Genomic DNA, 118,573 nt, shown 5'->3' on the forward strand with positions numbered 1-118,573 from the left:
GTATCTTTAATACAGTCTGCATGTGAATTTGCTTAGCTTTCAGTTAGGAATGCATAGACTCTAATCTTATAAAGTGGTGAATGCTCTCCAAGCCACTTTTCCTTCATGGTTGGCACAGAATCAGGCCCTGAAAGCTATATAACAGAACCAGCAAAAGCAGGCAGTTTATTGCAACAATTCCATGCAATAAACTGAGCAAACAAGTTCTGCCTCTGATACGCTAGTGTCGGAAAATGAACTATGTGTGTGCCAGGCTGAAACACCCTCCTTCTGGCTGGAGCGCATCTGTGCCCCGCGCCGGGCTCAGGCGGCGTTGCTGGACCCTCCTCCCGTTGCGCGTCCACCTGGCTCGCGGGGGCTGCGGAGGGCTGGTGCCCCGTGAGTGAGCCTGGGTTTGCCGACGAGCTGAGACCTCCATGGCGTGAGGTGGTGCTGGAAGCGTCCACGCGGCACCATGTGGACGGCCCCTCCACGGTGCAGGGGAAGAGTGGGAGGCACCAGAGCAACCCAGGGCAGCGCGAGTGGGAAAGGCCTTTGGGGATGCAGACCACGTATCAACGAGTGATATAGGCACTGCCAGGGCACAGGTCACCTGACGCATGTGAGGCGTCTACCTTAGGTTGGAGGGTACGAGTTGGGGAGACCCTGTCGACATGCCTGCAGCCCTGGATGAGCCATGGTGGCTGCTATCAGCAATAATGGTACCAAAAGAAAGTTTGGGAGCTGCTCATCTACGGTAACATAGTGTTGTTAAACACCTAATTTTGCAAGCCTGGCTCACATGGATTTAGTAAAAAAAAGTAATCCTCCTCACCACACATAACAGCCTTGCGTGATTTTGTCTTGATCTGTAAGTTTTATGTACATTACTTCCCCTCATTTCACATTTTAATGTACATTTTCTTAGCTGCCTGGCTATGTCCTTAGATGCTTGTGCCAGTTAGCTGCCATTAGAAGTCGAGGCTAACGTTGTTACTTGAATGGAAACCAAGGCTGCTAAGCTACCATTTAATATTGCGACTAGGCTTTCATCCATCAGTGTTTGGCCCAGTTCTGCCCCTTTCATCCCAGCCTGCAGGTTGTAAACACTGCACCTGCCCTTCTGATCCAGCATGATTTTGCAAGCTCTGTCATGTATTTCATATTTCATCCAAACAGTACGGTATAACTGTAACTTACAAGTTATATGATGGTAGTGGGTTTGTAAATCATTTTTCTCTAAAAGGCCATGCACTTCGATCCAGCCTCCTTCCAGGCAGCTCTTGTGCAGCGCCACTACGCCAAGGCTGAGCCCTTGCCCCTCGCTCTGGAACAAGCTCCAGCAAACTTCCAGGCAGGTCCGAGGCTCCTTAGGACTTTTTACTGTTGGCAACGTTTTTATTCCAGCTTCTCTAGGCTCCATTTTGAGAAGGATAGACTTGTTGTGGCATCCACCTCCCTTGAACTACTGGAGGACCAGCTCCACAAAACATGGCAACCACCAGTGAATGAACTGAGAGGACACTGGGACTAGAAGAGAAGAGCAAATGCCCTCCATGCTGGGCTCCCTGTGGACTGTGTAGGCTTCTCCTGATGATGGCCGGCATCACCCCACGTGGGCAGACAAGACAGATCCAACTGGATCCCTCTAAATACGGAGTTAAACTGGTGGCACCACAGAAAGGTTTTGCTGGGAATAGCTACATGGTAAGACTTACACCAAAGTGAAGCAGAGCTGAGCAGGGGCCACAGTTTGTACTGGCCTAAACACCAGCACTGATTTCCCTGAGTAAAACAAAGCAGAAAACAGAAAACACTGTTTTTCTGCAGCACTTCTAACATGGCTTTTCCCCACCTGGCAATATTTCACTATTAGAGCAACAACAGGAGGCATCCCTCAGCACACATGCTGCTCCCGAGACTTGCTCATATGGCCTTGGCCCTGGGACGTTCAGCAGCTACAACTGAGGCCGTGAGGAAGAGGAGGATGTGCTGTTTGCTGACCAACTCAACAGGCTCACCCTGGCTGCCGGTGCCACTGCAAACATGGGGGACCAGCACCTCTCTGCTCTTCAGGTCTGGGTCCCCAGTCAGGCTACTGCAAACTGTAGGTTTGCTTGTGTGAAATATTTTCCCAGGAAAGGGAGGGAAAGTGCTGCCTGTAGCTCTATTGCCTTCCTCTAGCCTCTCTTCTCAAACCATTTCATAGTCTTACAGGAAAGAGAGCCAAGGGTTGCAGCATAGGCCAGGGAACTTTGGACAAATGAATCATACCCATGAATGAAGTTGGAAAGATCCGCAAGTGGCTTGGCTGAGAAGTTGAACTTCCTTTTATGCTTTTGTACACCGGTCCCAGGGGGTCAGGGTTAAACCTCCTGGAAGCAAAGTGGGGAGCTGGAACTGGTCGCAGCTGCGGGAGGAGAGCACAAGTCATTAGCTGGGAAATAATGCTGAAAGGGCTGCTGCTTTCCCCTTGCTAGCTTGCTGTGCAAATGTCCTCACACTTCTCTTCATCTGTATTTTGATTCTTTGCTACCTTTTAAGGGCTTGAGAAACCCTTACCCCCAGCTTCGCACTGACGCTGCTTTACCCCAAACAATCGCTTGGCCCATGGAGAAGAGAGCTGTGGAGGACAGGGCAAAGGTAAGTTCCACCTCCTGATAGAGGTATAGCCCTGCTGAGCAGGTCAAAGACAGATGTGACCGGGGCACCTAAGCCTGGATCCACTTTCAGAACAAACACTGATTTACTCCTAGAATCCTTAAGGCATCCCAAGCATCCCTTCATTGCTTATTTGCAACAGAGAAACAGTTAAAAGCCATTTTATTTTGAGTTACTTTCTAAAAAAAGAAATAATCTCACTGCAGGTGGCAGCTCATCTAGTGGCAGAACATCAGACGAAGCCAGAACACCCAGGCTCCATCCACAGCTCTGCCCAGCCTTGCTGTGAGATTCAGGGTGCTTCGTTCCCCTTTTCTGGGCTTGTTTCCCAGAACACAATTTAGATATAGGGTCTATGTAAGGGGGGAATGGCTAGATCCAGGGCAGGCACTTGCTTTGCCTGTACATTTCCAGTATTAATGCAGCACCTCTCTTAGGTAAGTGCATGCACTTCCAGTGTAGACAACAAAGAGAAGCAGGTGCCTTAGAGGGAGTCCAAGGAAGATCTTCTCTGCCTATATTTAGGCATCTAAGTTAGGCAGACAGAGGCTCTAAAACCACTTCTCTGCATGCCTATGTGGGCAATGCAGGCACTAACTATAGGAGAAATGATTCATTAATCACCTAAAGTCATGAGTAAGAAACATTCCAAATTCATCGGTGAGACTAGGTCCCACTCCTTGCTTTTTAGTGAGAAACTGACTCTCAGCATGTGGATAACCTGCTTCCCTTCTATGAGTGTCCATCACACTCGGAGTCATCAGTTAACAGCTGGGTAAATCACCACATCGGTAAACCATCAGTCCCTGATATTTCCTGCATTTCCCGTGACAAAGGTCTCAGATATCATACTTGCCATCTTCACTGAAAGAACTCATAGTCCTCTTGTTATTGAAATCACCCTGCTATTTTTATATTGCTCTTTAATTCTTTGATCTTCTGCCTAGGTGACAACAGAAGAACTCAAATCCACAAAGCGGCTGCATGTTCCAGATTTAGCTGTTTGGGGTTCAGCTTCAGCGAGCAGGTCCATGGGGAGAAACACATTTTAATTTTATCATGAATCTCCATACATTTGCAAGTCAAAATGAAAATGAAAATGTCTCACATCCTACACTGTCATGCCAAAAAGGGACTTCAGGAGGGAACAGGTTTAGCACACCGACTCCTGAGCAGAGAAAGCCACCTCTCTCCATCTCACAAGCAGCACGTTACCACCGAGGTCAGCAGAGCCAGGATCGCAGCTCAGGTGCTCGAGCACTTTCCTCTGATGAGGACATTCGGGAGAACACCCAACGAACCCAAGAAAATGCATCAGGTCTGAGGCAGGAGACTGGATTAGTTTGATTTATTTTCCTCTCAGCAGATGTGATTATAAAATAGATCAGGCCAAATGTTACGGATTCAGCCTCTTCCCTTGCTGATGTTTGATTTCAGCTTTTTTTATGTGGATGTTATTGATTACAGGAACTGAGAAAAACATGTAGCTAAGATTTTTTTTTTAATGTCAGCTTAGCTATTTACAAAGGAAAAAGAAAATCTTTTTTAGAATGATCTTTTCAAACAGAAAAACAAGCCCTGCTTAGCAAGGTGACCTTATTCTTTAAAACAAATAAACAGACAAAACAATGACAAAAGCAGCAAGCAAAAATATGTGGTAAAAGCTTGAAAACCTCATGATTTTTAATCATGCAGTTGCCCCACAGCCCCAGGGCAGGGGCAGAGCCAGCCCTGCTCTCGCCGTCCCCCGTTTCAGTGTCGCGTTTGACTGAATCGCAGGAAACCCCCTTGGCACAGCCCTGGCATCAGGTGTCGGGGCTCTGGGCAGCGCAGGAGTCAGCACCTTCCTCCTCACACAGCGGCCAGAGCAGGAACACCGGCCCCACCGCATCAGCAGGCGGGTTGCTCCCTGGAAGCAGAAATAGAGATCTGCTTCCCCTCGGGTCTCGCGGAGGATTTCCTGAGTGAGGGGTGATTTCCCCGAGGAGACAACGGCGGTCGCAGGAGGCAGGGTTTCTCCGCCCTGCCCAGGAGGTGCCCTGCATGATGGGCTGTGCTGGAAAGGCCGGAGGAGCACAGGCATGGCTCTGCCTTTCGTCACCGGAGATGAAGGAAGAAATGAACCTATCGACTCCAGACCAAGTGAAATACAGCCCTGCAGTGCTGGCAGCTTTCGGTGAGGCTGCGGATGAAGTACTACCCTCGGTGCTGTGTCTGCTCCTGCAGCAGCCACCACATGGGCAGAGAGCAAGTGGGGCCAGACACTGGCTGTCCTGGTGCAGGGACGAGCCCACAGCTCCAGCCCTCCCACCCTACACGGCCATAGTTATGGTGGGCTCGTTAGGCAGAAGGAAGTCTGATGAGGCTGAAAGGTGGAAGAGCATGTGGAAGCATTTGCTTTGTCGAGAACCTGTTGTTGCTTTTCACATGAGAGGTGACATTGCACTGATGGGGTCTGAGGTGCTGCTGGGATTCCCCTCACATCCCGAACATCTAGCCAGAGGAAGAGGTTGTAAGCACACTCAGATGTCCCTTTTTCCAAGGGGACAATTTTTGCTGTAAGTTCACTTGCCCAGTGCAGCAATTTGTATGCATGAAAACTCTGGGATTTTGAACGCTTCCAAAAAGTGCTGATATCCATTAGGAAGGGGGCAATAACCCATTCAAAGCTGCCTGTGCTCAGCATATTGAACGTCTGTTTTGCAGACACAGTTTGGAGCATCCCTTTTCCTGTCAGTCTGGTTCAGAGCCAGATGTTGGATGGTGGGAGGGGGGAGGAGGGCTGGCAGTGTCTCCCCACACGGGACGGGCAGTGTGCATAATATCAGGCCTCTCTCACGGGGGTGAGCGATGGGGAGCTTGCTGGCCTTTTAGGTGCCTGTTATAGCCACCTTTACAAACACACTTGCCTTAGGAGACAGCCGCCACAGCCCTGTCAGTGACACTACCCACATCACTGGTGTCCTGGGGCATTTGATCCTGGGCAAAAGCAGGGCAGTAAAGGGACGATTGAGCTTGCCTAATTTTGCCTTAGACTTAAGAACCCAGATGCAGAGCCAGAAAGAAAAGACAGCGCAGAGAAAAAGAAGAGGCTTACCATGTCTTAGAAGAGGTCTTCAAGGCAACGTCCTTCTGGCCCCATGGTTTGTCTCCAATAGGGGTGAGAAGCCAGATCTGGAGATGAGCAGATGGTGGTACTTCCTGGATACACTTCTCTACCTTCCTGCAGTCCACACTTTGGGACTCAGCTGGAGGGAGTATTTCCTTATATGCGAATTAGGCAAAAGGCCTTCTGGGTCCATGTAAACTTTTGGCATCTTGAACCTCCTGTTGGAATGAGTTCCCAGCTGAGCTCTGCTTTTGTGAGAAAGGCATTTCTGGGGCTTTGCTTTAAACCTGCCACCTGAGAAAAAGTGCGGATGAAGAGCTGGCTGAAATCACAACCAAAGTGTCCCCAGATCCGGGGAATCAGAACAGCCCTGGGATCCAGCCATGAACACATCTTAGCCCAGGTACTGCAGGACATCATTTTCTTCAAGAGCCTGAGTCACATAAAGTCTGCTACTTTTACTGAGCTTGACGCTTCACATCTCTCTGGTTTTAAATACAGAATTTTTTACTGGTTATGGCTGTATGGGAGAGGTTTTCATTTGTCTGAATAGTGGGAAATGGTTGTGTTATGTAGGTGACATTGAGCCTTATATAAAAATTGGTCCAGAGGGTGTCATCTGAATCCCTCAGAAAACCTCATCTGTGGATTTACCATGTGTAACTGGTCTTAACTGGAGTGTGTGCACTCTGTGAGCACCCATGTGTGTATACGAAGAGTGACATATGCATATGTGTATGTGTGTGTTCATGGGTGCGCATAGACGAAGAGCGTGCTCAGCAGCGCTTACTGTTTCCTCTCCGGTTCAAAGGTTCACGCATCCATTCACAAGCCCTGGAGGCTGTCGCCCTCCTCCTGCCGCACGAACGCATACACGCTCCCCGTGCAGCTAAAAAGCAGTGGGACAAGCCATGGGCTGTGACATGGTTGCCCAGGCTGCTGAAGAAACACTGCTGGCTATGGAAAACAGTGTCAAAAAAAGCAGGCTGGACTTTTTTGCCCAGCAAAAAAAGGGAATTGTATTCTTCAGATAGTTTATTTGCAATAAATGATTCAGCTAGCTTTTGCTGTGAGGCTGAATTAAATACAGAGTGTTAAGCACTCTGAGTTTCCCAAATAAAGAGCACTATTCACTCCAAGCACAAAGAAATATTATTTACTATCATTAATTAACTTCCACACAAAGCTGCAGCCATCACTTTGAGTTCTGAGAAAGAGTGAAAGGAGAATGTGAGCACAGAGCTCTTATAATTTCCCTTCAGTTTTCTCTCTCTCAAAACGCACACTAGCTGCGGGCCAAACTTGGCTCGCTACATCATTTTTGTCAATACTGTCTCTGTGCCGGACCGCAGACATGCCAGGCATTACGATGCTGGGGAGATGCTCCACGAAAACCACTGTCCCCTTCGCCCCCACCACAGGTGCGCTCGGGTCCATGCTGAGAGCTCCTTGCTGAGACCGTCTCAGCTCGTGACTCAGGTGATTTTGACAATGGAGAAATGTCCAGGCCTCCCAGCCCAGGTACAAAGGCAAAAGCGGGTAGATGATTGTATATATATCGGCATTCCCTGAACAGCGTGAGCAGCTTGAAAGGACTCACATCGCTATGAATAAACCTTAAAGAGGGAGAGATGAATTTGCCTTTGGGAAATAAGTTAACAGTCTGAATGCTCCATCTACCTAGGCAGGAATAGAGTGTTTTAGCATTTAATGAGTCTCTATACTAATTAGGTCTCTGAAGTCTCTCATTTGAAGTACCAAGCTTTAGGATAACCAGAAATGCAAATTCTTTGCAATATTGCAAATTATTATTACTACTGCTACAGCAGTGACCACACCGTAGATCTTTGCAAGGCAAAAGGGAGATATGATGCTTGTGCCCAGTGGTTACACAGCCTGTCTTCAGCTGTTATACCACGCTCTTTGCAGTTGGTTATGTTGTAGATCACAAACAAAACTGGATAGAGATGTTTGGGCAAAATATTTTTCTGCTGGAAGACAAAGTTTTAAGCTAAACTGAAACATTTCCTAAATACATGTCATTTTTTCTTGCTTGCTTCTCACCATGCAGAATCTAATAGGGCAAAAATAGTGAGTATCTCCCTGCGTCAGAGAAACAAGCTGAGATAGGGAGAGCAGTATCTTCAAGAGGAAAGCAAGCTCATCTCGTGGCATGCCAAAATGTGACGGCCAGAGCTCTCCACTCAGCAGCTTCTATCATGAACCCTTCTTGGAAGGGTCATTTTCGTTAACCACGAGGAGCTGACAACCCAAACCCCACTGAGGATGGGGGCAGAGGGACGGGTCCGCCGTACCCACCACCCCCCACATCCTGCACAGCTCTAGAGCCGCTTCCAAAATAAGACCTGCAGTCCTGATTCCTGAGCTGATTCCCATAAAACTCCCCTGCAGCTGAAGGAGCCAAATACCGAGATATAGCCCACATTTTTCTTTAAAACTGTGCTTACTTTAAAGCAGTTTGTTACACAGCATTGGACTCCAGTATGGCATGGCAAAAATTAACACTTCTCAGTGCTGTCTTTCCTAACATGACTCCTTAATGGATAAGAGAAATATCATGACAATTAGACACTCAGAGAAGGGAAAAGACCTCAGTTAAAGTACTTGGCTATAGGACACGAAAATTATGCAGGATAGACCAGAAAGTAATGGCAGGAGAACCCAGGGCTCAGGGCAAGGTGTATGCAGTAATTGAATGGATACAAGCTGCAACACAAATGAGCCAAGGCTGCTGAGGATACCATGGAGTGGAGACCTGTGGAGAACTGTGGAATAACACATACATTTCTAATTCCCATATTTTTCAGACCAGTCATGGCAGTCAGTCATGGCCAAGCCTCAGATTTTTTTGTGGGCCGCCCTGTACCTTTCGTACTGAAAATCCTGCCTAAGGAAACACTGCAAACCAGGTATCTGTCATGAACCACAGCCTCAGGGAGCCCTGACAGCACACAGACCACAGGGTAGGGATGTGACATTCACAACTACCGAGGAACTGGCCCTGATGATACAGGAGATCCCCAGTCCCAAATGACTACTCACTAAATCACACATGCAGTCCCAAAGGAGAGCTAGTTAGACCTTAATGTTCAACTAGTAAACAGGCAAAAATACATTTTGTTCGGTTCTGCCCCCATCAGAGAAAAAACAGGAGCATTGTAGGGAGTTTCCAAATGCAGTTTTTTTCTGTCTTCTCCCTGCAGAACCATTTTTTTAACCCAGATTGGGCACCTATTTAAGCCTATCTGTGCCTGAATTTTAAGCTTCTAACTGAAGAAGGAGATGGCCCACTCTCTTAAAGCCCGAGTGACATTTCAACCACCTGAGAATTACTCTGGAATTAGTGCTAGGTTTCCTCTACAGCTGAAGAAGCATTCACATGCTGTCTCCTCCCAGCCCAAGCTGTTCTTTGTGGGGAAAAGAGTGCCTCCTTCTCCATGCTCTGCAAAAGGAGCCTTGACTACCAATTTAGTCCTCTCAGCCATCTGACTGTCGGGTTGCTGGAGGTGAGTCAGACGAGCCCAACCACGACATCAGCCTTCCCATGCAGTCAATGGGGATGGCTCTCAGACGCCTCCAGAGGACAATTTCAACCAGCTTCATTAGGTACTAGCCCTTCTCCTTCACTATTCAGGGTGCTGATGGAAAAACACCTGTCTGTGGGACCCAGTCCACTTACTCCTTAAGGGGAATTGCTGACTTCTGTAAAAAGTGAAAAGCTGATCCTGCTCCTGACTGTGTGCATGCAGTTTGCCGCATACTATTATCAGTAGTGAAAAATTGAAACAGTGGCTGGATGAGAGCCTGGAAGCCCCTGCACCCATTCAGTGCCAGCCCTCCTGCTGTATTTGGGTTTCTTCTTTTTTCTTTTCCCTTTGGGTCCATGGCTCTTGTATTTATGGCTGCCCTGGACTTCGACAGGAACAGTGAGGCATATCATCTCCTTAGCTGGGGCCTGGGGAAGAGAGCTGCTGGTTCAAATTGCTTCAGATTGAAATGCCCTGGAGCTGAGGTCTCCCACTTTGGGAACAGGTTAGATGTAACATGCAGGCTGTGATGTTAAAGGAAGGCAATGGTATCAGCTCAATCTGAGGAAGCTTTAAGCATAGATGGCATCTTTTTAGGCTTTTTCAGAGTTACAGGCAATCTCCTGAACTGCAGAACAGCTTGGGTGAGAGTGGGACCCAGAGCAGGGTATTTTGATCATTTGCAGACTCCTAACTTCACATAGTAGGAAACTAAAGTTCAAGTGGAGAGACAGCTCCTGAAGCCAGCATCATGCTGCATAGGACTAGAGAGCAAACAAAATGACTCTGTAGGATTTAGGTGGAATTAAGATGGCTAATGGCTAAAATCCCATTTTTGGTGGGATTTAGAAGGACCTGCTCTAGCCATAGTTATCTCGACCTCATCCGTGTGAAGTGCACTGAAGGGAAGTCACAAACCCTCCAGAAGTGACCTAAATGTAGGGGGGTGAAGCAGGAGGGCTTATTGCACGTTGCACATCCCACGGGCTGCCAGAGGCATGTTTGCCAGGAATACGCTGCAGCCCGTCCCTTGGCAGAGGCAGCTGCCACCGATGAAGTAAACCCTGCGCACACATTTCCACGGGAAAATGCTTCGCACTAATCAGGTGGTTATTCTGTGCCAAGGTGCTCTGCAACGTCCTCAGACCATCTCAGTGTGACCTCCTGTCAGTCGCACAGAGGTAAGACCTGTGCCGGGGGGATTTCTTAGGGAGAAACCTGTAATGAGAACCGGGGATCAAGTTTTCTCACTTTCAACCATTCTGGCCACATACAAAAACTGCATTATCCCAGTGAGCTTCTGAGGCAGAGAATAAGCTATGATTTTTAAGTGTAATTGCCTGCAAGAGCTATTAGTTCTCTTTTTATCCTTCCTGTAACAAAAGCTTTCCAATAATGTCCTCATCACCCATCACCATTACCCATGAAATACATTTAAATAACACAGTTACTGTATTACCCCTTTTACTACCTGGTTGCTGTCTGATGTTCGGCCTGACAAATAAATGCCGCACTTCTGTTTCCAAATCTGTCATGCTTATGGGCATGCGCTCTCAGGACATCTTCTGAAGACCATTTCCAAAAACAGAAACAGTCTCTGTTGTGAAAGAGTTTGTCCTAATATGGACAATCAGAAATGAGCACAGAACAGACTGGCTTCACAAATCAAGCAAAAATGCACATTGTGCAAGATAAGATATTATGGGTCAATTTGAGTGGATCTTCATATTGCATCCAAAGGGCAATGATTAAGCAGAGAGGACATACTAAAACACTTGGCTGCACTGTCCCTGATAAAGCTGGGACTAGTAAACATTTTGAGCATTGAAATCCACCCAAAATAAAATGTAAAACCACCCTAAACCACTCCCAGGCATAGCAGACCCCAAGAGAGCAGATAAATAATCTGTTATGAAGTACTAAGCTGAGCCTAAGTGGACAATCACCTTCATCAATGCAAAAAAAAACAACCCCCCCCCCCAAAAAAAAAAACCAAATAGGGAAACAAATAATGGCTGCATTCAGGTTTCAGGAAAGGAAATGAACCAAACCCTGTAAAGACTCATCACAGCAATTCTCATTCTGCATTGCCCTTACGGACTTTGCTAGACGGAAGGTGTTGAAGCGGCAAATAGACATCACTCCACTGCTGCCACGACAGCTAAGGAGTTTTTTTTACCATCAAAGGCTCTTCAGAAAACTCCCTCATGATCTTGTAGTTGCTCGATGGAGGTGGTGGCAAAAAGAAGTTTCATCTTCATCGTGGAAAAAATCCTTGGATGTAGAGCCAGGGCTGATTAACAATTTCTCTAATCCTCCCACTCTAATTTCCTTAATTTCCCAAGACAGTATCTGATAGTATCTGACTATTTACATACTTCATACAGACTGACAGTAAAACAAAAAACACAGCTTCCCACCCAATTTTCATATGATTCCTTCTCCTTCTGGGAATATATTGAAAAATGTTGGCTAATTACAACCTAGCTGAAAGATCTTACCTTGAAATTACTTTCCTTAGAACTCTCCTTTCTACCCACAATCTCTCTAGCCTTCCAGGTATATCCCACCAACCTCATCACCATAAGCAAGATACATCTTGTCCAACAAACACCAAATGGAAACAGATCTTGCCAGAGCAGATACAAAACCAGCCAATATGTATCCACAATGTGTCCTTATGATGGAATTATCAAAAACCCTGGGTAACAGTCATGGTCATCCAAAATGCTCTCATGGAAGTCGTGTGGGTGAAAACTAAATGAACATTAGTCGCCAGAATTGACTCCCCTGGCTAACTGACAAAGACCCATAAGTATCCACGCACCAGCGAGAGAGCTCTTTTCGCGGTACTACATTTCTGACTCTCATCTTCTGATTCTCAAGAGAGACTTACAAATGCCTTCAAAAGATGCAAGTTGGAACTAAAATTCATGATTGCTTCAGATACTTAATATCATGGACATATTAGAAATATTGGCTGTATGGCGCATTACAATCTTCTCCCATCACCTGCCTTCTGACCATTTTGGTTCACAGATGGTAATTACCTGCTTCCCTGTCTCAGCACCATGGTGGCTAACACTGGATCCTGTCTGTGCATTGGGATCTTCTTTTTGGTCCCACAGATTTCTACTACCCTTTTTCTTTTGAGCTGTCTAATTGAATAATATAAATTGTTTAGAGTAAAAGCCAATGCTTGTTAATCAGGTTTTAGCTTGAAATTTGTTGCTTTGGTCTAATGAAAGGACTCCAAAAACAGGGCTACTTTTCCAACTAGGTGGTCCAATAACAATTGTTTATTCTCCTTGTTACACTGATTGCTGAAGAGATCTTTCTTTCAGCATTTTTTTTTCCACCAAGACACAAGTTTTGCCTTCTAAGGCAGCATGACCCTGTGGAGGCCACACAGCTCACATCAACGCACGCAGGCCAGGACAAGTTGGCTCACACGTATTACACCAAAAGCTCTGCCCTAAGAAAAACCCTTGAACCAATTCTTCAGCTAAATCACTGCTCCTGGGAACTGCTTTTAAAAAACAGCAATAAAACCCCCTTTTTAGACCACGATCCTCCAAATGAGCTGGGGACCAAATCACTGACTAGAACTTAGGGTAGATTTTAGAATTGTTGACATGCTGTTTCCTTATAAACAAAAGCTGTTGAAAAGTAGTAATCTGATACACACTCAAATATGAACAAACATTTTTGCTAGGAATTGTCTGAAGGTCAACTGACTTCTGCAGGTAGATTTCAGTCCTAGAACTCCTTCCTTTAAACCAGTTCTTACTGTTTTCATCTCTAATATTTTAACTGCTCAAGCCATCTTGCATCAGGCCCCTGACAGCCTGTAGGTACCACCAAGCTGCTGCGGTGGCTCCCACTCCCAGCGGTGCTGGAGGCAGCATCCAACACGTTGCAGTATCTCATCATTTCCCTCAACACAAGCCAAGGATGGACAAGGAGTGGGTTCCTGTGGACAGAGAGGAGATCCCTGCCTCTGGACACCTGGCCTGCCTCTGGCACCTTCCCAGGCTCACGGCCACTCTTCCTGGGCTCCCCGACCCACACGGACCCTTTGCTGGGCAGGCTCAGTCCTCTCCTCCACTTCTTTTTTCTCTCCTTTGTTTTACTTTGTTTTTATTAATGGGAAAAATACAATCTTTTTTCCACAGACCAAATGGAGAAAATGTCAAAGGCTGGCAATACCCCTGGTGCTAGGCTTGGTAAAAAAATAAAAGAACTAATGACAAATGTTTTATAACGTACCAGAAATTATTCAACAGATTAAATCAAAACAGCATCCAAGTATTTCTCAGCTTGTTTGGAGATTTCATTTGAAAACTTCCAAAAACTAAGGGGTAAATTATGTATGATGTCTTAGAAAACACCAGATTTCAGTAAAGTCAACTTCAGGAAAAAAAAATTGAACAGGTTTGATAATAAACTTATCAGGTATACTGGAAAGTTTGAGTTTATGCTGTTACATAACCAAGTATGCAGTTGTCTAACCAATATCCTGTTTTTATAGGCCTGTGTTTGTCATTTAGCAAAGCCATGTAAAGTTAAAAAAGATCTCTCAGAGCTTGTATTGTGGAGAGACTCCAAGACAATTCCAATAATTGCCAGATTTGGAAAATGTTATGAACGCACTTAGCAGAATTAAATAGCATCATGTGCGGACCAACAGAACTGATTTTCTACATATGCCTTTTAAATGAACAGCTTTCACTGGGTGAAGAACAAAATAAAAAGGAAACTACTCAAATTTCATGCTTTTTTCCAGAAAAGAATGTTTTACACAGCAATTTATTTCATGTTGTTCATTAGAAAAATAAGTGATATTTTTGAAATTTCTGAAGCCTGAAACTCTCCTAACAATTTAGAAGTTGAAAATCTCTCAGCCATGACCTTGAGAAGTTACCAGCAATGAGGAGTTTTAAAAAAGCACTACTATTAAAGCTATTAAATTAGAGAAAGTGCACATTGACATTACAGATGGCATCAGAGCTGCTGATAACATGGGACAAAATGGAGGAAGCAGGCTCAAGATTTCTGTTGCTTCATCCCTTCAAAAGTAATTATGATAATTTTTTGTTAAGGAGGCTATCAAAGTCAATAGCAATTTAAGAGAAAGCAGTGTCTGGCAGGGGCAGCGTACAAAAGATTTGTGCTCGATGAAGCTATTCAGACATTACGTTTCTAAGCAGTCACTAATTAAATTGTCTCTCACGGCAAGTTCAACCACCAATATATTTTCAGCACTTTACAGAATGAGCTTTGGCAAAAGACGCGGAGTGGAGACGTGAGCCCCAACACGGCGGGTGCCACCGCGGGAAGAGCAACCAGCGACGGGAAAGGCTCCCGCGACTCCGAGCTCTTGCGCCTTTGGGTGGTGTTTTTCCATCCAGATTCACAGCCGACATGGGAAATGAGAGGCATAGTCAGAAAACAAATTCATTTCGGCTGCACTTTTACAGCCCTGTGGCGTTGAGCTCTGCCTCAGCGTTGCACGAGGGTTATACCCTCGGATTCTCCGTTTTAAGATTTCACAGCTCTTAGCAGATTTAAGCAGGGTCAAAAACAGTAAATAAACACAATGTAACACTGAAGTCACACAATGTAACACTGAAGTCCTATTCCGTTCTTACTTTCTTTTCCTGTTTTCTCTGTCACCTGAGTTTCTTAAAAGGCCTCACGGGAGGGGAGTTGGAGGCATCGGGAGGGCCCGGGGGAGGCTGCTGGCTGGCTCCCCTCTCCCATGTGCTCCCCCGCTCCACCTGGACGCTTGGCTGAGCTTTGGGGTGCAAATTCCCTCCCCAAAGGCCCTGCTGACCTCTTCCCACTATATTATGACTGTCCACTTCCCTATTTTTTTTCCACTTTCTATTTTTACTGCCAGCTTACCCAGTAGGGTTGCCAGATCTCACAGTTCCTCAGAAAGTGCTTCTTACAGAAGCATTTTCACGAGAAAAAGCCTGAAGAATTTAATGATTACAGAAAGTAGCAAGAAGTTTGCATTTAATACAAATATTGATTTTTTTGTGGTAAAAAGGAAACATTTGCAGGTTACTCAATGTCTCTCTGACATCCTTTAACACAATAAAAAGTGCATAAACCAAGCAGACAAAAGAGCAAAGCAGCTGGATTCACTGCGTGAGTGGAAGTACTGGAGTTTGAGTAAGGAGTTGCAGATGAGAGAGCAGTCGATAAACCTGCAGCTCTCCAAGGGGAGCAGCACAGGGAGTGAAAGAGGACCGCGGATGGGAGCTAAATGCAGGGAGCAGCAGGGCCTGGCTAGGTATTTTATTTTTACATATAAACACTCAGAGTGCTCTGGAAGGAATATTGCTGTGTTTTCACTTCTGAGTAGCACTGTGACTTGTACCAAATGTAATTTGTTTCAACATTCTTGTTAAACCAAAACATTTGGGGCTGCTTATTTTGGAGAGATGGGAAGCCAGTTGCAAGGATAGTCTAAAGACTTTTTCTGCCCTCAGTGGATTTGGGTCAAGTGTTTACAGATTCAGACCTGTTGTCAGAGCACCAGCCGCTGAAATTTGCTCCCAGGAATGAACTCCTTAAATAATACATGTCTCCTTCCAGGGTCAGAGGGTGGTTAAAGGCCACTTCCGTTTTCAGCGTTGGGACCTTCCTGTGTATTTTTGTATGTACTCTCTATCTGAAAGAGGAAAAAACCCCTATAGTTCTGGCAAATAAAACCTCATTTTGATATCCCTTAGCTGCTAACTGTGTCCACATCATGTTATTTGGCAAGTGCCGGGGCAGTTGTATTAGCAATAAGAATACAGCCGTAAAAATTTAGTTTAGACACAGAGCTAGGATTAATATTTCACTTGCTGGCAAAAGACTTTTGGAAGTTATTCTGCCAGAGACTAAGAATTTCTGGCACCTGACACTCAGAGAAAGGTTATTGTTAAAAAATGTCCAGGGTCTAGACCCGTTATAGAGCCACTTCAGCTGGCACCGTTCATGCAGCAGAAATGTATTAAATTGAATATTTATGGTGAACACAGGGTTTATGGCAAACCCGGAGCAGCTCAGAGCTGATCAGCTGACAGTGCTGATTTGCTGATTATATAAGCAGTGAAATACCTTAGCAAATATCCTGCAGTCACTCTGTACTTTTATTCTAAGAATTAACTCCTTTGCCTGGTAATTGGTTTTCCGCCTTCAGTTCTGTATGTTGCTGTGAAGGTTTCTGATGTCTTGTGCTTCCTTTAGGCATTTTTACCTCTGAAAATAAGTAACAGAAGAGACAAATTGGAACGGAAGTTTTTCACATCCTTCTTATCCAGAGATAAATACTTAATAAGGTGCAAAAGCAGTGGAGGACGAAGGCCTCCCTTTCAGGCCGGCAGGGTAATTTCCCATCAGAGGAAAGACCAACAGCCTCGTAGCCAGAAGTAGCCAGAAAAAAAAGGAAAGGCATCAATCTTCTTGTACCTCTTGCAGACGGACTGCAGGAAAAGCTTCCTTTTAGTTCTGGTGCCCTTGGTGGCTCCTGAGCTTGGCCTTTAAGTTGGTCCTGCAGAAAGTGAGACGGTCTTTGAAAAACACCGCCGCAGCTTTGGTCTGTGAGACGTTCTCCCCTCTTCATTCCCTTCGGTCAAAGCCAACATTTCAGAGCAAGTGCTCTTTTTCAAGTACAACAAACAAACATTTCAGGATGACAGATTTTGTTGGCTTTTCACTGCCAGTTTTTGTTTAAGGCAAACTAATTCTCCCTCCTGCAACCAAGTGTTTCGATGTGCAGTGGTCCCCGTTGGTTCATCCGCCTGCCACCGGTGGCCATGCTGTAGTTCATCCACCACTTCCATGGTGCCCATCAAAAGGTCTGAAAATAGAGCTGGGCAGGTTAGGGAATCCCAACACTCTGAGACTGGTTTTTGTTGTAAACCCTAACCTTCCAGTTTTGGACTGCAGACAGCCGGTGCCTGGCACCGTGGGGCAGGACGCAGAGCCAGGGCACCCTGCTCCCATGGATGTCCCAGCCCCAGTGCAGCCCACGACTCAGGAGGAATGAATTAGAGCTGACTAAGAAGCCTCCGGCCCTCTTTCCTCTTTCTCTCTGACACGTGCTGCAAAAAGCCAGGACCCTGCTGTACTGTCCTGTGAAAAGATCTCTCCACTTGCTGGGAAATAGCCTTCTTTTAAAATATGAGGTCCATCTATCCATTGTAACGGTAGTACGACCTGTCTGCACCCAGGGATATAACGGCTGCAGGCAGAAACAGGACATTCAGTACTCTGCATGCAGTTACATTCACAGCTAGGAGAGTTACGTATTTTCCATATCACAGGTTAGGAAAAAAAAAAGAAAAAGAAAAAGAAAGAGGAAAAGACTGACAGCAAAGCCTGAGGCTAGCAACTCTAAAACAATTCTTTTCCTAGAAATGCAAGAATTTTGGACATTTATCACTCAAAAGGAAAGAAAACTTCTGCACAGCAGTGACCTCTTACATGAAATTTTCATAGGTTTCTGCTTCTTTTGAATAGGAAGCCAGAAGCCCCTTGAAGCACACACGTCCTATCTGAGGTGGCACCTGCATCCGCGTGTGCTGTTTCACTGCACTGGGCTTGGACAGAGTGACAAACGGCAACTGCCTAAGGTGGGGTGGCCAGTTCGTTGGTTACGTGTGGGTGGCCCCAAGCAGCCTCACGGTTCTTGCTACAAGACAGTATTTCCCTGCACAGACCCTGTCACTGTCCCTGCAGATTGGACTTGCCATAGCAAAGGTGACGGATGCAGTTTCACAGGTGGTTTAAGCAAGTCTCTCTTCTGCTTTCTGCAGCCATGTCTGTGTGGCTATGTGGTCAGACAGATCAGCTAATTAATCTGGCTGAAATAATAATAACAACAATAATTTTTATCTGGACCAGCTTGCTGAACCATTTGTGTGATGACAGGAGCATTACAGCTGGTGCAAGGGAGACAATAGGAACACTTCCTGGGAAGGCAGAAAATCAGATTACTCTTTTGGGTGCCAATGGTGCTGTAGATCAGCTCAAACTGGTCATGAGCACACAGTCTACTTCTTGAATTACTTTGAGCATTAATGCTGTGGCAGCTATAAGGGACAGCGGTGGCCCAAATCCCAGGGTTCCTGCTTTTTCAAAATATGGTTTAGTTTGAATACCCTCCCTCTGTCCCTCCATCAGAAACAAATTAAAATAATCCTATAAGCTGGAAATTCGAGGGAAACCTCATTTTGGAAACACCTAAACACAGTATTTCCTAAATAAACTGTGCTGCCCGGACCTCAGGGTCCCCACCAAGCAGTCCCCCCATACTAACCAGCCCCAAGCTGTAAGCCCACATCTGCACCAGTTCAGGCTGGAAGTTCAGCCAGCTCTGGCTCCAGAGGGAGCGTGGAGATCCTCAGTGCTCCCTGGTGCAGACCTGAGCTCCGGTTGCATGGGACAGTTTCTGGCTCCTGGCCACGGCCTTGAGCCCAGGAGCCTTGTCTGGAGCCAGAGGCTCCCCAGAGTCTGAACCCTTGGTCTGAAGGCCATCCACGGCACTTCTGCTGTTCCTTTTTAGCCTTGGAGTCCCTGAGGGCCAAGACCAAATCCTACAGAGTCTGTGGCTGAGGCAGGAGCCTCCTGGGTGGTTGCCCCAAGGACTGACCCCAGGGTGGCCCCAAAACTCTGGATCCCTGACCAAGCTGGTCAAGAACATAGGCAGCGTCTTGTAGGAGTCTGGCTTTGAACTCTTCAAGAATTCCTCAAACCTTCAGTGTTTCAATTCAACAAAATATCCAGGATTTAAAAAAAGAAAAAGTATTTTCTGGTTAAACATTTTTTATGAGAAGCTCTCATACAATGCTCAGTGTGGGCTGTTTGAATTAGAAATACAGCACTAGCTGTCAAATGAAGGAGATCCCAATCTCCAAAGTTTCTCTTCACCCTCATGACAGTTCCCATCTTTTGCAGACCTCTGCCTCGCAGGCTCTTGTGCTGATCTCCTCCTCGAAGGACAGCCCCCAAAGGGGCAGGAAACTCCAGGGCAAGGGAAATTGGCTGTTCTTTCTTCTCTGTATCTAGGCAAAACATGTTTTTCCTAATATTCTGATGAAAATCAAATGACTGTGACAATCATAACAACTCGATTAGCCTGAAAGAAAAAAACGTGCTGAAATCTCCAGCAGAAATTCTCATGTTCCAGCTATCCCCTGCTGTGCTCTCCTGATAGTCATTAATTCCCAGGAATTGAACCACAACCTGAATGAACCTTCTCTGTTACTCTTAGCTACCATATGACTTGTCTCTATGACACCATTTATTTTCTTTTACAGCCATTTTCATCTGTTGTTAAACATTCCTCAGAGATGAGACCTTCTATCTTTATCCTTAGCCAAAAGCTATCATTAACTCCCTGGGTGGTTCATTTCTGTAGCTCTCCTAGATCCTAGACACTCCAGCTGCATCCTTCCGTGTTTTTGCTTCAATTTGCCTGCTCTCTCTCCATTTCTCTCCCTACAATCAGAATTTTCTGAGAAGGGAAGGCCCTTCTTCAAGACCGTTATCAGTGAAGCCACAAGCCTGTGAGCACTTACCAGATCAAAAGATACTGATTGCTAACAGCTATAGGCAAAGCTAGACAATTACTTGCAGAATGGTAAAATGAAAATAAGCAGCTAGCGCTCCTCCAGGAACTTGCTCAGATGTATTTGGGTGGAATAAGAACATCCAACTTGTTCAGATATTTGCTTGATCCACAACTGGATTAAAGAGGGCCATCTTTGATCAAACACCGCCTGCAGTAGAAATGCCACCTACAGCCTGCCATTTCCTTTGGCTGTTTGAAACCAAGGGGACAGACTTCTCCAAACCCGGAGATCTCAGCCCGTCAGCTGTCAGTGACCATTTGCTCCCGAATGTAAGGAAACTGAACCAGTCATAGTTTCAACTCCGAGAGCTGGCTCAGAGACATGCAGACTTCTCTGAAAAGTACGAAAGCAGTTTCTGCCTTTGCATCAGTGTCCACGCAGGTAGGACTCCATGCTTCAGGGACTGCTTCAATCCGTAACGCTTTGGCCTGCTGCAGTTCTGGAGAAATCAGGACTCCAAATATCCTTTCCCGTAGCTAAATGGTGTTGTGTGATCACAGGCTCATCCCCACAAACACCAAGGAGTGCAGAGGCACAGCAGTCAGTGGGGAAGCCCCAGGGCCTCATCGGGGTGGCTAAGCCCCTGCCCCATCGCTCCCAGGCTGTTGCAGGGGGGCGACCAGCCCCACGGCCAGGGGAGGACACCCCCCAGCTGAGTCAATGGGGGAGGATGCCTGAGCATTACTGCCTACAGTGGCATTACGGGGTGCTGGAAAAGGCATTTTCAGGTCTTCCACTAACATATTTTCACCCTCATCAGCCAGAGATGGGAACAAGGTGAGGCCATTGGCACTGTCTGTGAGCGAGTGAGAGCTGTTTTATGTCTGTGTTGATCTTGGCGGCCAGCCGGGTGCATGTGCACATACAGGTACGTGTGTGCTCTTGTGCACTTCGGGGAACAGGGAACACACGCAGCAGCACTACTGCGTGCACCTGGGGGCACGGAGCAGCAGCAGCCTTGCCTCTATCACACTACTGGATTTGGCACTCCTAATAAATAACAACAGCTCTTATCCACTGTAACACTGAAAGCACATTTCTACCATGGCTACACACATCAAAGCTCGCTCCATAGCAACCAGCTCATATCCAGAAGCTGTCCTTGTGCTGGGCTCATGTTCATGACTGCTTTAATTCTGTGCTGTTTCCAGCCCCAAATTTTAATCCCTACAGCTGTGCTGCATGGACTTACCACCTGGGGTCAGCACCAGCTGAGAGAATTTCAGGCCTTACTCTGCTTTCTAGAAAAGACAAGCTCTGAAAGGGCCAGAAGCAGGAAACCAAAAGGCTCTGTATTACCTAAGCGAACATAGGAATGGGTGCACCAAATTTGTTCATGTCTGTTTATCCTATCTCCTCTCTAGCAGACAAGAGAGATGCAACCTACTACCTGTTGATACCTGTGGACAGTCAGATGCATAGACTGACTATCCAAGGGTTTAGGAACAAGAGGGATTTTGCTGGCACCACTGACTGCCTGAGCTAACAGCCCCTATGGAGGCACATGGGCAGCGTTAGACCACTCCAAATAATACTTTTGCTGCTGCGCAGAGGTTAACTGAGCTTTCAGGGCTACAGAAGGGAGCTCAAGCAATACTTCTCCACATACAAGGAGGCCATTACTTTAGACTGAAAACTCTCCCCAGTTACAAATGCTAAGCCACTGCTGGCCAGAAATTACTTTTAATGACACCTATCTGAACTTGGATTGGTTCACAACAAAAAACCTTTTGACTTCATAAAAAAGGAAATAGTAGCCAGTAAATTAGAATGTTAGTAATCTCTGAATGCCCTTTAATGTCTGTTTTTTTACATGTGGACAACACTTCTTGTCACTGTACTGGCAGCAGCAGGGAAGATGAGAGAGACAGATGCAGTGTTACAAGCTACAGCAGTGAGTGGATGGATATACAAGGCCACCCACAGAGAAAACCACCCCTTTCCTGGGACTCCCAAAATGCAGGAAATCCCCATTCCCCTTTTGTATCTTTTCAGATCATTTGAGGAGAAATTATTATGAGTCATCTACAGCAGCTGCAGCCTTCCAAATGGTCTCCTAAAGGTTTTCTACTATTTAATAAGTAGTGATTCAGTTTGAGTCCTTCTCCTTCTGCCCCTCACCCCTTTAAAGATTTATTTCTCCTTTTTCCTCCTAAGGAATTTGGATTTTTTAGTCTGTCCTGTCCTCATATATCACATTGCCCTTTGTAAAGGCAAAACCGAAAGTCAGGCTTCAGAGGAACTTCTCCATGCCCAAGCCTGGACAAGTGAGTGGGGGAAGCACTACCACTTTCCCTGCATCTTTTTTTGTGTGTGCCCTATTGAACTTGCCTCCAAGTGGGGTATGAAACTAAATTTGGACATAGTTGCCTTAAATTTTTTTGAGCCCTGAACCCACAAGGGGTGAACTTACTAAGACCAAGGAGTTTTTCTGAGTAGATACTCTGCTAGGAGGATTTCTCTTTTGCTCTCTCCAGTTTCCCCTACACCTATAGCTTGCAATGCAGACAGTGGACACCTCCCTCAGCAAGATTAGGTGCACTGATGTCAAATTGCAAGGCAGCCAGGCCTGTTAGCTCCTTACCGTATTCATTAACCTTAGCTACACCATGTATTTAACACACATAGCATGAGACAGGCAACGTGACAGGAATTTATGGAACTTCAAAGTCTAATCTTCAAGGGCTCATCTCTGATTTTCCTTTTACAGTTACTGGAGCCACAAAGCCAAAGCAAGTTTGTTTCATTCAGAGCAGTTGTTGCACCTCACTACCTCCTTCTTCCCCTTCAAACACCACACTGAACACTACCAAGTGAAAAATTTCCAGAAGCGCATACACACAAATTTCACAGAAACAGGGAAAGTATAGTGCCTGTTCTTGCCATAACTTCCCTGTCCAGAAGAGAAGCCAGTATGAACCCCTTATCCTGAATGGATTTTAAGGGGGCAGAAGGGAAGGCACAGCATTACCTAGAGCCCCAGACATTCCCCTGCGACACTCAAAAAGGCAGAACATATTACAAAGACCCTTCCTTTTGTCAGAGGATTCTTCTGGCCTGGCCTCTTCACAAAAAACAAGCAAACCTGAAGGGCTCCGCCCCCCCCGAAAACAAACAGAAGTCCTAGGAATTAGAAGGTAGCACTTCCCCCACTGCTAGTGAAATATAGGGCAGGCTGTTTCTGCCCCAGACTACAGGCCTGTAATAGGCCTGTAGGTCTTTTCTAAAATAAGCAACCTTAGAAGCAAGAGGGAACACAGTCAATTTGGATTTTCTCCTCATTTTGAAATACTAAACATACTCTTGCTTTCTATGTATACACATACACATATATATAGGGGAAGAAAGCAAGAGAGAGAGAAAGTGAATGACTTCATATTTTAATTTCTTAGTGAGAAAGGAAGTGTCTTCAGAAAGCGAGTTATCTATAATCTTTATTTGCACAAGGAAGTAACAGTAAACATGTATTCAAGTAGTTCTGATACTTTAATAATGTGTCACTCCACAGTAAGTCATATTTATATTTGACTGTGCATTAACTGCTAAGTATAAGTATTTATAAATTCCATTTTACATCCAGAAATGCATTCAGTGGCACAGGACAAAGAGGGAAGCAAATCAATACCAACAAGGTGTCTCAGAAACTGATATAAAATAAGATTTATTTGCAAATCATTTTGACAATAAAGAAACAAGTATACCTCTGAGCTGTGCATTTTGGGGAGTACATATCAGTTCCTTCGCCTTCTTTCGGAGTCTTCCATTTATATGCAATATAGCATACCTCTAGAATTCAAGATGAACTTTGAAGTGTCCTTCGGCCTTCCTGTGCTAAGTAAGTGTCCTTCCACAGGCACACTGTAGGAGAGCCACAAAGTCTTAATAACAAGAAGTTGTCACATGAAATGCACAAAGAAAGAACCTTGGTTTACAAGGAAAACTGTTGCATGTTAGTTGTTTCACATTTGTTTGGCACACAGTGTTTCAAATACAGTGTTAAGCACTTTGAGATTCCCACAAGGAGAAAAACCTGGTACTGTAAGATGAAAAAACAAAACAAAACAAAATTTACACCCCCAAACCTCACAGCTATGCTGATTACTCTTCTATCTTCATATTAGGAATGCATAGTACGCTATAACCCTGGTTATGACCTACCTGAGTGTCCTCTCTTGGAATTCAAGGAGCTATGTTTCATTTAAAAATTAAAAGTTCAAGATTTAATGAGAATTATTGTAGATAAATGAGCTCAGGGCAGAGGCAATACAAAGTGAGAACCAATTCACTGCAGTTTGTGATTGTGGGAAGGTAACCCCTAAACTATGCTTAGAGTCATAGCAGTTAAAGGGAAGACAGCAGTATCTTCAGAACGTTTCTTTGATTTATTTCTATCCTTCCCCCCCAACCCTGCTCTCTGTCTTTCAAGGAGAGGTGAAATTTCAACTCTGAAGTCTTTTTCTTTTTCCTTTTTTTTTCCCCAAAGACTAGTTATTAAGCGAATTTTGAGAACCCTAATGATTAAGTTCTTTGACCAGATCACATTAAGTGTTTCTTGTTTTAAGGGAAAAGTCTAAAGGGAACACCACAGAACAAAGAAATAGCTTCTGTGAGAAGGAAATCAAGGAATCAGAACTAGATTTACTATTTTCCATTTTTTACTATTTACAATTTTCAATTACTATTTTCAAGTTCTAGAAAATATTTCTTTTTATATCAAAAGATTGTTATTCTTCTTTACGAAGCTCAAAATCATCTCAATATTCAAAAATATTACATTATGTAATACATTACTGATAGCCAGTTTATTATTTAGGCAACAAAAACTAGAGAGACTGGAATTTTAGAGACATTATTTTATTTTGGCCTACTTTAGAAGGACTAAACCAAGGTCCAGCTGAATGCTCTCAGTCATCAGCCTATAGGATATCCACCATGGGGGTCTCCCTATCCTTTCTGGGGAACTTAATCCATCTTTATGGAATAAATATAGTTGGTCATTTCATATAAACCAGTTATTGAAATCATTCTTGGAGCAAGGCCCAGAATCCAGGATTCTCTTCAAGCTGAACACCTTATCTAATATCAGACTGCCTCCTGAACAAGCTTGCAACTAAAAAAGTAAGAGATGAAGACTTCAGAACAAATCTTATGTTGACAGCACAGTGCCCTGTTCAATCCCAACTCTGTCATCCAGGCTTCAGATAACAGCAAGAATTTACATATACCTCCTGCAGTTATGCTCTCTACCATTAGGCAGCTCTGAGTCTTTACTCTTCTGAGCCATGTGAATATCCACATTTGTGGTGCAGTCAAAGATAAATGCAGTTAAACTGAGGTTTGTTGACTGCTGATGCGGGCAATGGAGAGGTACTGCAGCAACTAAGCTGCCAGTATTCTGCACTCTGAGCATACCGTCTTCAAAAGGACATTCTGAAGACCTCATGTAGTCTGCTAAGTTTTGCTCTCTAACATACATAGGTCTGAAACCTAGAAATGCCCATTTTTATAGGAAGTCCTGTAGAAGTGATCAAGTTTTCAAATGCCATTAAAAGTTTTGGCATAATTAATATTATAAGAAATCTGTAATACACTTATCTTGCTAACAGTTATAGTCCAATGATCACTTAGAAGTATTATTGCATTTTAAGCATAAAAATATAGGAGGTTCTATAAAGAAAGTCAAAATAGCATTAATCTAATATTGATAGTCATATAAAATAACTCACAATTATGTAAGCTTCTGTATTTAATTACACATTTAAAAATAAGTTATAAAAATAATTAAGCTTCTTTAAAACCCCTATGATATTTTCTTCTAGGAGTTTTTACTCATGTCTATCGATTGTCTAGCATCAGCAACAGCTTCAGGTACTCGAACAGTCATATCATTCATAGATTTCTTCAAGCAGATCTGGCAGCCCAAACGTGATCTGTAAGAAAATAAGGCATTACCTTCAGTTCTAACCCAACCATATATCTAACAGCATTTACCAGCTTATTTTCTCTGAGTTCAGTCATCCCAAACACATTATGGTCCAGAAAAAGTTAGCCTTGTGCATGGTCTTAATCAGGACCAGTAGCGAACCACATACATCCATGCAAAGATATGAACAGAATTAAATCATGGCCATCAATTTGTTTACTTATAAAACAGAGTTCAGTACATGTAAAGTTTTACACAGAGTATTTCCAGCTTGCTGAGGCAACATACAATACAGGTGACCCTTCCATTTTTAATGATTCGTTAATAGTTTAGCCAAGTGTATGGAATGACACCTGATCTGCCAAAAGGCCATTTGGCATCTCCAAGGAAATGAAGGCAATGAATGAAATCCTCAGAAAAGGCATAGCCTAACCCACCCGAAGTCTGGAGGCAATCCAAGGAAATAGAATGTGCATTGTAACAATGCCCCTGACAGCTTACTTCAGGTGAACTTTTAGAGCTTGTCAACTAGAAACAACCTTACTGAGAAGAAATTAAGAATATTTTTTTCCATTTCCTGTCACTTGTATCTTCCCAAAAGTTTGCATCCAAGTCAAATGTTCTGGAAGTTGGGTTTGTTTTTTTTTTGGGGGGGGGGGCAAAGGGGGAAGGAGAGGCACAGTCACTTTAAAATCCTGCCTTTCAGTAATTTATTGTTAAGGCATTCCATTCCCACACATCCACCTGCAGTTCTGGACCAGTTAAGCAAGGTCCAGCATGACCACAGATTGTTTCTGAAGTACCTACAGGATAACATTTCCATTTGCTGCTTCTTAAAATCGCTAGTGCATAACAGGTCAGAAAGGAAGAAATATCTTCCCATGACCAACACTAACAAAAAAAAAAAGCTCTGTGATAAGAAAATGGAGAGCATGCAAGACCCCCTTGGAACCTACTAATTTCTTTATTACAGGTAAAGTAATAGATATGGCCTTTTCTAAAGATTTCAAATTTGATCTTTTCAAAACTCATTCAATGGAAGCAGCTTAAAACAGTGGTTGCCAGAAATTATGTGTATTAAAGAAGCCTGCCAATTTTCTAGCAAATCCTAAACTAGAATCAAAGAATGGTGAACCAAGGAGCAAACTACAGCTGAAGATAATTTGTTTCTTAACATGAGCTAGTGAATGATAATACTTTGGGGAAAGAGAATATATTCTGAAATGCATATGGCCCTGATCCTACAAATTCATCCACCCAATCAAAACACTATGTTCACAGAAATAAGTGAAAACAAATGAATTAATGCGACTCGTGTGTTGGATGAGACAGGTTGAAATTAAATATATATATTTTTAAAAATACGTTAAAAAAACCCTGTATTTAATCTCAACAACCACTGCATCCTCACAGGATGAATCCTTTCTTTCTGTTTTGCTTCTTCACTCCAGCAACATGCAGTAGCTTCCTCTACTATTCTAACACTGGAGTCCAAGAAAGTCTTGCTTGCTAGTTCTGAGACTTACTCTCTGCTTCTCCAAGAACTCCTAATCTGCACTTGTTCTGAAAACTCCCAGCTTGCTACACCTCTCTTGGCTGATCCTATCCTACATTCAATGCAATGGCAAGATTTAAGAAACCAGGACCAATCAACAGAAAAAAGGAGATGAAAAGGGTGGGAAACACAACACTACCACCCAGGCAATATAGATTAATTACTGTCTTCCTCTTGTCTTATATTAGGCTTCATATAAAAACACTACCACCCAGGCAATGATAGATTAATTACTGTCTTCCTCTTGTCTTATATTAGGCTTCATATAAAAACAGGTAGCAGAAAACAAACCTTTCAGAGGGTCCAGAATGCTGGAAGCAAGTTATAGACATTCAAGCTGGTGCTACATGCAGCTGGCTCTATTCTACAGTACTTCTTAGCTTACGTCTACCTATGTGTTGGGGGATCCTGAGTAGAACTTATCAGCCACATTAAACTGTAAAAAAATAAGATATTTCATAATTATGCTAGTCCTGGTTTACAAAAAGGTAAGATTATCATTTAAAAGTTTCTTCACAATCAGAAGTTCATTAAAAAGAAGGTAAGACAATGCAATAGTGAAGTTTCAGACTACAAAATGCAAAAACAACCAAAGAAAAGGAAAAAAAAGCTATTCTAAATGCCAGGTTTCAGTTTGCAAAGTTGTAAGCAAAAAAGTTTCTCTCATAACAAAGACATATGTGTAGGTGCTTGGCAAGTCTCAAAAATTGTAGCTTGCATGCGCTAACGGTATATTTCTGGTTTTGTTTTCAAACTGAAGGAATCAAGATTGGGTCATTAGGCCAGAAAGATAAGAGTGAATGAAAGACAGGAAACATAAGAGATCAGGAGGATAAAATGCTCGTGGTACCCAAGAAGATGTAATCCTTCATTTTTCTGTCATTTAGCAAGGAAAATCTTGTAAGTGAACATTCAAAAAAAAAAAAAAGAAAGAAAGAAAAAAAAATCAAAAGATGTTTAATACCACCAGGAAATTCTGCAGACATCCATTTTTTTGCTGGCATATCTTTAAATACCAAGGCATGTACATTGAATTAAATATAGAACGCTTAAATGTCAGCAAGGATGGGCAGTGTTCTGTATCACCAGTTGAATAATAATTTTATCAGTACAGGACTGTAGGCAGAGAGATACTAGAAAAAGAGTGATACTAAATTAATATCTATACAGAACTCTTTCAAGCATGTAGCTATCAACTGTTGTTAATGCCCCCAATTCAGTACTACACCTGAAAGTAATACTTCTATGTAAAAGACTGTATAAATCAACTTCAGGTTACTGGAATGTGTGTGTGCATATACACGTTACAAAAATATTTCAAGTCATGAATATGCATACATAAGAGTACCATGATCAATTAAATCTATTACAGATATGCAATATTTATATTATAGCTGTAGTATTGTTTGTAAGGCTTAATTTGACTAAAATACCTGATTTTCACTTGGGACCAATGCTAATTTTATACTTACTCTGTATTGCTTAAGAATAGCTCCAGTATATAGACTAATATCTCAGACAAAATCCTAGTTTACTGAATCAAAAGTTATTCTATGAGAACACAGCACCAGCTATAGTAATTCTAATGCAAGATTCACCAGCTCAATTAATTTACCCATTACACAAAGAAAAATCTAGCTCCAATTACCAGAGGAACCAGTCCTTAGCATAATAAATCAGTGTGCTATCTTGATAAACATGCCTATGAGTTACTACTTTGGGTTTTCTGAGAAAATGCAGGAACAGGTGTGGTTTTTTTTTTCCCCCCAGCATTCTAAAGAAAGGAGCCGATATCTGAGTGTTTTTACACAGCAGATTCGTAGAGAAACAGAATGGGTAAATTAAATGGATCTTTCTGAAATTAAGAAAGGAGGAGTGATGTTATACAAAAGTTAAACAAGCTAAACCCCTGAATCATTAAAATTTGGGAATTAATTTGGTATATTCTTGGACATAGACAGCACTTCAGAGGATTAAGCTCATAATAACATTTGTAAGAATTCACAGCCTACCCAAAGATATATCGAAGCATATCTATATATGCTGAAGTATAAACCAAGACATTAAATGACCTACCCTTCAAATACTTGGAATCATAATAAAACTGTTAGAGGCTAATAAATAGCATGAATTTTATCCTGAAAGAATGGGAAAGTATCAAAAAGGTTCATCTCCCAAAAGACATGGTGGGTTGAATTACAGTTCCTCTTCCCTTTAGAAGAAAAACAAGCTGAATATCTTGATTTTATCTTCCTTATTTGCCAGTCTTAACTAGCAGCATATTAAATAAGGAACAGAAAAAGAGGGCAAAATAGATTCTGTAGATTCTCTAGTCGAGGATTCAGTGAAGGCAACTCTTTCCCTAAGCCAACATTAAGGAGCAAAAAGGAATGTTGTCTATTAGCAATGAGCGCTGAGGAGTTTTTGCTTTTACTAACATACAAAATAAAGCAGATTCTTCTTAACCTATGCTCTCAGGTGAGCAACAAGGCAGACTGAGATTTATGTTCAGACAAACATACTCATGATTAATCTATCCAGCGGAAGGCACATCCTCCAGGGAATCTAAACATATACAACATGCCACATATCAGAGCTCCGCTTTAACACTTTTGACAAGACAGTAATGGACATAACTGCACAGGTTTGGCAAAACACTCTCCCAACTGCTAGTGTCTTGTGGAGTGTTAAACATAAGAACAGCTGCAGTGCATCTGACTAGAGGTCCATCTCCCTCAACATCCTGTTTCAGCCAGTGTCCAGTAGCAAGTGTTAGGGAAAAGAAAAACCAGGGCAAACATATAATGATATCTCTTCAAGCTAACTTCCTCGTATCCAGCATTTTATGGGACTTCCTGATCCACAGCTAGTATCCTTGTGTTTAACAGCCTTTGGTGGATTTTTTTTCCCCATACTTGCCAATTGTTTTTTGAATCCCCTTGAATTCTGGCATTCATAACCATCTGTGGCAATGGATTTACACCACCTGAAGTAACACTTCCTCATGTTTTGAGGCTGCCACATGACAAGAACTAGGTAGCACCAAGGGACCTTATGGGAAAAACTACCTTCTCCTATTTAATTTTTTCTACAGCATTTACAATTTTATAGACTCTAATCAGAACCCCCTTCCTCAATTCTTCCCGACAGCCTAAGAAGCTTAGATCTTAAAAATGATGATTTAGTCAGTCCCTGCATAACAGCCAGTCCACATTTAACCATTTTGTAGCCCTTGTCGGTACTTCCTCTCATTCTACCTTAAAAAAAAAAAAAAAAAAATCAGAATAGCACAAGTATAAAGCTATGGTGAATTACCATTTTTTCCTATAATGGGATTTTCTGCTTTTCTACCTGTTCCTTCCAAAAACTGCTAGTGCTCCATTTCCTTTTTGAAGTGTTTTTACACCAAGCCATAAACTGACACTCCTAGAGAAACATTAGCTAGCTAAAAGCCCATTTCAAGTATATAAAGTTACTACTGTTCCACCCTCCTCTCCATATGCATTGATCTGCATCTATTAACAGCAAATTTCATCTGCTATTTCATTTCCTATCTTTCAGTGTCACAAGATCTTTCTGCATGTCTTCATGGACAGTTTTTGATTTTACTAAAATGAGTAATACAGTATTGTGAACAAACCTTGTCATCTGACTCTTCACCTCTTTTCCCAAGCCTTGACTATATAAAACCTAGCACAAATCACTCAGGAGATGAGCAGTGTGATCCCAATAAGACAGCCAAATATTTCTACCCTGTTAAAAGACAAATGATCATTTAACCAATTCTTTATCCTTTACAAGGCCCTTATCCCATTGCATCTCAAAATTTGGTAAAGGACTTCTGGAAGCTAAGTAAACTATATGAACTGTAAAATCTTTCTTCATGCTCAGCGATTCATTAGATGAATTCCCATGATGGTTACTTCCCTCTATAAAAGCTCTATTGGATTCTTTGCTTACCATTATTTAGCAGAAACTATAAAAAAGTAACAGCCAATAGACGCATGCATAAAGTGCCCAGTACAGAATCAAACTCATTGCTGACTAGTTCCAATAATCTCATTTTAAAAACTGGGTTGCTACCTTACATTCCTCTGGTTTGTAAGCAGCTTTAAACCAACTAAACAAACATTACAGGTTCAGCAATTTCATACTGAATTCCTTTAGAACTCCTGTGTGAATACCACCTAGTCCTTACCAATTGTTTCTACTCATTTTATTAATTTGTTTCAATACCCCTTCTATAGACACATCAGTTTGAGACTAATCCTTCAGTAAATTCCCTGCAAAGAAAGCTTCCAGTGAAGGGACATCCCTATGTACCTCCAGTGAAAACAGTGCAAGAGGTTTTGGGGGGGAGAGGGGTAAAAGGGGGTTGTTATCTGTTTATATTTAAATTTTGCATTTTTAATAAAAGTGCTCATTTGCATCACCTGTTGGCCCTACACGACATTGAGTTTCCTGCTTCTGTTAAGTTAGAAACAAAATTAGTTCTTCTACTTTTTAGCAAGCTGTTTCTTAGCTTATTTTTTATTCAGTAATTTTATAGTAGTTATTTTTTAAATATTTAACTCGCCAGGGCTTGCTTTTCTCCCTTATTGAACTACTTTTAATAATCTCCATTATCCTGCAGTTACCCAAACCAATTTTGTTTTAGTGTTTCTAATCAGTATCTCATTTTAAAAGACATGGCACCTCTTGACCTTTCCAAGCCCAGAGAGTCCCTGACAAGAAAAACTATCATGCTTACACTTATTGGAGAGCATAGTAGTGCATCTCCATTACTAAGGTTTGTATCAGCACAAAGATCAGGTGATCTATAGGAAATGTCAGAGGCACTTAGAGGGGGAAAAAAAAAAAAAAACAAAAAAAAAAACCAGGCAGTCTTCCAGAAAAGTCTGCCTTTCATACATACGAAAGATCCTTGGCCATAGGAAGAACAGCCATGACATTAAGGAAATCTGTAACATGCAAGTAACATGTGTCTTCAGAGGGTCTAAAACTTAATTTGGACCAAAGAATTTTTAGAGAAAATTAAAGAAAAATTTAAACAGACAACTTTCCACTGCTTTCAATTCTTCAGCAAAAACCCCTTGCTTTAAACCTTTAGTTTAAAGTAAGTCAAACAAAAAAGTTACTAGATCGCTATTCTCTAGAGCTCTTTGAGCAACTGATTTGGCCCAGAACCTAAAAGTTACTCTTAGGACAATTATGATAGATACTAAGAGGGAAGTGAATTCACACTTAACGGCCTTATGATTTTTCCAAGATTTTAAATACTTTCTTTGGCATAAGAAAAATGATAAAACAAAAGAAGCTAAGACAAGCTATGCTACGTAGGCCAGGTATGAAGCCCTCCGAAATCACTAAAAAGATTCTCAAAAACTTCAACAAATAGTTCCTTTGAAGCCTGAAGGTAAGGGCTTATGAAGCCTCATAAGACACAGCTGCCTACTATTCCCATGCATGTCCTATGATACAGGCTACGCGTACACCAGCAGGTAGTGCAGCCCACCAGCAATGGACCTGTAGAGTGAAATGGTTTGTGCAGAGGGTGCGAAACCTATTACAAGGTGGGGGAAGGTAGAGCAGAGGGCTACGTCAGACAAGCTCTAGTCTGGCTCCATGCACTGAATGACCATTAGCAGTTGGAACACATCTTTGGGTTTAGTTTCACCCAAAAGAAATCTGGTTTGGGTGCTCTAAGAGCACTCTGACATGAGTCAGATCATGGTAAGTGAGGATTCCTTCAAAGCAAATCTGATGCAAACTAAAATAGTAATGTGGCACATTCATAAAATGCATTAACTAATTAAAGACTGATGGAGAAAGAAAGCAAAGGGAGAAGGAATGGAAACAAGAACAAAAAAAAAATCTCACACAGGACAGCATTGGCAAAGTTTTTGTTGAAGGAAGTGGGTTTCTGGTCATGCTTCGCTAACACTTCTGCATCAGACATTGAAGAGCAAGTACTTGCAACTGCCACTCTTCAGCTCATGAAAAAACTACTGACATCTACCTAATATGAATTAAGATAAACAATATATAAACTTGCCAGTCCCATTTGTGTAACAGAATCCAGCTATTCATTAAAAAAATGATTAAGGCATTCTAGGAATATCGAACTGCCCCATCTGCAGACCCTTCTTTCAGTTCTTTGGTGTAGTAAAGTACTATGTTGCCTTACGTTTCTGTGAGGCCATATGCTAAGTCTAGCATGTCCATCTCTTCATCAGTAATTGCATCCAGTTGCTCAAATATGTGGTCTTCAAAGATTAAGTGACAAGTTGAACAGGCCAGTGTTCCTTCACAGGCACCTAAAGAAAGCACCAAGTTAACAGAAAACTTAACTTTCATATTACAGCAGAACTGCAGAATTCCTTCATATATCTATTTCTCTGCCTAATACCAGGAGAAGACTCAGCTGAGCAGTAGTGTGTCATATATTCCCACATTCATATGTCTGCTTACCATTCAATCATCAATATTTCTACATTTCCTACAACACTAAAATTTGCTTGAAATTACTTACTGAAAATACTTAAAATACTTGACTAATTCCCACCTCTTTTTAAGTTTAAAAAGTAGTTTTTATGAAACCACTAGTTTAGAATGCTTAGATTGTGATCATCCACAGTAGGGGCAATCACTCGGTTAGAAATCAGAAACAGAAGAATTTATACTCATGGAAGCAAAGGGAAGCACAGCCTGCATGTATAACCACTGCTATCAAAAGAAACAGTGGATTTCTACATCAGAACTTAACAACCATGCAGAAAACACAGTACTGTTACACTTTACAGTGGTGTCATTAGCCATGTATCATAATGAGCATGATACTGTACTAGAAGATTTGATTTTAAAAATATAGTATGTCTTCAAATAAATACAAATCCATATGAAAAAACAGGGATTAACGAAGCGTAAAATGCCAAGTAATTTAAAATTTGTCATATCAGCAGTTTAAGTGTTCTCATGTCAGCCAAAAGGAAAAAAAAAAAGTCACACTGATCAGTCTATTTACACAACAGAGGTTCTTTTTGGAATGTAAGGCTGGTAATAGCAAGTGAATTGAGTGCAGCTGAATCATTCAACCATTTTAAAAGTCCTTATGCAGAGATATTTCTATCATCATTATTGGTGCACAAGGGATGCCCCCTAGCGATAAAAGTAAACAAGATTTTTTTTTTTTTTACCTTTTCCTCTTCACTCCTTTTTTTTTTTAAACACTACACACACATTTTTACATTGTTTACATTGCATTATTTTTCTGCTCTATAATGGTTATCCAATAAAACATCATTCTAGAGATAGGAATATCACGTGCTATAATTATAATTAAAGATTGTCACGGTATCTCCAATGATCATGTTGGCGCCTGTTTATTGATAGCATTGCCATTTCACTTTATCACAGTGCTTTGTTAAGATGGCTGGCATTTCCAAATGTGAGAAGATATTAACTGTAGAGTATAAGACTAGCCATAAGCCTTTAGGATACATTTAGGTAAATGCTACCTAAAGCTAGACTTGTCCTAACATGTTACAGATTTGCAAGACATGATCCTTCTTCCCCAAATGTATGCAACTCATAATAGAGATTCTACAGACTTATCAAAGAGATTTTATTACTAGCAGTGACATTTATTTGCATTTAAATAACACACACACACACACACTTTAGATTTCAAACTGTGCACTAGACTAGCCTACTTAACTTCTTCTATGCTTGCTCCATGCTATGTATGTAACTCATGCATATTGTAACTCCATTTCCAGCTTTAGTTTGTAGTGTTACTTACTTACACTTATGTTCATTTAAATCCCTGTTTTGAAAGCTCACATGGGCAGAATCCTACTACTTCAGTGGAACTAACTACGGAAGAGAGGGAAAGTCTGAGGCAATAGGAAAGTTTTCAGGACTCTCTTGCTTTCTGATTTTAAACAGAACTTGTACTGAGTTAGAATTTCACTAAGGCATTGGGATACAAGAGTCTGTTTGTACATGCGTTTTTCATGATTAAACATTTTAAGTAAAGTTGGATTTTAACCAAAAAAGGTACAATTCAGTTTGTACTGAGGCCATTATTGAAGGCTCTAAATTACTTAATCAGGTTTAATGACTCAATGCATTGCTGCATAAGCAAGGTACATACCACATGCTTACAGTGTTTGTTCTATCCAGCCATCTTGCAAAATAGATGGATTCTTGTCCATAACTAACTTTAACGCAATTCCTAATATAATAAGTATTTTTAATCACACATGTACCAACTTAAGTTTGGCAAGTTAACTAGTAAGCTTTCATTTGTCTTGAAAATATAACATAACTCTGAAAACATTACGTTAGCTCAGTATTTTCCATGCTTTTCTATTTACAACCTTGACTTTTTGCATCTGAGACTGCAGTTCCACTTTTGCTTACATTTCCAGGCTCACAACTCCTCACACTGGAAACACTACATAGTTAAGACACTAGTCTCTCTCTCTCTCTTTTTTTTTTTTTTTTTTTTAACTAGAAAGAAAAAAAGTGCAATTTTTCAGATCGTAAAGAGAAAGAAGAAAAGGAGAATCCTAGCACTCCTTCAGAGAGCTCTATCAGAGCTGCGTATTCTCTAGCAGTGCTACCACCAGCAATTCAGGAGAAGAAAGGGCAACTCGAAGTCAAATTATGTGACACACTCTTCCACTGTCTAGTAGTGTTAACTTATTTCTCTCCAAAGGAACTTTGAAGGAATAAGATGTTAATTCAGTGCCTTCAGAACCTTTTCCAGGCTTTCATGGCCGTTTCTTTCGAAATCCTCAAATTCACCTTGACAGAAGTTTCCTTCTCTCTGCCAAAAATTACTTCATCAGTGTTCTGAGATCTTTCCCTTCTCTTATCTAGTTCCTTCCCTTAAAAATATGATCTGTGCAGTTATCTATTCGAGGTACTATGAGTATCTTGAAAGTCTTATATTTGAAGTATAGTTGAAGGCACATTTTCTTTTTCCTGAGAAAAAAAGAGAAGTATACAGAGACGTATAGTTCTCTAGGATATGTTTTACCCGACACCTGATATAATCTTCTTAATTTTTGGCATATATATTTAAAACAATCTTATCTTAGAAGAGGAAAATGATTATTCATAAATCGTCAGGATACCATGAGATAACTAATACTCAAACATCAACACTGATGTTGACTAACATCTAACGTAACAGTGGCTTAAAATTCATCTCTATCAACACTAATATTAATACAAAGGCTGTAACTCTCCTTCCTGGTATGGTAAGAGACCAAAATTCTGAAATGAAGCAAAAATATGAGTTTTCTGTTATTGTTTATCATGATCAGTTTGATCATGGGTGTATCATTTGAAATGGAATTGAAAAAGCTCTTTTCATCCCTCTTACAATCATCGTTTGGATATTACTTTTTCCAAAGGCAGGGGAGGAAAAAAAAAGAAAAAAAAAAAGAAGTAAAACCATATTGAATGGGGGAGAAAAATCCTTGTTTTTCAAACTAAAAAAATAACATGATTCTTTGAAATACAGGCATGTGGCAGCAACTTTTTTTTTTCTTTCTGGCCTGTAACTTTGGGCCAAGAGTGGAAACTGCCTATTTTATGCAAATACCAACCAATGAAAAACAACCCCCCCCCCCAAAAGCCCCCAAATAAAATGCGCATACACACCCAAAATCAAAGAAGCACAAACCCCAAACTAATCAACCTGTGGAGACTAACTAAGGAAACCAAAATGCAAGGAAAGTTGGTTTTGTTCTTCTCCCTTTTATCATTCTCCCAGAAGTCTTCCCAAAAAGATACATACCTAAAAAGACCAGTCAAAACAACTGTAAGTCAGAACAGAGAAAAAGAAAACTGAAGCAATGTCTCCCAAAATAAAACCTGGCTGAAAATGAATGTATCTGACTATGACAACTCACTCTATTATCAGTCTTAAGAGTTTGGGGAATAAAAGAGTATATCCCCACTACCACCACTCATCCCTTATTTTTAGGCCTCCTTTTGTGAAGACAGAACTCAGTATGGCAAAGTTTAAGAAATGAACTCGTCTCCTTTACCCCGTTTATAAGAATTAAACTTTTTGCTCTTCTTTGCTAACTGACATGGACTTGGTTGTTCCTTTCACTCAGCACTCAAACACTACAGCAATTTGTGCTACAAAAAGCCCGATAACAAATCGAGACTATATGACAATACAGTCAGAAGTAACCTGTCACTATTAGGAATATACACAGTTTGTTATGCATCCAGAACCTTTCAACTCACAGAAGAGTTCTCAAGTAGCATCTTTCAGATCCCACATTGACAGCACTCTGTCTGCATTCCCCTCCTTTAAAATTTAAACATTGAAAGTTAAAAGGCCTATCACAAAATATTTTCAGAACTTGACCCTATGCACCTGCAGAAAAATGGAATAAAAATCCAAATAAAGAACAACTAGGTTTTATAGACATCATAAATAAACTGGTAATTCATCATAATTTCTAGACATTGAATATGTTATTGAAGGAATCTGCTTACCAAAACCATCTATGTCTAGATTATTATCAACAACAACATCCAGCAGTGAATCCCCAGGTTTTCCTTTGGCTGTTAGTTTATCACCAACACGATTTATGAAGTGAACAGTTATCTTATCTTCTGAGCTGAAAAAGAAAAGTATATAATGGAACTTAAGAAAGAATTCTAGACTTTTTTTAATCTTTAAAAATGATTGCATACTGCTAAAACAGTAATCACTATCAACTCTAAAAGCACAGAAACCTAAGTTATTGGCTTTTAAACTCTGCAATATGTACAGGCTTCTTCTGCTGTACATTGAACACACAGCCATGAAAAATAAGAAAAAAACCTTGAGGTTTGTGCTTTGTCACTATAAGCTATGAAAGATCCTGATGCTTCACTTTTCACTGAAGTGTCAGAGCTCCTTTATTTTAGACACAGTATTTGTATTTTTAGCAAATAAAAAGGCTTATGTTAAATACTTCGCACCTTTCTACAGACTCTTGGTTTAGATTTATGAAACTGTAATTTTCTGATTGTTGTTATTTAGGTTAAATTTAAAAATTTCCTATTTATGGTTAGAGTTTTCAGGACATTTTATTAGTTTCAAAATGTAATTCTCCTCTCTCCCTTTTCTCACAGTAACGGAAACGCTCCAAAAACTTTCTGCATCTTTGAGCACAGATCATAACAGATCATGCAAAATAGATTTCATTCTCTTATGACTTCACTTTATAAATTTTAGTTCTAGTGAAGTTCATTTGAAGTTTGATGCTTGTGTCAAAAGAAGAAGGCTTCACATATCTTCCTGCTTTGTTTTTTGGATAGTTACATACATTTAAGAAAAACTTCCCTCACACTCAGCATAAATATATCCTATTTCTAAGACTAACACTTCTGCTATGGAAAAATAAAGGGATTTTTGGTGTCCCATATTATGCCATTTCACATTAGTACTAAAGTAAAGCTGTTAATATGCTAACAATTAAGATATAGTTTGTTTTTAAATAGATTATTCTTTCATATGGTAAATGGGGAAAACAAGAAAAACTTGGCAGATTTCTTCCCTGTCATCCAACAAGAGACACAAATAAAACAAACGAAGGCTAATGCAACACCTATGTTTTAGTGTGAAACCGACGTTTAAGAAAAGCATGTTTAATATTACCCTTAACCTTTGTAATAATTGTAGACTTTGAGTAATCTACCACATAGAATGTGTACAGGCTTGAAAATTAAGTCACACCCAAGACAACGCTAACCTGAAGAATCAAATATTAAAACCAAAATTTGAGAGTGGCCATATTAACACTTTGGTAAACCAGTTATATTGGAACTGGCTATAGAAGAGAAAGTGCTTTTATTGTAATTTAAGTTGTAGCTTGTTTTGAAAAGTGACAAATATATTTGTTGATCTAGACTTAATATACTTGCCATAACTGTAAAATTACTTGGCAGCAGTATGCGCCATGATTCATTTTGATGTCATGCTCAATCCTTACCAAATAAACCCTCAGTCCATGTTTGGGAAGACAGCCGCAAGCTACTTCGAACAATGATTTAATTCCAAAACTATAATCAATAATGAAGCATTGACTTTGTTTATCTGCAGAATTCAACAGAACCATACATGATAATAAAATTCAGAAATCTTCATACATCTTTACCAAGCATTATTAAAGTTGCACAGTTGCCATCAATGGATAACCTCCAGCAAACCATGCTGCAATGGTTCAAGAAATTACCACATTCATTCTTCTCTGCTCAACGTTACCACCTCCCATAGCAGAAACAAGACGACAGGCACCCACTTCTTAAATACATTAGTGCAAATGCTATCATCTTCACTGAAAGTCAGCTTCATCAGAAGTTTAAGACTGCTGGGTTTGCAGTAGTTGGAGAGGTAGAGGTTCACATTCTCACAGCCAAAGCAAACCAGTGACAGTAACCTCTTTAAAAAAAAAAAAAAAAAAAAAACTGCTTCCGAAAGCCCTTCCAGTTTTCACAGAAATACACTCATTTCCTGAAACATTATTTCTGTCAAGGTGAAACATGATCCAAATACGAATACAATGGTACTTGCACTTGCAGGGATCCTCTACCCAAAATATAGGCATGTCAAGTACTAAATATTTTCCAATATCCAAAATATACTCTCTTCTCTATTATGGGATGAGATGATCACAAGCAACACAGACCAAATAGCAAGATGTCTAGTCACAATCCCCTGAGATCACAGGAACCTTTGTAAAAGACAAGTCACCTCTCCCCTTAAGCCAGTTTTCAAAACATACTTGAAACTGTCTTCACCTGTGTTATCTGGGATAATACCACAGTAAACTGAATCTGGAAACAAAACTGACTGAAAATCAACCTTTACAGGTCAATGACCATATGGATGCCAGAAGTGGTACAAAGACAGAACTGCTCATTACAACATATTTATATCAGCTTAAAACAATCATGTTACTGCGTCTTTATGATACAATTTCATGAGCAGCATAAACTGACCTAATTCTAATAGAAAAAAAAGTGGTTTGGGGCAATCCCCACTCGGATTGTCCTACCATCATGCTTACACTGGTATTAATGCAAATCAACTAATTTTGCTAACGTGGCTGAAAACCAATCATGAAAAGAAAGTAGTCTCAGACGGATCAGCAACCAAAACTGACTTGAGTGGCTGCAAAAGTGACACCGGCCACAACAACAAAAACCCACAAGACATGAATGGGGTCACCCTTTTAGCAGTAACAGCATTAGCTTCAGCCTGTTGTGGAACTGCATCTTGACTGCTCATGCCTAACCTGTGCAGCATGCAAGAAGGGAACAAACTGAACCACCATCATTGAGTCACTGTCTTTTGTTAAAAAGAATATGCTAGAATAACTACTCTTTTCTACAGGGCCTAATCCAAACTTGGCATTAACTGAGACTAAAATTCATTTATTTTCAAAAGCAGAAAAGCAGATCCAAATGAAAGACTAAGAAAGTGTCTCTAACTTTGTAACAATCTTAAATACCATGCACATGGCCAAAAAGTTTAATTTACAAATCACTGAAGCTTTACTACGTATAAGTCTGACTGGAAAATATCTATGTACATATGCAGTTCTGAGAGTAATGAGACTAGTTACACATTCAAACCATACACTGTACAGATCTTTTGAATGACTGACAGATACCATTTAAAAAACAGAAAAAAGAAAATTGAACCTGCACGAAACAATATTTAGGCTTTATGAATCTGAAGTAACATTGTTTTTGTCTACCCAGACATCATCTGAGTGGAAAAAACATATACTGTAATCTAATCACAGACAATTAACATGAAATGCACGCCAGGTCTGTGCACGCATAAATAGTCTCAGAATTATCAGAAAGAACTAAACATGTTTTGTGTAATCTGCATAAAGCATGAAATCTGAGCATGAATTGCAATATAACCCTTTTCCCCAGCTGTAAAATACAATTCCTTTCTTCACATTGTTGTCACAGTACTATTAGCTTTATTATCAAACTTCACTAGGATACACTCAATTAGCAACCCTGCAATTTCACTGAAGAGCACCACAGAATCGTGAATGAGTTCACTGGTCCTCCCATGCAAAAAGAATATGTACTCCAAGAACTCTGACAGCTACCTCTTCCCCCCTAAAAGAAGTATTCTTTGGAATTTTCAACTATTATTCCCAAATTAAGAACCACCTCTTATATTTCCCCCCCAAAACACAAAGATAACAACTGTAGCCCAGTGCTGCACATGAAGAGATCAACTCTATTATTTCCAGATTTTTCTTAAATGGTTCATCCAACAGTCCTGTTCAAGTACCAGAAGAATCTCATAAGTGAAATTACTACGCTAGCACTAACAAGCCTTGTGTAAAAATTCACAAGTCATAAATCTGAATCAATACTTTGAATGTGGTAAAGTAATTATGTTGTGCAGCAAAAACACTAATCTAAACTGATGCAAAAGAATTCTGAGATAAATATTGTTCATTATGAAACAAAAAGGGGAAAATGGATTAAAAAAATGGACAGAAAGTAACAAACCCAGGAATGAAAACATAACGCTTGATGCTTCACTGAAACCTTTGAAAACTTCTGCTTGCAAAAATCACCTCAGCTGATGATTTTACCTAGCTAGATGTTGATCCTTTAGACATAAATACAGGTGAATGCTTTTACATATATAAATAACGATAGATCTTTTTACTAGACTAACGCTGACTGATTATATATAAAGTTCAGAAACTGGTCTTGAATAGTATGACTTCTGGAAAAGGTAGGACTAGAACTTGAACGTAAACTGGGAGAGTACTGATACATGGAAAAAAAACCAAAAACAGAAACCCCCCCCAAGGATTGTTTATCCCCAGACTTGCTCAGCCAGGTTATGACAGGGACTATGTGAACAATACATCTGAAAAACTTGCCTGTACAACTTGTTTTGCTGGTATGCTTGTGCAATACATAACTTCCTGGTTCGTTTATAAATCTTTATGAGGTCTGCATGTGAAAGACCTGAGGGATTAGAAGTCTTGTAGTATAATTAGGTGAGGGAATGTTTTCCCTGTCGAGCATTTTTTTCTCCCATTTTCACCCTATTCAATAATTTAAAAAATTATAAAATCTTGAAAATACTTTACCAAGACATTCTGACTTTTTTAAAATGAAAAAGAGAGAAACAAAGACTTCAAAATAAGTTAGGGCACTCACTCAATGAAGATCTATTTTCAAGACACTAGGCAGAGTCATTCAGAGAAAAGATCTAAGTCTACACTTTACATACCTCATACAAGAGTCCTAGACTAAGAAGTCTGTCTCTCTGTATTAAAACTATCCACAAGAACAAAGTAGAGGAACAGCTACAGAAGAGTTTGAAAGCAAACTGTTGGAAACAGCTTTGATGGCTAGGGCATTTCTCAACCCTCTGGAAACAGGCTAGGCTACACGTCTGACACTGGACCGCTGATCCTGTTTTGAGTCAAAGAAACTTCTCTGACAATCAGGTCAATCGGGCTTTTATAACTTCTGTATTTTGAATACTGAAAGCTAACTGTAGGCTCTGATCTATCTTTGAATACAGAAGCTGCAAACTAAGAAGGCCATGCATTAAACTGTCCACATATGCAAAGTTGCAAATGCATCGTTGTGGACTGCAGACTATTAAACATCAACAGAGGTAGCTCATGTTGTAACACACACTCATACATACTGTATTTTTTTTTTGCACACTTAGATGCACGAGTGCTCCTCCTACACCAAAGGCAGAGATCTTCAGCCTCTACAGAAAAACTAGTTAGACTCTCTACAAAAAGAGGTGACAAGCACCGTATGTAACATTGACAAGGTGGCAGTCATTGAGAAGGACGTTTAAAGCAATACATACAGCCCAGTTCAGCTCGCCCAGCACGCGGAGCCCTGCCAGCCGTGCCCCCGGGCGCCCTCCCTGCCTCCCGGACCGCACACGGCGCTGGCCCCGCAGCGGACGGTGCGGCACGGCCAGGGGCCTAACCGGGGTCAGAGCCGGCCGGGCCGCCGGGCACCCCGGCCCCTCGCACAGCCGGCCTGAGGAAGGGCCTCGCCCCGGAGGCCGGTAAACGGCTCCTCCCGCCGCCGGGCGAGCGGGCCGCGGCGGGGAGGAGGGGGAGGAGGAGGAGGAGGAGGAGGAGGAGGAGGAAGCCGGGCCGAGTCGCGACGGGGATGGCGAAAGCAGATCGCGGCGGCGGGGCACGGCGCGACGAGCGACCGCGGAAGGTCACGCAGCCCCGGCCCGGCTCGGCCGCCCCCGCCCCGCCACGTACGGCGCTTGCGGCAAGGCCCGCGCGGCGCTCCAGCCCGGCCCGGCGCCGAGCCGCCGCCACCAGCCCGCCCCCGGCCTCGCCCCGCCGGCGCGGATCCCCCTTACCTGAGCGCCGCCCGCGCAGACAGGCCGAACGGCCGGGCTGCCCCCGCCGCAGCGGCAAGGCCCGGCCTCGCCCCGGCGGCCGGCGAGGTGGAGAGGAGCCAGCGGCGGGAGGCGGCGGCGGCGGCGGCCCGGAGGAACCGGAGGGGCCCCGGGGCAGCCATGACGCGGCGGGGGGGCGGGAGGGAGGCCGGTGCCCTCCGCGCCGCGCGCTGCACCGGGGGGCGGGGCGGGGGCAAAGTCCCGCCGCTCCCTGCTCCGGCGCCAGCTGCGGCGATTCTCTGAGCCGCCTACGCCCTCTACGCAGCGCAGTCCCCGCCCCCTTGTGGCGGCCGTACGAGGTAACGGGTCGGCGAGGCGCGCGGGTTCGGCCGCTGCGGGTTCGCGCGAAGGGAAGGGCGGCGGTTACGCAAAGTGCGCAGCGCTGTGCTGCGGGCAGGGCCGCGGCGTTACGGAAGGTGCGCAAGGCGCCGCGGCCTTGAGGGGCCGTGCTGGCGCGCCGGCTCTGCTGTGCGCCGCTGCCGCCTCCCTCTCAACCTCCCTGTTGCTCCCCCAGATCACAGCATAGCCCAGTTAAAGCTCCGTGATTCCCAAACCGAAGCCCTAGCCCTTTTCTCTGGGCTAAGGCGGTCCGTGGTGCCCAGAGGGCCGTGCAGCCCTCCATGCTGGGCCCTGAAGGGATGTCATGGCGGCTGCATGCACCCTCTGGGCACACTGGCCCTTTGCAGGCCGGGGCCCCAAAAAGTCCTCACCCAGCCCCGAAGGACTCTTCTCCGTGGCCTGGCCCGTGACACTGGGGTTGTTGACTCCGGGCGGGTAACATTAGCGCAGGTCTCTGTGCTGTGCGCCCGTGGGTGGTCCGGGCAGGACGAGGGGAAATGCCCCCATGCTTGTTACCAGTTCTGACAGAAAGCCAGCTTCTAAGCCCCAGGCATCAGCCAAGGAACAGCAATGCCATGGGAGGTTTTAACAAGAGCATAAGTGAATAATACCAGGAATTTTTGAGATTTCCTGAGCCATCATGGGTGGTACATGTAAACTTAATTTGGCTCTGCAATGTATGCTTTGCTATACAGGTTTTGATTACGTGGTTACATAGATCCCCTACACCCATCAGGCTTAGACCGGAGAGTGATGCGTGAATGAGGAAGAAATGCAGGATTTACTTTTAAATAATGTATTTAATCAGGAGTGAAAATAAATAGGGAGCAAGGAGGAAATGTTGTTTACCCCTGATCTTGATGAGGTAGACAAGATTGCTCCTCATGCCTTATGATTTCAGGACTGCATTTTTGTTGCCGCAGGGTAAGGTCAAGGAGGGAGATAGCACACTTACACTGGTGTATTTTCTTTAAGCAAGGGAGAAGGTTGTGGCGGGAATGTCAAGAGCCTCCAGAGTGTTCAGCTGTAAACCAAGTAACCTAAATGTGCGGGCATTCAGTGCTTTACGTGCATAGCTCCTACCCTCTAACTAGGTAAGTTAGATTCTCTATTACTGGACAAGAATCCCTTCACCTACTACAAAAAGGGACAACATAATACTTTGCATAGTCTGAATCTTCTGTTTTAAGCTTTATTTCAATTGTTGCTATGTCAAAGTAGCTTTTATAACACTTGCTCTGGATATATCCCTTACCTGAAATTTGTTTCTCATCATCCTTTACAATCCAATATTCTTTTCATACAGGCAGATTTATTGGTCTTCCTGCCTAGACTTAGCACAGCGTTTTAAATGTATTAAAATTACCTGGATACAAAGTATCTCTAAATTTCAAGTTTCTTGAGACTGACCATTTTTTTCTAGGCATTTCTTTAAAAACTTTATCTATCACAGAGGCTTCAGTAACTGAAATCAGCAGGGTTGCCACTGTGTAGTACAGGCAGAATCTTCACCTATTTTATTTTGATTACGAGCAAAATAATTTCATTTGTTGTAATATAATGTTTATAGAGTTGCATGTGTTAAATGTAACTGAAATCAATGCACTAATATGTTTATTCAATCATAAGTTAAAAAGAATGAAGTTAACATACTCACTTGAATATATCATAGAGCAGTTACTGAAATAAAGAGTCTGAGGGCTGGATCCTTAGCTAGTGCATTGGTATCTCCTCACTCACACAGAGCTCTGTTTCATTAGGTTTCACTTTGCAACACCAGAGAATGTGGCCACGTAGCATGTGTTTATCTGAACATTATTGCTGCAGTATAGGATCACATATGCATACTTGTATGGCAGTATATAACTAGCTACCTACAGGTTTATCTGGGTTTCTAAATTGTAAGGTCAAAAGAGTGCATCAGATTATCTAGTCTGACTTTAACCAGAAAGATGCTTGTCATAAATTAATGGTTAATGTAGGAAATGTATCTGAAATGGACCTTCTAATCTGAACCTCTGCTGTCACATGCAATTCAAGTAACTAAAGGTAGAAGTATTTATCTGTTTCTTAAGGTTTTCTTTGCTGTACTAATCCCACTGAAACACAGTCCTAAAACTTCACTCCTCGGAAGGATAGGGAGCCTATTTATTTACTAATTTCTAATTAATTTATTTATTAATTTAATTTTTAAGTATAGACTGATTTTTACTGATTTGTCCTTGGCTAATGCTGTCCATGAGTTTAAATAGTTTTTGTCGTTTTCTTGTGTTCATCCATGGTATATTTGTTATATCCACTGTCAGCTCTTCTGTTTTAGCCTCCCTTGTTATTAGCCTCCTTTCATAAGACAAGAAACTCTTGCTATTCTCCTGATTATCCTATTGAGCTTTTTTGTGCATATGCTAGTTTGAATTCATCCTTATTAGAAACGACTAGACTACTAGACTAGTTTATTTAGACTACTACTAGTCTAAAAACTACCGGACTAGTACTATTACTTCAGGTCTTGTACAGTGTCTCTAATGGAAATGCATAGCCTAATACATCCTAGGATTATGTTTAATTTCCTTTTGTGTAGGCATCAAATTAGTGTCCCAAAATCATTTTGTGATCAGTTGTTAAACCAGATGTCCCCTGTTGCTTTATGTTAATGAACCCATAGATAAAAGTAAGAATTCTTGGTTCCCCCAAGCTGGACACAGTAAGCTCTTTGAACTTTGCTTCCATCTCCTTGTATGCGGGATTTTCATTCATATATCATTTTCATGAATTAAGCCATTTCCATTAATCAACTTTACTTTGTTGCCATGTTCAACCTGTGCCATAGCCCTGTTCCCACCCCTGAGACTGTCAGGTGCATGAGCGCATCACAGCCCCTTTCTAGAAGTTTAGTTGGCTGAGGTAAGGAGTTTAGCCCTCTGCCCCCAAGGTCAGCTCCTTCCCTTTTAAAAAGCCTAAAAGCAAGGCCCTGCACCTCCTTTTTCTGAGGAACAGCTTTTAGGCTGAGGCTGTTAACATTGACTTTTACCTGCCTGCACTACATTGCAGCTGTGGAGCAGGTATGTCTGCACCTGATTCTCACCCTGACCCGGACCTGCTGGCTTGGCTTCCTGGCTCGGCCACGAACCGGCCTCATCACTACGGACTTGCTGGATCATCACTGGACTGTGTCTGACTGTGATCAGTGTTTCTGGACCTGATCCTGACCCTGACTTGCCACTCTACATCCTGGCTCCTTGTCCTTGAGGTGACTGCTCTACCTGCCTTGTTTTTGCACTTGGCTCCCGGCTCACCTTCCCTTGGGGAGCAGACAGCCCTCGCTGCTTCCTAACACAGACACACAAACACAGACCCCTGTTACATAGTTCCTTCGTAATTTATAAATAACCTATGCTTTTGTGTGGGAAAAGTTGAAGAAAAGCAGTGATGATGGAGCAGTTAGGTTAGGGCACCTGGTTGTACAATAGTGAGTGAAATAAAAGAGAGAAAAATTCTAAACAGTCTGTACCTAACATCTCTTTGAATCTCACATAGGTTTGTTTGCAAATTCACATTGCTTGTCTCCGTTCCATGTTCATCCTAATGATAAACCCTTTAGGGTGTAGATTGCATCTTTCCTTTGTGTTTGTATAGGTTCTTGCACACTGGGAAGCAGATGTAGTGCAAATATTTTTATAATTATGTTCTCCAATTTTTGACTATTTTTCTTAGTTTGTACATGTAACAGGCCAACAAGCCACTAGATGGCAAACAATTTCAGTGAGAAACACATGTATTTGCACAATCTTCTATCCCCAGCTGTGTCAGTGAGACCATGGGGTGTAATCCTATGACGGTTTATAGGAATCTAGGGTGAAGCTGATATGGTCCTCCTTCAGCACAGTTCCCCAGGCACTCTCTCGCTTTTGCTAGGCTAGTATTCATGCAGCTATGTAGCTAGCTGTGGAGTGGATTGATGGAGGTGATCTATGCAAAAACTAACCTAGCAAAAAAAAAAAAAAAAAAAAAAAAAAAAAAAAAAGAAGAAGAAAGCAAGCAGTTTCCAGCCATGTTAGTTCCATCAGCCAGCTCACTGGCCCATTACACAAACAATAAAATGTATTCAGGGAGAGCAGCAGACCCCGTTTAGATTGTTTTATGCTGTCAAGTCACACTATCATATATTATTCTTCTACCTATCATAAAATTCCAGGGTTCACGGTGATAAAAGCTTTATGAGTGTATATAAATTATCAGTCAGATAATCTCTACAAGTTATTAAAAATGACCTCTGTGACTCCTGGGTTCGTATCTACAAGAGACATGTCATGAATGTGTATTTCCAAAATCTGAATCTAACTTTTAAAAAGAAATTTTAAAAATAACAAAACCACAAAGTAATCAGACTTCTATGTATGATGAGCTGCTTCTTGGACATTATCAAAGTTCTGTATGAACATGGACTTTCTTGGAAGCAAGACTGAGTGAAATTACTCAGTTGAAATACTCAGGGGGATCCAGAGAAAGGAAAACATCCATACTCCATGAGGGGCTTTCCTTTTGTGATTGTCTCCTCTTAGCCTGTGTGGGAGCAGAGCCATCTCATCCAAGGCCTCTGGTCTAGAGTGCTCTGTGATACTTTAGGATTACTCCTCTGATTTGTGGCATGACTGTTTCAGTTCAGTCCTCTGGCTATAGTTGCTCTTTGATTACAAGAGCTTTGTTCAGTGCAACTAAGCCGTCACAAGAAAGACAGGAGAGCAGAGGGCCACATTATTTCATCTTCGCAATCTCATGTGTTTGGGGACAGGAGTGGTCATGTGAGCTACTGATACAGTATATTTTCTGAATGCTTGTTTCTCAAAACTATGGCTTTCCCTCAACCTGCTTATTCTAATTTTGAGACCACATAAATGACCAAGTTCTTTCTTTACACCTGGCCCTGGCCGTTCAGTACCTGAGAAATTGATCTAATTTTAAGCAATCAAACTTACCATCTGCGGTCAAAAAAAATGTAGTCGTTGACCATAGAAATCTCCAATCAGTCAACAATTGGCAGGGATTCAGCTTGTAACTTAGTGGACACAGGCCGGGTGCTTTATTTTCCACCTTTGGCCCAGGAGCATAGGACTTTGGAGCAGTGAGGTCTGAAGTAAGCTGTGCTTGAAACAAGGCAGAAATATAACAGAGTCCTCATTTACCAGTGAGGTGTTAATGGATAGAAAAATGTGCATGAGAAGGTTGTTTTTATTTTGAGAATTAAAGTAGTTTGTAAGCCTTTCTGTAAAAGGTAGGTAATTTGAGTACCATCAAAATCTGTATACAGGCTAAGCAATTTTGCTGTTAAAGTGATTTGGGAACTTCAGGCTGTTTGTCAGTGAAGATCTGATAACTGCAGTGCAGCAGGGCAGGAGAGTGTTTTGTCTGTAATTGCTTTGTCTTTGCTGATTTCCCTATAGCACCTGAAAGATGGTGGTAAACACAGAAATATTTAGACTTTTGTCATGCAAAGAGGTGGAGCTCTGAGAATAAGCCAGAGAGCAGTATTATCCACTCAGAGAAGAAACCTGAGGAGGTGGGTCTGTCTTCTGACAGGAAGGTCAATTATTGCTGTGGGATTCTGCTAAACTGTTAATAATTCATTGCTTCAAAGCTCTGATTCTGTCATATATACAAGACTGCAAAATCTTTGTGAGAATTTTGATCTCTGAGCAGGGGATTTTAAAGTTAGTTGTCTTAAAATCTTGATAATTTTAAAATAGGAAAAATATGTAAGTTTGTTGCTGGAAAACTTTTCTTACTCTTTTGAATTCCTAAAGTTTTTCCATTTCTTGTTATTCATAACATTTCATAGCAACAGCTCCTTCCTGTGATAAGTTGGAAAACTGTGGTAGACGGTTTAACGTGGAATTTTTAAAACAAAGCACAATTTGCCATCATAAAATTACAGCCATATTTCTATCACAAAAATATGTCTCCTTTAGTAGAGGATCTTTAAGTAAGTTCAAGATACAACTGGACAAGTTAGTGAAAGAGAAATCCATTGCAAGCTATTAAATACACAAACACCATGTCTAACTCATATCTGAAATCCTTGATCTGCAAGTCGTTGGAAGGTGGCAAGGTATTTTGAGAAAGCATATGCTTGCTCCATTCCTACATTCTTTCTCAGGTGTCCACTTTCACGGTTGTTGGAGACAAAATACTGGACTTGAGGAACTTTTGGTCTAACACAAAATGGACATTTATTTGGTCTAACACCTTCCTAATTTTCATGCATACAATGACACCCTGAAGTGACAGCAGTGGAGCTCTTGCTGGAGGACAGGACTTGAGAACTTTGAGGACCAAAATCTAACACACCTTCCCTAATTAATTTTGGCTGGGACCATCTGTTTCATTACTACCAGTGTCACAACTCTTGATCAAGACATTAATTAGAGGCTCTAATTAAACAGGAAAGTCATTTTCAGACTGCACAAGATTCATGTTGAGAATGAATTAGAGCCCCGTGCTCATTCCTGTTACCTATTGGTGCCCTTATGAATTATCAATAATACATTTTTATTCTCTTCCCAGGTGTCTTTACAGTCCTCTCATAAAAATATATGCAGCAAAGAGTAAGAAAAATCTCTACATTAAGCAAGGAGGTTGATTGCGGTAGATGCTGCAAGTCTTGCCACCGTGTCAATAGCAAGCAGAGGGAGTGGTGCATGAGGTTCTGTATGCTGTTCTTCACTGACCTTTGAAAAATACATCCTCACATAGCCGTCTAGGAAGGAATGCATTTATTTTTAATGATAACCTATTAGTTTGTAATAAGAAGCAGCTCAGTAACAGATGAGAAAGATATTAGTATAAAATGCTTAGAGAAAGTCCAATGTACAAAAGTAGTGTGTCAAGGCTTTTTAGGAGGTTTGTGCATCCACCAGGAGGCACAGCAAGTTAGGGCTTTATTTTGCTCACAGCACTGAACACACCACACTTACTAGTAATGAAGGGATGCAAAAGTTTTCATCTAATTTTTAAATCCAAAAGTAGGAAATGGAGAGATATCTAATGACTACAGAGAATAAAAATGGGAATGGGGAGGACTCTTGACAAACTGAAGTAATAAAACGTGTATTTGTGAAAAATGTTTTCTGGTCAAAAACTATAAACAAGTTTTGTTGCTGTTGTTCACAGTCATTGGAAGTCATAACTGGTATGACTGAAAATAAAAATGCTAATCCATGTAGAAAGCAACACAAGGGTTCTGCTTCCTAAGATCTACATAAGCCTTTCTAAATTAAATACATCCATAACTATGGGTTAGGATGTGCTTGTGGAAAAGGGCAAAGGTTTAATGCTGCCAATATTTATGCATGTGAATGATCTTATCTATTATATGTTAGTAGTATAAAAGAAATTACAAAAACAGCCATCGGCTTATCAGTAAGTACCTGCACGTTTGGGACTGCATGGGAGTACAGCTTTTAATAAGCTTGTCAGTTATGCTTTTCCTCTAACAATGTAACTGAAATGAGAAACAATGATCCTTCTCTCTGACACCCTAGGACCATGTATATCGTATCTGGAATGTGAACAGTGGTGTTTTCAATGCTGCTAACTTTTGTAACTTTTAAAGTATTTTAATCAAAGCCTTCTTTCCCCGATTTAAAAATCAGACGATCAGCTAAGAATCTAAAATGTAAAAACAAGTGAGAAGCTCTGTTCCCCATGTTTGCAGAGAAATCTGAAGGAAGTAAAAAGAATCCCAAACTACTACTAAAATCTCATGTTTTTCTTTTAATGCCAGTCTCATGACTTTCTGGGAATTGATTTTTGAAAGCCTGGGTTTGGCAGTTCTGTGCTTGGCTCATTTGGGCTTTACCCAAGTCCCTTTTTTTCTTGGCAGCACTTAAAACAACTGAGTGAGATGTAGCCTATGCTCCTTCATAATCCCACATTGCCCTGTGCAGTCAAGAGCCTTTCAGCACAGGAAATGAACAAAGTAACCGAAGGCCTTAAGGACCAGTGGGCGGTGCAGGCTGCTGGGGGCCAAGGAGAGGAGCCAAAGAGCCTGCTCTGCTCCCAAGGACTAGTTTTTTTGTGGATTTAGTGCATCTGACAGTGCCCTGTGACTGGTGTTGAAGTTCTGTTTCATTTTAAATTGCACTGGTTTAGCTGGCAATAATTTAACTGCTGGAAACTCAGTTTCTTGGAGAGAACTCATCTGATATTTCTAGTTCTTTCATATTTACATGAGCTGCTGCTGTTCACCAAGCAGACACACTGTGTGATCATCTCCTGCAGCAGGTCACGTCCTGCTGAAACACCGCAGCAGCAGCAGCAGCAGCAGACATTTTTGTGACTGCTCAGCAATCTCAGCAGTAAAGAGGCAGTAAAACAATGCTCCCAATGTATTGCACTGGCTTTGCTGGTCAGCTCTTATTTCAAGGCAGAACACTGTGTTGGTGTATACATATCATATAGTAGGTTTCCCTTGCATTGCTCATAGGACTCTTTGCCAAACTACTGGCACAACATTGAAGTTAGTGAGCCACAGCAGTACCATTGTGGTTACAAACTGCTGAGGCAGCACTCTAGCCTATTACTTTTTTTATATGCTTCTGTTTTTTGTAGAGAGTACCGGTAACAGAATCATGTAACATTCAAATCCTAAAACAGGCCAAATTTGTTGTTTTAAACTGGCACAGCTGTGATGTTAGTGACTGATTCCTGCCACGTTACACCAGCACAGAACTTGGTTAACCATCACTATGCAGAGGCCTTGTACAAGCACAGATAAATTAATGTATAGCTCCAGTGTTTATGCCATATGCAATGAAGTCTCATACTTCTTTCAGTAGCCCCCTTAAAAACAAATGTCTTTTAAAGTTTTTTTGTAAAGTCCTGGTGATCTCACTGACTTGACTGCAGTTGAGATTTCAGCATTGGTGTTTGTTTCGCTTGATAGCTTTTATGCATAGACTGCTGTCTTACTAAGATGAAAGAGACTTGAACTATTCAGTTATATAATGGAGAAGTAAATGCTTTTTCAGAAATTACTGTTTTTTCGTGGAAAGGGGGCAGTTCCTGAGCCAGCACTGGTATAGTCATCTCAGACCAGCTTATCTAAAGAGTCTTTGCCATTTGTTGGCTGAAACACCCAATTAATTAGATTAAATTTGTTTCCTTTTATTTATTTATGTTTCTTTTTATTAGGAATATATATTTTTAGGAATATTTTTATTAGAAATTTTTATTAGGAATGTATATTTATTATGTTTCATTTTGTTTATTTTATTTATTTATTTATTTGTTTCCATGCTAGGTTAGTAGTTTAGAGGGTGTGTTTGAAAAGACTGAAGATTCTGGCACTGCAAATAAACACATGAACAATTTTTTTGAAAAGACTAATCCCCCTGCATGGAAAACCAAGATGTCATCACATAACAAGTGAAGCAAAAATGCTCAGATTTTTATGTCTGTATTACTACAAAAATAATCAAAGGTTACTGAAGCAAAAATACTTACATTCAAGCAAAAGAAGTTAGAATGCCACACTTTCATTTTAGTGGATTTTATTTTGATAGAAGTAAAACAGAAGTTAGCAGCTGTAACTGCACCATCTGTAAGCACTGAAGCACAACCTGTGTCAAGCTCTGCCTGTCTCTCATGCAGATGTGGGCTTCTCAAGCAGTCTGTCTGACAGCTGCAGAAACGCTGAGAGGCAGCCCACGGAGTGCCTGACTCAGTACACCCAAAGCAGTGACCCATTCTCATTGTGAACTGCCCTCTGGGGTGTGCTTGCTCTCTCTCAGACTCCCATGCTCTACAGGGTGGCCTGAGGTTGCACAGCTGGGTTTTTTTCTGGCAGAGTGAATCTGTTCTAGAGGAAGAGTGTGGAGCATCCATCAAAAAGCAACTGAGATATACTCCCTCAGAGCACAGATGAGACCAAAATTACCCACCATCCTTCTCTGCTGAATAGTGTTTCAAGTGCATCTTGCTCTGCTTTGCAAGAAAAATTTCTGGAGGAAATCCTGCATTCTCTTCTCAATCTTTTGCTAGAGCTTTGACCTCTTGTGCAAAGAAGTATAATAGTCCCATCTTAATTTAGGGTAAAAAATATGCTGTCCTCCATCTTTGCTTGATTTGCTGAATCGTTTGTCCTTCTTGTCCCACAGATTTGTTAGTTTCTTTGCCCACTGTGCAGGAAGAAGAAAAATGCCGGTTCAGTGGTTTGGATTTCACTGAATCTGGAAGAATCTATATTGCCAAACCAAAATGCATATGAGCAGTTCTTTGAGTACATGACTAAAATGATCAGGACTGCTCGTGAGACTCCTAGGTCTTGTGAGGCTTTAACCTCACTGTCTATTTTACCTGTATTGCAATAGAATGTAATGAGCCTTCGAGTAATAGCTTATGTTAGGTACTACACAAATATTTTTGTAACTGATTTCTGAATATATTTAGATATAAATCAGGAGGTCCAGTATCTCAAACTGATGAAGAAAAATGTCAGCAATTAAAAATCTCTGCCAGAGTTTTTGAAAACATGATGAGAAACAAATGACATCTGGTTATACTAACATCTTGAAGAAGGCCAGAACCTTTTTGTAAAAAGTTACTCTGAAGGCTCTTGTCTTGATGAAGAAATTTCAGCAGCATTTCTCAGCTGTGCAACTGCAGTAGTAAGTTAGGGGCATGAGCTCAAGCAGAGACTAAAGTAGAGGTGTTCCACCATTTAAAACCCACTCTGAACAGAAAAAGTGAAATGAGTTAGCTTATGTCAATGTGGCCAAGTGAAGAAGTGAATACTGAGTGGATCTGCATCTCAGTGCAGGTGACAATGCAACACCTGCTATTTTTGGTGACAATATCTAGATTAACAGTACTATGCAGGCTTTGGGCATGTTTTTATTTTGCTTGTAAAAACACCTTCATAATACAGCCTTCTTTGCTGTATTTTACAGTGTCTATACTATGTCTAGCAGAATCTGGTATTTCAGGTATAATCCTACTAATGAAAAAGACACTATAGCAAAAATTTGTTAGTCTGCCCTGATACCATTTGTAGTAATAGTGTGGCTAGACTACTATTGAACAATAAGCAAGCTAAATTAAAAACTGAGTTCTGTTCTTCTGAATGCTGCTATATAGTAGGACTTTGGCTGTCATATTTTGTATCTGTGGGAGGATGAATACTAAAAACAGTCTTTGTAAGTACAGTGAACTTGAAAGAATCTTGCATGGAACCATGACAGACATGTCCACAAAGAATGGTAGCACTTTTGTGGATCTTAACACTTAGCAATTGGTTAGTAAGTTAGAAATGTTAGTAACTAAGCAGAGCTATAACCACAAACCTAAACCAACACTCTCAAGGTCTGTTTCATTTCGGAACAAGGTTTTCTGAGCCCTAACAGCTGTAAAAAAACTCTTGAACTCTTGAAACTTCTCTCTGCATAGATATATTTCCCAAAAGTCAAAGCTATCTAGAAGAGCTGCCTTTCTACAGAAACAAAGGATTTTCTCAGCAGTTGTGTAACTTGTATTTCTTACATTCTCCTAAAGTGAACTAAAAAACCTGATCTTTCAGAAAGAGAGGGAGTTTGGAGGAATTACGTGCTCTTCAGTAGTTTCTTTGAAACTTTGCTTTACAGAATTAAACCTTAGAGATTCTTTCCTGTTTTTCCTCAGGGCATATGTAGTTTGATCACAGACATGCTCTCTCTGTGGGCTAAACCTAGTTATATTTCTAAAAAAAATGAGCTCATTGGAGCATATAACTTGCCATGCTGCATGACATTCATTTAGCCCAATTGCATGTATCTAACTGTTGTCAATTCCCAGTGCTTCTCAGAAGATGCAAAAACAAAACAAACCCCAAAATATTTTAGACAGAATTGGGATGATGGAGAATTCATCCTGATTTCTAACTTGTTTAAGCTTTTTGTTTCAAGCTGTTTTTTTCCTCTCAATAACCTCTTAAATACATAGCAAGAATATCCAGAAATCAGTAAATTCAGTACAAAAGAATGTTGTATTCCCTCCTTGAATCTTGCTATGTATTTTGACTTCAATGGCATCCTGGAGCGGTGAATTTCGCAGTCTATCTTGTTATTTGGTTAAAAGACAACTCTAAGTTTCAAATATACTATTTGCCTACTGTTGTATACAGTCTGCCTCCTATTGTACTACAAGACTAAGAGAATTCAAAGCTCACAAACCATATTCTCTCTTCTATTTTTATGCTTGCAGCTGTTTTGCTAGATCTTGATCCAGAATTTTTAGGTTAATATTTATTAAAAAGTGACCTAAACAGTACCATACCTCCCATGTACAAATAGCAAATCAAATTGTTTAACAGAGCAGGACTTTGTCTGAAAGGAGAGAAGTAAAGGAAGGGAAATGGGATAGCAACCACACTTTCTCCAAAGTACAGTACTAATACTTTAAAGTTGTCCTCTGACTTTTTAGGGCAGATGACAGCTACTTATCTCCTTAGGTAATACTTTATTGGCAGGTAATTGGTATCAAGTCCAGTGAATTGACTACCTAACTCAATTTAGGCTACTGCACCGCAAAGTGTCACTGTGTAATTTGCTTGAGCAAGCTTCACTTGCTGTCCTTTTCTACTAACAATCCTGCTGGCTGTTTCTTTTTGTTAGCCACTTGTTAGTGATTTTGTGCTTTCATTAGGAGCATCACAACATATAAAGACACAAATAATCCTTGTTGCCCAAGGAAAAAGTTTTACAGAGCTTTCCATTCCCTCTCTAGGACCTCGGCATCCCTGGGCTGAAAATGGTGGGTTTAGATTTGGGTGACTGCTAACTCCAAGCACATTTATGCCTCTTTAGTTTGCCCAAGCTTTTCACACATTACTATAATTACATCATTACTTCAACTTTATGACATGATTTTTCATAGTGGTTTATTTCCTAGTAGTGAGTGTAAAATACAACAGCATAAACCAGCAACAGAATGTGTTTCAAGCCTGTCCATTCTTGTTCAGCTCCTTTTCTACCCAGCAGATGCCAACAGAAAACTTGCCCCCTCTTGACTTTCCATTCCTCCGTGGTGCTTAGGAAAGGGCTGCCTTTTTTCTGCTAAGCCCCAGACTTGCCTGTTTGAATCTCTTCCTATTTAATTCATTTCTTAGGCAAAAATTTCCTATTCAATCAGATGCCTTTTATTCATGCTCTTTCACTGTCTCCAAATGCCTCCGACTTTTGCAGTCTTGCAGACTGCAATGATCAGTTACACACTATTTCAGCTGAGGTTGTGTGATTTGCATATATATGAATCTCATACATTTTGTTGATTGTAGCCACATACTGTACTGCCTACATTGACAGCTCTGTCTTTTTTTGGAAACAGTGTTTTTAAGATATGACGGGCAAGATGTAATTCATTTTTCCCTTACCATGTGTAAACCTTGTTTGCTGTTGTGCTCCCTGTACATCAACACTAAGGAAATTCCCCAAATCTCTGTAGATTGATAGTAGGAATTAAGTGCGTAGGGCTCAGCTGAATTGATGAGGAAAACTATATTTACATGATAGGAAATAATGTAAAGAAACAAGAAAGGGCAGTCCTCCAAGCTGCCAAGCCTCTATCTCCATGCAAAGCCTCAGCAGTTTTGATTGGTTCCATGTAGAAGAAACCAATGATCAGCAGGGCAACCAGGATAACTGTCCTCTTGATCTTTTCAGTGTGAGCAAGTAGGAAGGCAAGAAACATGTAAATATGTGCTTTTTTACAAAGAAACACAAAATGACCAAACCAGAGGTCTTAGCAGGATGAAAGCTTCACCTCATCTTGTTGAACTGTTGAAGATGAACATCTGAGATACAGCACACACGTTCAGCAAAGACAGATGTTCAAACTACTCTAATATTCATCAACTCAAGAACATAAGAAAAATTTTTAACATTCAGATGGAAAGAATAACAATGAAACCTGATGGTTTCTGCCTAGTCCATGAGTAGCATTTATTGTCAAATATCTGACTTTAAAATATATTATCTACAGATATTACTAAGAGAACATTAGTTCAGGTTATAGAAAAAATTGTTCATTGTTTAACATGGTAAATGACCTGGATTGGGCTTGTGCCTTCATAGTAGACCATATAGTTTTATAAATATTTTTAGCCTAGCTTTTGTCATCAGACTAGCTGCCTCTGTGAGTCTGCCTGATAATTTTCAGCCTATTAGCCAACTTCAACCAAACGCAACAAGATTAGAGGCCTTGGAAAAAGTTAATATCCTACAGGTTTCACATAAATAGCCAGCAAGAAAGAAGAAAAAGACAAGTGAGGTGCCCCCAACTGTGAGGAGGCTTGACTGAATGGCGTCAAAACTTCTCACACAGCAGAGAACCCACACCAGGCAGTGCCACGCAGGTTTGCCTCAGCCACGGGAAAGAATTACAGCTGCACAAAGTCAGTCATATGACTCAGTTTCCAAGGATACTCAGCTTCAGGTAATCTAGTTTCACGGAGGTGCTTGTAATTTCAATGTAAGCAGCATCTGAATTACCAAAGCTTTCCTGTGCCACCTTTTCACTTTCTGTTCACCTCTGAACCTCATGAATCATTTGTAATAGAAAGTCATTAACAACTAAATAAAACTAATTTCCTATTTCAGTTTAATCATATTTCATTGCTTTAGTACTCTTGCAATATCTTAATCCACCTGGTTGTTCAACTGTCAGCATTCCTCAGGGATAGTCAAAGTCTGAATTTTAATTTTTTTTAAAGCAAATAAATACCTCTAAATCTTTCAGACCATCTTCACACATGGTGAAGTTAAAAAGGGGCAGCTTTTAAAGATATACTTTGAGAATCAGCATACTGAAGTTTTTAGTATCCTAGGATTAGATTTCCATTCTTGCTTTCCTTCCTTATGTTTCTCTTTGCTGAACTTTAATCAGCAGTTATTTGTTCTGGTAACATTAAGTTGCAACATAATAACTGGTGTATAAACACATGCTCTCTTAAGGTTAAATTATTTTTCAGACTCAAAATTGGATTGTTTGTAGGTGTGGTAATGATAAAGCCTTGAAATTAATCTAGCTTCTGCAAAAGAAGTGTCTTGATTTATTCCTTGCTATTTTTGTGAGGTGAAGAAAAGAAATCCATTGGGATATTCCTTTCAGCAATAGAGTTGTAACTAGTTTTATTGACAGATGCTTTTGCTAGTAGCAGCTGAACCTTTTTGTTCTTAAATTCTTTCAGAAGTCTTGAATGTCTTGCTGACTTACTACTTTTTACTATGTACTAGCAGATTAACTCTGAAGTATGTCATTAATTTCAATGGAGGCATAAAATTTACAGTAAGAGAGGAATTGGATTAAATCTCTGCTTCTTTTTATACAGTTCATGCTGGGATTTTTTTTCTTTTTTTAGGAAAGTTTTATGATCAAGGATCATGGTTTAGCTGAGAACAACTTGGACAAAACTTGACAAAAATGTCTGGTTTTTTCTAATGAAACGTTTTCTTAATTAAAGTGGAGTGGTGAAATTGTTGTGGAGTATCCCCTTTAAAGAGGTTGTCATTTTTTGTATATTTCCTTTGGTTCTGCAGGCATTTTTCCACTTTGGGGGATGCTACTGGCCTGCTATCAAAAATGTACAGTCTACCTCAACTTTTCACGCCCTCTTTCTCTTAATATATATAAACATTCCAGGAAATGCCAATTTTAAAGAAAGGAGTCTTAGCCACTCTACTTGAAAGAGTTGAGGGGAAAGGTGGACTTCTGTTTTGAGGTTCTGGCATGCCCATTTTGGTAGAACATGGAGATGACACAAAATCTTAAGAATACATTTTGCTGAAAGCTGTGACGCTCCTTTCATAACCCTGCTTATTTCTGCTTAATAAGAAAGCAATTATTGGAGTAAAATTAGGAGGGATCTGGACCTAAAAATGCTTCAGTGAAATGCTTCACTGACTGATTCCTAGTAAAAATCCTGTATGTTTTAATAAGTTTTTATTCACAGAGTTCTATGGCTATATATACACATGTGCCTTAAGAGAAAAACTTTTGCTTTGGCTCTAAGAGTTGTATATATCTTTCAATCTTTGAAATACCTGCATCTAATTCTTTGGTAACCATATTCTTTTCTTCACCCATAGAAATACTTTCATCAAAAAAAGTTGTTGTCTGAATTAGTAACTTTAATTCTCACTTTCACCTTCCTCCTATTTTATTTCATTATAAATGCTTAAAATTATCTAGCTGAAGTGAACGCCCTCAGAATTATCATGTTTGTAAACCAACAGCTTTAATTTTCAGTGCTATGGACATGATCTAGCTACAGCCATATTATAGTTAAAATAAACTGTCACTAAAACAGCAACAATGCTGTCACTATGGAACAACTTGCACTTGTCATAATAATTATAACTATGAATGAGATAAAAATGTTAAGTGGCCAGAAGCAGGAACTGCAGCTTAATGTCAGCTGTGAAATGACAACAACCTTACATATCAGTGAAGGCATGCCTGGGTGAGATGACACAAGAGCAGTGACATGAGCAGATATGTCCCATCTGGGATACAGGAAATCAGACAGCTGCCCCAACCTTAACTGCAAAGCAGCTTAATTTGTGAACTTGCATTTTGTGCAATTACCAACAGTTACAAAAACAGATTATAAAATGATAACAACAGAGGAAATAATAGATGGAACATAAAGACTGGGTAATCCCTATTTTGTGTGTAGAAATTAAATTATTAGTAAATTATTACCACACAGATGGAGTATTGAGATTCATTTAAAATGAAATAAGATCCATATTTGACATTTTATTAAATAAACACTCCTCCACAAATGATTTTACTGCTTTCAGTCCTGAGCAGAAAATGTATCCAAATTTGACCCTGAGACAGACTGACACCACTCTGGGACAGCTCTTGTAGCAGCAGAAACTAAATGCATAGGAGAAGAATAAAGACAAGCCATTGGAAAAGAGCAATCATATGTGAGAGAAGGGTCAATGGTAAAACCTTAGATCTACCCCATGCCTCAGATTGCTACGCCCTCTCCCAGGTCCAAGCCAGTATAATCTGTCTGTTTCTAGTAGGAACAAGAGAACCAACATTTTCCTTAAATCTCTCACTTCCAACATGGCTTCACTTGGCCATAAAACAAAACTTTGCTGCAAACAACCTTGCTGATCTTCAGCTGTGAAGATGGCTGCTGGCCAGCCAAATTTCAACGTGAATGTTAACGACTAAGCCTGTTTAGCTGGGTTAAAACCAAAGTAAAACGGCCTGACACCTAGCCAGCTGCCAACACAACAGTTCAGTAGAAGATTATCCTGACTGCTGTTTTTCAGACTTCTTGATCACACTTTGGGGTCCTCATTTATCCTTTCTACTTTCCACTTCTTCCTCAAGACAAGGGAGAATCCTTCTTCCTGCAGCTTTTTGCAGGTTGGGGCTGCCCTACCTGGTTGCACTGCTCATGCAGGGGATATCCGGCTGAAGAAACCTTGAACTGGACTCCCTGACCACTTCCTGGGAGCTGAGGTAAACAGTAATGAAGGTTTGTGGAGGTGCTGTTAATTGAACTGAAGAACATCAAAGTGAGCTTCACACAACTATGATATTTCAAAAAGGACAAGAATTAATCCTTCCCAGAGTCATAACCTATTCTGCCTTTTTGAACTTGCTCAAAGCTGAGACCATGTATATGCACTCAATAAATGCAACTTGGAATGGCTGGTGTTGCTACTGGAACCTTATATTTTTACTGAAATCTGGTATTTTAATAATGCCTAAAAATACTTTTTGGAATTATGTTTGGAAATATATTTAATATTAAGCTACAAACAAATTTAACAACCAACATAAAAATCAACTATTACCTAAAACATTTATTGTAATTTCAGCAAATATTTGAAATATCTACAAATTGGATTCATCTAATGACCACAAGATTCTTTCAATTCCATTTGTCTACCAAGGTCTTTTAAAGGCAATCTAACATCCTTGTGGGAAACAGAAATAAGATTAATGTCCATTAAGGGAACATATTTTATGATTGTTATTCAAATACCAACAAAAGAATAAACAATTCAGGTTTAGATCATACAATTAGTAAGAGCCTAAAATTATCCTGCAATAACTTTAGATGATGTAAGGTCTGCCTTATGTCATGGCTTTATGCCTCATGTGCATAAATATTCCCAGAAAGAGTGGCTAGGTTCCAGGCTTGCAAAGACTAAGTGCATGTATAACTTTTCATGTTAGTGGCAGAGTACAGACAGAACTACACTTCCATGCCAGCTGATGGCATAAATCTTAATTAAATTATAGGATAAAGGAGTGTTGCATACCATTTAACAGCTCCTCCCTCAAAAGGAAAATTCCTCCAAGTGATTTTTTTTTCAATTCTCCTTTCCAAAATGCCTTGTATATTAAATGCCCCTTGGATTGCACTTGAATATATTCAGCTTTAATAAAAGTAGACTATAACACACAACTACATCTTCACTTACCAATGCTTTATGTCTTTGCAGACATGATAAAAAAAAAAAAAAAAAAGAGGTGCATTGGCCTAAATTTTTTACTATTAGATGTGATTCTAGGTTCATTCCTCAAATAGGGTAAAGAATCTATTTTTCTAATGAAGAGCTGTATTTTGGCATTCCTGTTGGAAGACAAACTTTTGTATCTTTCAGTTACAGCATTCTTATCATTAATTTTATAACCTACCTCTTAAAGAACTGTGTAATTTAAATTGATATGCATACCTGAAAGCTTTCTTTATAAGCTGTAGTTCCTTCTGTAGTTTCAGTTTCATGGCTAATCTCTAACGGCACTTTTGTTTTTACTGCCCATTTTATCAGACAAACTGCAATCTTGCACCTTGTTAAGGAAGCAAAGCGAGAAGAACAATATATTATACTGTTGACAAGGTAGATAAGACTATTATTTACCTTGACTTTTTTTGAGGAATAGTATTCTTCATGTAACAGAATAAGAGATAAAGCATATCCTAATATGATAGTAATTTACAAATGAAAAGGAACTTTCTTCCACTTGCTGTCAACACTTGTAAAGAAACTATTACCTAGTGCAACAATTCTATACCAAACCCAGTTTGCAGTTGACTATTTTGGAAGCAAAGCTAGTTTCTAATTCAGTCAGCTAAGGTAAAATCTGTGCTCTGCACTGAATTATAGACAGTGTTTTGTCTGATTCGAAGTTCTTCCCTTTAGATTCTTGAATGGAGTAGGGTCTGGTTATCTTCGGAAGCATGTTTCTTCATTCCCCTTGTCTTGCTTTGCCCTACAGGAAAAAGCCATCAGGATGGGGAAGGGGATGTTTCGTGCTAATGATGGCAGGTGAATGGAACTGCGTATCTGCAAAAGCTGTAAGACACTATAAGTTTAATGTCCTGCAAAACATTCTGGTTTAAACTGGGATGAAGGTGAGCAATAACAGCACAGAAATGGAAAAATTAACCACTTAACTTCTTCATTGGAACAAAATGGCATAAACAAAGCTGTAAAGGAAATTTTAGCTTGTAGAAGGAAAGTGAATGTATTTTAACAGACTGTTCATGTTCTGTGGTGATGGCTGTGAAAGAAATGCCTATTTGAAACATACAATAAAATGCATAAAAACCTCACAGATTAAAGTCGTTAAATGCCTCTAGAAGAGACAATTAAACTCAGATTATATAGTTCAATATAATTTCTGTCATAGATTGCATTATGCAGTGCATCTAGTTTATGGGAGCATTCTTTGTATTTTGTTCAAACAACTTTAAAAAGAATTAATCAGTGAGGCTCCCACAGATTCCCTAGATTATTCCTTGCGGTTTGCCAGGCAACTCTCCTCGTCTTCCCCCTCTCCCCACCCCCGATTCATCCTAAAATGTTCTTATTATTCTTTTTGAAGCAGCTGTAATTGGAAATTCCTTTCAGTTCTTCCCCCAGCCTTTTCTTCCTTATCAGACAGCCAGAGGGCGAGGTGTATTAATAGCAGTGGCATGACTCGGTAGCTCAAGTGGGTCCCTCCGCACCGGGCTCCGCTGTTGGCCTCCCAGCCCTGTTGCCGCCGGGCAGGGAGCACCTTCACTTCCAGGCCTCGGAGCCCCCCGCGCCGCCTCCCCTCGCGGGTGCCCGCCGCCTCACCAGGGCCGCGCGCAGCCCTCGGCGCTGCCGCGGCGCCATCCCGCCCTTCAGCCCCCCCGCCCGGCTCTGGCACTCCGGGCAGCGGCTTCGCCCCGCCCTGCGCGCATGCCCCGCCGCCTCGCGCATGCGCAGCGGGAGCGCGGGGCAGACTCCGATGCGGGGCGGGCGGGGGGAGATCTGAACGGCGGCGCCGCCGCCATATTGCGGAGCTGTCACCGGCAGCCGCGCTTTGCGCCTCTTCGCCGGCGGCGCCGCGAGCAGCACGGGCGGCCCCGCAGCACCGCCTGTCCCGGTGCGAGGGGGGAGCTGCGCGGCGGCGGGGGGGGACGCCCTGGCCAACGCGGAGCGGAGAGCGGAGCGCCCAGCAGCCCACCCCGGCGTTTTGTCCCCCCCCCGCCCGGCGCCGCGGAGCGCCCACCCCCGCAGCCGGGCAGCGGAGCCGCAGGTGAGGGGGGGCGCGGCCGGGCCGGGCCGGGCCGGGCCCCGCGGGGCGCGCAGGGGCCGGGGCGCGGGCGGCTGTCAGCGGGCGCGGGGCGGGGTCTCGGCGGCGCCGGCGGGCGGCGCGGCGGAGGGAGGCCGCGGCGCGGGGGTCGGCGCTCCCCGCGGCCGCCTCCGTGGCGGCGCCGGCGGCGACGCCGACTTGTTGCGGCGGCGGCGGCGTAACGCGCCGCGGCTCGGAAACAAAACCGCGGCCGGGCCGCGGCGGGCGGTGCGCGGGGGAGCCGCGGAGCGCGGCCGCGGCGCCTGCATTATTCATGCGTCCGGGCTGCGCGGCCCGCGGGGCCGCCGCGGACATGTGGCAGTCGGCTCGGCCAGCTGACCGTGGCGGTGCGGCGGAATAAGAAGGAATTACTTCATAAACGAGTGCTGTGGAGCATCTGTTGCTGTCTATTGTTTTCAACAAATGTACATTTTGGAGTCCTTAAGTGCTGCTCGACGTAATGGGCGCAGCGGCCCTGAATGAGCCATTGTGCATTGTTTTTGAATGGGTTAATGTTTTGCACAAGTCGTGGGCATTTGTAATCAACATCACCGCTTAAAGGCTTGCGAAGATAAGGAACCTGAGTTTATTAAACTTTGCAGAATTAACTTGTTTTTGATAGTTTTCTTAATTTGAACACGGAAAAAATTCCCTTTGGACTCAGTGCCAATACAACTGGTTGTATCAGCTGTAAGGTGCCATGAAGCTGTCTTTTCCAGTCCATGTCATGTCCTAGAGAAGTATTACATGTTCCTAACTCTGGTATGTACTTCTAAAAAGCATTTATTTGATTAAGTTATGGGAGCTGCAATTCAGAGTTCTTGTTCTTTGTGCGTGGTTGGTGTCAGGCCTCAGACAAGTCTCTGCATCATCTTCTGTCAAGTTCTCATCAGCAGTATTTGTCATCCTGTTTGTCACAAATGTTTTGGGGATTCATCTGCTTGCGCAGCACCTCACAGATTGAGAAGACCGTAGAAATACCATTGTTGCCATCAGCGCTGACGTACTGCCTTGGCACAATGTTGCTGGGCAGTGTGCATTGAAAGGGAAGACGTGGTTTTGATATGCAGTAATATTAAAGCTGCTGTGATGAGGTAATTTTGTCATTCTTAAGGATGAGAGAAAACTAGTAACAGTTTATTGGATTATAAGACTTGTCTTTATGGATTTATTGATTTAGCATAAGAGAGGCAGTGAGAAAAATAAACTGTAAGGCAATGTAATGTTCCCACATAAGCAACCCCCCCGTAGCAAATGGCAATTGCAGGTCAATGGCATATTTCCAAGTTTTGTGCCAAAGTGACACAGCTCTTCTGTCAGGTTGGGAGACTAGAGAGCAAAAGTACAATAAACAGTTTAAAAAACAATCTAACACAGAAGTGGAAATGGAGTGACATGTCAGGAGCTGTCCAGAGAGTTTTCCTTGAGTGCTGACTGTAAGAAACTTTGTACAAGTGACTGTAGGGAGGGCACAGAAAGTTTTGGTCAGTGACTACTTCTGACATGCAATAGAGAAAATTGTGGAGTTTGGTAATATTCAGAGCTGCCAGGATAAAGTTGATGCACAAGAAATTAGGCAAAGCCATAGAGAGAGTGAGAGTATGGGTCCATCTGCAAGATGCAAGATTAGTGGGGTGAGAAATCTAGCTGGTTATGACAACAAAAGACAGTTCCTGGTAAAGAAAGCAAGCAAGTTACTTTAGCCATTGTCCGAATAGGTATATGGATTTTTTTCTTCCACAGTCTTTAACTGTTGGTCAGCTTTTTAAGAAAGGGTACTTCTGGTGGCAGAGATTGAGAGGGGAGTTGTTCGAGGCATTACTTCTTTGTATTGGATGTGTTAAATACATCAAAGCTGTAATATCACTTTGTATTGCGTTAGGAGTGTGTGGGAATACAGGAAAGGGAGGACTTTCAAGTCTGTAAGTGTGAACAAAGCTTTATACCAACTTCTGAAGAAATAAAGAAAATAGACCTAGGTAAACTCTTTCAACACTGAAGGGCTGCATCCTCAAGGTAGTTTTACCAGTAGACTAATTCTTAGTCATGCTTCAAATTCAAAGCTTTTTTCCTTTCATCTTTAGACATTTATTAATCTCTGTGAAGTGAAACCTTCAACTCTCGTAATACAAGGAATAAAAATATTTCATTGGCCCAAGAGGGTTAATGTTCACACCAGAACATTTTAAGAACTCTAACTAATGTATTTGGAGACTAATATGAGTGGCAAGTTCATGTTGTTACTTTTCCTTTATTTTATGAGTTTAGTTTTAAGAGACTTAACCAGATTATTCAGAAAATAAAATAAAATAAAATGTTTGGTTCTGAAATGGGATATATCCAGGATTTTGGTTATGTCATAATTTTTTCCAACTGTTTTTTTTAGAGGAAAAATTTGTTTTTCGTTGAAACAGAGTACTTGCATCAGTCAGGCATCTTAATTTCCATTTTTACTTGTATGTCAAATGTACATGGGAAGATGGCATATTTTGGTATTGTATAACACTTCAAAATCCTACAGCTATTTCAAATTGTACAGTTGTGGGTATTTTTGAAGCTAAACTTTGAAGTTAAGATTACTAAACCTAATAAACTTTATGTAAATTATATAGAATATCTGTTATTAACTGGTAAAATTGTAAGTATTGCATGAATATTCTTTGGCTAGTCTGTAGTGGTTTTCATTTAACTACTGTGTGGCAAATGCCAAGTTTACATTTGTACTTCTGAAGTGCTTGAGAACTCCAGTTTAGATGAAATGTTTCATACTTTTCAGCATATATTTAGCTATTTAGCTACTGAAATACATTTAATGCATAATAATTGTACTAGTTATACTGTAATTATTTTTCAGAGAGATGGCAGTTCTCTCTCAAGTATTTCTGGGGGGGAGAGTTGTGGGAAATGGTGATTTTAAGAAGGTAAAGATACCAAAAGATATCAAAAAGGTGGGTATGTAAAAGTCTACGGGAGATATCCAGCAGCAGTCACATCTTGGTTATGATTGGTTTGTTATAGAACTCAGCTTTTTTTCCCCTTTTGTAATGAGATAGCTTATTTTGGTTTCTTCCATGGTTTCTCTCTGTCTCCAACATTTGTGTAGACCACCTTCCCTCATCTGTCTGAAAGAGATGTATGCAGACGTAAAGTGTATGGCACATGAACTTCTCTTTTGGACTTCAGAAAATGTGTCACTAGGGAGCTGTTAAGAGTAGTGTAAAAGATAATTGCCCTGCAGGTCCTCAAAGGCTGCTTTGGAGCAGAGACTTTTTTGCAGAAAGCTGAGACCAGTTAGTCAGGTACAGTGAACCTGCAAGTTTCCTGTTGCTGCCTCCCCCCAAATCTAAAACTTTTAGGTGTTGTGGAAATTGGAATGGCATAAGAATCTGAGGAGAAAAAAGTATTTATTTTAAATAAGTTCTTGTAAATAAATGGATGAGAGGGTTATACTGCTATACCCAAAGCCCTGTCATTTCCACCATCTGTATGTAGAAAAACAGATGATGAGCTTCCTTTCTATAGAGCTTAGGAGTCACACTACTTAGGGGACTGCTTCTCAGAGGAGCTCCTAAGCTGTCAGGTGGATATCCTGCTTTTGAGGATTCGTTCTCTGCCAGGCAGACATCCTGCTCGAGCCTTCTGCCTCCTCTCCCTTTCTCACCTGACCTCAGACCCATGTCTGAGTATGAATGTTTCTTTTGAAAACAGCTGCTGTATAAATTATTTGACAGACTTTTGGCATCAAGCATATTATACGCCATCATTTTACAAAGAAAGCTTTCTTTGTCATCTTTCAACAATTGCTTTATTTGTCAGCCTCTGTGGCATAACTGGAAACATGGATGGTAATGATTTAAAAATCTGACTTGTAGTGAAATCAATTAAAATCACAATTCTGCATTTTAAGAGAATTTTTGGAGTTCTGGGTGACTTTTATTTATTTGCATGTCATGTGGAGCCAGGTCACATTTTGGCAGTTTGGCTCAGCGTCTGAATCGCCAGCATGTACTTCGAAGGTCCCCAGGACTGGAGTGCCATAGCAGAAGGAACTCTGCAAACTCAGAACTCCGCTGAATCCTAACTTGGAAGAGGCACCTTCAGGAGCAGAAATGCCAAAGTGATGAGCCTGTGCGTACAGTAGGTCACAAGCTGTTTTCAGAATGCGGGAAGTGATATGAGGATAGTTCCCAATCCTGGCTGGCCATTTTTTCTTCTATTTGCTGTGCAATTTGACATTGGTGTTAAGATAAAAGCAAGTATATGTAAGTAATTGTTTCAAAGCTTAACCTTTGGTAAAACTGAAATGCTTGCATCCACTACATAAATTCACTAGAAGCACATAAGTGGCAGAAGTGAACTCTCACTCCAGTAATAATAGTGGAGATGTACAGTGTTTTGCCTGGCAGTGATTTTCAGTTTCTTTTGGCCAAATATTTTCCTAGTATTTGTTTTATTTGAATGTTAGCTGGTGCCAATAATTGGGAAAGATAGGTGTTGTTTTTCAATTCACTGCTTATTTGATTTCAATTTTTGCACAGTCTTAAGGTCTGCAAAATTCTTATTTTTATACGGAGATAATACTTAGTTGCAATGTTTTTATGTGAATATACTGTTTTGAAATGGTGTAACACTTTGAGTGTGAAAACATGTAGACTCGGGCTGTTGTACTATGTCTAGACCATTATTTCCATCTAATGGTACAAGTTTTACACTAGTATCTGAATTATGTTTAGTTTGATTCTTCTCATAATTTAGCACAAGGTCTTTATGATCAGAAAGAGTAATAAGCTACAGTATAGTTGACTATGAATTTATGTAATCTGTTTTGTTTTTTTTAAAGAAATGAAATGACAGGGTTGGGGTTTCCCCCCCCCCCCCCCCCTTTATTGAAAGATATTACAGCAGACACTTCAAAGAAAAATACCTGAGCTATAATTTGATTGATAGACTTCTTCTATTGCTTGTTTATTGTTATAATTACCCAGATTCATAATATCTGTGGGGCTGGTGGTGATGCTATTTATTTGTATTGGGTTTTGCACAAGAAGATTCTTATTTTAGCTAGTGCTTTGTTTTGCTGCATATAAATGATAAATATTCATTCTATAAATTCAGTTAAATTATGTGTCTACTAATTGTGATTTGATGATGTAGAATTATCCTATAAAATTTTGTAGTCACATTTCTGATTAAAAAAATATTGCCTTGAAGCTTTAAAATAGATTTTCAAATAAGTAATTTAGGGTTGCGTGGTAGTAGTCTAACAAAATGTTTGGATAAAACCAAAAGCAAAAGATTGGGACATATTTGTGAAAGAACCTACAGTGATAAAATATATGAAAGTTTTACAGAGTTGCTTAGAAAGTGATAGACATGTTCTCTTTTGGAAAGATTTCAGAAACTAATTGGTTGGTAACACAGATCTCATCTTTGTGCTGTATGCTACCATCTGTTTCCTGGAGACTGGACTTAACTAATGCAGTAGTTTTAACTTTCTTTTTCTCTCTCTCCGTTTTGCATGGATTACACTGAATTCTCCTCCATGGTATTATATTTGTATTTGATTTCTCCTCCATGGTATTATATTTGTATTTGATTATAGTAGAATATAGTAAGCTAATTGATTTGTATGTCAAGTTACTTGTGATCATTGTATTAAATTAAGAAAATTTAAAGTTGGAGCAATAGCATGAAAAGATACAGATTTACTGTTGGAGAGACTGCTCTATAAATCTTTTTTGCTGCTGTATTGAAGAATAGGTCATGGTGTCTTGGACTTACTAAAGGTTTCAGAGAATTTCTAGCAAGACGTACTAACTTTGCATTCAAAGAGAAGGATTTACCTTACCATACCTCTTTTTGTGTGCCTGTAGTTATATTTGCATTGAAAATAATTGTGCTACTTTTTATTGCTTTTAGTGCTGTAGAGTTGGCACACTTATAAAATGGTGGATGAGAATCTAATTTAGCTTTTGGATTGTTAATTAACTGAGTTTAATTCTAGGGCTTCAAGCTGCCTTTAGTTTCACTGGCAATGAGACTCTACTGGCAAAAAGGTGAACAGAGAGATTACTACAGATCAGAATCCTACTTACTGATAGTAAAAGTTAGAGCCAAGGTTGTTTTGTTTTTTATAAGTCTCTAGAAATTTTCTGAGGAGTGCATTAGAGAAAGCAGGGAGAAGAACAAAGAATCTATTCTGTGAAGTGAAAATATGCTGTTGAATTTTATCAAAGGACAGTGTTATAACGCTCCAGAAGACCTTATAGAAAAATCTGTTTTTCTTTCCTTTTTCTCCTGGTAAAATTGAAATGTTTTGAAAATAAGTTGCAGAAAAGTGTAGAAGTAGTTTGTATTTTTCAAGAATATATTGAACTAAGTCTTAGAATAATGAAGTAGTCTCGCTGATACTTTCCAATACTTTAGAATATCTTCTATAACTAAAAGCTATTTCAAAATGTACAGAAATTTCATTGGCCTTATGCTAGCCAAATTTAGTATTATACCTTTATTATTGTGCTCTGTTAATTTTGTCATAACAAATATACCTTAAGGATATTGTGTTAATTTTTCAGGCTGTTTTTTCCTTAAACAAAATTTGCTCTGTATCCATATGACAACATTAGATCTTTCTTTATATGATTTTTAGAGTCATAACATTCTTTTTTTTAACCAGCCAGCAACATTGATATCTTTTAAATTCCTCTTTCATCCATTGCCTGTTTTCTCCAGTCCCTCTTTTCAAATGTAGCTCTACAGATCAGGAAAAAATACCCCCCCCTGCTATTGCACCATAGGTTGCTGTGCAGATCTTGCTGATATTTAGCTTATTTTTTTAATTACCTAGAAGTAAAGAGAAAATAACTTCTTCGAATATATCTAACAGTATACTTGCTTGTTTCTTTAAGAATGATAAATTATGTACTTATCAAAAAATCAAAGTTTCGTATCAATTACTCCAATATTGTTTTATTCCTTAAATTTTTTTCTTCAATATCTCTGAAAACTTTATCTGTCTGAGATAGCCATGGAATTATAATGATGGAATCTCGGATTGCGATGACTTTTTCTCATTTTTCGTAGTGTAACCTTTCTAGTCAATATTATTTTTGCAGATAATGCCGCCTTTGGTACTCTTTGCAGACCAGCAGCAGGTCTGAGTCATAAAAATCATTACTTTAAAAGTGCCTGAGAAGGTGATTAGATGCTTATTCTTTCTCAGTTAGAGTAAATTGCACGGAGGGAGGATGCTGCCTACCAATAAAATTGCAAACATACTTTCTTCAAGGTATAAAAACTATTTTGAATTTCCAGGACACAATAGTAAATACTTCTGTTACCATGCAGCCATAGGTTGTAACCTTTTGTAAAAAAAAGGAAAAAAAAAAAGGCGGGGGGGGGGGAAAGAAATGAATAGTTCTTTCTTTTTTTTGCTATGATGGCGCACTTGCATTTCTCTTCTCTTTGGGAAAAAATTAGCACGTTGTTTGTTCACTAAGTGAAATGGATGCTTTAATAGGCATGAAATAAAATTTAGATTTTAAAGATCATATTAGGTTATTCTTCATTTTCATGATGTTTCAAGTTTGAGTGGAGTTGACAGATTAAATTGCAGCTTTGTAGTTCCTTGTACAAATCTTACTTTCTCTCAAGTAATGGTAATAGTTTTTAGTGTTACGTCTGGTATGAAAGTTTTTAAAGGAATGTGTAGCGTTTGGGGAGCTTGTCTCTTTATTCTAACATTAGTGGATTAGTACTCTAGGAAGACTAGAGAGGATGGCACTTTCTAGATACCTGCAGCTTGTGGTACTGGGTTACTCGGTTGTTTTGTATTGATGTTATCTACTGAGGAGTGTGTTTTGTACATTGTATTTTTGTGAACATGTGTATTTTTGAACATGTGTATTTTGTAGAACACTTGTTTATCTGCTTTGGAATTTGTACTATTTGCTGTGATGTACATGAACTCTGTTATGATTATTTTAAAAACAACCCTTTTATATTTGTTTTTGACAGAAGGGGACAAAGAGTTTGTAGAAGGCTTATTTGGACAAGAGACCGTAAAGAAAACAACAAAAAAAATGCCGAAACCAGTAAGTAGCTGTTTTCTTACTTATCTAGAATTTAACAGGATTTTCACCTTTTAGAGGTGATCAGCTGTAATAGTTTTGACCCTTGTCATTAGTAGATTTCATAAGATCTGCTGAAGTGCATGTATCTGGAGTTCAGGTAGTTTAATACCAACGCGTGAAGAAAAGGTCAAAAAATACTGGTACTGCAATGAGTTGTGTGTAGTGCACTTGGAGATGTGGGCAGTACTCAGTGACCATAGCGGTCACCATTTGGCTGGCAGGAAGAATGGCTTTTCAGGACTTGTCAACTTTGGGATGAGGTAGCATACAGTGGTTAACAGAGGCATACTTTGAGCCTAACTCAAGGTCTGGTAGAATCAGTGGAAGGATTTGCTGCAGGATTTGGCAGGGAAAGGCAGTGCATGTGCAGTGAGTTAGTCATAGCAAGAGGGCCAATTTAGGTGGTTGTTTAACCATGTTAGAAGGTATAACCTAGAGGGTAAGTGCAGGAGGGAGAGAACAAGCAATTTTTGTCATCTCCTGTTCACCTCTCAGCTGAGATAAGGGTTTATCCACTTTCTACCCAGAAAAAAAATAATTAAGTCTCTGACTCTTGCTTCAATATTTGTTCTAGAATTCTTTAAGGAGATTGTTATTCTGCCACTTGATTCTTTTGCTGTTGATGTAATATGGGAAACCTAGGATTTCATCTGCTATGTGTTAAATGACTTTTGGTTGTCTCTTCCTCCTAAATCCAGTGAGTGAAGGATGTGGAAGGGGGGAACTAAATTATCAGTGGAGGTTATTTCTATACAGTTCAATTGACTTATGGAGTAGCTGTCAAGCTTTCATTGTTTACTGGTGTTTCATTGAGTTTGCAACTTAGTAATAGAGCTGCCCTGTTCCTAATCATAAGTAAGTGTGTGTGTGTGTATGCACATAACGGTATGGACATACAGATATATAAAAGGTTTTTGCTATTAATCAAAAAATACCAGTGTACATAAGCTGTATTCTATGCCAATATTTGGAAATGGTGCAGCTTAATGAATAATGTGAGTGTTGGACTATCCAAGGATTAAGTTCTCTTCTGAGCTTTGCTGTTGGTCTGTTGGCTGACACTGACCATATTGCTTTTTCTGCGATTTTGTTTTTTCCCCCCCTGGATGGGGGCAATATAATAGCATTTTATGAAATTAGAACTAGTTATTCATATCCTGCCTCGTTCCTAAAGAAAGCTGGACTCGTAAAGGTAGGGAAATGAATTAGCAGCATACTATTTTCTGATCTTTTTGAGTCCTGGCTATGTTAATTGAGTAGTGCTTTTAATAGAGCTTCCCAACAGGAGAAGTGTATTTCAAGCAGAAGAAGGAAAGTCACTGGGAGGCCATGTAGTTCTGAGACCCCTAAAACCGCCCCTGGACATACAGACTAATGAAACCACAGAAGAGATCAGTAGAAGAAAAGGGAACCTTAGATTACCTCTTCTTAGACTGGGGTCAGAAGCTTGAAATTTTAGGCAGGCGGGGTTTCCTCTACTTTAGGCACCTGAGAGAATCACAGAAAATGCAGTTCTAGAATGGCTCAGAAGAGAAGCAATATCCTCAGAATTGAGATTGCAGAAAGTGTTGGAGGTGGTCACAATCTACCCTAGGAATGGAAATTAGCTACCAGATCTCAGGAAAGAAGCTGGGCTCATGCCAAAGGTGAAAGAATGTTGTTTCTTTTATGAGGGGCTTTATATAAGAGTTTTCATGCGTTGGGCTTTTCTTCCTGGTGATCTAACAACATGTGAGATTCAGAAGAAAACCAGGTGAAAGGAGCCATTAAGAAATGGAATTAAGTTTTTTTTTTTTTTTTCCCTGAAAAATGTCATATGCATTTTTTTCCTTGTAAACTGCAAGTTGTTGTACTTGTAATCAGCAAATGAAGAAGCAGCATGCATGAGAAATGATTCATTAAACTTACCTATGAAATCGAAAGTCAGGTTTTGCTGTGGTTGCTTCTTAAATGGTAGATTGTTTTGAAGCTTTTTCCATTTTCTTGGTGATGGAGCCTAGTCATTGGTTATGTTTAATGAATCTGATATTGTTCTTTGGGTCTTGCTGTTCTGCTAGGGTTTGATACTACTGGACCATAGAAGGTCTCTTGCTCTGGATATTCATTTCAGCTCTTGCTAATTGTCTTTAAAGACAATCTATAACAGCCAAATGTACTTCTGATCCAGAAACTGTTCACATTTCAACTCCTTTTTCTTGATTTCTTTTCTTTTTTTTTTTTTTTTTGGCCAGCTGTGCAATAAAACAGTCTGTGTTCTATAGGGTGGGGTTTTTTTTTTTATTTATTGTAATAAGAGGTCTTTTAACCTGAAAACTGACTACAGAATCATGGATATGCAGTTGTATCATATATAACAGAAAACTCAATTAACATAATACAGAATTTTTTGCACTTATTTTATCACTCTCTTCCCCTGTATTACTGTGACCTATTTAAGGCTTGTGGGGTTTTTTTTTTTTCCTCTCCCCTCCAAATACTGTTGAAATGATTCTGTTGATGGTTTGGGGGAAATCTGTTGTTCTTCTCAATATGTGAACCTGAGCAGTATGACTGTAAGTAATCTCTCCACCTTTTAGAATAAAGCTTTATTTTGATATGCATAACAAATAATGAAGTTATAGATTGGTTTAAACTAACACTAAATCACAGAAAATTCAGTCGAATAGATTTTAGTTTCACTATTTTTGCTTTGAAACTTTGTGTTGTGTTCCAGACAAAACTAAGTAAATAGAGGCTGGTAAAGAGACCTACCATATCGAATTTGAAAGTAAAGATCTTTCACATTTCCCAGAAATCTCCTTCTGAAATAAGGTTCATGGCACTACAAATGATATCTTATGAATGTTAGTAAAAGTTCATTGTTCTTACGTAAGTGTTTGGGTTTTTGTCTCCTACAGGCTATTAGGTTACATAGCTTGAGTGAAAAGGGTCAAAGTGACTTTAATATATTGTCCTGAGACATTAATGTAATAATAAACATGTCAGAAAAAAATCTATTACTGAAGCATCTTCTAGTTTGATTGCCTCACTAGAAAAGTCTGTTTTGTCTGTATTAAGAACAAAGTGACTTTCCGTTCTTGAGTGGTTTACTCACCATCTCCCCTGCTTTTAAAAGAAAATAGTTCTGAGATTGACTGTTCTCAGTTCTGCCTGGCAGTACAAAATTAAGTTTCATTTAGCTTCTATTGTGATCCCTCTTTGCAAGAAAAAAAAAAAAAATTAATTAGGTCTTTATTGCTGTAATCAAAGCTGGAGCTACTAATAGGGTAGGATTTTTTTGAAGTGTTTAGTTTTCTGCATACTGAGGAACAGAATATTTGTTGAGTCTTATTTTCAGTACTTTCTTCCTAAACGAACAGATACAAAATGTTTCTCAGATGTATGCTGTTCTCTCAGATCATTACCAGAAATAGAAACACGGAAGCTAAAATTAGGCATCATTAGTTACATAACTGTTAATCATTTCATAGGTTAAGAAGATTGGGTTTAATTGACTGAAATATTCATTGTATTTACGGGGTGTAAGAGGAGTTAAAATTACTAGCTATTTTTGCTGATAGTTTGGAACGTTTTTGTACCATACTCAGAGACATGAAAGAGAAACCTTTATGCTAGGTAGCAACAGGGCTGAATGTCGAAGCTACTGAGATTAAAAAAAAAAAAAAAAAAACCACTACCAACAACAACAAAAAAACCCCTTTTTCATTGTCTTCAGCATTTTTAGGATATTGAGTATCCAGAAGGAGTAGTTGTAGAACAATATGGACATTAAAAATTTTTATTTACAAAATTAACTTCTGTAAAGTAGTGAAATTGTATACACTATAAATTCACTGGAATGTTATTGTTTTACAGGAAAATCTTTGCGATATATAGTGCAGTGTTTGAATTACAGTTTGAATATATGATTTATTTCTACAGTATAAATGGAAAACTGATACCAGTTTTGAGGACTGTTTTCTCTTGACTTGACTACTAGCAAAATGCATGTGCTTTACTTCTGTAGCTTTCTGTTCCTAATGCTGTTTAATACTTACCTTTTAACCTTATCAATTGTTCTTTTTTTTTTTCCTTGCGTCTCTTCACATGTGTGCTCTGTGGCTGTTGCAGAGTGTACTGTGCATGTTTGTACAGTTTGTAGAGCAGTGAGAGCAATATAGTGCTACTCCTTACCACAAATAGTTTAATATGCAAACATGATATAGGCAGTAATCAGCTGAACTAGTGTGAAGAAGCTCTTGGAAGACACTTTTTTGCTATATGCAGTTTTATTAAAAGTTAGAATTGGACTGGTTCCTGCGGCTTTTACAACTGAGTAATTAATACTGCATTTATTAAAACAAAGCAAAACCACTGAAACCCTTTTTCAGGTAATTTAATTTTTTTTCCCTAAATATTGGTACCTACTCAGTTTTGGGCTTCCTAATGAAAACTGAAGTGCCGCAATTGATCTCTGCCAATGATGGCTGAACTACAGTAACCTGTTTCTCTTTAATAGGATGAAGATGTTTAACATTAGACTAAGTTAAACAGTGTTTTTGTGCATATTCTAAAGAACATATCTGAGATTGAGGAGAGGCCCAAAAGTTAATGTGATGAATGTGTAATGTCCCATTAAGTTGCGCAAGGTTGAAATTAGATCTATAAGGAAGTGTAGAAGTATTTTTAAAGTCCCTAAAGCACTGAAAATATACAACAAAAATATAATTGCTGTATAAATGTATGTTTTAATATGTGCGTATGGAAGTCACTGTTCCAGGAACGTTCATCAACCTGCTCTGCCTTATTCTTTGTTGTTTTTGATACATTCTGTTATAGATGAATAGCTTAGATGGATTCCTTTTTATAAATACTCAGATTAAATATTTTGTTAGCTGTGGCACATCTCCTCTTATCTCATCATCAGCCTCTGTCATCAAACATCAGTTGCTTCCTTCACAAAGAATAATCAACGTACATGTATATAGACATTCTTCCCTTCTGCTTTACCATATTTAATCATTCTGAAGCAAGTTTGGTAGAACACAGATAAACTGAGATCACTGTTTCTGATGCTAAGAGGCAAAATATAACTCAGGCAAGAGTTTAATGCATTTGAAAGTAAAGCACTGTTATTTGGGAAGAGTTTATAATAAATAGATTTTTTTTTAAATTGTTTTCAGAAATTGGGACAAAGCAGTCTTGTCAGAATAAGGCAAAATTACTTGCTGTAGCAATTCTTCACAAAAATTCTTGTGATTCTGTGGGGGTGTGGGTGGGGTGTTCTTGTTCCTAGTCACTGGTTTATATAGTGTTGCCGTTAAGGATAGACAAGTGAGCCAAGCTAATTGGTTACTTTAAAAACCATGAGCTACATAGATTTAGTGTTCTAACACAGAGCTTTGCAGTATCATTTACCTAAATGTCCAGCAGAATTTATGCTCTACTAAGCTCTGTTGTATACTTTATACATTCTTACGGTGTCCTTGTTTATAAAATTGACTCTTAAAAGTAGCCAGCTAAAGAAAATTTATAGTGCTAAGAATTTTTTTTCCTGTTAGAACATAGAATTTTTTAAAATCATGTAGAATAACTCATTTTCTCCCTCTATTATCTTTCTCATCATGGCCTTTTAATGCAGCCTGTGCTTTTCTAAATGATTTGTTCATATAATTTAATATATCATTACATAAATTCAGTACATATGGGATAAAATTCTGCCAAAAAGACAAGTCCTGAAAGAGGCTGACATACTGCCAATGGATTGGTGTGTGGTGTTGGTGCCTTTTCATTTGTTTTTGTTTGGTTTGGTTTGGTTTTTTTATGCCACCTTATCTTTAGCACAAGACTGCAGTTCTCACCCTGACTCTACACGATGAAGATCAGTCTAGCTGTCTTTAGCAGTCTAGCTAAAGTGAGAGCCGAGATGCTCTCTTTATCCTTGCATTAAAACTATATATAGCTGCGTGGGTTTTGACAGCACTGGAGTTTTCCTTACCCTGTAAAGTAAGGGACCCAAGTTAGCAATTTACTATGATAGAGATGCAAGGGCTAGTCTAGAAGGTTTTATTTTGCCAGGTCCCAATTCTGTCTGCCATGCTGAGCTGTGATTCAAGTATGACATTGCCTGATCTGTGATGGAGAAGGGGATTTCTCATCATGTTGTCTTTGTGAACCCTCTGGCAAGGTTGAAGTTGCCCAGTTTCTAAACATATAGCATTTCTAGGTATTCCCCAGCCATGACCACCGTAACACTGATCTCTAGATCAGTAATAAATGAAATAAATTATTAGATTGTGGAACCAAAAATATCATTTGGATATGGTCAGTTTTTAATCTCTAAAAGACAATATTTGCTCAGACATACTCATGAATTTGTCGAACCTCCTGGAGAGTTGATTAACTTACCAGAGTAGGATCCTTAGAAAGCATCTGCTCTGGGATCAAAGTTACGTATGAATGTACCAAATGAGCCTTGTTGCAGCTCTTACCCTGAGCCTGTGTGCAACTGAGCTGGATTCGTCAAGCAGCTGAGGAGCTGCAGTAGTTGACTAAGTCTTACTTAATGTTTCGTGGTAGCTTCTGAAGGAAGAGCAAGATTGAAAAGTTGACATAAAATGAGTCTTGTGGTATGAGTGGTGGTAGCCTTCCGGTGTTTGCTAGAGGAAACATTCATGCGTCTGTTTTGTCACCATTATAAGAGAGAGCCTTACTGCTTCTGTATTTATGTGGTAAAGTTAGCACAGAGCAAGTAGGTCCGGGTTAATATCTGTCTTCCTAATTTCTGGTTCAGATGACTTCCCTCTGCTGCCAGTACGGTGTTAGAAGCGTTATTCAAAGTAGCTGGATGCACAGCAACATATTACAGCAGTTTCAGTCCACTGCCCGTGGGGGCCATTTTTCTCTTCCTGTACTTTCTCAATTCCCTGCCTTATTTGCTATGTGGGAGCTTCTTGTGTGACTGTTTTCTAGACAAGTCTGTGCATCCCCCATTACTTTCCTTAAAGCACGTTGTTAGCTTTATTTAGCAGACAATGTAACTGAGAGCATACGTTTGATTGGGAGCTGGGTGAGCTAGTTTTGGGGTTAGGTAAGTAAACTTTCTGGGTTCAGTCCCAGGCTCTGTCAAAAGTAACTTTCTTATTTTCCATGCCCAGAAATAACTGAAGCTTTGTAACAATATGTTATAAAGCTATAAAAGCTCAGTATTTGTATGCCACAACCTAAATCTGTCCAAATATCTTCAGGAGGCAAATGGTATACTTTAATCAAGAGCAGTGTTACCTTTTTGAATCTTTTCTTAAAGAAGTCATATCATAAAGGGTAACATTTAAATGTTATCACTTTATTTGAGACTTTCTTAGTAGACCTGATCACCCAGCTACTAATTAGCATTTACATTTTCAGAAGTTCAAAGACAAAGAAAATAGCTGAAGTCTTTAGCAGTTACTGTAATGCATGTAAGTGACCAGGTACTCTTAATCTGTATTTGTATCTGTCTGAGTTACAGCTGTTGGAGTACTCTGGCTGTATTTGAACCAGTGACATCCAGAAGCTTACAGAATCTACAGGCTGTGTTTAGTTTTGCTTCCGTATTACACCTATTATTTTATTATTTGAGTATTTTAGTTCTTAGTCCATTTCTAGACGATGACATTTGAAATTAGGTTTCCTATGTAAAAACTTTGCTGCAGCTTCAGAGAGTCTGTTGCTACTAGTTTAACTTGCTGTTCTTTGCAGTGCTTCTGTGGCACTTGCTGCGTTTTGGCAATGCTGTTACATAACAGTGCTTTGGCATTTAGTAAAGTTACATTTTAGCCTTATTCCTTTTTACTTATCTGTAGCTGTTGTAAAGCAGACTTTATTTTTTAAAGTTAAATATTGAAAACTGCTTAAAAATTTGTAATTAGAGGGCAAAGTGAGGGCAACTCTAAACCAGTCCAGCTCAATGAGTTAGACTTAAAATTTTAAATGAGTTGTTGCATTAGAGAATAAACAATTTTCTCGCTTGAAAGGGAAGGGCACAAATCTAAAGAAAATGGCTCCTTTGCCTCCTCCCAATACATACCCTTTTAATTTTTTTTTTTTTTTTTTGCAATAAAGTTCACTATCTTTTTCTCCAAAGCCTTCAACTCTTGTTCTTTATCAGTATTTGCACACACATTTGCACACAAAAACAGTTTGCTAAACCCCTGCTATCGTCCTTGTTTGCAGGTCTATAACCTACAGGTCCTCCAGCTCTTGGTACTGTTGTCTCATATATCCAGCTCATGCCCAAAGTTGTTTACCTTGACACTAAAAAAAAAAGGAGTGAACAAGCTTTAATTGTTATACAGGGACAAACTTCTGTCCAGGTTTCTTCTCACAACTGTGATCTATGTTCTGGCCTCCTGAGACTTTTCCAGGCTTGCTTCTTGAAGTATTTCACCAAGTAGAAAAATTAGGGAGTAGTTAATGGAAATGGTTTATAGAGAAGCAGGTGAAGTGGTAGAAGTACTTTTAATCCAAGTCCTAATTTATTTTCGTTCCATATTTTATGATACACAGAGAATTTACAATATATTTGCATGTGCCTTAAATTTGGTTAAATTTCTTGTTTCTGATTTTACGTTTACAGCAAAGTAAATTTAATGTTTAATATTTTATATTCTTCTTCACTAAATATAAATAAAATATGTTCCCCCAGCAATAGGAATGGAGGAACGTTCTAGAAGTGAGAAGGCAGTATTATGTATTTAGTAGTTGGTTCTCTTTCATCACGATTCTCACTTCTATGTGTACCAATTGAAGCAGTTTTGGAGCAGTAAGGTAGGCCTCCAGATACCACCTGGAGCACCTGACTGTTTTGGGACAAACAGAAACCATGACTGTCGGGAATCATCTGGAAAATGATTCTTTATTTTACAAGAGTGGGTAAGTCCATTGAATGACAATGATTTTTCCAGCCTTATAGTGAAGGAATAGAATGGGATGAATATAAGTGGAACTAATTTCTGTAGACTCTCCAGTGTTGAAAACCTGCTGTTAGTCTATCCTGAGGTCTAAAGCTCTGTCCCATTTCCTTCAAGCGAGCTGGACCTCCAAATCTTAGAAACGCCAGGGCAACAGGCTGTTTGGCTTTTTTTATTACCAAGTATAAATACCTTGAAATGATAATGCGTGTGACTTCAGCTTTCCTTTTACACAGGTTTGGGAAACACATCCAACTGTAGTGCCCAGTAGCTGAACACCTTGATATTCTTTGAGTCTTCAGTAGTCATGTTAGCCATCCCGTTAAATCAATTCTAAGCTTTGTTTCATGGCTTGACTTTCAGAACTGATGTTAAATGTTATACTTCTATACTACTAAATAGAAGGGGTTTTTTTATTTTACAGGTTCACATTTTCTTTTTTATCTGTTGTCTTCTGCACATGTAAAAGACCATCACAATTGTTGAAATTGCCTATCATATATTGTTTCTTACAAGATAATCACAGTATATGACATGATTACACTGTCACAGTATGATCTAAATATTTCTTTATTTTCTGTAGATCAATGTGAGAGTTACCACAATGGATGCAGAGTTGGAATTTGCCATCCAGCCCAACACAACAGGCAAGCAGCTCTTTGATCAGGTAACTTGTGTGTGTGTGCAGTATAGTTTTTATATATGTGTACATTTACGTATATACACACACAAACCTATTATGGACATTAAGACATAGTTTGATAAAGCAGAAGGGTTCTCATGTCTAGATTTCCATTGTTTCCATTACATTATCTGAGTATGCAGTCATTTTGTTTGAGCTTCATTGTAATGGAATGTATTAAACTCAATGACAGCTCTGTGTAGAGAGATGAACAGTGTGGTTCCAGTTGAATTGTGTGTGGAACTGCTTTGAAAGTAAGGGGTTTTTTTATATCTAATAACAGTGTATTTATAACTGCAACATAGCTGTGAGAAGTGCATGTATGAGAAATTCCTGTAGCCTTCAGTATTGTCAAATAACAAATGTAAGGTAGAAAATTCAGTGAAGAGAACTGCTATCTTCTTTGTCCAAGAATAGAAACCACAGATAATACTTCTATTCCTAAATATTTGAAAAGTAATGTTGTCCTAGGATATTTTTTTTTAGTTAAATTCCAGAGGGAAAAAGTGAAAATTATGGATTTTAATGTGCTGATGGGTTGCAGACCCATCAGAGCTACATGTTCTCACTTGGCAGTGTCTTCAACTTCACTTAAATGGGTTGAATCAGTAATTTCTTGTAAAAGGTTGTTTTCCCATTAATTTCATGTGATATTAGAAATAAGAATCTTGAAATAATTTTATTTGATCCAGGTTGTGCAATGTTCTAGAAAATGCAAAGGGCGAAGGCTTGTCAATGTGCCGTTTCTTTTTTTCCTGAAATAACTAATAAATACTTAATATTATCTAGGTTTGAGATGCATGTATTTGGTTAAAAATGTGGGATTATTCCAGATTACTCTTCAAAAAACAGTTCAACTATATCATCAACAATTCTTTCTTGTAGAACTGTCATTCCTGTCCACTCCACTGTAGATGCTCAAAGTATGTAGTGCTGAATATTTGAAGAAGATGACACGCTTAAAGAGACTTTAATGGGTCATTTAAACACCTTTAGTATATAAGCTGAAAAGAAGATAATCTCTTTTTTTGTTTTTTGTAACACTGAGCTTTTTCTTTTAGAGGAAAGAAATCTCATTTCCAAATTTTTTTTGGAAATGACTGTCTGATGTGTACCCCTACACACCCCCATCAGCAGCAGTATGTCTTCAGCCTCTACATAGGAGTAAACGCTGTCACTTACGGGTGGATGCATAGTGATGTGTTGATCCTTCATGGCTACTACAAAGACTTCTTGAAGGAAGGGGAGCAGATAGCTTTCAAGTGTAGTAATGTGGACAGTTTGGGGGAACAGGGCAACTGTCCTGCTTTTTGTCTAACCAACAGCACCATCAGGTAAAAAGCATGGTATTCTGTGGCACCAAAGGCTTGAGCTGATACTTCTTGCCAACCTTTACTATCTTTAGCCATGCAGTCTTGGGTGGGGTGACATTTTGCTGTGTAATGTCTTGTGCCCAAGTAATCTGTTTCATCCAAACTGGGGCTTTCACAAGCAGGGAATAAAGATACAGTTTTGAATTCTTTTCCTGTCCTGGCATGTTTCATGCTCTCTTCACCTACGTTCCTCAATTCACTGTGTGTCTTTTAACATCTCAGCAGCTCTTGTAATCAACTTCTGAAAAATGTAAATTGAAAAATTATTAGGTCAGACACAATCAGCCAGCGTAGTCGTGTGTGAGGGGAGAAACATTTTCAGCCTGACCTTAAATCTGCGTGTGAGTTCCGTAGAGTAACATTAAGAGCAGAACTGTATTGCAAAACCAGCATGAAATTTTCAGACAAAAGTTTTGCTATTTCTCTATGGTAAGAAAGTTGAATAGCATTGTTGCTGAGTGGGCTGGGTCTTCAAGGTTAGTGTAGAGATGGTGGACATGACAGTAACCTTGTTAGTTATTGCTTACGGAAAATAACCTATCCATTATTTTAGCTGTTATCTAGTGTTTCTCTACTGTTTTTTGAACAGTTCTTCCTTTTCTCAGTCAATGGTTGTTTCCAGCTTTTAACTGATACTTTCTGAAGTTGATTTGTTTCCTGGTCAGTGTGTGTTTTCATTCTCTTCATCTGCTAGCAGACAAGACATACTTCTGATGTCTGTGGCTTTTTCTTCTCTTTCATTGTGAAACTTCATGAAGTTCTTGTTTATTGCACAAAACCAGTTATGTGGGTTTTTTTTAATGGCCCCTATTGTTTTAGAGAGTGTCTTAACATATTTGTCATTAGTCTCCTTGGTACGTCCTGTTGTTGATCAGAATGTGAGAGTGGGGATCTGTGCTCTTTTAGTCAACCAGTTTCTCATCTATAACTCTTTCCTAGGAGGGAAAGAATCCCGTGATGGGTATTTTACCACAATTTGGTGGTGGTGTTTGGGGGGGGGGCGTTGTTTGTTTTTGACAAGGTCTTAGCACTGAGCATCAGAACTCCTGGTTTGGTGTAGTTCCCATTCAGGAAAAACGTGAGGGTTGTCTCCTTTATTTCAAGTTATGCCTTGTGGACAGAGCAGTTCACCATCTGCAGTTCTGACTGACTTCAGCTGCAGCTTGGAGTGCTGATTAAGTACCAGGGCTCAACTTGTACAACCAAAAAGTAAAGAGCATTCCTGGAATCAGCTACGAAAGCTGTAAGCGAAAGGGGAGAGGAGGAGAAAAAGGTGTGCCTGTGTGATTGTTAAGACATAATACACATATGCAAGGGATCAGAAATAAGTTTGCAGAGCTTTCTTAATTGTGACATTTTCTAATTTTCAAAATCTTAATTTTGCAACCCGATAGTACTACTTTAAAGTGGAGGAGGATCTATGTGTAAAATTCTATTTACCTCACATGCATCTGAATAACCAGCTTGCCAGCATGGTTCAACCCGAACCCATACGTAAGTACTGCCATACTGGATCTTTCAGAGCCAAAATTTACAATTATTTAATAATCCTCGTTGGACCTTTCTGATTAATTGCTTATTGAATCCACATGTACTTTTACTATGCAAAAGTCTTATAAGATAGTTCCACAGTTTCATTATACTCTGTGTAGTAAAAGTGCTTCTTTGTTTTGAACTTGCTGTCTGATGATTTCAATTGATTCTCTTAATGCTTACTTACATTACAAGAAATAGTGAATAATCATTCTCTATTTTCCTTGAATATGACATGCAGGTTTTATAGATCTATATCATGTTTTTCCCTCTTCATTTCTGTCAGTAGCCTTAGTTCTGGTCTTCTCTATGCAGAAGATGTTCCATATTGCTGAACATTCTTTTCAACATTTCTCAACTGCTTCCAGTGCTACAGCATCCTTTTAAGGTGATATGGCCAGTCTGTGTGTAGTATTAGAAATCTGGGAATACCATAGATTTGTACAGTAATACAGCAGTATTGTTATTTTTTTTCTTCTAGTACAAGATCTTTCTGTTTACATAATTAAGATGTTTTTTCTTTAAGTACAGTATTTTGGTTTTAGTATAATTTCATCTTTTATTGAAGCTCATCTTCCTTTTTATTGTTCATTCAGAGATCTTTCTGCAAGGTTTTCTACAGCAGACTTTGTCACATCAGTTTCATCCTTTTTTCCAGAGCATTTATGAAGTCCGTGGGACTTCCTTAGTGGTTACACTGCAGGTAACCACTCTGTTGTGAGAAATATGTATTCCTATTTTCTTGCTTTTTAACTGGTTTATCCATAAAAGACTCTCCCTCTATTCAAGAACAGTTTTGTTCTGTTAAAAGCCTTTGGTGATACACCTGACTAGTAATTCTGTAGGAAATCCTTGTACAATTTATCAGCTGGATCATCCTTATTGTTTTTATCACTAACTCTTAGAGAAGTCTAAAATATTTGAAGGAGGTAATTCTTCCTCAGTACATCATATTTATCCACAAGTCCACAAATATTATCCTTCATTATAGCTTTACTGGTTGTCTTTTGTTAAAGTGGACTTACTTGTCCGTAGGTCTTCAGACAGTTCCCAGACCTAATTTTAAAGATCAGCATCATGCTTCTTACCTTGTACTCCTCAGGTGCTGAGTTTGTTTTATGCAGTAAGTTGCACCATCCCATTGAAAGTTTGGCAACATTGTGTTTGAGTTTATTTAGAACTTTTAAGTGAATTCTCCCCTGGACCTGATGTTTTGCTACTATTTTATATTTTTTTGTTCTAAAACGTTATTCTTATTTTGGTTTGAGATGGTTTCTCTAAGTTAACTATCATAAAAGATTCTGTTGTAGTGATTACAGGTAATTGTGGATTGTTTATTTTTAGGTGGTGAAAACTGTTGGTCTTCGTGAAGTCTGGTTTTTTGGGCTGCAGTATGTGGACAGCAAAGGCTACTCAACTTGGCTAAAGCTAAATAAAAAGGTAATGATTCCCTTACATTTAGAAAAGTGTATGATTTAAAAATACATAAGGCTTGCTACTTTAATATTATAGGTGAGATATATCTTGATTTCAAATTCAGTTGAAAAGTTGCTTCTTACTGTCTGTTTCAAATGACAAAATACAATCTTCAGCTTGGTTAACTGTAAAGGAGCATAATCATTTTGCAAAATTGCACCAATATTTAATTTGACTGAGTGAGAGAGGTTCTGTATTTCCAATACCGTGGTAATGTGTGCGTTAGGAAAACTTCAATTCATAGGATCCTGTCTTCATGTAGTAAAATATAATAGAATAAAAGCTTCAAAAAAAGAAAAAAGTATTAGTAGAGGTTCAGGAATTTGACTGTATATAGCCATAGATTTTTGGACAAGGCATCTATGAATAGGGTCCTAACTTTTTGTTTAGGTATCTAGTTGGTAGTTTGTAGGACTTCTGAATACAGATTTGGGTGCATCATTTGGCTGAAATACATAAAAGTTGCTCTATAAAGCCTTTAGCAAATTAAGTTGCTTATAAAGTTAAGAAGCAGCAAGTGTATGCTAATTTCCTTAACTTTGATCAAGGCAGTTCTTGATATCCAAAAAATGTTTGTTTATTTAGAAAAAGGTTATAAGGTAACAATTAGGTTCTTAAACACAAAAACAACATAAAGTGGGTTTAACTTGTAAATTACTATTTAAACATTTGTATCAAATACAGATAGGATTGATAAAATCATAGAATAGATGAGGAAAATATGGCTCTATTATGGCAAGAATACAAATACAAATACAAAAAAAAATCTGAACCATTTCACTGGTGAGTTAGTGAAATATGGAATATGTAAATCGGAAGCAAGTGGACAATAATGAAAGCAAATACTTACTAAAATACACACTGGAAAAGCTGAATATAGTAATGATGCTGCCCTGGGTACATGATTAAATGGTTGCATTATATTTGTAATTTTGGATACTTCTTACCAGTCAAGCAAACAGATGCATGACTTCAGGCAGCACTGGAAATTCTGGAGAGACTGTTTGTACATGTAAAATCAAAACTGTATACAAAAGTGCATGTGGAAGTGGAGTCTACGGGTGGTTCTTTTTTTTTTTTATTCTGAATGTACCTTCTGCCAATCACTGTGTTATCTGATGTTAAAATGAGTTTAATTTTTGAATGTTTCTATTCCCAGACATAATCAGGACTGAAAGTTGAACCCAAATGAAATAAACTTTTGTTGAAAGCCTGAGTAGACAGCTCTTTAAAACTTGCAAAATGACCACATTATATCTCAGAATATTTGCAGAGAAGTCTTGATGATGATGCTTATCCATTATAGAAAAAAGTGTTTACTAGAACTAAGTTTACTTTTTACACAAGAACAAAGCAGATGTATTTAGTGCCATAGTTCAAAGACTTTAACATAGTTGGAAAGTTGGATTCTTTTTAAAGAAATAGTTCTTGCTAAAGAAACCTTTTTAAATCCCTAATTTTTTACTTCCTCAGGTATAGCTTTGATTTTTATGTTTCACAACTTTTTTTCCAGATTTTACTCTGATAAATACAAATTCACACAAGCCTACAAGAAACTTAAATGGGTCTTGGAGCAGTATTGCAATATTGTCTGATTTATCTAAACTGGTGTGCTTGATTCAGTGCCATGTGAATTGTGAGTCAGTTTCAAAGGGGGCTTGTTGGGGAGCATTGGGATCAACAGTGGCTGAAGAGATTATTACTATTAAACTAGCTGTATTTAATATACTATTTAGTGCTCCTTTAAATTTTTATTTCTATGTTGCTCTCCCTCAGGTAACACAGCAAGATGTAAGGAAAGAAAATCCTTTGCAGTTTAAGTTCAGGGCTAAATTTTTTCCGGAGGATGTATCGGAGGAATTAATTCAGGAAATAACCCAGAGACTTTTCTTCCTGCAAGTTAAAGAAGCTATACTAAATGATGAAATATATTGTCCACCAGAAACTGCAGTTCTTCTGGCTTCCTATGCTGTCCAGTCCAAGTATGGAGATTATAATAAAGAGATACATAAACTAGGCTACCTAGCCAATGACAGACTTCTCCCTCAACGGTGAGTGAGACTACACATGTTTTTGTATCATCTACTATATATAAACTTGATTGCAGCACACTTCTTGTAATTAAAGTATTAAGTGCTAATGTGTATTTAATGGTAGTTTTTTCCTCAAAGGAATGCATGTTTTGCATTACAAAATACATAAAATGATCTGATATTTCTGCAGTTTTGCCTCTGCTGAATTAAAATCAAAATCTTCTAAGTCAGTAAGTTTCCTTAATAACCATTCTTTTTCTTCAGTTCTTGGTATTTTCCTACACTTTGGGTAAATGATAATAACTTCCTGAAATTCACTATGAAAAGTATTGCAAATAAAATATATAGTGGAAAAATACTAGGCCGAATGGAAAATCCTTCTTTTCCTGAGTAAAGAGAAAGGAAGGAAAGGCATCTGAGCAGATTTCTTCAGTATAATTTCCTCTCATGGTCTTATCTTTGATTAGTTGCTGTTTAAAATGGTTTCTCTAGGAATGCTTGAAATGGAAAATACATGGAAAAAAGCAGAATAAAGTTATCTTATGCATCTGACTCTTCTAACTGCTGTGACAGTTCTAAATAGATCTAAATATACGACCATCATTGCAGCCCAGCATAAGTAAGCCCAAACCAGTTTTCTTAAACTGTTTAATTACTGATTTTAAAAAAAGGGAGGGAGGGAGTGTAGTCTGCTAGCCTGTGTTAATGTGTTATATTTTCTTCCATATTACAGCAAAGTGAAAACTTGAGTGTATCTGTAGATACAGAGGGATTAATTTCAAACATTTTTCTATGAGGACTTTATAGCTCTCTATTTTTAGGTGTTTTCAAACATTGCATTTTATGACTTTACTGAAAGTCGAGATACAGCATGGCGTGGCTTTTACTATCCTAAGGGTATAAAATACCATGAGAAAAGAAATGGATTCACACTGTTCTGAAATGTGTATTTGTTGAAATTCAAAGTTTTTACTGTCTTGGTTAAAAAGATGAGCCATTTACAGGAAGTCATGTTTAAACTTCTCCCACTAAAGCAAGTTATGCCACATACCAAACTTATTTTTATAATTTCAGGAGATTAAATTTTTGTCACTTTCATTTAGTAGTAACTTCTTCTGTTAACAGTGTGTTAGAACAGCACAAACTGACAAAGGAACAGTGGGAAGAGAGAATACAGAACTGGCATGAAGAACACAGGGGGATGTTAAGGTAATTGCATAGAAAACGTTTCATGATCTTTAGGTTTGGGGGGTTTTGGAGTTTTGGGGGTTTAGTAGGAATTTGGGGAGCAGGGATTTGTTTGGAAAATGCTTTCTTCTTTTATTCAGCCCAGGGTAGACAGTTGCTAATCTTCTGTGGAAACCAGAGTGAGCGTTGATGATTTTCCAGTTCAGTTATGGCTACCTATATCATTTTTAGGCAAGCTTGTCATCTGCCTTTTTCTGTATTTGCCTACCTACCTCTAAAAAATATTTAATATTTCCTTAGCTCCTAGGGTGAAAAGACAATGTAATGATTGAACTAAACTTGGGTATTAATGTAATAAGCTATGTAAGTATCTGAATCAATGTATACATGAATTTCAAAGAGGAGAAGTTACATTCCTAACTAAATTGTGTGTCAGTTAGTTATTCTGTGGTTCCCTTTTGATTTGACTTAATTATGCTATTTTCTTTCATCAGGGAAGATTCTATGATGGAATACCTTAAGATTGCGCAAGATCTGGAGATGTATGGAGTCAACTATTTTGAAATAAAGAATAAAAAAGGAACTGAATTGTGGCTAGGAGTTGATGCTTTGGGTCTGAATATTTATGAACATGATGATAAGTAAGTGGCTAATATTTCTGTTGGAATTCTGTCCTAGGAGGGTCCTATCTAAGATTCTTACAAAACTTACCTTATTGCATGTTTCTATAACATCTAGCAAAATAAGTTCTCAAAGACCTTCTAATCTATGTAAAAGACAGAAAAAAAGTGATAGAAGTTAACTATTAGAATATTTGAATTTTAAAGGTTAAATAGGAATGCAGAGTAGGGGAATGGGAGAGCAGTTCTGTATGAATTTAAATTTGCATTGCTAAATATGGATGTTTGATAGCTAAACCATTTCTTGTGTTGTTTCTTATTGTACTTTTTACTCCCTCAAGACCTCCTCTGCAGTCAGGATGAAAAGGACATTGAGAAGCTGGGCAATATATTTAATGGGAAACATGTTTTAAGATCAGTAATTAGAATTATAGCTGCTAGAGCATGAAAAACTTTGGTAATCAAAAACTAAACCTTTTAGACATCAAAGAAAATTGATGGTTCTTGTGTCCTGGTAAAGAGATCAAAGAATCTGTCCTACCTGGAAAGTGATAAAGCTGAAACGTACAAAATTTGAAGAATCATAAAAACAGAAGAACAGACTCACTGTTTTGTTTCTTTCCAGACACCTCTGTTAATAGCATTTGTTAACAGTACTCTCACAGTGATTTGAAGTTAAACACAAGTCAAACACCAGGTAGCTGTTATTAACTGAACTGAAATTTCATGCTCCCTATTGATGTTTGTACTTCCTAACAAAATTCTGTAAGCCTTAATTGCCATTAGATGGCAATATAACTCCTAAAAGATGGAGGAAATATTCAGAGAATCAGTACTGAAAGAACTACTGCTTTTTGGTATTCTTTCATTCCTAATAGTTAGCAATCAAACTGTTTTTCTAATGTTCATACTTAAGGTAATGTAGATTAAAAAAAACTTTATAGGCCTGTGGAGGAAAAAATACTTAAAATTATGCAGTTGGTGCATAGTATTGTAACTATTTCTGTTCTTAATTTATTCAGTTTAAAATGCACTGGGGATTAAATTTAACCTGAACTTTAGGAATGTAGGAATACCTATTTTACAGTTAAGTTAAAGCATACTACAGCATTACTAAAGGCTAACTTAATTTTTTGGTCTTTCAAATGACAGACTTTTCTCAAATTATATACTCATTGAAATAGCCATCCTTTTCGCTAAAGTTAAAATTATCAGTTGCTTATAAAGAATCAGTACATGATTGTGATGTTTAGCATATACTTAATGAATAGGGTGAGTAGGTAAGTCACAGACTGAAATTTCTTAATGCCTTCTGTTGCAGTGCCATCATCCTATGTAGTTTATTTATTTGCTGGGCCTGTAATAATGTGTAAAAGTTGCCTACTAAAATGTACTTGAACTGTTGTCATGTTTAGTAAATGCAATTCTAAGGTGCAATAGTGAAAATGGTACAAAATTAATAGACTTATGGATTATTGGACTTAAATAAAATACATATATTTATGCTTCTTCTAATGAGAACTTTTTCTCTTTGAAGGTTGACACCCAAGATTGGTTTTCCTTGGAGTGAAATAAGAAATATCTCTTTTAATGACAAAAAATTTGTCATAAAGCCAATTGACAAAAAGGCCCCTGTAAGTAGTCTGTAGAATGGTACGCCTCTGTATATGAAAAGTTTTAAACATGAAGGGACCTGCTCTTGCACTATGGCACGAATAAATATTCTATGCCACTAATTTTTCATATTGGTAGAATAGTGAGTATTCAAGAGGAAATATTTATTTTCAAGTATGTTCATTCTAGTTGATACTCTGTTAAGTTTTCTTCCTTTTTTATTATTTCAAGCAGTCAACTAATATTTTTTGATGAGTTGAAAAGCTGAGGTGTAGTATGTTAAATCTTTTTCCACTTTTGTTTTGTTTTTTGCTTGTACTACAACAGCATTGTTCATGAGACTTTCTGGGGCAAAACACTGAATTAGCTTACATATAGAAATAGACTGAAGTATAGCATCACTTTTTTGGAAGATTAAGTAAACTACTTTGTGCAGAGTAGCTAACTCTACACAGAGGGATCCAGATGTGATTTTGAATTTGTTCTGCAAGTTCTTTCCAATAACTGGATTTATGGATCTGTGAAATTGGATTGGTCAGAGGAAGAAGGTTAAAATATTTGTAAGATTAAATTTAACAAATGCAAGCATGCAGTAATGCTTCGAGTATTATCACGACTGTATTTTTAGATTAATGGATATGCTGCAATTATTTTTGCTAGGATTTTGTTTTTTATGCACCCCGTCTGAGAATTAATAAGCGAATTTTGGCACTGTGTATGGGAAATCATGAATTGTACATGAGGAGGAGAAAACCTGATACAATTGAAGTGCAACAGATGAAGGCCCAGGCTAGAGAGGAGAAACATCAGAAACAATTGGAAAGGTAAATAACAAACTTCCATGAAACAGAAGAAAATTATTCTATCCTTTGAGAAAACAAAATCATAGTATATTAGACATTCTAGCATTCTAGCAAAGAGAAGTTTACTTTTCTTTCTGTAATATGTAAGCAGGTTTGTAGACTGGTGTGACTAAGCTGTTTTAATAGAAAGCTGTATCTTTTTTGAGCTTTCAGCAATACTAGTGATACCTGTACAGTTGTTTCTTATTAAGGTGTTTTGGTAAATAGTCTTAGTTCTCTGTTGCCTGATTCCTAAGAACTTGTACCTGAGAACCTTTAAAACAAGTTCAATGAAGAATAACATAACTTACCTTTTGTGTATTAAAAAATACAGTTGCTTTTTCTAGCCTAGATAAAATGTCAGCCTTTTCTGAAATGCAGCTATAATTGTGGATTAGACTTGGTTGAACTATAACCAAGGCTGTTTGTCTGTTATAATCCCATTCATAAATTTTTTGTACAATATTTTGAAATACAGAAACTTGGTTTTTCAATTTGTATTGTAAACTGAATTGAAATATTTAGCTTCTCTACTAACTGAGTAAACTAAGAAATGCACTGTCAGAATCCTGAGAGAGCAAAATTTAATCCATTTGAGGCCTAAAAACATTCTTTTTATTTTTAGGGCACAATTAGAAAATGAGAAGAAAAAAAGGGAGATAGCAGAAAAGGAAAAGGAAAGAATAGAGCGTGAAAAGGAAGAATTGATGGAACGATTAAGACAAATTGAAGAGCAAACAATGAAGGCTCAGAAAGGTGAGTTCTTGCTATTCCTGGTGTTATATGTGGTGACAATGGTTTGTTCACTTGGCTGGTTCAGTTCCACAATATTCTCTTGTTTTTTGGGGGAGGAGGAAGAGGGAGGAGGGTTTTTTAAATTAACAACAACAACAACAACAAAAAGATGTATTTATGACTTAATAGTAGTGTTTAATTAAAAGTTAATAGATGGTATATATATTTTAACAAATTCTAATATGGCAAGACCTTTAATTTTCTTTAATAAAATTGTAATTAATGAGTGTGCTGCCTAACTCAGTATTATGAAATGCTTGAAGTGCTGAAAACCTGGGGTTGGAGAGAAAGATTCAAAGTACTTCCTCTAGGATTTTGTTGAATTTAGCTTTTCTGTTGCAAGTTCCTTGTCCTAGTCTCTTTCCCTTCATTTTGCTTGCTTGACAAATCTGGCAATGGGCTGCTGTCTATTCCTTAAACACAGTTCTGTTTTTTGGGTTGGATTACCCTGTTGAGCTTCCACTGCTGTACCCAGTTCCTCCTGTCCTTTTTCTTTTTTTTTTTCTCTTGAGTATTGGTTCACATTCTTGAAAGTAGTTCTCTGTTTTGTTCATAATTCTTGGTTTCGGGCCTGATAAAGAGAATCATTGATTATATTTGTGCTAATAAATTACATATACCTGGCAAAGATTTCTAGGTCTACCTCCATACTTTTAAAATCTTACTATCCGTAACGGGTTGAACACAGCCAGACAGCTGACTCCCAAATGTTGGAACTGCGTAAGGGAGAGCTATTTGGCCCAGGCCAAAGCAGTGCCATCGTGCTTCTAAAGGTTTAATGGTATGGATAGGGAGCTCCAGTGCTCGGGATCTTCTCCTGGTGCCGTTTCACATGATGCCATAGAAGTGTAGCCATCAAGAGCACTGTGAGCAGTTCCCGTGACTATCACATTCCTGCATCTCCTTGCCTAAGGCAGCTGCACAGGTCAGGTTGGGTGTTAGGGAAGGCTCTGCTTCCTCAGCTCTGGGCTAGGACAGACAAAACGAGCCCGTTTTCTGGAAGCAATAGTGAATCACTAGCAGATCTTGCATGAGTCTTTGAAATGTGTATATGGTTGTAATTTGACTGAACTTGGACAATATTTTGTCAGACAGTGGAAAAGACACTTCCTTGACACAAATTTCTCTGCAAATTCCAGCCCTTGCTTAATCATGGGGTTGCTAGAGCTTCTCTGAGAAAAGATTAAAGCATTTTTCTTCTGTGGGTTGTTGTGTTTTGAGTTTTTTAAATAATCTGGCAAATAGGTTTCCTGTTTTAAAATAGCTTGCTTGTTTGGGCCAGAATTTAAATAAATGAACAAAAAAGCAATCTAAGGCAGAACACTCAGTAGAAAGAAAGTCAGCTCAAACCTTTTTGTGAAAGCTATAAGGAACTGAATATACAGAAATGTCAGGGAACTTTAAAAATAAGCAGCATCTCCAAAGCTACTCTAATTTGGTGATAGTGTTCCAACTGATGCATTTCTAAAGATTAGAGAATAGGATGAATATTAATTGTTATAGAAATTAAATTTTGGAGAAATTAACAGGAATTATATTTTAGTTTAGTGTTCTTAAGTTTTGCGTGGCAACACAGCTAGTAACTGTGCCTTCTTTTTTTGACCTTGGTCTGAGTGCATCTGTATTTCATAATGTAGTATTTTTTTCTAAAGCATGAATTACTTTGTGATAGAAGCCTTGTTTATGGCTATATGTCAACTTATGAGAACATCGTTCTAAAGGAAAGAAAAATATAAAACCATCAAAGAAATTAGCAAAATGGAGGGAAAACAAATGCTCAAGTCCCAACAAATTTTTTCATCTTCCAGTAGCTCTTATAAACAATATAGCCTAATTTCTGACATAATATATGAAATAACATGTTCCCATGTTGTAGCATTTTATTGTTCACATATAAAACAGTGTTTATATATATGGTGTCTATGCTTTGTAGTTGGCATAAGTTAAGTGTTCTCCATCCTCATGGGAAGTTTTTTTTCTGTGTTTGAATAGTATTTTTAAGTATTTATGTATTTTACTTAATTTTGTAAGTACTGCATTTCTACAAGTAAGTCCACATACCTGTAACGATATGGCCCTGCTTTTGTCCTTCAAATTCAGATTACCAAAAATATTCCTAGTAAACAATAGAGCTTGAGAATCTTTACTTGGAGTCAAACACGTAAAAATCAATTTATTCATTGTATTTTATACAGTCCTGTGCTGTTCGCTTACATGTTAAGTCAGAGCACAAGGGCAAATTTGCTTCTCACTTATGCTTTTACTCTTTGCTTTGACAGGTGTGTCTTTGTATGTTTTAATAACTGGCAGCCACTTATTTTGTGAACAGAAATAAATTCTTATATTTACAAGTTCCCTTGTCTGTTCCATTACAAGAGACATTGCTAATATAATAGTGTATCTTACCCATTTGAATAAGGTGTCCAACAAGTTTTATGAACATTTTAGAATGATTCACTTTGTTTTCCTTATTCCCATAAAATGAAAACTGAAAAAAATTTTGTTAATCTCTAGGCAAAAACATACAAGGACATTTCTTCTTTGAACCAGGAAGGAGCTACAGAAAGACTTTGTTATAGTTGCTTCCTTTTTGCATATCAGAGGAGTATTTTGTCTATTCAAATCTTACCTTACTGGTGGATTATTGTTTCTTCCTGTTTCATTCGTATCTGACTTCTGTCCTGTGATTGCAATATTTTGCTAATTAGGCAGCTAGACAACTCTTATCCCCCCCTTGATTTCAAGTTGTCCTATCTGTGCCCTTTAGAAGTTGGCTCTGTTCTCTGGAGAAAGTTTCAGAACCTTTCAGTGGGTTTTAGGTCATTTTGCTAATGGCACATGTCTGAAGAGTCAGTTGTGATTAAGGAATCTTTGTCAGGCACTTTAATACAGTATTAGAGTTTTGGGCTTCTTTATCAGAAGAGAGTATGACTAACTTCTAAAAAGATTTTACGTATGTTAAGAGGGTGTATATGCATGTGTATGTGTTATATTTGTGTACTTAGTTTTTTTGGTGAGGTGATCATTTTCTGAAATACTAGGCCATCAGTCAACTGCCAGATGAGATGAAGAATATCCACAGTATGTCTTAGAGAGGAGGAGGGGAGAGAAAAAGAAAGAAAAAAAAACCCACCACCACAACAAAAAAAACCATGAACATAGCTTCAGGCCACATGCTGGACAGCTCTTCTTGGCTTAACTCAGGCTAACTTGAGCCAGCCTTGTCAATCTTGGTCAGTTTTCTAGGTCACGTTATTTTGAGCATGTTATAGCTGTAATTCTGTGTTATGTATGGATAGGAGTTAGGTAGTTATATCTTGTTTGCAAATTTTCCTTTGGGCAGAGCTAGAAGAACAGACTAGAAGAGCTCTAGAACTGGATCAAGAACGAAAGCGTGCAAAGGAGGAGGCAGAACGCCTGGAAAAGGAGCGCCGAGCGGCTGAAGAAGCTAAAGCTGCCCTAGCCAAGCAGGCAGCTGATCAAATGAAGAACCAGGAGCAACTAGTAAGAAGCCTTAACCTTGTTTTGAAACAAATTGACAAATATAGCTGAGAACATAGCTTTGTGGTTTGGTTACATGTATTTTGTCAGATGAACAAGTGAGTTGAAACACAGGTACAAGTATGTGAACTACCATATGTTACAGATAGTTGTGGCGCTTTATTAGAAAACATTACATTTGCTACTATGTTAAAAAAACCAAAAAACTCCTGAGACGTGTAGGAAACAAATGACAAAGGAGACATTTCAGGCAGACCACACTTGTTAGGTTCTTTTTCTAATAGTGTCAAGTTTGTCCAGTTGAGAATGAGAAAGGTTTCCCAGTGGACTGCAGAAGGAAGCCTATTCTCTGTTGAAGCAATTCCATTCTGAAGCTTGAAGGTGTGTTGGGGACGGGGGAATGGGGAAGTCATAGTAATAGTCACCAACTCCCTCCTGCCCCAATTTCCTACATATACAGTGCTTTCTTGCATTCTGTCCTAAACCAATTCTAATTCAAGACTTATATGTACTGAGAAGGGCACCATAACTGTCTAGGAGAGAATTTTTTGACTACAGAACAGCTTTTGGTCTTCTGCAACCTCAGTGTGACAGACAATGCTGAAGGCAAGATTATCTGCTAGTGCTGAGATTATGGTCCAGAATCATCAGCATATTGGTGGAGTTATTAAAGCTGTATTAAACTGAAACAGACCCAAATGCTGATTTGTATCTGCAGCTTGGTTTTCCTTCCCCCTTACCCCCCTTTCCCCCCAAGCTTTGGAAGTGCAGAAGACAGATTTGTTTTTTTTCCTCTTGACTTATTCCTGTCAGTCAGAGTACTGATTCTGTCCCTCTATCTATCCTATTTTAAATTTCTGTTTTTAATAAGTGGAAATGATAGATGATAACTGACTCTTTCCAAGTCAGATCACAGCAAAAGGCTCTGCTTTCTTCCATTGCTGAGCCAAAATGGCATCAAATTAAAATTTCTACTTCATTTTCTGTTTCAGGCAGCAGAACTTGCTGAATTCACTGCCAAGATTGCACTTCTAGAGGAGGCCAAGAAAAAGAAAGAAGAGGAAGCCTCAGAATGGCAGCACAAAGTAATGAGCTCATGTTGTATGAAGTCCAAACTTCAAAGAAGCTAAGGGAGATGAGTGCAGAAATCCCACTGGAATTCCATGAGTTTGAATCTTACTCCCTTAGACTTCAGAGAAGCCTTTCTTAGATGTTTTAGTCCCCTAGTCTTCTAATGCCAAGCTGTATTTCTGCTGAATTTGTTTCTAAATCATAAATTGACATAAAGGAAAAAATTCTCATCACAAAGGTATGGTCAAAAAATCTAAAATGGCTTATATATGTACAGTGATGAAATAGAGCTTCATGCTGGAAAATAAATGCCTCAGGAGGGATCTGATAAAGATACATACAATCATGAGTGGTGGTGAAGAGCAGGAACTAAGGCACATCAAATGAAACCAGACATGGTCGCTTAAAGCAAAATGACATTTCTTCACAGAGGCTATAGTTAGCTATGGGATGTGAATATTAATTCTTTCCATAGGTTCAAAAAATGATTGAACAAATTCATATAAAAAGTCCTGGTTAGATATTAAATTCAAAGACATCACCTTTGGTTCAGGAAGTCCCTGAGCCTCAAATCTCTGGAGGTTAGAAAAGTTGGAGAACAATCACTATGATTGCTGTGTTCTGTTACTCTTCTTGGCTACTGCTGGAAGTAGATGGACTAGATGGACAGCTGGTACTGCTGTTCTTACATTCATAGGTCTTTTACCCTGTATTTCTGTTTAACAGTTCTCAGCCTCTAAGCTAATTCTCATTCATTTATAGAGAGAATAGTTTCCTTGTGTCTAAAACATCTCAAATATTTGTTTCAAATTCTCTCATTATTTGTACATCAATTTTAAAATGGTGAGTATTGTTTATTATATTTAGGCTTTTGCAGCCCAGGAGGACTTGGAAAAGACCAAAGAAGAATTGAAATCTGTGATGTCTGCTCCTCCTCCACCTCCTCCCCCACCAGTTATTCCTCCGACAGAGAATGAACATGATGAACATGATGAGAACAATGCTGAAGCCAGTGCAGAACTGTCTTCTGATGGTGTCATGAATCACAGGAGTGAGGAAGAACGGGTAACAGAAACACAGAAAAATGAACGTGTTAAGAAACAGCTGCAGGTAATGAAGACTTATGGTTTTATCAACATAATTAAGGCTTTAGGTTTTCATTCTTTATTTGTGAAAAATCTCAGTGAAATTATAGTATGCCAAGGAAGTATCTTTCTTGCCACTTACTAGATGTATTACTAGTTTACCAACTGATATTATTCATGGTGTTCTAGAAGCAAAGTAAATAAAAGCACTGGATGTTAGGTTATACTTTGTAGATTAAAAAGTATTCGTATGTTGTCACATTGGCCAGTAAACGTTTCTAGTAATTGTGTAATGTCCAGGATACTGAATGTTAAAACATAATGCTTTCCTTTCTGAATACTGGAATGTATTGTATAGCATAAACAGGTGATTGTTTAATAGTATTTGAGTTTAATTGCAGTTATTTGCAAACTTTGTAAATGCAAAAATAGAAAGATACTCATTTAGGATGAATCTTTCTTCCATGAAACAGATTATGTCCACCAAGAACCTTACCACTCAAAGTGTGATAGTCTAATGTTAGCGGTGGCCTTTTGCTGTGTTATGCAATGTGTATTTGGGAAAGAAATGAAAGAAATTGAATGTTATTTACTTTTCTGGCAGCAATATCTCGGTAGTGTGTATGTGTAACATATCCATCTCTTCTGCTTTGTCAGTCACTGAACAGAAGCAGAGAGATAAGTGTGATGTCTTTTTAGTCAAGCAGAAATTGAAATACGGTCATTCTCCTGCCTTATCCTGCTGGTCTTGAATATTAGGGTATGGGGCCTTTCTTGGTAGCTCTATGCCAGCACTTCTAGAAGGAAAGAATTCTACAGTCTCTTCCCTCCCCTCTGCGATCGTTGTGATAGACCTCACAACTTTAGTACAGCCACGTCTTTTGAGCTGCTAAACAGGACAAAAAGCATTTCCTAGGGTGGCATTCAAGAAATGCCTATCCAAATTGCAGAACATATGTTAGCAGAAATTCCAGAATCACAGAAAGAGTAGTCAAAACACTTAAATACAAATATTTTATTCAACAGGCTTTAAGTTCTGAGTTGGCTCAAGCCAGAGATGAAACCAAGAAAACACAAAATGATGTCCTTCATGCTGAGAATGTTAAAGCAGGCCGTGATAAGTACAAGACTCTTCGACAAATCCGACAAGGCAATACAAAACAACGTATTGATGAGTTTGAAGCAATGTGAGAGCTGTTATTTTGCATATATGTTCCTCGTAAAGCTGAACCACCAACAGAGAAAAAAGCAGGCCTTTGCAGATTTGATGGATTGCACCCCACTTTGCCAAAGCACTTAATACCAGTTTGACTGTGATGGTTAAAAGAAAAATTTGGGGAAGCCATTCAACAATAAGGCAGTCTGTCATCCCTGGCTTTTTTGGGGGGAGGGTGTGGAGAATGATGGCAATTTTTTTCCCCTGTTATGTTTTCATTTCCATTGTTTCTTTTTTTTTTTTTTATTTGAAAACTGATGTGAAGTATATAATGACTGACAAGTGTACGTATTACTTAAACATTAAGAAATAGAAAGAGTAATGGAGCTGAACCTAAAATGAATAGGTTCTATTGTGGTATGATGAAGTTTGAATTTACATTTTTCAATGTAGCCACACCATTAGGAGTTTGATATTACTGACTTTTAGTGGGTTTTTTGTTTGTTTGTTTTTTTCTTTCTCACAAGTGAAATTCTTTGGTGTTTCATGTCCTGTCATCATTGATGGTTTTCTTTGCCTACCTGTTCACAAAGGTCTGGATGGCAGGTGGTAGTTCCAGGAGATGTTGCTTAAATGGAACGCTACCTGTGGGCAGCATGTCTGCTGATAGGCTTGAATAAATACTGCTTTTCATAGGTGATTATTTTAGATGCACAAAATGTTCTAATGCAGCAAAGAAAAAAAAATACAAAGCTCTGTATGCTGTTTGCTTGTAATTATTTTATTTGCAGTAGGGAAACCTGGACCTTTCTGGCAAGGGAGCATATGAAAACATCAGTCCCAGGGAGGGGACAGTATCCTACCTCACTTCTATATACATGATGACTGGTCCTTCAAACACCATGAAAAAACTATTTAAATTGATTATCACTATACAGTGATATCACAGAAAGCTAGGAGTCCTTACTCCTAAGGTTTTGTTTTACTTCAAGGTGGGTTTATAGTGCTAAATACTGTTTAACTGCCTTTTTGTTGAGTTTAAATTGTAAAAGCGTCTTGCGTTTGTTAAAGCTGTAACCTGTCACTGGTATACTATCTTCTGGGAGGGGTGTGGAATGTGTGTGTGTTAGCTTGTTTTGGGGTTTCCAAATACCAAACGAAAGTTCATATAATTGGAGGAAAAAGCATTTGTAGCTTCAGTTCTCAGTGAAGTTAGTATTGTAACTGTCATATCTGATGTCAGATCATTGTTATTAAGTACTTCCTGTCTTGAAAAGGAGACTTGAAAAGAAATTTTTTTTTTTTTTTTTTTTTTGAGGACTCAGCTTAGAAATTGAGTTTTGGGGAAATAACTGTGCAGTTAATGTGGACTGCAATTATTCCTTCTTTTGTAGAACCCTAGTAAATAACTATTAGGGAAGAGCCCTGCTTTCTCTGAGGATGGTTCAGCTCTCTTGTGTTTGATATTATGCACTCATGAATTTACACTTATCTATTAAAATTTGCCATTTTATTAAGCATTTTTTCATGCACAACAGGTTTAAATTTCTTATGAACAGTCCAACTAAGGGTTTTTTGTTTTTTTGTTTTTTCCAGAGTTAGAGGTTGGCTATGTGGGGTGACATCATGAAAATAAAATAAAGATACATTAATATATTTTTGGTTTGTGGGGCTATACATATCTGGTTAACCTTGAGGACTGATGTGCAAATGGTGTGCACACGCTTCAAAATGCTGCTTGGTGGAAGCTGGTGTTTCTACTTGCAGTGCATTGTGAGAACAGTTTGTTTCACAGGCTTCATATACCAAAGCATGAGCAAATTTCTGAAGTATTGGAACAGCTTGCCATAGCAGGTGAAATACTGTGCTTCCAGTGAGTTCTTATGTTTTTCCCTGGAAAGTGTGCACTAACATTGATACATCAGTTTTAGTGTTGGGGAGAAATACCAGTAAAGTTTGCTGTTCATAAATCTACAGTATATAGAGTAGGGCTAAATGGATTAGATCCATTTATAAAGCTGTGTGATTTTTTTTTTTTCTAAACAACCAGGAACAACCATTTATAATATGGATTTTCACAGTGAACAAAGTGGTAATAGCTGCTGTCACCAGCAGTTGGGAACAATTACTGGTGCAGAAATACTAAGAATACATTTAATGATTACTTGGTGAAGTAATTTTCCACATGCTTTTTCCTTTAGCATCATGTTTTGTGTTGTACAATTAAGCTACAATTACATCTACTATTTTGGATAACATTCATTGGTTAACAATAAAGAGATACAGTTAATTTCTCTGAGGTCCATTGTTGTTATTTAATGCACTTTTTTTCTGGCAGATCTGCTAAATGCATTGTAGTAGCCTTTTTCCAGCGTTGTGAACAAATCTTGATCATCAGTCTTTGTTTCATGCCGTGGTCAAAGTAAAATAAATTTAAAAAAAAAATTATGTCCTTAGAGAATAGTACTCTGCTTAAGAAATTACTATATACAGTTGGGAGGAAGCACTGGTGATTGCTGATTCAAAACAGGATATGAATCATCAGAGCAAATTGGCTCTCTTGAGAACAGAGGGTAATTTGGCCACACAAGAGCTGTATGGGTAATGAAAGAACTTTCAATCACTGCCTACACATTGCATAGCCTTAGGATAAGTGAAGTTTAGTTCAATAGGTCATTGGTTTGTCTTAAACATTAAGAAACCTTAGCATTTGTTTAACTTTTTGATACTACACATCATGGTGAAGAATGCTCTCAAATATATATTTGATATAATAGGTGGGGAAAAGAAAAAGCTTGCTATCTAGTGCACTCAGGGCAGGAACAGTCCCATATAAATAGGTATACAAATTAATCTGCTAAGCAGCTTTCACATAAATTAGGTCTCCTCTCAGTCGACATGCCATTCTATCTTGTATTTGTTTGGCCTTGCACTCAAGTGCAAGCACATAACCCTTCTTTTTGTTACTCCAGATGGCAGAATTGCCTAAGATGAATTAAAACACATGTACTTGATATCTTTAGTGTGCATGTTTTTAGTTTTATTCTTTCCTCTTCCCGGAGCCCCTCCTGCTGAAGTGTTAGATTCCAGTGTCTCATTTGTTAGAGAGGTTCTGCATACATATGTGATTTCAGAATATTGCTCTTGAAAGGAGAGGTAAGTGCTTTGAATGGTCGTCTTTTTTTTTTTTCTTTTTTTTCTTTCTTTTTTTTTTTTTTTTTAATATGCTGTTGAGGTGGAGAGAAGAAGATAGAAAATAGTGCCATACTTTGTAGGCCAGACTAATACAATCACTTAGACTGCCTTTGTGTGAAAGAAGAGATTCAGTTTTTTTGAAAGCAGTCCTCTCTGCACATCAAAACCTGTATTTTCTGTTGGTTGTATCTTATTTAAGTACATGTTTCTTACATACTCTTGCTTAGTTTATTCAAAATGGAAGAAAACTTATGTTGGACTGTGGCCTAAATATCTGCCTATTTAAACCCAGCCAGCGTGGAAAGCATTATTGTGCTTCTCCCTTTTTCTTAGAGTTTGTTCTCTAGGGTGTTCAAGTTACTTGCTTTTGCATTTCTGAGGAAAAACAAGGTCTTTTCTAAACAAAATATTTTAAACTTCTGCAGAGAAAGTACCTCAAATATATTTTCTTTCTTTTTAAGAAAGGCAGTAGAGAGATTAAAATAATTAAAAATTCTTACTTTTAAAAACTTTCATGCAAGCATTTTCCATGTCTGTTCACATGTGGACAATCTAAAAAGTCTTTTTCTTCCCTAAGCAATAGAGTAGTTTCAAGAGTAGAGGATTTTACCAAAGATGATAAACTAAGTGAAATGACGTTATTGATGCTAGTCTTCATAAAGAGTATATTCTGCAGAAAAATACCAACATAAAAAAATTGAAAGCTTTCTTACAAAAGGGCCTAATGCAAAGCTCATTTGTTATTAGAAATTGTCCCATAGCTTAATGTATCTGACTAGATGATAAGATTTTCCTGGAAAACATAATAATCGTCAATGGATCAGCATGCAAGCTATGATAATTTTTGACCCTTCAGAGCATATTCTGTTTCTGCTTCCTGGACAAAACGTCTGTGCTGGCTGGTCGGCTGCAGGGACGGCAGAGATGTCTAGCTGGTGGCTGTCGGTGCCTGCCGGGCACTGTGTACCCCTGCCCTGCTCCCACACAGGCCAAGCATCTTCCCTTTTCCTTCCCTAGTTTGCAAGCGTGTGAGGTTTATGCAGCCCATCCTTTCCCCATTTGGGGAACCAGTCAGCATCAAAAAGCTGGGGAATGGGAAGGGAGAGCATAATCATGAAGAGTAATGGTAGAGGAATATTAGAAAAGAATTACCACGTGTCAAGCTAGAATCCTTATTCAGCCTATTTGTTCGCTTACGCTGTGGACCCCTCATCTGTGAATTCATGCAATAACCATAAATTCACTATATGTTTAACAAATTCAGCAGCTGATTCATTAGAGGGAGCAGGACTTCTATTTCATATAGCTGAGCCCAGCAATACTTTTCCTGATCTGTGGGTGCAGACAGGCTGTCTGATTTTTGTTTTGATTGATGAAGTCTATCACTTGTGTTCGTTCTGCTGTTTGCAGATTCTGAGTTGATAAATTGCTCCTTTGTAGTGAAGTTAGAGAAACTGCCTTTGACTTGTTTTGTTTTTTCTCCCTTCCTTGAGTAGAGGTTGCTGAAGTATCAAATGTAGATGTTTCTTTTAATGTGGATGAAGATGACTCACCCCCTTGCCCCAAACCCCATTCCCCAAACCATTACATTTAATATAAGAATAAGAGTCTATATTATTTGTGGCAGTGCCAGCAATATTCTAGATATTCAGGAAGGGATAGATTTATGCCCACATAGCTCAGTGTAAGGAAAGACAAAGTTAGCAAAGGGAAATGAAACATTTTGAATTATTGGGATTCCTTTAGATGTTTATATTAGCTTTGGAAAATAATATTTCAGAGTTTTCTGTTTGCAGCAGTAGGTTGTAGGCCACAAAAGAAATGAGGGGAAATGGAAATTTACATCCAAAGAGGAGGCCTGGTTGGTGTGAATGTTCCTAAAGCAAAAGAGTTAGTGTTCCTCCTGCACTGGATGAATGGATCAGATGAAAAGAGATCAAGTTCAGAGGTAGGACAACTACACTGCTTTTTTTGTTTGTTTGTTTTGCTATCCCATTAACACCAGAGACCTTGCTATAATCTGGATTTTTAGTTGAAGGCTTTTAGAAAGCTTGCTGCCTAATGCTAAAAGATCTTGGACCTTAAGGTCATGAGTACCTAGACTGACCTCTATTCTATAGCTTGTTGAATTTTGGCAAAATACACCTGAAGTCTGGTGATTTTGCCTTAGAGCATTTCTGCCTTTGCAAAACAGGAGCTATGTGCATAGTTCTAGCTATCCCATTGCCTGTTCAAGCAACGTGAAACCCATGTGTACCCATGTGAAACAGTAATCTTGTGATGGGCTCAGTGACCATATACGCAGAACTCTGCAGGATCTCATATCAAGTCTACAGCTCCCTGTGGCCTCAGCTTTCACAGTTCTTACTAATGCCTGATTTCTTCTTCATTATATTTGTTTGATACATTATTTAACTTTTTAATCTGTAGTTTCTATGATTTTCTGCTAAACTGAGCTTCCAATAGTGTGTAAATGGTTGGCTACTATGTTAGATGTTTTCTTGAAATACATTATCTTGACGAGTTGAAATAGTCTAGCTTTGCTTGTATTTAAATGACACTTCTGATTAATGAATGATCTCCATGAATATGGTAATTGCAGTCATATCCCCAGAAAAAAGTTCATTTGCATCTGAGCTGAAGCTGAAAACTTTTCTGTGAAGTGCACTTCAATGTTCAACAAAATAAGTTTAGAACATGTAGGTGACATCCAGAACACACAGACCAGTCAATCCTGCCTTCTTGTTTATTACTGAGTACAAGTTAATTTATGTTTGAGTGAGCAGACTCAGTGTTTCGGGATTTGAGAAGGGATAGCAAGTTTCTTCATATTAAAAAAAAAATCTAAAAATAATAGTAGGAAGTCTTTCATTCTTTTTATCAGGAATCTGCACTTCTGCTGTATGTTTCTGGTTCTTTATAGTTTTTCTTCAATCTGGAATTATTGGATCTCCTTTTGCGAAGAGTGTTTCAGGCATCTCTCTTGCTGCCCAGATAGATGGCAGTTGTTTTGCTTCTCTGTACTGTTTGAAAACACACAACTCTTCTTTTTTCTTTTGCATTTGGGATCTTACATGACTGATGATCTGACTAACTCAGATTTAGGACTATTACTGCTACTTCTCGGGACAATTTTGGCTATATGTTTTCTTATCAAGCATGCATGGTGAACTGGTATATGGTACCATATAGAAGAGATAACTACATTGGTTAGCTAATAATTGCTAGTAGCATTTTGGAGATCAGACAAGCTGTTAATGCAGGCAGAAAACTGGGGAAAATGTGAATCACAGTGTTTATATCCATGAGGTTCAACTTTGAGCCTAGCCCTGGTCATGCATACAAGGGAGCATGTGGGAGAGAAAAATTCCCTCATTTCACTGCATAGCCTAACTGCCTGGCTGGACTGTGCCAGAGAAGGAACTGGGACAGGATGGTTATGCCTGCTCAAAAGGGAGGGCAGGCAAGCATGCTTGCATGGTGCTGTGGCTTTGCACTTCAGCACAACATGGCTATAAAAACACTAAAAAGAAGAGGCGTGACATAGTTGGTTTTTCTCCTGTTGACTCTTCTGTAAGAGTCACGCTTAAGCTCCTGCCTGGCTTCGAAATTCTTCTGCAGGTCACCCTGGCAAAAGCTGAAGTCCTCTATGGCTTAAGTGCTGATATCTCTGAGGAGTTGTCCTCTGGCTCTTCAGCCTGTCCTGACTTTGAGAAGCAGTAAAGAGTATGAGAGGAAAAAAATTCTCTAGACTTTGGGTGGCCCTTTTCATACAGTTTTCTCCTAGTGTTTGAACTGATCCCCACTTTTCACCTAGTTCTTCTAGTGATTTTTTTTTTCTTGTTAGTGTATCATGCCATTTATTACATCTGACATATAATTTCAGTTTAGATCATCAATAACTTTAATACAATTGAATAATTTTGTTTTAGTATGAGGATGCAAATTAAGACAGGGAAGGTGCTGCATAATTATTAGTTTAAAAACAAATTATGGAGAAAAGAAGGTTTAAGCCTTAAGACTTAGCTAAAGAAATACATTGTAGTTTGTTAGTCAGCTAATGCAAAATGACTGGAGACAAGCAGCTGCATATGGCAAGGTAGATCTTGTTTCCTTAAACTAAATTTATGCTAGCAAAGTGCTTTATTAAAATTCATCAGTCCCCCCCTTTCTTTTTTCTTTTTATTTGTCACTTGCTGGATTATTTAAAGAGCTTGGAGAAAATAATACCATGTTTTTCTCTTTATTTAGTCATATTTCCTTTCATTAGTTCTATTGTGGCTTATTCAATCAATCCCCCAGTGGTTTTGTAAAGTTGTATTTGCCAATGACACTAAAACTAGTTTTGCAGTCTGGAACTATGGATGAAAGGAAAGTATTTTCTAAGGGGAATGTACTGTAATTTGCTTTGCATTTAACTGAGCTTGATTTTATATATACATATATTCAGATATATGTATATGTGTGTACATATGTACATGCACACATATACATATATAGAATATATATAGCATGGTTAAAATGGTGATTTCTAATACAGTATGTGGCATCAGGCCTTATAATGACTGCATTAAGATGAGATACACAAAGTTGCTACTTACTTTTTTATATAAATTTTGATCTTGAATGGGTTTAGTATTATATGTGGTAGAAATTGAGCTTTTTGAAGCTATTCCTAACTGTGCTTATATCATATTTTAAAAAATATTACAGCATGTTGAGTGTATGTGGTTCAATTTTATCCTTGATATCAAAATCAGATATGTCTATCTTGATGTTTTATTTTTATCCTTCTGCAAAAGCCAGTTGTTTCTGGGCATCTATTACTGCCAGGAAACTTTTTACTGGTTTCAGTGGTACCTTCATAATCTACAGTGTCACTCACTTGGCTTCGGAGGAATAGTGTCAGAAATCTCTTCCCCCTCCCCACAAGAAATTCCTGTAAGATTTTTTTGAACCAGCATTGTGTTTTTAGTACTTCTAAGTCTTAATCACCCACTTCTGACTTGATTCTGGGAACAGAGTTCACGCTTCTTCCATTTCTGGTCAGAATTTTATTTTGACAATGTTTCTCCCAAGCAGATTTGTGTCAAGTCCAGCTTTAGGATTCATGTGAATTAATGCATAAAGCGTTGTATCATTTGGAGTAAAAGCATCACCATTGCCTTTTATTTCGTTATGCTCTAGCCCTGGAAGTTTCCACTGATTTTCTATGCCAAAAAATGATCTGTGTGGGAAATAGGCTGTTGTATAAACTTTGATGTGACATTCCTACATGCTGTAACCTATGGCTGCACTAGTAAATGTGAAAAAGTGCTATTGAGGGTTTTGTACGTTTAAGTAATAACCGATTTGCCGTGTTTATTGAATGATGAAGAGAATTTGGTAATTAAAATAGTCTTATTCCTGGTTCCTTTTGAATAAAAATTGAATCTCTTAATACTTACTGATGAACCATTTCTTAATAATTATCAGAATGAGAAGTTAGCATTCTAATCAGTATTTTAAATTCAGCATTCTTATTCTCTGCATATTCAGTATATAAGATATTTAAGGAAATCAATGTTGAAAAGGAAAACAATTTTAAAGCAGTTCCAACAAAGAATTTTCACAAAAATCAAAATTGAAAATAGGTATTTTTTAATCAAATGTATCTTCCCTCTGAAAACACAACAGAAAACAACAAATTTTGACTCATTGTAAAGATTTCCATCAGAGAACTTCAAACTTTTGGAGAGAAGTAAATTTGAGAGAGATTCTGTTATGCTGTCCTCAAGAATACTAAACTCATGCAAGGCAATGAACTGAAAAAAATCAAACAAAGAGCTTGTACAGCAAACAGCACATGTGCTGTGCTAAAAAGAAGAGTCATCTGAAATAATACTGGCTGTGATTGAATGTTCTACAAATATGTCCTACATTCAGTGTGTTTACGCACAATTCATCCTATTTCAGCCACCTTTGAAAGCTTTTTTTACACAGTCTTACCTATGCAGCACTCAGCTGTGGTTTGTGTAATTTGCATTAGCAAATTGGTCTTTTAAAACTATTTCCCAGGTGGATTTTAGGTACTTTACAATGCTAAAATCTGCCATCAAAACTCTACTGGTATGTGGAAAAAATTTTCTGACTCAAGCATAGAAGAGCTGTTGCACAGATTTAGGCCTGGTTTTCAAGCATGGCTGAAATTCGGGGAAGGCAGGTTCTCGCTGCCTGTAGGATCCTTGGCTCCAAGAATCACTTATTTTTTAAATCACTCTTTTCTGACGCTACCTCACTCTGATGACATTTTAGAAACATAGTTCAATCATAAAATAAATTCAGGAGTTCGATACCTCAGAATAGCTGCAGGGAGTGAACTATAGCTCTTTGTATGGCTTTGATTCATAGTTCTAATTGTTACGTTTGTTTGGTATTTTTTGCTAAATCTGCTTGGTTTTTCTGTGTCTTTTTGTGCAGGTTGCAAAAATACGATCTCTTGCAGCCCTTAGGATAGAAACACGGTAAAGATCAGCAGAAGACCTGGGGTCTACCAAGGCCTGCTTTTGTGCTTCTGTCAATCTGGACAGTTTACAGCGCTTTAAATTAGGTGCTTCTTGGTCCATCAAGAACCTTTTGGACCAAAGTGCTGTTAGAACATTTCTTTTCATTAATGTTTAGTTCTCTTGTCGTCTCTCTAAAGCTTTTCTTTGTTGTCTTTTCTCAGGAGAAACTTAGCTTTTAGAACTATTTAAGCTGTTGTTCTCCCCCCAAAGCCAGGAATTACTAATTTTAATTTAAAACGTGTAATGGCATGTATTAGAGTGGACAGTGACATGATCCTTCAGAATGTTTGGGGATCTTTGAGGCTTTGACCACAAAAGCTGTTGTATGGGAAGCCTGACTCTATATCCAGCCTGGGTTAGAGGAAATAAGAATACATACTTTCCAAGTTTTATTGGTTTTATACACAATTTCTAATAGCCTTGATGATATATGAACAGTATCAGATAATTTTTCTATGTAAAACCACCAATTTAATATGTCTGTATATATATTTGCAGTGTAAGAAACCATTGCTACTTGCCTTTTTGTATGCGGTTAGAATGTGCATACTGTGTATACATAATTGCATTGAATTGTGCACCAAGCACAAAAGCCTAAATAAATCAGTTTTAACATGAATCCAAAGAATCACTGTTCATTTGATGACCAGCATTTCTCATCATTAGACTGTACCGTTTTTTTTCATTTCTCTGAGAATTGTAATTCATTCTGTGGAACAAAAACAGTGGTCTTTCCACGTCTATGTCTTGCTCTGTGATCAGATAAGCGATATGAAACTGGAACTGAGAAGAGTCGATGGCCCTTGAAGGGAAAGACGGGAGCTGGTAACGGAGTAGGCAGGCCCCTGGAGTACTGGCAGGCTGCAATAGCATCCCCGGGGTCACAGCGCGCTGCGCTGTGCGGGGCAGCCCGGGCGGAGGGAGCCCCGCTCCAGGCAGCAGCCGCCTGCACTAGGGCCCCAGCGGCCGTTTCGGCAGGGCCCTGCTCAGCCCTGGGGGGACATGGGTCGGGCCCTGGACCTCGGGGCAACGGGAAATCAGGGGTTGAGGTCAGGCCAGCACAGGGACTCGAGACCTGCTTGCTCAGCCCTGAGGCTTGTGTGTTGGGGGGTGATTTTGTTTGTTTTCCTTAAGAGAAGCCACCCCTCCCTGTGCTGCGTGGGTTTTGGGGACCCTTCTGGGGCCCAAGGCATCGTAGCATCCAAACTGAGAGCAGCAAAGGCCTTATTGGGATCAGTCGCAACCCCTAGGTTGTGTCAGAAGTGGTGGCCAGAAGAGGGAGGAGGGGTCACTTTGATAGTGAAACCTGTATAAAGGAGTATCGTGTTTGCGAGCAGCAGGTAGATGTTATACAAGTGAGTGCTGCTCAAACCCGGGTGTAGCAACTCTTGTGTCACTAAACCGGGTCCAGGGCTGCTACCCCTGGCTGCTCCGCTGCAGCCCTTCGCAGTGCTCTGCCATTCAAATAGCTTGCGTTTCTCCCAGCCTTCCCTTTCGCGCTCATGGTCTGTGCTATCAGCAATAACATCAGAATTTGTACTGGCTGCGGTACCTGATCTTCTCGGCTACAGGATGCCACTGCTGTCTTCCCTGCATGTGAGCCCAGCAATGGGTGGGTGGGTGTGAAGGGTGCATGTGGGGGTGTGTGGTGGGGGTTTGGGGGTAATACACGTGCATAGCACGGTGTGATGGATGATTCTCGTTGAACCTCTCTCTACTTTCTGTTCTCTGTGAATTTCTCTCTCACCAGACCTCCTAGTAAAGCGTTTCTTCAACAGCTGTAGCTTGAAGCAGCCTTCACTAAGAAGTTGTTTACTTGAAGTTTCAAACAGTAAAAGATAATAGGACACTTCCATGCAAATACATCTTCAGTACAACTGCAAAATGTTTCCCAAGGATTTTATTTACTGTTCTGGTGCCTCTGCTGATGTGTGCCCACAGCGGTTTTTGGCTTCTGTTGTCCATGTTCAAGTTCCCTGGTGGTTGGGCTGCAGGGTGGGAATTGAGCTAGGTGAAGTATAATAGATTTTAACAGCTTGATTTAAAAAAGAAACTTGAACAAAAGAGATTTCAACATAATGAAAGCTTCTAACTGCTGACCATAGCTTTGTTTAAAGTATAGTAGCTCAGAAGTAGCTAAAATAGATCAGAGCAGCAGCTCATCAGCTAGAATGAACGTGTTCACATCTACTGCTGATGGCAACCAGTAGATGGGAAAGGTGTAGAGACCTCCTCAGCAGGCTGCTGGGAGAGTCTGTTCCTGGAAAATCACCTCCTTCCTGTCAGTAGTTGGCTTTTGTAAACCCTCTTGGCTGAAAAATGCAAGTTCTTCCATGGAGGTAAAAATCCTGCCTGTAGTGAAGGTTTGTCAGTCACTCCAGTGAGGTCAGGATTTTACCCTGGTGAGGTTTGCATTACTGTTGAAATAGCAGATTGGGAATTATTCATAGCTAAAGGTCTGGCTGAAGTATCTTTGTAGGGGAATTTTTGAGTTATATAATTAAAAATACTGTCCTGCAAGGAAGGAAACCATGAATTCAATCATACGTGTGCTCAACCATCATGAACCAGCAACGCCTGGTCGAAAACAGCTTTTTATCAGAAGTGATATTTAGCTTCATTGTATTCCCCATCTCTCAACTCCAGGCTATTGCCACGTTTGGTGGCAGGCCTGAAGCAGGCTCCCAAATTCAGTGTCTCCTCCTGGTCCTCATGGCAGTTCAGCAGGGTCTTCTCACTTGTTTCACCTGTGGTCTTTGCATGTGGCCACAGCAGGGCCTGGATTGCAAAGCAGCCAGGCTGAGGCTGGCCTGGGCCGTGCTGGTGACCAGTGCAGATGACCTGCTCTTGGCAGCCCGGGTATTTCAGAGCTCAGCTGACTCACTGCTTCATGGCGCTAGATGTAAAGGATAATAGCATAAACCTACATATTTTTTTTCCAGTTTCCCTGATTATATGACTAAAGTTCCAGTGCTATTTTGCTTTCTACACTTCATGCGTGCTGGCAAATTACTGAATGAAAGCCTTTGTGTATTCCCATCCTGCCCTCCTGATTCCTATGACAGCACTTTCTAGCAGCTAGCAGGGTGGTGTTATTCCACCAAATTAGTTTTAAATGTCAAAAGAAAAGGGTGGAGTGAACAACACCAATTTCATTAAAAGCCTGATCCATGTTTAGAATATGGTAACAATCCAATTTCCTTGTACCATGTGACTCACTAATACTTTCCGTTTTTACCAGGCTGACATTTTCCTCTCTCTGAAGCAATTCTTAAAATGTAGCTAATGCCAACCAACAGCAGCTCTGGTCTGTCCTGTAGACAAAAAGTTTGAGCATTGATTAAATCATGTCATTACAGTTAGGAGCCAAGGGGAACTCACTTCCTTCCATTAAATAAACCACTCAGCCGTGGCTCCGTGACCCGGAGCAGCTGGCTCTGCTGAGACACGATGATCATGAAGAGTCAAAGTCAGAGACTTGGTCAGCGTGAACACGGCGCATGGCTGTGCAGCTAGCTAACGCAAGCTCTGCTGGCTCTCCAGCTGCAAAGGCTGCCTTTTCTTTGCCACGTCTTGTGATCCCCCTCCTCAGGATGTGTCTTGCTGAGCAGAACGTTGGCCAAACTGCAAGCAACATGCCAGCTCTCCCAGTCTGCCACCCCCAGATGAAGCTTGCTGCACTCACATGGCCATAACCCACAGCCAAAGCAAGGAGATAGAGGTGGACAAGTTGTCGTGGCTTCGCCCGGTGGAGATGTTGGCTCTTCCGGTCCAAGGACCAAAAGGCTGAACATGGCATGGGACCGGCACATCACCCTTGTGTGGCAGGAGCTGACATGGCTTGGCCATCGGCCAGGGCGGGCGGGATCACTGGAGTATGATACCAATGATGGCCTCTTCCCTGGGGCTTTTCATCAGTCTCCAGAAACACTTTATAAAACGTGTTTTGCAGAAAAGCAGAGTGAGCTGGCCTGCAAAGATCATCCAGCCACAGAAGCTGGGAGCCAACCTGGTCTGGTGGTACCAGGATTGTCCCCTGGGGGACAAGGCAAAGACAGTGGTGAGAGAAGGAAGGTAAAATGGCCCCTGTCAGTGTCGTTGGAAAAAAAAATGCAGGAAGAGCTACCCCCAAATCTGAGAAACGCCTGGGGCTGATTACAGCTGTAGGTAGTCTTTGTCCATCCCTCCAAATTCAGCAGTGGCCAAGCCCTAACAGTTTAACTGTTACAATCAACCTGTGAACATGTGGATCATCACAGAGTGATTGACAACTGTCAGAGCAGCAAGAAGACCTGAAATGGCTTCAAAGATAGTTGAAGCACGGTTAGGAGACAGAAAAATACACACCATAATTCTGAAAGGGGAGTTTTGCTGCTTTGACTCAGTTCTTCTTCTGAGGAAAAGATTGTTTCTACTTTTGAAGTTGACAAAATACAAATTAAATGAGGGTTTGCATGCCTAAAAGCTTGGTGCAGGTGGAAGGGAAAAAAAACAAAACAAAAAAAAATGGAGTCCAGCACTTTCCTCTCCCTACAATGGGAGCATTGCTGGCAAGAAAACACAGAGCAATTTTTAACTTTTTCAGGTGACTCACCTCCAAGTTACCAGGTCACTTAATATACAGCAGCAGTTCTGGTTGCAGCAGCACAATCGGGGGGATCTCTGTAACGTGAAACTGGCTGGCGTAAGAGACCTGCCTGGCTAATGCCTATCGCCATCTTCTTATCCCTAACTCTCCTGTTGCTTATGCTTCACCTAGCTCATGTAAATTAATAGTGGCATTTAATTTCCTTCTTAGCTGCCTGCTGCCCCTGACAAATTCATATAGGAGGAGGGAAAAAACAAACAAACAAACAAACAAACCACCCTTCTATGGAGGCTATTAAATACCGTGCTACCACCTCTCTCCAGGAAGCCCCCACACTGCAAATGGTTGGCTGCTGGGAAAATATTCTGCATAAGTGTCACTGGGCCCTCACACTTATTTTCCTAGCAGTCTGCTGTTGGCCACCATGAGCGATGGGCCTTCCTCTGCCCTTGAGCTGAACTCTTGGTCATGCCCTCCGTGGCTCCAGAAAGGCCAGTGATGTGGAACTGTACTGAGCTCTAGCATCTCCCACATGCTGGCTTTAGGCAGGTCCTGCTCAGCATGAGGTTTCTCCCAAGCTGTCCTGGAAGAAGCCTCTGGGGTTTGTGTACAATTCTGGGTTTTGGGCACAAAACCCTCCAGCATGGCACCCCCGGCTCATAGGCAGCAGATCCCTCCCTGGTGATGGCTGTACCATCTCTCAGAGGCTGCCGCTCTGTTGGGGAGACTCAGTGGAATGAGGCATGAGCAGGAAAACCTGATCAATGCAGGAAATTTAAATCATTTTTCAGCAAGCTGCTTTTTCTAACACAGAGTCTCTTAGAAGTGGGCCCTCGGGCTGCTGAACACTGGCCTCCCTCACTGCCATTACGCTGAAAAGTAGGTCGATGGTGGCATTTAATGAGAGGTCCTGGCATTCCCAGTTCCTTGTACGCCTTTCCCTGCTGTAACAGCAAACTAGCTGGCCTTTGGAGCAAACCATACAGAGCCTGCATCCATTTCTTCAGAGGAGAATGAGCTCAAAGGTCCTGTGAGGCAGGAGGGGTTCTCCATAGCTGCGAAATCAATTTCTCGTGCTTAGAAGCAGCCTCACGGGGAGGCTCCTCATGTCATCACACAGCAGCCTCTTTTGCAGCCTCTCCACTGACGAAGTCACTCAGGTTGTCTAGTTTGGGTTTCAACATCTGGGTGAGTGGCAGAGCCCCTTCGGCACTTCCATCTGTATCAAAGCTGCCCTGAGGTCTGTCCAGCTCAAATGCGCTCTTTCTAAAGCCACCACCAGGTAAATTTGTATCTCAATAACAGTTTCACCTCAGGCGTTCCAAGCCTTCCTTGACAGATGTGGCTGAGCAGATCCTGATGGCACTGGGGACATAACAAAGACTCGCCTGAACTGTGGAAACCGACCCACTTTCCTGGATCACCCAGTGAAGGATTTGGAGCTGCAGAGGAGCCCTCAGGAGGGCTGCAGCCACCATCCTGAGACACCAAGCTAAACTCCACCAGCACCAGCAACTCAGAGGCTCAAGCCGGAAAGCCTAGATTTGGCATTCTCTGCGCAGTCGCATACAGTGAAATCCAACATGTCTCAGCACACCACCTGTGAGGAAACCAGCATGTTCAATGACATGCCAAATTTTATCTCATGACTTTATAGCTCTTCTGAATTATCCAGTACAAACCAGGTATGTGACCTCAAAAAAAAAAAAAAAAAAAAAAAAAAAAAAAAAAAAGAGGAAAGACCAGGATTCTAGTAGGGGCTGTCAGACCTCATTAAAGAGAAAAACTACATCTGGGAACAGAAATTGTTGAAAGTTACTTAATGCTTTTAAAATTGATTTTTAAAGCAGTACATTGGTTAAGATCAGCTGCAGCACTGCTACTGCAATTCCCTCAGTGTCTGGAAACTATCACTGATGCACATACTATAATAGACTGGATGGATATTTGCTCTGTGCTAAATACAGGATTACAGCCATGAGCATAACTAATAAATTCCTGGAAGATGCCCATCTTCAGTAATTAAGCAACTCTTTAAGCACATGCCAGCTGGCTGGAAACTGCACTCCCAGGCTGGCTGGCGACCTCATGGAAGAGAATAGCTGTGGTATTTATGCACCAGCCCCCCGGAGCACCCGTCCTACTAGACAGGCAGCATTGCTCACAGCTACCAAGAAAGATCAGGAAAATTATATGGTAGAGTCAAGTAAGGAAGTGAGCAATGCAGCAAGGGAAGCTGCAAATATTTTACAAAAATCATTTCAGCTGGATAAATACCTGTGTAACAGAGAAAAGCTATAACCTGCTAATTAGACCTCTCACTATACTTAATACCCAAGGTCGGTCACGACTGAGGACATGCTCCAGGCCGCACCGCCTGCATCACCTCTCACTCGTCACCGCAGCAGGGCCGGCAAAGTGGTGCCTGGGCTCTGCGCAGGGTGAAGCCACCCCCTGCCCTCTGCAACTCAGCTCTCAGGTTTTACGGCGCTCGAGTTCAGAGCAGCTCAGCTCCAGTGTATCCATCTCCCACCTCTACTTTGTTTCTCCATCTGAAATGGGTGAACTGTGTGTTTCTCTTTCCTTATTTAAGCAATGCCTTCAGTGAGCACTGGTCTGTTGGAAAAAGGAACCATCTTCTTGGGCTGTAGGTTGAACAGAGTGGGATGGGGGCCTTGGAGAAGTTTGTCCTATTTTTAGACAGCTCTGCTCAGCCTGATAAATACAGTGGAAGTAATTTGCACCTCTGAGGCCATAAAATGGGTCCCATATTTGCTTGTGTTTTGGGAGATGGAGCCTCTGCCCTCCAAAATTGTATTTTCTTACCAACAGAAGGATATGATACTATTTCAAAAAGTGTAAGGGAAGTGCCCAGAGGATGCTATCTCATCTACTGCAAATAAACAAATTTCTGGATCTACCTTGGACACACAGGGCAAATGCTTTGGAGAAAAACTTTAAACAACTGGCCAAACAAATCAAGATGAGCAGCAAACCTTACCACAGGTCATAAATTGATCTCTTCCCACTGGAGACACGATCATTCAAGCCCAATCCAGCTGTTTAAATACACACACTTTGCTTAAGCTACAAGCATTGATTTAGTGAACAGTAGCTGTGTTGATTCAAATAGTGTTTCAGAAAAAATGACTTAATACCTGCAATCAGTGCAAAGGCTCACTTTTTAGCTGACAGCTGCTGAAGAACAGATCAGCTCTTGCTCAGAGGTGATGTACATGCTCCTGCTAGCATCAGCACAAGCATATTCCAGGCTTTTCTGATAGTTGTTAAAGAAAGGCATTCACAGAGTCCAGTAGCAGATCAGAAAAATGAAATGCAAGCAAAAAAACCCCTGATAGTTAAAGATTTCTGCTATCTATGAAAGAGAAACTGC

The 118,573-nt window shown here is 39.7% G+C and overlaps 2 protein-coding genes and 1 long non-coding RNA gene across 6 annotated transcripts; 2 read left to right on the forward strand and 1 right to left on the reverse strand.

Annotated features, from left to right (window-relative positions):
• Nucleotides 1-23,347: 23,347 nt before the first annotated feature.
• On the reverse strand, nt 23,348-44,021 carry FDX1 (ferredoxin 1). Of its 2 annotated transcripts, XR_010387318.1 has the most exons (5): nt 43,833-44,021; nt 37,937-38,061; nt 33,597-33,726; nt 27,701-27,845; nt 23,348-25,861 (listed from the first exon to the last, which is right to left on the reverse strand). XR_010387318.1 is itself a non-coding variant. In XM_064505045.1 (4 exons), exons 1-4 carry the CDS (start codon nt 43,991-43,993, stop codon nt 25,747-25,749), a joined length of 531 nt encoding a protein of 176 aa, XP_064361115.1. In that variant the 5' UTR covers nt 43,994-44,021; the 3' UTR covers nt 23,348-25,746. The 2 variants fall into 2 exon arrangements, 1 of the variants encoding a protein (XP_064361115.1); XM_064505045.1 differs by lacking the exon at nt 27,701-27,845.
• A 66-nt stretch (nt 44,022-44,087) lies between these two features.
• Nucleotides 44,088-63,827, forward strand: LOC112989888 (uncharacterized). Of its 2 annotated transcripts, none has more exons than XR_003260937.2 (3): nt 44,088-44,170; nt 45,186-45,304; nt 61,593-63,827. It is a non-coding gene; the product is annotated as an uncharacterized LOC112989888 (long non-coding RNA). The 2 variants fall into 2 exon arrangements; XR_003260938.2 differs by lacking the exon at nt 61,593-63,827 and adding an exon at nt 47,262-53,191.
• Nucleotides 63,828-64,429: 602 nt separating this feature from the next.
• RDX (radixin) lies at nt 64,430-103,141 on the forward strand. 2 transcript variants are annotated; one of them, XM_064505044.1, is made up of 14 exons: nt 64,430-64,784; nt 72,837-72,913; nt 82,466-82,549; nt 86,815-86,910; nt 88,723-88,997; nt 90,105-90,188; nt 90,662-90,808; nt 92,325-92,421; nt 93,062-93,225; nt 93,869-93,999; nt 97,382-97,542; nt 98,532-98,624; nt 99,478-99,720; nt 100,722-103,141. In XM_064505044.1, exons 1-14 carry the CDS (start codon nt 64,445-64,447, stop codon nt 100,884-100,886), a joined length of 2,157 nt encoding a protein of 718 aa, XP_064361114.1. In that variant the 5' UTR covers nt 64,430-64,444; the 3' UTR covers nt 100,887-103,141. The 2 variants fall into 2 exon arrangements, with proteins under 2 accessions (XP_064361114.1, XP_025967071.2); XM_026111286.2 differs by lacking the exon at nt 64,430-64,784 and adding an exon at nt 65,399-65,582.
• Nucleotides 103,142-118,573: the final 15,432 nt, after the last annotated feature.

This window comes from Dromaius novaehollandiae, chromosome 1 (genome assembly GCF_036370855.1).
Source record: "Dromaius novaehollandiae isolate bDroNov1 chromosome 1, bDroNov1.hap1, whole genome shotgun sequence".
NCBI classification, from domain to species: Eukaryota; Metazoa; Chordata; class Aves; order Casuariiformes; family Dromaiidae; genus Dromaius; species Dromaius novaehollandiae.

What these genes read in the sequence shown, in the direction of transcription:
- FDX1 (XM_064505045.1), bottom strand. Translation starts at nt 43,993, where the DNA reads ATGGCTGCCCCGGGGCCCCTCCGGTTCCTCCGGGCCGCCGCCGCCGCC. An exon ending in TCTGCGCGGGCGGCGCTCAG is followed by an intron (nt 38,062 to 43,832) that starts GTAAGGGGGATC and finishes TTTCTTTTTCAG; the next exon opens with CTCAGAAGATAAGATAACTG. An exon ending in GCATATGGCCTCACAGAAAC is followed by an intron (nt 25,862 to 33,596) that starts GTAAGGCAACAT and finishes ATTTTCTTACAG; the next exon opens with ATCACGTTTGGGCTGCCAGA.
- RDX (XM_064505044.1), top strand. Translation starts at nt 64,445, where the DNA reads ATGCCCCGCCGCCTCGCGCATGCGCAGCGGGAGCGCGGGGCAGACTCC. An exon ending in GCAAGCAGCTCTTTGATCAG is followed by an intron (nt 82,550 to 86,814) that starts GTAACTTGTGTG and finishes GTTTATTTTTAG; the next exon opens with GTGGTGAAAACTGTTGGTCT. An exon ending in GACAGACTTCTCCCTCAACG is followed by an intron (nt 88,998 to 90,104) that starts GTGAGTGAGACT and finishes TTCTGTTAACAG; the next exon opens with TGTGTTAGAACAGCACAAAC.